Genomic DNA, 144,179 nt, shown 5'->3' on the forward strand with positions numbered 1-144,179 from the left:
TGTGGATCATCTGTAGAAGGTCAGCATTAAGTTGTTGCCAGCAGAAGCTCGGACGATTCCCCTCTCCAGAAAGGTGTCACAGGCAGACACAGAGTCAGGCCAGGTGTAGCTTCTAGGAAGAGAAAAGAGAGAACAAAGTTAAAAGCTGAAATAACAGCAAACAATGCAAAATTGGAGAGTAGTGTGAGAATGTAGCGAAGAGGGTGAAAGTGGTCTTTATGTCCTCCAGCAGCCTAAGCCTATAGCAGCATAACTACACAGATAGTTTCAGTTCAGATTATTTAGTTAAACGGCGCTTATTTACAACAATGTCGTCTCAAGGCACCTCACAAAGGGTCCCACTGATGGTCATTGTTATACTAAAAACCACAATGATTGGGATACCTCTCTCTGTCAGACTGATTATAACCATTGGAAAAGAGAAGGGGTCACACAGGTAGCAGAAATGGAGGGTGTGTTTGCACCTCAACCATAACTGAGCCGTTTTAGGCTAAACCTGACTCCCCCTTACTCCAACCAACAAGGAGGGAAGAAGATGGAGGTAAAAAATAAGGAAGATAGCTCAGGATAAACTAAGCCACTCTAACTATAAGCTTTATCAAAAAGGAAAGTTTTAAGCCTAGCCTTAAAAGTATACAGGGTGTCTGCCTCACGGACTAAAGCTGGGAGCTGGTTCCACAGGAGAGGAGCCTGATAACTAAAGGATCTGCCTCCCATTCTACTTCTAGAGACTCTAGGAACCACCAGTAAACCTGCAGTCTGAGAACAAAGTGCTCTGCTGATTTAAAGTTTGGGAGTTGATCCCAGACTGGCCACAGCGTTAGAAAGTAAGAAAAAACTGTTCTTCACTGGCTTTTCTTTCACATCTCATGATTTTCCTTCATTTGATCAACCTTTCTGACCTTTATTTACTTTTTAGCTAATTGAGCTAAAGCTAATTAATAGCAAATGAATCCAGTTGAGATAAAAAAAAGGATGATTTTTACATTTCATTATTTTTCCAAAAACTTTTGTTAATTATGAGTAGTTTAACTAATAGTTGTTCCTCACTATATATTAGCAAGCTCTTCTAAACAATCAGCTGTATGTATTTTACCAATATTGATATGTTAAAGTCAAAAATAGCCTGACAGTCATGCAACAAATCTGAAAGTCTGATTTTGGATTTTTGAAAAAGCAAATCTGTAATCCTGTAATTTTTTTTTTGGTTCTAATTTAGCTTTGTAGATCAGTTTGTTGCAATAAAATTGAATTTGTTTAAAGACGATCCCGAAAGGATTCCAACTTTTTGCTCCTCTAAAAATTATAGTTGTGTACAGTAAATGAATTAACGATTCTCCTCAAAACTGCTATCAAGTAAATGAAACCAAACATAAAACTTGTCTACCAGAGGTTCCCCGTCAAAGCTTATTTTTTAATCTGCAGGAGCATCTGAACTACTCACCCTTATTTATTTTTCTCTTTCAATTTAACTGTAGATTGAAGATTTTCTGTCAGTGTTGGAATGTCTCAGATCGCAGCTTAACCAGGTTCAGGTTGTAATATTGAAGTCATAGTAAAGCCCCAACACACTAACACAGTCACCAAGTATGTGTTTAAGTAACTCTAGTGAGGTGAAGACCATTTGCTTCCAGGCAGCAATAAAACAATTTTATGATCCAGCAGTAGAAGGTTTAATCTCTTCGTGTTGGAAAGGTTTCCGTTCCTCTGATCCATTTTCATCATTTCCAGCAGGATGAAGATTTTCCATCCTCTGGTTTAATATAAAGCAGTCGGAAACCCTTATAGACTCGGAAGTTTATTGAACCCCAAAAAACGTCATGTTTGCTTCAGGTCATCAGGGCGCTGATGGACCGCAGTGTTCCCGACAGCATACTTTGCTTTAAAACAAAAAAAAAAAATCAAAGAATGTGAAGAGTCTTATGTAAATAAATATAAATGTATATACAAAGGGTTAATAATATTAATAGATGATTACTGATAAAAATGCTTATGTTATAAGGATAAATCACAAAATGACAGTTATTATAGATCGTTTGTGATTGTCTTGGCTCATATAACAAACTTAAATTCAACAAAAGCTCAGGATCTATAAAAATGCTGGAAATATCCATGGTACTTAAAGGAAAACTGACAGCGTGATTTTTTTGCTTGTCAATAGAAGTAATTATGAAGTGACGGACGGTAAATGAACTATTAAATATCTCCCTTTATAGACAAAAGTACAAGTTTATTCAATATTGCTATCAAATATATTCAGTAATATCAGTTTAAAAAACAAAGGAGCACTTTTTTGCTTTTCTACAGGTTGGTAATCTAACAAATCTTATCTATAGAAGCAGTGTTTTATGCAGATAAGATAGAAATGTAGCAGAGACAATATTGCAAAATGTTGAATAAGAATAAATGAGAATATAAAATAAAGATAGGAAAGTAGAGTTATGTACAAAATCTTTTGTCATCAATTAAATCATTTAGAAAACAGGTTGATTTACACATTATACTGTTATATATTTTTTTTACCAGTAAAAAACCTTTATTTTTACATTTAATGATAGCTTATTTGTTTGGAAACATCTGGAATAATTACATAAAACCTGATTTATTTGTTCATTAAATTAGCTAAAACTCCATTGGAAGCTTAATGGTGTCAAGTTGGAGATTCTAGCAAGATCATTTATATACATAGGAAACAATAGAAGTCCCAATATGGATCCTTGAGGGACACCATAGTTTGTTATATTTTTCATGACTGAAAGGCATTCCAAGAATCATCGCTCTTGATTGAAAAGATAATTGCTGAGCCACTTATGAACATTGCCATGAAAACATTATCTATACAATTTACAAAGCAAAATACTGTTATGAAGGCTTTTAAATGATCTAAAATGTTCCTGTCCTCCACTGTGTTATTCTTAGGAGAAAGTAAGAAATCCTGGCCCAATCCAGTCAACACAGCAGGGAAGGATACATTTCTGTTGTTGTCTTTGAATGTTTTAGAGGAACCCCTCTGTGAGAATAGACGGTTTTCTCAAACTAAGTGGATTTGCTTCAGTTGGGACTGTTAAACGCTGCAAAGATAAAAGTCTGCAGTAAACAAACAGATCTGGCTCCCATATGGTGCGGCTGCTGCTGTTCACATGGAAAACTGCTCCCTGGGAATCTCAAATATTTCCTCCGGTCGCGCTTTTGGTGCCAACCATCCAGAAGTGGAGAAGTAGAAGTTTTTTTTTTTTTCTAAACATGCTTCCTAACATGAAGTTAAGACAAACATATGAGTAAATATGTAAGAGGGGAAAATCAGGTCACATCCAACGGAATCGGGTCTTTTTTCACAGACTTTCTGCGGATCTCAAAGCTGTTCCTCTGGTGGTGCCAGACGCTTGTTTTGACATTTCAGAACCTAAACTCAGAAGGTCAAAATGCATCAATAACTTGTCTGAGTGTCATATCAAACAGCAAATAAATGAGAACGGTTCTTCCAGCTAAACATGAACTCAAATTCTTTACGTGGTGCAGGCCTGAAAACACCCTCCGCTCTGATGTGTTCAGGGCTTTTAAGTCGCCATTTGTCCACACAGCGGTGCTTTCACAGTCACTGCAAAAACAAAACAAGCGCTATAAATAAGCTGCAGTTGATTCCATTTTATCTGCAATGGGCTTATTTACCATTGGGGCACAGACATACTCTGCCTATTTTCAAATTTTTCTAGTTTGGCTAATCTTCCTGTGGCCTATCCATGAGACGCATTGTTCAAAACACAACTGAATTATAGCACCAAAACACCTTTATATTCTCAAGGCTCTGCAACTCTTTTCTGTGCAGGAGATCTTGGAGATGTCTCAGGTGACTGTACAGTGAGAAGTGGTCCTAATCTTTGAGGACTTCATACAGTTATATACACAACACTTTTCTACCTGCAGTTCAACCGTGGATAATTGGTAATAATCCATTGCTCCGATGATTTGGTTGGACGTGATGTGACAAACAGGTTCAGATCATTCCAAACCAGCAGATACAAGATACTGTGCATGTACAATGTAAAAGTTCTATACAAACTCTTGATATTTCACTTTCAAGCAGTTAACCCTTGAATATTATATATATCAAGTTCCCCTTTGGACATTTGCTGCTTTTTCGCTCATATTTAGTCGACTCCGTGTCCGACCACAACAGCATAATTTTAATGTGAAAAGATGAAATATATAAAAACTAAATAAGAACAGAAAACATAAAAAATATATAACATAGTGTAGTGTTAGGAAATGCACACAAACTTGACTGAACATGCTTATTCATGCAATACTTAACCTGGTGAGAAGGTCTTCCGGTGACATAAACTCAGTCTGTACCTTGAAAAGCTGATAGGCACACCAGTCAACACAGAACAAAGAAGTCCATCCTGGTTGGACTAACCAAGCTGTGATCAACTTGGTGAGAATCCAATGGCATGTTTTTATTCATGCAAATTATTATTCTTTTAAGAAGGTCAGTCAGTCATTTTCTACCGCTTATTCCATAGGGGGTCGTGGGGAAGCTGGTGCCTATCTCCAGCAGTCTATGGGCAAGAGGCAGGGTACACCCTGGACAGGTCGCCAGTCCATCACAGGGCAACACACATACAACCATGCACACACTCATTCATACACCTAAGGGTAATTTAGAGTGACCAATTAACCTAACTGGCATGTCTTTGGACTGTGGGAGGAAGCCGGAGTACCCAGTGAAAACCCACGCATGCACGGGGAGAACATGCAAACTCCATGCAGAAAGACCCCTGGCCGGGAATCGAACCCAGGACCTTCTTACTGCAAGGCAACAGTGCTACCAACTGCACCACCGTGCAGCCCTCTCTTAAGAAGGTAGTTTTTCAAATTGCCTACATTTCTGCTCTGAATGTGAAATAGAGTAATGGCCACCCAATCAGCAGCCTTCTAGCCTCAGACTGACCTCCCTGGGTGGACAGAATTGCTGACGATCCCTTCCAACCAAGAAAAACTTGAGTCGAGAAGGAGCTGCCAGAACCCAGAGAGAGTAAACAGTGTCCGACCCAACTGGAGATGTTCTTTACTGTCATTTACAGGCAGTTACAGTTAGCCTATTTATGATTATTATTGTTATTATGTTTCATGTTAGTTTGATTTCTAGAAATCTAAGTGTTAATTCTTTTGGAGAAAAAATGCAATAGTTGAAGCGTTAATGTTGTCATTTTGAGAATGAATATATTCCTTTCCGAAGTTTGCAGTTCACTGAATTTTCAGACTGATGGATTAAAATGATTTAAAACCGATAAAAATTGTTTTGTTTTTTTTGAGACTTGCACAATTTGTAATACATACTAATAATACGCATGCATCATGTGTAGGTTTATTGAGACATCAATATTGCAACAACAGCATTGGATTACCAAAGTGCAGGTTCTCCCAGCTTCTGACAGGTCTTTACTGAACTTTCTTTGTGTCTTAAAAGCATGACTCACATATGCTACTCATCTGCTGCAGATAGCTTTTTTCGGCCTGATTCTTCTTCTTTTGACCTCCCCTTCCTCATTTTTATGCACACACAGCACAAATCTGAGGCTGTGTCAGGTATGAAACTGGACAGAAAATGAGTAGAAACTGTTCTTTCTTGGTAACTATCCACAGCAGACGGTATTTAGCAAAAAACATAGATATGGTGTGGAAACAATGAAAGCCATCCAGCACTCCTATCAAGGAAACTGTTTTAAATCTAGAGCTAAGCTAGGAACAGCATGTAAAGCATTAAGAGGACGACTGAAAAAAGGTTTAATATTTTGCTCAATGAGCTCTTCTAAATTTAGTGATATAACAGTAAAGTAATTAAATAATGAATATGTTATTATTATTTTTTGCAGCAGAAGGTATCATGGTTGGGTTTTTGTTCTGAATGAAACCAGTTAAATCATGTTATGAATTTGTGTTTGAAATGTTTGGGTAAATACTATAAAACTGCTTCTGTATACAAGGTTTTCAGGTTATAGCTCTGTGGGAATGGCCCTGTTGTTAACCGGATATCCTTTCCCTATAGCTGATACACCTGGTCCTGTCTTTAATTGTCTCTTTCCCAAACACAGCGCTTAAAGGAGCTACTGCTGTGAATATATTGTGCTACTGGCTCACAGATGCTCTGTTTAGTTGTGTTTCTCTCCTAGACGAAGCCACAAACAGACCTACTGCTGCCATTAACTTACTTTTTCTTACTTTTGGTAAACTGTATTTTTAATTACATTTTTAATCTATTTATTAAAACTGTTACTATCCTGACAGTGGAATATCAGACAGATAGTCTGTGGAAAAATCAAGCTCCTCTGGCTCCTCCCAGTGGTCCTACTGCCATTTGCAGAAATACACCACTCCAGGTCAGAAACAACCAATCAGTGCAAGGAGGAATGTTTTAGCAGTGTCAACCATGCTAGTGTATGCGCTGCTCACACACCTCCCCCACACAGCGCATATCGTCGCTCAAGATCGCAGGTATGCTAATGGTGCTAACAAATTAAGGACCAAGTTTGTAGTCTAAGTATAGGCAGGCCATATTCAATGTAAAGCGTATCGTTGATGTTTCGTCCCTACCAGTGAATGTGCCATAGCTGTTTATCCGCTGTCATTAGTGGCCTTGCTTACTAGCCTGCATGTTCACGACAGGCTCCGCTGTGGAGGGAGGACTGTGGCACAGCAGAAAGCAACTGGAAGGGACCTGTGTTGTAAATATGAATCTGAGAATATTATTTAATATTAATATTTTATTATTAATATTTTACCAAATAATATTCCGGTCTGTTAAGGATTGTCCTGTGAATACCAGCCCCATTACGGCGATGGTATTAGGACAGAATAGAAAGGTGTGAGACGAGCTCTGGCATTATTGAACAGCATAAACTCTGCACACATATGGAATGAATTCACACAATTTCTTAAAATACAAGAATTTATTAACAAAAATAAGTCAACTCAAAGTCAAACATATTTAAATCAACAAACTCTTTACTATGCTAAAACAATTCAACTAAACTACCAAGCAGAATTAAAGAATAATGGAGACTAATGGGCTATGTACAATATAAACAAGTTGATTAAAGATGATTAGAAATCATGACCAAAAGAGTGATGCAACATTACCATGCAATGTTTATGTTTGAGAACCAAGGATTATCTTGAAGAATCTGGAAGTGAAGTTAAATTAGTCTTGGAACTAACTTAGAAAATAATCAGCAACCTTTAGACAACCCGTCACAATGCAAGATCAGATTAAATATTATTTTAATAAAATAATGTTTTAAATAATGATCTGCTGAATAAAACCAACCTCCTGGATGACTAATTCTCAACGGTGTCTAATTAACTGCCTTTATTTATTAAAATAATATTTGAAGAAATATTATTGAGTATTTTGGAAAAGAGCCAAATCTTTCTGGAGAAATGGGGCTTAATGGTGTTTACTTAGTTATCAACTCTAGCAAATGATGTTCAGGGACTATTATTCACTAGCTTGAAAACTAACAACCTTTCTGTTGACTAGCCTTAATGCTGGCACACGTGTTCTTACCGGCTGGCCGTTGGGCTAACAAAGAAGCTAGCTAAAGTGCTAAGCTAGAGATAGCTTAGCGCCAGAATCAACACATACCTTTAAAATACCAGGGTTAAAATGCATAAGCGCTGACGGCGCGTTATGAGCAATGTTCTGGTTAAAACCACCCTTTTAATAAAGTTTATCTTAGCTTTAAAACATACAAAGAACACGAACCGGCCTGTGTGCTACAAGTAGCATGCTAGCACCAAGATAGCCGAGTTCCACAAAACAAACTTCATAACATGAAAACGTTTAGATCATTTCATCCTAAACCAATCTGTTACTCTGCCCAAAACCCAACCTCTGAACCTGTTGAGGGAATGTTGTCCAAGGGCGAAGTTTGAAGAAGATATCCGTCGTGAACAAAGGTTAGCTTCCCGCTAACTTCCTCAGTTTCTCCCGATCAGAAGGTGACCAGCTGTTCGTTACCGTAAACACGGTTGCGGCCGTCGTCTTTCCTCCAGACTCGGCTTGTCGAAACAGCTTCTCCACCGGCTTCTCTCGGAACACCGTTTGCTTCTGTGGGGCCTCGAAGAGAAAATGTAAGCAACTCTTACACCTTAATTTCCCCGTTCATGAATGAAAATACCGGATACACAGACAGTATTTCATTCTACTTAACTTTTGCATATGATCGGTGATCGGTCCTTGGATCCAGTTGAATTCATGTCTTTTTACCAGCAAAAGACATTCAGCGCGCTTTCCCCTCCTATCCGGTTCCTATGGAGAGCCGCGTGGAAGAGAAAGACTTGTGGAAAGGTGGGGCTTTTATTTGGGTATTGGCGCCACAGGAAGTCCGCAGTTACCCCATTTCCTGGCTGTGCTGGAAGAAAGTTAATGCACTTTATTTTGAAAGGTTCCAGGAAAGTATGTACCGGAGTTTTAGTGTTGAAAACCCATGGCTGTGTGGTCCCAACACCTGTAAGGTGTGCTTGTTCAACTTTTCAGGCTAAGTCCATGGTTTTCTCAGAACTCCCTACTGCAGCTTAACATATGAAGTACTCCTGGACTATTGCTCGTGTTTTCATGGGTCTGCTGTCCTGAGTTGGTTGCTGCAGATTTCTGCTATCACCGCGCCAGGTTCTTCTGGAGATTTTCTTCTGTTAAAGGAGAGTTGTTCCCTTCCACTGTTGCCATGGGCTTGATCAGATGAGGGATTACTGCAGTCAGCTGGGCGTCCTTAGATACAGTTTTCATTTTCATTTTAACAAAGAATGGCAAGTCAAAAATAATTTATACCCTTCTCAATAATCCGTGGAAAAATCTTTACCTATGTCACAACAATCAAACACTTCTTGCTGAATGTTTCCACAACATTTTGACTATTTAATTTGGTGATAAGGTCCAAGTTTTTGGGGTCTTAGGGTCTCTTCGCCATCGCCCTAATCTTTAGCTCCTTCCACAGAATCTCTATTGGGACTCTGGCCGGGCCGCTGCTAAGCATTTATCTTACTTCCAGTCAGGAGAAAAATGCTGCTAAAATAAAACATTTTTTTAATCCTAAAGGGTTATGAATAATTTGGGCCAAACTGCGGAGAAATGTTTACTAGGCATAACCTGAATTTCACTGCATTGTATCATAACTAGGATTACTTTAAATGTAAGTACATAAATTTGAATTTGATATGACTAGATTAAGATGATCACAGGTTACTATGGAGGTTGTGAATTAATTTAGATTTGGCTTTTGGAGAAACTGGGTATATGGTCCAAAATATGGACATTTGCACAACACAAAGCTGATGAACCCGTTTAGATTCTGCACTGGAAATCCTTGCCTGTCTTGACACCTTGAGAGTGTGAACAGATTTTTTTTTCTTTTTAGGAGGAAAAACACAATTTTTATCCTTCTGATTGGGAATACTTCTCAAAATAAACTCAGCTGAACTCCTTTTTTCATCCTTCAGTCCCGACAGTTGAAAAGCTCGACAGTTGGAGGGCGTGTTTCAGTGTCAGGCTAAACAAACAAGTCAGTTTGTTCATCATAAACAGCCGTGTTGACAGCTGAGAACATTGATGCTTTTGCAGACAGGTTTCAGGAAGCCAGGATTTAGTTTGCAGTCATGGAAATGTCGAACTTTGTGCTTCAGCTGTGAATAATGAACTCTGCTAATTGAATCTTCAGAATAAAGACAAAACACAGACCCTCATCCAGTAAATTTGGCTCTTAGGTCTCAGTAGGAGCAGAGCAGGTTTGGAAACAAGGCACATGAGGTTCTTATCTTTCCACAGACCCAAATATTTTCCCTTACCAACTACAAAAAGAACTTTTCTCCATGTTTTGACTTCTGGCCTCAAGTATCTGAGGTACATCCGGTACTACAATACCCCATTGTTTGCTTACAGGACGAACATAGAAGCTGCTTTACGCTCCCAGAGTCTGCAGACTTAACTTCACTCTGCAGCAGACAGGATTTTATACAGAGACAAGGCGCTCCACTTATCCTCCCACAGCTTCAGTGAAATGTGAATATACAGAAACTCCAACACTGTTTCAGTGTCATCTGCTACGTTTTATAATAGGGAGGGCCAAAAGGGCCTCAGTTCAATAAATAAAGAAAACATCATCAAAACTGAAAGAAAAAAACATACACAATTTCTTATATATACAGTGATTATATCTGCCACAATATATAGTTCTTTAACAAATTAATTATTTCAAGGTGTCCTGTTGTATTTATTATAAATCTGTGAGTCAGTGGGCTGGGCTAACTCTTCCAGATAACTGTTCTAAAGTTGACTTTCTGTGCAGATTAATCAGTCAGATGTTGGTCTGTTTGACGAACCACACAGAGTTTAAATTATTTCATGGTGCAGCACAGGAACCATAAAATAATAAAAGCTGAAATGATTATTTTTTGTTTTATATAGGATAAATTAACATTTTATTGATTTATTATTTAAATCTTAATTAAATAATAAATTGCATGTTGCCAATGTTAAACAAGCTCTGCACTGGTGGGAACATGATTCTGGATAGAATTCCTCAAGGTGAAGATGATCATTGTGCTTGATAGACCTTCCTAACTGAACCTCTTAACTTGAAGTTCTTGATCCAGACAACTGTTCTAAGGAGCAGTTCCCTAAATTTGAAACTATTTTGATGCAAATAATGATGGTTGCATGTTTTTTCTTTTTTTGGAGGTAATCATTGCTAACCCAAGAATCTAACATCTAACAACTGTAAAATTTTGCAGGAACTCAAGCTGTAACACACTGTGTCATTGCAAAGACTTTTGGTGGTGACAGTTTAGTTTTTTATGCTGCTTTTTCAGATCAGAGCTCTGAAAACTCCAGTATTCTCTGGATTTTAGTCTTTTCATCTATCAGACTTCAGATAAGGTATGTTTGGGTCTCTTGTACTTGGCCAGCAACATCAGTGGAGTTGTTCTGCTTTCCAACAGTAGTAACCTTGTGAGGGGCCGCAGTGGGGCAATGTTGAACAAAGAAAACCACACTGTTACATAAGGGAACCTGGCTTAAAGTACAGCTCATCAAAGCTTTCTGCTGCCTGTGTGTTGGTTGGATCCAGACTGAGTCAGAAAGCCTGTTCCTGCTCTCAGACTGTGGTTTCCCCTTTTTAACCGTCTTAAGAAACCTCCTCAATGGCGGCTTGCATGACCAAACTGAAAAATATTGAGGCAATAGTTTTCTTGTCTCCATCAGTGTTGCTGTTGGAATCTAATATGGAGCTTAAATTAGCACGGTTCAGCTATGGGGTGCTGCAGGGGTTTAGAAATGCCTGCTAAAATATAGTGCAGGTCGTGTATTTTTATCATGACACTAATTAACATACAATATTGCAAACTTAAACTGTTCCTCTTAATGTAACAAGTATGAACAAATTAAGAATCAAGAAGATATTGTCCTTGGAGCAAATGCAGATGACTTAAAGAACAGAGCTGTATTTATTTAGATATTGTTGTGTTGCATATTTTGTATGATTTTATTTTATGTACTAATGCTATTTTAAAGGGTTGTATTATATTTGTAATTTTTATGTGAGGACACCAGGAAGATCAGCGGTCCTTAATTGGGCAGCTTATGGGGATCCTAATAAAACAATAAACAATGTAATGGAAGATTTCCGATGATCACTACCACATTCTATAAGCTGAGGTCTCTCAATGACGCTACTATGTGCTTATGGGAAAACAGACCACAACATTTTCTACAGACTTTTTGAGGAAATTATTGAACCAACTGTTCCAAATCATAACAAAAACCTTTAGCATTAAGTGGGAAAACAGCAGACAGTCACCTAAATGTTTGCAACAAATGTGTAAACTGCCCTTAATCTGGTTTATGTGTTTGTATTATTAAATCATTGAATGTATGTTCTGTTTCTGACTCAATAACTGCTGAGGTAACGTACTCTTCCAGAAGTGTAGGTAAAATGCAGTGATATCCTCATCTAAACTGGGATCTGATGCCATCTGAAAAAGTCTGGAGTTTGACTAAACTATTTTTCAGGTCTGGATAAATATGGTAAAAGAAAATGGCATACGGAAAAATATGTCTGTGGTTTCTTCCTTCCAGTCTTTTTTAGGTTCCATATTTAAATCCTGACCTCTGTAGAAATATCTCTCATCCAAAGGTTTGTTTAGTTTTGGAAAGTCAAATTATGACATGAAAACTGCATAAAAACTCTGTCAAACCTTCTAGCCCTATGCCCTGCTTAATGTGAGCTCTACCGGAGTAGCTTTTCCTTAATAACTGCATCTCCATCAGAGAATCTTCTACTCAACTGCCCATGTGTTTCAGATCTATATGTCTTAGTTTGCCTGTTAATTCTGTTTTGTCTATTTTAAGTTGCATTTTGTCTGTTTCAGACTGAACCTAATTATCCACACATTCTGGACAACCAGAACTGAATCCCATCCAAATACTCAAATAAATCCTTATTGGTTCTCACTGGATGCTACAGCTGTATGACTCAAATGTTTTACTGATCCCTTGGTTGAATTAGTCTAATGTATGTAAGTAAGATAGGTTTGTTTTTGTCCCAGATAAAAGTTCACAACTAAAAATATTGACTTTACAGAAGAGAAAGCCTCATATCTTTCTAATGATTCATCATAAGCACTCAGGAAGTCAGAAGTCACGTTTCTGCCTCTCCCGGATCACTATGAATTAGATGCATCATCCCCAGATGTTTTTGTTTGATGAAGGAGTGGTTGAATGGGTGGGAGCTCACTTATGTAAGGGCCACGTGCTGAGCGTGAACCTTGGCCAGCAACGAACAGTCTCCTCCAGGCGTCAGTAGTGACCTGCACCCTGTCTGTGATGAAAACAAGGCGCTTTGATTTAAAGGATGAAGACGGAGGAGACCACAGATCTGTTTTTCTTGTTTCCAGCAGCATCCAGAGTTATTAATAGAAAGCTGCTACACATATCTGATTCCTCTCAGATTTAGTCTTAGGGGGAGGATGAGGCTCCTTTCTGAACACTGAACTCAGTGATTGTGTTGGCACCACTCCAGTTTTCCTCTCTCCTTTTGAGTAGTTTGGTTGGTGCAAAAACATCCTCCATGTGAATAGCTGCTTAATGCTGACAGGAAGACTGTAAATAGTCCTATACGCTACATTCACCCTGATTTCATTTTCACATGAATCACCACTGTGCAAAAGTCTTGAGTCACCCTCTTATTTCTTTATATTTTTTGTCATTGTAGCCAAACTCTCCTGTAGTCTTTTAAACTGGTCTTTAATGAAAGTTTTGCATGTTTTTTTGAAGGTCTTTCCAAGTTTTCCCATTAGGGTTTTTTTCATATTTTTTATTTAGAAAATCAGCCAAGGGATGATTCATCTCTTAGGTTCTGTTTCATATCTTAACTGGACTTTTTCTTGTTTCTTCAAGACATGACGTACCGATACTGTTCATCTGCTGGAGAAGGCATTTTTAGGCCTGATGCTTCTGCTTTTGTCCTCTACTTTCTTTATTTTTCTAAACACAAACTTTGCACAATATCATGGTATTGGAGAGTAAAAAGGTTGGACAGAACACTAGTGAAAAAGCTTCCTAAACAGCCTACTTATAAAAATTTGAAAACCCTTAGAAAATTGAGTTTATTGGTACAGGGTGAAGTGTGAGGCATTAACTAATACCAGTGCACAGTTTTGAAAAGATGCCTGTTTACCTTTATATTTAAATTATTGCTGTCAATCAAAGATCTGACACTAGAAGGAAACAAACCCGCTGACCCGGTTTTTTTACTTTGAACAAGAGACATGACTCTTCAAATGGTGCTGCAATAGACTCCAAATACCAACACAGTTGTGTTGAAAAATATGCCTTACAAAACATCTGCAATCCTTCAATAGGACATGAATGTGGCAAAATGTTCATATATAAAGTAAAAAGAAGTAGGTCAAGAACCAAGCATTGGGGTATGCTTGTAATAATCTTTTAAAACTATGATTTCTCACCACATACATTAAATTAGAAATATATTAAAAAAGTTAATTTATTTTAGTAACTCAATTCACGAGACACATCAAACATATTTTTTACTGACAGAATGATATTTTTAAGCCTTGCTCTCTGTTAATTATGATGATTTTATTCTTACAACTAATGAAAACATGACAATACATCAAACAAACAAACATTACATCAGAATAATAAAAAAATGTTTTAATACAGAAATGGGGGTTTAATAAAAAGTATGGCTAATACCTGCTTAAAGGTTATTCTCAAATGGTGCTTTTAATCTGATAAATGAGCCTCATCAGAACCCATATTCCAATTTATTGAATATGACTGTATGTGCATTGTCCATAATTTACAAGGTATGATTTGAACCATCCAAAACGCATCAAAATTCCCGTTTATATTTTACGTTTAGCAGCAGCAATATTATTTGAGACACCTTTAAAGATTGTAAAGAAATTATGACTAGCTGGAAATTGGTTGCAAAACAATTGGCCACTGGTTTGTCAGTCAGTCATTTTCTACCACTTATTCCATAGTGGGTCATGGGGAAGCTCGTGCCTATCTCCAGCAGTCCATGGGTGAGAGGCAGGGTTCACCCTGGACAGGTCGCCTGTCCATCGCAGGGCAACACACAAACAACCATGCACACACTCATTCATACACCTAAGGGCAATTTAGAGTGACCAATTAACCTAACAGGCATGTCTTTGGACTGTGGGAGGAAGCCAGAGTACCCAGTGAGAACCCACGCATGCACGGGGAGAACATGCAAACTCCATGCAGAAAGACCCAAGGCTGGGAATTGAACCCAGGACCTTCTTGCTGCAAGGCAACAGTGCTATCAACTGCACCACCGTGCAGCCCACCACTGGTTGGTGTATTTCTTAATTAATACACAATGACATTTTGCATTTAAAGTAAATTTTATCTGCAGTTAACAGATAAAACCATCTCAGTCAACCAATAAAAATAAGACTTCCAATTTTAGCAAATAAATAATAGAGATGACTCAAATTTATTTTATTATACTTAAAAAAAAAACCTTGTAGGACTGAAACTTAAAACCCTCTGTTCAGCAAATGTAAAACTTTCGAATTTATGTTAAATGTTTTTGCAAGGTGTTCACTGCTCTTCTGGATGCGCTCCTACTGTGCCATCATGCTGTAATCATGTTTTAATCAGTTCTGTCATAACATCTGCCTCTGACTCAGCAGTAAACAGCTGTGTATCTAACTGGGATCCTGTACAGAAGTCATCCTGATGGTGAGAAACAACTGGATGTGCAATCACGTCGAGACTGTAGCATTTCTCTCTGTCATTAAGTGCAAAAATAACTGTTTTACGAGCTGCTGTGTTTAAATTGTCTGTTTAACCTGTATACTGGGGCTGTGAGACTATGTCTTGCTGCAGGAATGTTGCACTGGATCATCATGATTCAGACTGTGTCAGAAGCAAAGTTAGTTCATAATTATTTAAGTGGCCAAAAGACAATGAAGACAAAACTAACTGAAATGTTTTATTTTTAAGACTGCCTGTCCGGATCTATTGGGCTGAAGAAGCATAAATATCTTCATGAAGGAAATTAAATGATTTTTAAATTAAGTTTAGATGAACAAGATTGTTTCCCTTTAGGGAAAGTAAGTAACTACTCAGGAAGTAATGATAAACTTCACAGGTTAGGACATAGGAGGTATGTCTGAGGAAGAAGGTTGATTTTGTCTCTAGTGTACCATTCTTCTTGATTGATGATTCTAACTAATTTTCCAGTGCCTCTGAATAAGATCAGGCCCACAGCATCACAGATCTCTTGCTGTACATCGTTGCTGCTGTATATCCCTCCTATGTTTGCCTTAGTTTGCTGAAAAGCTCAATGTTAGTCACACCTGATGAAGGTAAATGGTCCCAGTTAAAGTCCCAGCAATGTTCAGCAAACAACACATTTACATTTGTGATGGTGGGACAGAAAAGCCTTTTTCCTGCAATGCCTCACAAATCGGAGATTGTGGAACATGTTTAAAACATGTAAGACCATTGTTTTTTGCTTTTCTTGCCTCAGCATCTTATCTGTTGTGTATGGTGGCACGAAAAACTTGGGTGCTCATCCCCGTTCTCGTTGTTTTAAATTTGGTTTTTACTGTGACTGTAAAGGCAGAGTAAACTAAAGAGAGCATAATAAATAAAAAAGAAATAAATCTAAATAAAAAGACTGTATATATGAGCTGTTATGCCAGGGCTGAGGATATATGTGAACAACTGGAGCACAACTAAACTGTTAAGTTGACAAGTTTAGGCAAGTAGCTATTTTATTGTTTCCTGACCAAGAGCAACAAACATGTTCTCTTGTTTTTCACCTTTTAAAATAGGCCTCTGTGTCACATCATATTTATAAAACAAGGAAACATGAAGTCATGAGTAACTGATTAAGAGTTTCTAGGTACTCTGGATCATCTTAAAATAGTATAACTTTGAGAGAATGATTAAATACATAATGGAAAGGAGCACGTACACATAGTGTGTGAAAGTAACCTACTTTAAAACCACTAATTTTTTTCTAAAATGTTGGTGTTTTCTCCATTCAGTTAGATTTGATTGTGTTTTTATGTCATTGCTTATTCTGATGTTCTCTTTGAAAACTGTGGCCATACCACATACAGTAGAAAACTGGACGTGGATCCTTTCTGGAAATATGTAGTTTAATCCACTTGTACAGATTTCCAAACAGGTCGTTCTTACAATTAATAACTTGTGCTCATAGCGAATAAAAATGCGAGCTTTCTTTGTGCTAATAACACACAACACAACAAATATCCCCATTTACAGGCACTTAGAGCGAACTTTGGATCATTTAGACTCCATTTTTGTCTCTCATCGCTCAATGGGCCAGAACGCTCAGCACCAGCCAATCAGCTATAAAAGAACCATGAAGCTGGCATTTCCAGAGAACTCTATACTGTATTTACAGACCATAAACCAGCAACTTGTTATTTGCTCTTCCATCATATGCTGCAGCCGGATATTGTCATTCATAATGTTTTTTAAAATTAAGTCACACATTCAACATGTGCTACCCTTTGTGAAAGTCATATAACTTTTTATTTCTATTCCAGTATTTAGGATTGTACTTTTGTATCAGTTGGGAGAAAGCTTCAGTAATCAAAAATATTTGCAAACCTCTGCAGAAAAATACAGATAGTTGCATTCAATTTTGGCTCATTTTAGCAAAAGCGCTATCTTCATAGTACTGAAAAAAGTTAAAGTTTATGTGTACCGTCCACCTTAAACCCTTAATGCTAAAATATGTCTGTATTGAGAAAGATTTAGAAGTTTTACAGCTAAAAGTGTTCAGACATGTCTTGGTTTGCAGTTCGAATCAGCATTAAGAGAGGGCATGGATTAGTTCTGTATAAGGAGAAAAATCAGGCAGCATAGCTTTGCAGTTGCTTAAAGTCAAGCCTTCCAGTGAGAGAACCCATAATTACAGGGCTAATCAAAATCCAAAGATAGTATCACAAGAGGCTGAACATGCATGTGTGTTCATGGCTGTATTTACTGAGTCTAACTTGTGAAATCCACCAAGCAAAATAACAATCTTTAAGCAGGTATGGAACATACAGGGGTTGGACAATGAAACTGAAACACCTGGTTTTAGACCACAATAATTTATTAGTATGGTGTAGGGCTTCCTTTTGCGGCCAATACAGCGTCAATTTGTCTTGGGAATGACATATACAAGTCCTGCACAGTGGTCAGAGGGATTTTAGGCCATTCTTCTTGCAGGATAGTGGCCAGGTCACTACGTGATGCTGGTGGAGGAAAACGTTTCCTGACTCGCTCCTCCAAAACACCCCAAAGTGGCTCAATAATATTTAGATCTGGTGACTGTGCAGGCCATGGGAGATGTTCAACTTCACTTTCATGTTCATCAAACCAATCTTTCACCAGTCTTGCTGTATGTATTGGTGCATTGTCATCCTGATACACGGCACCGCCTTCAGGATACAATGTTTGAACCATTGGATGCACATGGTCCTCAAGAATGGTTCGGTAGTCCTTGGCCCATCTAGCACAAGTATTGGGCCAAGGGAATGCCATGATATGGCAGCCCAAACCATCACTGATCCATCCCCATGCTTCACTCTGGGCATGCAACAGTCTGGGTGGTACGCTTCTTTGGGGCTTCTCCACACCGTAACTCTTCCGGATGTGGGGAAAACAGTAAAGGTGGACTCATCAGAGAACAATACATGTTTCACATTGTCCACAGCCCAAGATTTGCGCTCCTTGCACCATTGAAACCAACGTTTGGCATTGGCATGAGTGACCAAAGGTTTGGCTATAGCAGCCCGGCCGTGTATATTGACCCTGTGGAGCTCCCGACGGACAGTTCTGGTGGAAACAGGAGAGTTGAGGTGCACATTTAATTCTGCCGTGATTTGGACAGCCGTGGTTTTATGTTTTTTGGATACAATCCGGGTTAGCACCCGAACATCCCTTTCAGACAGCTTCCTCTTGCGTCCACAGTTAATCCTGTTGGATGTGGTTCGTCCTTCTTGGTGGTATGCTGACATTACCCTGGATACCGTGGCTCTTGATACATCACAAAGACTTGCTGTCTTGGTCACAGATGAGCCAGCAAGACGTGCACCAACAATTTGTCCTCTTTTGAACTCTGGTGTCACCCATAATGTTGTGTGCATTCCAATATTTTGAGCAAAACTGTGCTCTTACCCTGCTAATTGAACCTTCACACTCTGCTCTTACTGGTGCAATGTGCAATCAATGAAGACTGGCAACCAGGCTGGTCCAATTTAGCCATGAAACCTCCCACACTAAAATGACAGGTGTTTCAGTTTCATTGTCCAACGCCTGTACATTAAGCCCACATTTCTGCATTAAAAAGTTTTTTTTTTTTTTTTATTGGTTTGATGTAATATTCAAATTTTAAATATGTTTTCATTAGCTGTATGTGAAAAATAATTATAATTGACATAAACACAGTCTTTAAAACACTGGTCTGTGTATAAATAGTCTATATAATCAGTTTTACTTATTGTTATTCCTATTGAATTCCTCAGGTCAGTGAAACGGCTCATAAATTTATACATATTTATATTTATGCACATACAGGTCCTTCTCAAAATATTAGCATATTGTGATAAAGTTCATTATTTTCCATAATGTCATGATGAAAATTTAACATTCATATATTTTAGATTCATTGCACACTAACTGAAATATTTCAGGTCTTTTATTGTTTTAATACGGATGATTTTGGCATACAGCTCATGAAAACCCAAAATTCCTATCTCACAAAATTAGCATATTTCATCCGACCAATAAAAGAAAAGTGTTTTTAATACAAAAAACGTCAACCTTCAAATAATCATGTACAGTTATGCACTCAATACTTGGTCGGGAATCCTTTTGCAGAAATGACTGCTTCAATGCGGCGTGGCATGGAGGCAATCAGCCTGTGGCACTGGCACTGCTGAGGTCTTATGGAGGCCCAGGATGCTTCGATAGCGGCCTTTAGCTCATCCAGAGCGTTGGGTCTTGAGTCTCTCAACGTTCTCTTCACAATATCCCACAGATTCTCTATGGGGTTCAGGTCAGGAGAGTTGGCAGGCCAATTGAGCACAGTGATACCATGGTCAGTAAACCATTTACCAGTGGTTTTGGCACTGTGAGCAGGTGCCAGGTGGTGCTGAAAAATGAAATCTTCATCTCCATAAAGCTTTTCAGCAGATGGAAGCATGAAGTGCTCCAAAATCTCCTGATAGCTAGCTGCATTGACCCTGCCCTTGATAAAACACAGTGGACCAACACCAGCAGCTGACACGGCACCCCAGACCATCACTGACTGTGGGTACTTGACACTGGACTTCTGGCATTTTGGCATTTCCTTCTCCCCAGTCTTCCTCCAGACTCTGGCACCTTGATTTCCGAATGACATGCAGAATTTGCTTTCATCTGAAAAAAGTACTTTGGACCACTGAGCAACAGTCCAGTGCTGCTTCTCTGTAGCCCAGGTCAGGCGCTTCTGCTGCTGTTTCTGGTTCAAAAGTGGCTTGACCTGGGGAATGCGGCACCTGTAGCCCATTTCCTGCACACGCCTGTGCACGGTGGCTCTGGATGTTTCTACTCCAGACTCAGTCCACTGCTTCTGCAGGTCCCCCAAGGTCTGGAATTGGCCCTTCTCCACAATCTTCCTCAGGGTCCGGTCACCTCTTCTCGTTGTGCAGCGTTTTCTGCCACACTTTTTCCTTCCCACAGACTTCCCACTGAGGTGCCTTGATACAGCACTCTGGGAACAGCCTATTCGTTCAGAAATTTCTTTCTGTGTCTTACCCTCTTGCTTGAGGGTGTCAATAGTGGCCTTCTGGACAGCAGTCAGGTCGGCAGTCTTACCCATGATTGGGGTTTTGAGTGATGAACCAAGATGGGAGTTTTAAAGGCCTCAGGAATCTTTTGCAGGTGTTTAGAGTTAACTTGTTGATTCAGATGATTTGGTTCATAGCTCGTTTAGAGACCCTTTTAATGATATGCTAATTTTGTGAGATAGGAATTTTGGGTTTTCATGAGCTGTATGCCAAAATCATCCGTATTAAGACAATAAAAGACCTGAAATATTTCAGTTAGTGTGCAATGAATCTAAAATGTATGAATGTTAAATTTTCATCATGACATTATGGAAAATATTGAACTTTATCACAATATGCTAATATTTTGAGAAGGACCTGTAGTTCCTCAGTAAGGCATGAAAAGGTACGACATTATGACAAACATCTGACTTGTAGATATCCATCTTGGAAGTCTAAGGAAGACTCTAAATGCATCCTGAAAAGCCACCTGCCATCTTTTCATTATGGCTTCACTGTAATTGCGCCACAAATGAGCTGTATAAAAAGAGGTGCCAATTCATTAGCTTGTATGTACAACATGCCTTTTGTCCTGTTTTTTAATTGTGTTTTAAGTTTCAAAAACCGCAGTTTGTGACTAAAAGCTAGAAGTCCACAGTTAGAAAATTTGTTATGTCAAAATTGATTCAATTTTAAGTTAATAAAGTTGTTAAATCATATGTTAGAAAATGTTTGTGAAATATGTGCCTGCAAGTAGGCAGAACAATATTAGCATTGTTTATGCCATCCATGATTAACTTCTATTATTCAGAGCTAAAGGCATTTTACAAATTATTATTTTTGACCTAGATCAGATATTTTTGGGGAAAAAGTATTGAATACACGTAGACAGTCCTCAGATTTGATGGTCTAAAATTATGATTAAACGTTTTAAGTCTCTTGGCCTTTTGTAAGAGTGATGAAACGTTCATATTATTCTGGAAGCATTTTGTTGGCAGCAAAGTTTTGTTGCTAGTAAAATTACTCCAATCAGAGTTTGGGTTGTGTATAAAGAATAAATAAATGCATGAAACATTTTTTGTTTTATATCAGTGAAATTTCAACAGAAATTGTAAAAGAATACATTTAATCAATGAAATGATCTCTGTAGTAATATTAATTTCACAATAGTTTACTAATACCATAACGGCAATGTCATTAATTAAAACACGAATTCAAATGTTAAAATCATAAGCAGTTACTTCAGAGTTTTACTTTTTTTTTTGTGCAACAATCCATCATTAAGGAAACCAAACTATAACTGTAGCGCGTGAAAAAGGCCCTATCATCTGATTGGTTAATCTGCTCAGAATCAGTTTGTCTGAATCAGTGTTAGCGCCGCCTGCAGGATTTGATGGTTAAGACTCATAGATTAAAAAAATCATGATGTGTTGCAGCACAAGGCAATAAAATAATTCAATAAATTGCCTTAATTTTTTAATTATTTCTTTTTTTACTATATAATTAAAGAAGATTTTTATAAATTATTTTTACATATATGTTTTAATTGTGTATTTAATACATTATTTAAATGTTTAGATAATTGCATATATAAATATTTATTTAATAACTTATTTGTGTATTGAACTGCGGTACTTTTGGCCCTCCATGGTTGTATACCTCCTCCTCCTTCTCTGTGGGCGTGTTGGTTGGTGGGACTGGCTTTATGACTCGCCACTGTTGTAAAAAGCCTCCCCACATCATCCACTCCCTCAAACACACGCTGCTTCCAGCTGAACTGTCACTGAAAACTGCTCCACGCCGCTCCATCTCTGCGCGTCCAGCTGTGCGCACATCTGATCCGGGACCGGAGCCTTTAAAGACTGATCGGAGAGCAGGGAGGGGGAATATAAACGACAAACATGGCTTCTAATGCTACGGGTTGCCTGAAACTGTCCGAGGACCAAATTAAAGTGCTGGAGGAAAATTTCAACAAAGTCACAAAGCATCCTGACGGGACGACCCTCATGTTGATCGCTGCGGAGTGCGGGCTGTCAGAGGAGGACACAGAGGTAAGAATTAACTTCATGTTTCAGCTTCTGTCTAATTTCAGAGCAAGTATGTCCTTCCTTATGCATTTAAACCGAGGATTTCTCCAAGTTATAACATTATAGTAATATTATAAGTGAATAAAAAAGCGCGATTGGTAGAAGAAAATAAATTTTGATTCACAGGCTACCTTATAGACAGATAGATAGATAGATAGATAGATAGATAGATAGATAGATAGATAGATAGATAGATAGATAGATAGATAGATAGATAGATAGATAGATAGATAGATAGATAGATAGATAGATAGATAGATAGATAGATAGATAGATGTGCTAAAGTGCTTCAAATGAATGACATTTAAATAACAAAAACCTTTAAGGTTACCTTAAAAAGACACAAATATGTGAAACAAATGTTAAAAATGCAAATATAATCTTTAACCTCAGATCGGGGAAACTGTTAGTGAAATTCTTTGATCGAAAGCTGCAGCAAGCAATGATGTTTCCAGTGACGGTTTGAAGCAACCAACTGTTTTGGCATATCTCAGGTTTTCAGGGTTTGTTGCGGAGCTGAGAAGCAGAGAAATTAAATGCTGCCTCACCTTGTTTCTAGTCCTGAGAAAACAGAGTTAGCAAGTCTCTGATGACCTTAGGGGTCTACATGGTTCACTTGCGAAGCAGCTTTAAAATCTATTTTGGCCCAAAATCATTCTGACCCATCCACTCATTTATATTATGGGCAAGTAGTGTAGTAAAAGTTGTGTGCCATCGTCAAACATATGGTAAGATATGTTGTAGTACTCTATAATCTAAGCTAGGGATCATAATGATGTTAAAAAGTGGCCCAAGAATGAAACCTTGAGGAACCCCACAACAGATTTATGTTCTCCCAGATTTATATTAACAACATGACAAAAAGTAGTCCCTGTCTGCCAGCTAAGATCTGAACTAGTCTGGATGTTTATTTGTAGCACTTGAGCAAATATATAATCTCTTTGAGCAATCTGAGACTGACATAAACATGAGTTGATATAAATGCTTCAGGTGAGAAGATTCTACTAATCTAATCACCATCACTTTGTGAATTTCTTATGCAAAATAAGACTATAAATGTAATAACCACAGTAGAGCATTGTCAAGTGGATTTTTTTTTTGTTATTAGGCTACAGCAGAGTTGAATTTCCTGTTAGAGCATATTCATTTGCAGGGCGGAAGCGTGTTTGATGGACTGTCAGTGAGGGTGTGACTGCGTGTTTTGAATGACTCTGTTATGACTTTCTGCTGTACGTCTCTATTGTGCTTAGGTACATTAAGCACACAAACAGTAAATGTGCTGCATTACTTAATGCTCCCTACAGCGAGAGCAAAGTCCATTCACCGGCACCGATAGATAGATAGATAGATAGATAGATAGATAGATAGATAGATAGATAGATAGATAGATAGATAGATAGATAGATAGATAGATAGATAGATAGATAGATAGATAGATAGATGTGCTAAAGGAACCTTAGCACATCTAAAGAAATTTTAAACTATAAGAACTCAATGACAGAACAGTTTTAGGGTTTGAAGACTCAGAAACATAAAAAAAAATCAATCACAGGGGAAACCTATTTTACCAATTTGTCACACATAAACTAAATACCAGAAATTAAAATTTTATTTGCAGAAAACTACACTTTCTTATATTAGTATTTGGTCCCTATCACCTCTTTCTCCAACATCCAAACCCTCCCACTGCCCGTCTACCTGAAAAATCCTTCAGCTCCAAGGTCACATCAGCTGCCAGATGTAAAGCTTTAGATCTTCTGTAAGAGTAAAGATAGGCAGAAACCTCTGATAGGTTTGCTGTGATGGATTAATCATTGTGAACCACACTGTTGTTTAGAATGCTGTTGGATGAATCCCCTCATGGGAATTCCTCCAACTGGCTTGACCCGGGATCAGGTGTGTTTTAGGCAAATTTCCGTCTGTGGTTGTTTTGCCAAGGTGAGATACAACGTTCACATGGCAACCAAAACAAGTGTTTCACCAAACAATCATTCGTTACATCAGACATGCTGCGTCTCTACTTCAACCCAACAAACCAGTTACGCCAGATTTCCCCAAAGAAAAACAAACTTATTTCAACATGTTATCTTTCTATTTATGTAAAGCTATAGAAACTGTTTACAATGGAGCAGCTGCAGCTTTTTTCACACACCTGGCTTGGTCTAGATTAGGTTTCACTGTCATCTTGAGTCTGACCCACAGATCAATTTATCATCAGCCAACAGCTTCAGGCTTATGAATGGTTTCTGTGTCCATAAAACTTCATCAGTAGGGTCTCAAGCCTTTGGTAGGTAGCCAGATCCAGTCATCATGTTTTGAATGAGAAGTTGATCACATGCAGACATGGAGGTCATTAAAATACTCTTGCACACTCTGGTACAGTTGAAGGAAGTTATGCCACTCAGGTCTCCAGTAGTGATGAAAATCATTGCGTTTGCTTAAAGATAAACTGTAAAATGTGTCATTTGTAGTAGTTTAAACATTTCTACTATATATCTAGGATACAGTCATCATTCTCAATGTCTACTTTCTTCTTTTCTTTTTCCTGTTTTATTCTTGTGTCATAATATGGTAATGGGTAATGTGGTAACTGGTGTTAGAAAGGTTGGATGTTCCCTTCAGGTCATGGGTGAGTTTCTGACTCAAAACAAAAAAACACGCTCAATGACTACTTTTTTTAGTACGTCTGTTCACTTGCTAACACAAATAGTGACTTTGTGAATTACATAGCAGCAACTTGATGCGTTTAGGCATCTCAAAATTAAATGAATCACTTGTCTCCAAGAAACCTGAAGTTCAAACTAAGCATAATAGGGAAGAATAGTGAATGTTGGCTGTTTAGACGAGGTTCGGTTTTAGGAGCAACGTTCAGATGGTGAAGTAATACTTGAGCATCATATAAAAAGGGCACATCCTCCCTACAAAAAAGTTCTGCAAGTACATCATGATGTACATAATGTTTTATTTCTGAGCCATAAGGGAAAACACTAATAAGAAAGCTCATGAAGCCACTGCACAAACATGCAAATTTAAAATCGGGGGAAAAAATGGCTCATGCAGCTTGACTGAAGTTTACTAGGTTGCAGTTTTCTCTTTTCTCTAATGCATCAATGAGTTTCAGGATAGGAGGATATTTCCGTTATGTAAAGCCCTGCAGATGAGGTGTTCAGTGTTGTTTAAATTGCAATACAGAGAAAGAGCCATGCCAACACTAGTGTTTTGTGTATAGTCTAGAGGAACACGTGTTGCTTCAGTATTAGCATTGCAAAATAACTAAATGAAAATGGCCAAAATATCATATTCAGGCCCAAGGTTAAATGCCCAGCAGCAATTAGCTGACATCCTTTTAAAAAGAACAAATGTAGGAAAAGAAAGCAGAGAAAATTAAGAAAAAGCAAAACACAAAAAACTGTCTAAATGCCAAAAAACACTAACACTAGCAGGCCTAATCTTGAGCCGACTACATCAGAAACATTTAATTATGTGGCCACAGAGGCTTGTTCTCCAACCCATTCTGTGTTTCCATTCACTGTACACAAAGGTAAGAGGCTGAGCTGACGGGGAAGCCCGGTCCAGGCAGGATGAGGTAAAGGTCTGGCCCCTCATCAAAAGACCTGACTTAACTCTTCTTTTCCTCCTCCTGCCTTGCCTGTAGAAGGTTTTGTGTTTGTTAACAAAGCATGTATTTGGGGAAATTTTAGCTAAAGGAACCCAACCCAACTGCCACTCCCATTTCACATTAATTACATTTACGTGTACTGGCCTCTGTGCTGCATGTTTAAACTCTGACACAAATTGTTTTGTTTTCAGTGCTGCAGCATCAGAATCAAGTTTCAAAGACCTTAGGTAATTCAGTTCAATTCGTCTAGGACGAAAAACACAAAAGCCCTAATGTAAGGCTTAGTAGGATTTTAAATCTTGTCAAAATGATAATTTCAGTGTCTACAAAAGTATGTAAAAAGTAAGGTGCAAAGGCAGCAATTTGCACTCAAAAGATTTAGATTGTAACACGAACAGTTGGAGACTATGTGTGAAGTGCTTCAGGGCTTGCATTAGTGTGTTCCCAGCTGACATTGAAAGAGAATCTCATGTTTTCTGTACAAAACTTGGAAAATGTCTCGCATGTGAGACGTACAGTTCAAACAACCAGTCTTCTGTCTGAATGCTGTATCCCTCCCTTTCTCCTTGGCGTTATCAAGATTGCGTCAGCGGTGTTGTGAATCCCTTGACAACGTGAAGTGCAGAACAGCAATGCAGTAGGTCAAGGATGTTGAGACTCTGCACAGTCATCTTCCTGTCAGTTTAATGGGACACTTACTGGCTGCGTGGTCAGAGTGCAACATGTAACTGTTGGAGTAAAACTCACAATCTATATATTTTAGACTTGGCACATAAAACACCAGTTTCCTGAGTTTAATGCAAGTAAACAGCAAGTCATTAAAAATACTACATCTTGACTTAATATACAAATAAAGGTTAAATTAAGATGGAGTAACAACAGGCTTAATGTGGTTAAATTTGAAATGTTAGATAACTAAAACTTATTAAAGTTAATAAATTATATTAGATGTGTATGACTCGACTAGCAGCCTACAATCACTTATCCATGCACGTTAAAGGAGGGAGGGCTGATGCTTTTCTCCAGTTGTCATTTTGCAAGATACACCCTGGACATGTCGCCACTCACTCACAGGGCAACACAGAAACCCATGCGTGCAAGGGGAGAACAAGCAAACTGTCATTGTTTACGTAATAGCTTCTTAGTCTGCGAAGGGACATAAACAAAGTTATTCCAGAATGAAACACAAAGCATAGGATTAGCATTGGCTGATCTTGTTACCACTGTAGGCAAACACTCTGGCGTCGAAGTGCTGGCAGCCTCCTGCTAAAGTACTCCTCCAAGCAATCAGCAGAATAAGTAGCACTTGTTCCCCAGCACACCTGACAACTCCAGCACCATCTGAAACACTGAGGCAATGTTGCAAGCACAATACAAACACACACACACACACACACACACACACACACACACACACACATACACACACACACACACACACACACACACACACACACACACACACCAGATCCCGACACAAACTCTATGCAGAATTTGAACCCTGGACCTTCTTGCTGCAATGCAACACTGTTGTCAACAGCCCACCGTGAGCCCAGTTAGATGTTCATGAATGAAACATAAATGTAAGAGAAATTTCACTGGTATATGTCACTTTTACATAACATAAATATAAACGTTATCATACTAATATGCAAAGGCTGAAACTGCGTCCCATAAATATTACTATTTCTACATTCCTAGCATGCCAAAATCTAAATGCTAATTAAAAAACATTCCTAGTTAACATGACTGTTACTGTGATAACATTAGCATGCTGAAGTGTAAATGGTAAATCTCAGCTGTTTATAGCAAACATTTTACTGTGCTAATGTTAACATGGTAATGTCTTAATATAAGACATTAGAATGCTAAAATATGCCTGATAAATATAAACCTGTTATTACATTATTGTCAATATAAAAAGATTAGCATCCTAAATCTAAATGCCAACTGTCATCTGAATGTTACTATGGTAGCATCAGAAAAAATCTACATGCTACATTTAGCAATTTTCAACATACAATATTTTTAACTTTAGTGTAACATGGAATGGCTAAGGTGTTGATAGACTGTTTTTCACCATTGCTAACATACTCTGTTCAGTGACAACATATTTCCTTCATCAGTTAATTTAATCAAATGTTTTGCAGCTTTAGGTTTCCTGTATTGCTTGCTTTAGGTGTCTTTCTTGAATGCAAGAAACAACAGTTCACACAAACAAACCGATTAGGTTTCCAGTTTGAGAATCATGGTCATCTTGCTCTCAGATAGCATTATTATTGTTTGCATTCATAAGCCGCGTGAGGCATCTGGATATTCATTTCTTGGCAGCACATCAAGTGCACCTGTGTAACTTCTCAGGAATATTCATGTCGTCACGATACATTACTGTGACAAGAGACAGTTATGTCATCGTTCTGGTGTTTCAGGCTTTGAAAACGCCCCTGAAAAAAACCTGCAACCTGCTTTAATAGCTCACTCTGTTTTTCTCCCACAGAAATGGTTCAAGCAGCGTAACGCAAAGTGGAGGCAGGCAGAGGGTCTACCAGCAGAACTAGGATCAGTGTTGGACTGAGACTTTCTGGCCTCCTTCTGATGCACAAAGCTCTTTGCTGACCTTATTCCTCCTGAACGGACTGACCTACCTTTGCCTTGCCAAATGTCCATTCCTCCTTTTGTATCTATAAAGCTCACTTTTCTTGCAAAATATGAAATTTGTGTGCCATTTTAATCTTATTTGCATAAATAAACATATTGTTATTGTAAGTAACAGGAATTTGGTTTGTACATCTGTGGTGCAAATTCAAACACAGGATGCAGCAGGATTATACAATTAAAAGAGGTGGGGGGTGTGGGGGATTGCTTCTCTTTTGTAGGTCTGTTGGCAGTGAGCAGATCAGGGCTTCTGGTTGTTTCCAGCACTAAAAAACTGTAAGGGAAGCACTGTTTTACAATAGATGCTGCTGCTATCTAGGAGCACGTGGTTTAATCTGGAATGATTCCATGGAAGGGGTGAGGGAAGCAATCGTATTGTAGCTAAACTAAAGCAGGTGATGTAATTTCAGTGTCCTCTTTTTCCAAATAGACTAAACACTGTTAAAAAGGATTTGTGTTTAACAGAAAGTTAGTGGTTTAAAGCACAGATAATCCACTTAAAAGTCCTGACTGTTCTCTAAAGAGCCTGGAGGTGATGTAACAAGCCTGAAGTAAAACTGAAAAATACACACTCATCGTGGGAAACTGATGAGCTCTAATACTGTAAAACAAACGACCAACAGGTAACTGAACTGTTCACAGAGCTGATTTTTTAAAGGTGCTATGAGCTTTTAGCACTTAACTCTTAACTCATATTATCTCTGCTTTTACTCACATTGGCTGAAGCCCCTCACTGCTCATGCAGAACGCACACAGTGTGGTGTGTTTTCTGAACCATTTTTCTTCTGTTCAAACCGAGTGTAAAAAAAATGTCACACCCACTAACAAGCACATTTTTATATTCCCTGCTGAAAACACATTATGAGCCTCCTCCGCTCACTCATAAATCAAAGATTTAATCTCACAGTTTGGACTGCTTAACATCACAGAATGTTTTCAGGATTAAATGGAAAATTTCTCTTAATTTACTGGAGAGTTTAACACTGCATTTAAAGTGCCGTCTACTCATGAATTACAAACAGGAGACATTTCTTTAGACCGTGAAGCACATGAAGCTGCATTAAGAAAAGGCGAATACAGTGCAACAGTGGCAAGCTGCAGGATTGGTATATTGCATGTAATCAATGCGGTGAACTGCAGAACCCCTGCAAAATAAAGACTGCAGCTGCATTTTTCATTCTGAACCAATTATACTGCACTGTCAGGTATTTTGTTTGCTCTTTTGCATAATTTAATGTGTTAAACTCACCCTATTCTCTTCTGTCACACCAACCCTCTGCATATCCTCCTTTACAAAATATTTCCTATATAGACATATCCAGTTTTTATCCTCTGCAGGTCAAACCCATCCCAGCCTTGCTTCTCAAACAATTTTGCCTAAATTATTAAGGTGTCCCTCTGGTGTACTCATCTTTGATTTTGTTCGTCTTGTTTTTGTTGTAGTTCCACTGTTTCCAAATCATTCATCATAGCAGGTCTCACTACCATCTTCTAAACTTTCCCCTTCACTCCTGCAGCTACTCTAAGCTGTCTCAGCTGTCTCATTCCCTCCACCCAGTCTGCCCTCTCTTCTTCTCTTCTTTTCCTCCGTTGGTTTTGATGGTTGACCCCAAATTCTTAAAGTGTTCCATCTCCAAACATTTACTCCTTGCATTTTCTCTGTTAAAGACTGAAATTATTTAGGAGGTAAATGTTCTCAGTATACATCTCACAAAGGCTTTCCTACCCCTCCAACTTTATCACATTTTGTCATATTACAACCACAATCGTCTATGTATTTTATTGTGATTTTAGGTGACCAACACAAAGTAGCGCATAATTGTGAATTGGAAGCAAAAGGTTACATGGTGTTTTTATACATAGAAATCTGAAATGTGTGGTGTGCTTTTGTTTTCAGCGCCATTTACTTAGATACCACTGATTAAAATCCAGTACCACCAGATGGCCTCGAGAGTTATCTAATTAGTGTGTGTAATTTAATCTCAGTGTAAATGCAGCTGCTCTGCGAAGGCCTCAGAGGTTTGTTAGAGAACAATGGTGAACAAACATCATCATGAATACCAAGAAACACAGCAGACAGGTCAGGCAAAAAACTGTGGAGAAGGTTGAAGTAGGGTTGGGTTATTAAGCAAAGCTCTAAGCTTTAAACTTCTCACTGAGCTCTGTTCAAATCATCTGAAAATCGAAAGAGTGGGACACGGTAAACATATCAAGACATGGCAACCACCTAAACCGAAAGGGTGTTCAATGGGAGCATTAAAGAGGGAAGAGGCAAGAGGGCAATGGTCTGGAGGAGCTGCTAAGATCAAAAGCTCAGGTGGAAAAATCTGTCAACAGGACAAATGTTGCAATCTATAAATATGACCTTTAAGGAAGAGTGGCAAAAAGAAAGACCTTTGTTGAAAGAAAGCCAAAGGAAGTTTAGTTGGTGGTGGCACCATTATGCTGTGAGGGTGCTTTTCTTCAACAGTTACAGGGAAGCTGATCAGAGTTAATGGGAAGATGGATACAGCTAGATAATTCTGAAATGTGACAAATATGAAATTGTATGAATACTTTTCAAAGGTGCTGTAAATAAATTATTAATTTTGTTGTCAAATGGCCCTACATGTAGGTTATAAAGCAGTTAGCAACCTTGGAACAACAAATGAAACTAATTTACAGGTTTTCTCTCTAAGACAAACCTATCCTGATATTTGCTCCTTCGAGGCATGTAAGAAATCCCACAACAGCCACATTCATTTGAAATAAACAAATAAAAAAAGTTGGATCTCACAGGTCATTTGAAGTAAGAAGACTCCCAATTAAAATTAAATTATGAATGATAAGTAACCATAAAGCTGAGATATTTAGACAGATTTGTTCAAACACATTTGTGAAAATATCCATGAAACTTCAGCATGATTAACGACAAGATGAGCGGGTTCACAGAATGTGAATGGAGATAGTTTTTTCTGTGGCTGCTAAGAGATCTCTACAGAGATCTGGGTCAGCCTTTCTGGTACAGCACTCAACTGGTTTACATCCTACTTGAAGGACAGGGACTTTTTTGTGTCAGTAAGTAACTTTACATCAGAGATCACAAAAATCACATGTGGCGTTCCCCAAGGGTCCATCTTAGGGCCCCATCCTATTCAATATCTACATGCTCCCCCTAACTCAGATTTTAATAAACAACAATGTAAGTTATCATAACTATGCAGACGACATACAGCTATAAGTTACGATGTCACCAGGTGACCATGAACCCATTCAAGCGATGGGTAAATGCTTAGAAGAAATCAATGCATGAATGGGCCTACATTTTCTTCAGCTGAATCAAAACAAAACATGATGTAATAATATTTTGGACCAAAGGAAGAGCGTTTAAAAGTTAGCACACAGCTTCAGTTAATACAGCTAGAAGCCATCAATCAGGCTCGAAACCTGTGTGTAGTGATGGACTCAGACCTGAACCTTCAGAGGCACGTAAAGACAGTAACAAGGTCGGCCTTCTATCACCTAAAGAACATCTCCAGGATTAAAGGACTAATGTCTCAGCAGGACCTTGAAAAACGAATTCATGTGTTCATCTTTAGTAGAATTGATTACTGCAACGGTGTCTTCACAGGTCTGCCTAAAAAGTCGATCAGACAGCTGCAGTTGATCCAGAACGCTGCTGCCCGCGTCCTCACTAAAACTAAGAAAGTGGAGCACATCACCCCGATTCTAAAGTCCCTACACTGGCTCCCTGTAGCTCAGAGAATAGACTTTAAAATACTTCTGTTAGTCTATAAATCACTGAATAGCTTAGCACCAAAATACATTACAGACTTGTTGTCAGTGTATCAACCACCCAGACCTCTCAGGTCTTCTTGCTCAATCTACTCTTCATACCCAGAACCAGAACCAAACATGGAGAAGCATCTTTTAGTTCTTATGCTCCACTAATCTGTAATAAACTCCCAGAAAACCCTAAGTTGCTTTAAATCAAGATTAAAAACTTATTTGTTTAGAGTGGCCTTTGACTGTGTTATCTAAACATTATTAGTTAAGCTTTCAGTCCAATTTTCCTTTCATTTTCTTATCCATCATTCTATTCTATTCTCTTTATTTTATTTAAGTTTTTTTTAATTACCACTGTTGTTTGATTTTATCATTTGATTTGTTTTTCTGTGTCTGTATCTGTGTTTATTTTCTTTGAGATTGTATTGTAATTGTATGTACAGCGCTTTGAGTGTCTCGTTGCTGAGAAGCGCAATATAAATAAACTTACCTTACCTGCAGAGCAGCAAGGAATCAACCAAATTCAATCTGTGTCACCCTCTTTCCACATGACTTTATGCTACACTGATGCATTTTCCCCACACAGACTAAATTTAATCAGTGAATTTCCTGATTTCTCATTGAGTCATGACTTGCAGCTGGTTGGGTTTTAAATCTGAACAAACCTACCCTCTTCTGGAACTTCTGTTTTAGTATAACACTGTTTGTTTGTGATAAAATACCCAGCAGCTCCACACAGCCCCAAATACAGGTCCTTCTCAAAATATTAGCATATTGTGATAAAGTTCATTATTTTCCATAATGTCATGATGAAAATTTAACATTCATATATTTTAGATTCATTGCACACTAACTGAAATATTCCAGGTCTTTTATTGTCTTAATATGGATGATTTTGGCATACAGCTCATGAAAACCCAAAATTCCTATCTCACAAAATTAGCATATCATTAAAAGGGTCTCTAAACGAGCTATGAACCTAATCATCTGAATCAACGAGTTAACTCTAAACACCTGCAAAAGATTCCTGAGGCCTTTAAAACTCCCAGCCTGGTTCATCACTCAAAACCCCAATCATGGGTAAGACTGCCGACCTGACTGCTGTCCAGAAGGCCACTATTGACACCCTCAAGCAAGAGGGTAAGACACAGAAAGAAATTTCTGAACGAATAGGCTGTTCCCAGAGTGCTGTATCAAGGCACCTCAGTGGGAAGTCTGTGGGAAGGAAAAAGTGTGGCAGAAAACGCTGCACAACGAGAAGAGGTGACCGGACCCTGAGGAAGATTGTGGAGAAGGGCCGATTCCAGACCTTGGGGGACCTGCGGAAGCAGTGGACTGAGTCTGGAGTAGAAACATCCAGAGCTACCGTGCACAGGCGTGTGCAGGAAATGGGCTACAGGTGCCGCATTCCCCAGGTCAAGCCACTTTTGAACCAGAAACAGCGGCAGAAGCGCCTGACCTGGGCTACAGAGAAGCAGCACTGGACTGTTGCTCAGTGGTCCAAAGCACTTTTTTCGGATGAAAGCAAATTCTGCATGTCATTCAGAAATCAAGGTGCCAGAGTCTGGAGGAAGACTGGGGAGAAGGAAATGCCAAAATGCCAGAAGTCCAGTGTCAAGTACCCACAGTCAGTGATGGTCTGGGGTGCCGTGTCAGCTGCTGGTGTTGGTCCACTGTGTTTTATCAAGGGCAGGGTCAATGCAGCTAGCAATCAGGAGATTTTGGAGCACTTCATGCTTCCATCTGCTGAAAAGCTTTATGGAGATGAAGATTTCATTTTTCAGCACGACCTGGCACCTGCTCACAGTGCCAAAACCACTGGTAAATGGTTTACTGACCATGGTATCACTGTGCTCAATTGGCCTGCCAACTCTCCTGACCTGAACCCCATAGAGAATCTGTGGGATATTGTGAAGAGAACGTTGAGAGACTCAAGACCCAACACTCTGGATGAGCTAAAGGCCGCTATCGAAGCATCCTGGGCCTCCATAAGACCTCAGCAGTGCCACAGGCTGATTGCCTCCATGCCACGCCGCATTGAAGCAGTCATTTCTGCCAAAGGATTCCCGACCAAGTATTGAGTGCATAACTGTACATGATTATTTGAAGGTTGACGTTTTTTGTATTAAAAACACTTTTCTTTTATTGGTCGGGTGAAATATGCTAATTTTGTGAGATAGGAATTTTGGGTTTTCATGAGCTGTATGCCACAATCATCTGTATTAAGACAATAAAAGACCTGAAATAATTTCAGTTAGTGTGCAATGAATATAAAATATATGAATGTTAAATTTTCATCATGACATTATGGAAAATAATGAACTTTATCACAATATGCTAATATTTTGAGAAGGACATGTAAATCTCTGACGCAGTTTGTAACACAATAATAGAGCAAGATGTGTTTGTATGTGATAAACATTACTAAAAATGTTCTAGAACCACTATCTGAAATATCTTATTTTTAGAAAAATATAACTTTAAACTACACATTTTTGCATTAACGTATCCATCCATCCATCCATCCATCCATCCAACCATCCATCCATCCATCCATCCATCCATCCATCCATCCATCCATCCATCCATCCATCCATCCATCCATCCAGACTAAATCTAACACTCCCTTACCCTCAGGATACTTTGACTTTGACTCTTGAAAACACAGTTTTTCCCTTTTTCGTCACTTCGTTTAAACAAACAAGCCAAAAAAAAAACCCGTCACCAATGCTCTGATTATCCTCCTTCCTTTACAACACAAACAGTGGCTGATTGAAAAAAAAACCCACTGAATTTAGAAAGTGAAGTCCCGCAGATTTATTAGTCCAAGCCCACAGCAGCATCATGTGGAGCTGCTGCTGCCAGTTTCTCAGCGCTCTGGGAAAATTTACTGAAGGCCTTTTGTTAGAAGAAAGTTCCTTTTTCTCCACCCTGACAGAGCTGTTTGCAGAGTTATGCCCTCGGAACAAAAATGTATGTAGAGAGCTATTTTCTCAGAAGTGTTGCTTTCTAATCTGCATCTATCTGATTTTAGATTAAATACATATTTTACTCAAGTGTACAGTAACTGTAGAATCTACTGTCTAACATATACAAGATGACAATAAAAGAACGAATAAGAGGCAGAGTTTCCTGTGCTCAACTGAAGGTGTGAACTGACTGCACCACAAAGCATCCTGTGTGAGGCTGCAATAGAGAAACTTTCAAGCCATAAAAGACCTTTTTCAGTCTGCAAATAATTCAACAAACAAAAGTCCAAACTAGCAAGAACTGTTGGAAAATGACTTCAAAATTATACAAGTACCAGTTTTCTGTCCATATTCCACTTGGTATTAAAATTTGTTCAGATCAGAAAACAATTTCAGCAGCCCACCCTGAGCTTTATGGAACACAAAACTCTAACGTCTGAATATACATTAAAAACTGGGTTGTATTGGTTTTATTTTGTGGCTCCTCCCTCAGGTCAATTGATGCCTGCATAGTGAAAATGTACTTAGTTTGTTGTTATAATGGTACCATACCAGGTGTAATAAACAATAAGGAAAGATAAAACAGAGTTGATTCTTAGGCAAAGATGTCCAGACCCTCTTAAAAACAAGATGTGGTGTAAAAATGGCAGACAATTTCAGTTGTGTGTGTGAGTGTAATAAATTAAATGGTATCAATCCAGTTTCCTCTGAGAATAGTTTTTGTGTTGCGGAAATAATTTTGGGTTTCTGTCTGTGTGTCTGGATATCTTCACCTCTTCCTCCTGTCTGCTTCCTGATCAAGTCAGGCTCGTCCCAGACTTACCTCCGAGCTGGATGGAGGATGTGTGTCTCCTTTAAATCAGACTGGCCTCAAGCTGGACAACAAACCTGCTGTGACTAAAGAACCAAGTAAGCAGCATCAATTTAAAACCCTTATCTTAAAGATATCAATAGTAATCTATGTGAGTCACCTGTTTTATGTTTTCTATTGATGTAAATAATTGATTTTTTATTTGTTATGAGCAGTAAAATCCATCCATCCATCCATCCGTCCGTCCGTCCGTCCATCCATCCATCCATCCATCCAGTATTTGACAAACTTAAATTTATACTGGATTTTCAAATTATGCAGCAGCACATTCAAACAAAATAAATAACTGAAAGGGAAGAATCTGAAATGACACAACACTTGGGATTTGTTTTCTTAAAGATCTAGACTAGAAAACAAAGTCAGCAGTGGCAATGTGCAAAGTCTGAAACACATGGTTATAATAAGAATTCTGAATCCAGCTCGGCAGTGAAGGGAAAACCGCGTGGATAGGTTCTTCCAGCTTGCAGACAGAGGCATGTTTTATTCCTGAGGAATTTGGCTTCTCTGCAAGAAGCTCAGAAATTTAAATCAGCAATGTTTTTCAGTCATGAAATTATTGCAGTTTAAAGGTTTCATCCCAGAAACAGATGCATGAGAGAGGATGCATGGTAACCTTTTTATTTCTGAGACTCTGATACATAGCTCAGCTTTTTTTTTTTAAATGTGCCAGTCACAGTTAATTCATTATTTAAAAGGGGGGCAATTACTTTTTCACATTTTTGTGTTTACTCAGGTCATCTTTATCTGATATTAAAAATAGTTTGATGATCTGAAACATTTAAATGTAACAAAAAAGGAAAACTAAAGAAATGTGTAAGGGGGCAGACACTTTTTCACAGCCCTATGTGTATTTCAAAAATAAAGAGTAAAAGCTGAACACATGAATTTTTTGAAAGGTTCAAATTTAGTGTGGCCTGCTGTGAAACGCAGGGAACAAGTTAGAAACCTAGATAATTTTTCCATAGAAGCTCAGTTGGTCTTTGAATTTTTCCAGCTCCACACTGGCTCTTGTGGAGGAATATAGTCCTTGTGAAGCTGCTTTGGTGCTGCCAGCTTCTCCACACGAACACTTGCTGAGGCTTTTTTTGCTGCTCTTGAAACCTGATTAAAGAAAAGGTTGGACTTTATAAAAACATACTACAAGCTGAGAACAAATCAAACAGCAATTTGCCTGAAATTAGACATTTTTTTAAGCTGAGATATAACTTCTGTTATAGTTAGTCAATTGTTTGGAGTTTGTCCAAACCAAGAATGCCTCAGAGGGAGTATTTTATCAGCTGAATGAGGTGACAGGATGATTATTGTGGTAGCAGGGGCTCTTACAGTCCAGATTGTTTCTTCAAGGTGTCCCAGCTGGCAGCAGATGTTGCTCTGCTTCAGTTTGGGCAGCGACAGCTGGACGAGTCTCTGAGATATCCGAGCTTCTCTGGACGCAAAGCAAACGATGGAAGCAGCACTCTGTGGTAAAAGATGGAGAACGTTATGTTTTTCTTTGTCTTTGCAGCCTCTACATGAAGTTGTGGTGGTGACATTATTACATATCACTTTTCATATAGGTAGTATTAATCCATCCATCCATCCATCCATCCATCCATCAACAGAACAAAGCTTCAGCAGTTTTAGCAGATGTACCAATAAAGTTTTTTTCCAAAAGGAATGTATGGTTTCCCTAAGGGGACAACACAGTGACGTTGATGTACCTTACCTCCCTGTTGCTGTGGTAGTCAGGATGGGTCTGTTTGGGTTGTGAAAGCTGCAGCAATCGCGCAGTGATAATGAAATTTCTCACTCTGGGATCAACGTGCCAAATAGGACAGTTATTCTCACACTGAGGTGTGTGAAGAGGCCTGTGGGACAACGGGTAACACATTGAGCATCTTGCCAGGAATACACCTAAGCTTCATTTATTTTGTAATCTTACCAGAAAAAAACACAATATAAACTCTGACTGAAGCAGTTTTTTTCATTTTAAAAGTTACTTTTAAAAATTGATTAGTGTATAAGAAGTTTTCATTTGAAATATATGACCTGTTTACCTGGAGTGACACAGTGGCCAATTTCCCTTTGTCACTATTCAAAATGGGAAAGAGTATATGCTATTTAACTATGGCAGATCTGTGTAGATCTTCATGAGTCAAAACATGGCTACAAGAACCAGGAGGTTGGTAAGGGAGGGAAACAATCTCCAGAGGTTGCTATTAGAGAACAGTGACATATTGGGGGTCACCAAGTCTCCTAGCGACCATTAGACACTATGTACATTACAACTGATTGTTTGGGATCATTTTTATAACCTAACATCACAAATGATGGGGCTACACCGTGGCACAGTTGGTAGCACTGTTGCCTTGCAGCAACACCACCCTGGTTTCGACTCCTGGCCGGGGGTCTTTCTGAATGGAGTTTGGATGTTCTACCCGTGCATGAATGGGTTCTCTCCGGGTACTCCAGTTGTTAGGTTAATTGGTTTCTCTAAATTGCCCTTAGGTGTGGATGAGTGTGTACATGGTTTTTTGCCCTGTCTGTGTTGCCCTGCGATGGGCTGGCGACCTGTCCAGGGTGTACCCTGCCTCCAGCCAATAGACTGCTATAAGCACCAGCTTCCCTGCGACCCACTATGGAAGAAGCGGTAGAAAATGACTAATGACTGACATCACAAATGTAAACAAGTAGCATTTGATAACTCTACTGGGCCTTCAATCAGTACTGCATATTTTGAAGAGATTAAAATTGAGTATTTAGACAAATAATATTGTAGAAAAACACCTCATACTCACTGTAAAGTATGGTGGAGGATATGTAATGCTGTGGGTGTGTTTCTCTGTCAATGCTCAGGGGACCTTTTTAGAGTGCATAGCATTATGGACTATTAAAACTACATATAAAGCTAGACTACAGCCAGGAAACTGAAACTGGGCTGTCGATGGGTCTTTCAGCAGGAAAATGATCCAGAATATTTGGTCAAATCAACACAGAAATTATTTACCAGACATAAAAATAACCTTCTTCCATGGCCACCCCAGACCTAAATCCTGGAGAAATCCTGTGGGGTGCCAACAAGTGTGAAAGGTGCTGCGTATATTTATTCACAGACTAATAAGAACACCACATATTTCCCATAAATATGTGTCTCCATCACACTTAACTACAGTTTCAGTAAAGTTGCTGCTGTCAGTTTATATCTAGTTTATTTATTCTTATTTAAACTTTAGATACTTTTATATATTTCTGTTCTCTGCAGAGTGTTTTTCTGCCTTATTTATGTTTACACTGGAGATGATTAAAGTTTAACTAAAAGTGTTCATTTCCATCACAAATATTTAAAGCCCAGCTCCTTGCAATCTTTGTAAGTTAAAATATGAACACAGTCTCCTAAGACTCCTCCACCTCCACATCCAACAACATGTTCAGCTCTGGAGTTCATGATTTATAAAAAGACTTCCGTGGTTGTTTCATGAACATCCCGGGGGTCCTGAACTGTGGACAATAAGCTCCATTGTGTCCACTCCCACAATCTGACACTGAAATAACAGATGTCCGAACGTTGGTGTTGGACCTGAGCCTTTTCTTGATCTTTTCATGTTTAAACAATTTGATAAGCTGCATTCGACTGAGATTTCCATCAATCCTTTGGTTCGGATTTTGGCTGCCGCAGACTGTATGAAGGCTCAGAAGTTGTACAAAAACAAAATCAAAAACAAAAATCTCGCATCATACAGCAGTTTGAAGGTTTTCAAGACCATGCGATTTGTTTGAATAAAGACTTCTGGTTCCAATTTGAAAAAAACATTTAATTACTCGCTTGATAAATTTATAAAGCTCCTTAACTCGCAATATGTAAACTAGCTCAGTGACATCCACAAGACCTTAAATTGTAAAAACATTGCCCTGACTGATGTTTGTGTTTGACATCTTTACCCCGGTTCCTGAGAACCACGGCTCCTCATTTTGGGCGCTGACAATCGCTGAGTGTTTTCGTACTGAGACGTCTTGAAGGAAGGATGCTTGGTCTTCCTAAAGAAGCACGCCTCCTCCTCCTCATCCTTCTCCTGTTTCCTGTAGGAAAATGGAAACTATTTTATGTTGTATGTCTCAAAAGAGCCAGAAGGATGAAGAAGGTGGAGGCAGACAGAACAATGGTGAAGTGCAACTGCTCACTAAATGTCGTATGAGTGGAAAACCATCTGAACCCATGCAAACATTTATATCTGTTTAAACAGCTATGTGAAAATATTAACCCTTTGTATCACTCTTTAACATAAAAAACCTTTTATAAAATCAAGATAAATTTTTTCTGTCAGCGAATTTGGGGAATGTATTCTTTACAAACCAAATAAATACATTTAAGTTAACTCATAATCCTTTGTGACGCCTGCCACTTATGTTTTCATCAGATTAAATGAAGAGCTGTAATTAAAGCACACACACCTCTGATTTAAACTCCAACAACTTTAACGGCTTTTCTCCAGATTCTTTTAAAATATGCTCGTCGAATCACAGGTTTATTCAAAACGATCTTTATTCCCGCAAGCCTTGAATCTTCAAACTATGAGAAGTATTTTGAGCTTGTTGGTTTAGGGGATGGTAGCAATAGGAGCTTGTTTTTTGTGTGTGCTTCCAGTGGTACTAGGTCATGGCACAAGATGGATGGAGAAATGAAAATGGAGAACTATCTCAAAATTCTACAGCTTCATCTTAAAACAACAGATAGAAAGCTGAAAATCAGTAAAAAAAAAACATCTCCAACGCTGTTTCTGAGCAAATATTCTGTGGTCTGTGCCAAGAAGCCAACCAACTGTAAATTGGACATAATTTATGATATCAGACCGGCAAACAGACCTTTGGAAATCATTCTCAAAATATAAACAGAGCAGAAAAAAAAACTATAAATATCTTCAATGTAAATCTCCTAGCTTGAAGCCAAACCATCTGGTGGCTCCTATTATGTTCTGTTAGAGTATAATTATCATTATCAGGGGTCCTTCCTGTGTGGCCCTCTGATTGAATTACACTGAATATTGCTGAGGCAAGAAAACAACAAACTCAACCAACAATCCTCTCTTATCACCATCTGATTGAGCCTGACAGCTCTCAGGGGAGATCACCTCCGATCTGGCGTCAGTCCTGAACATCACTTTGCAGACTCTTATATCCACTTTGTGAAAACTCCCACACAAATACGTTGATTCATCACGCCATTAAAAGCCTCTGAGCCAAACACAAGCAGCCCTCCCTCTCAAGCTTTTTTCAGACTGTCATCAATAATGCTGCCACTGCTGCCCTTGCCTCCGGGGGTCCTCCCTTGCTGAGAAGTCTCTTTTGTGCTGGGCCAGGAATTGGATTCTTGAACTCGGAGTAACTTTGAGCGCAGAGGTGGAGATGGGCCATATCGGCTCCTGGTTGCCCCAGCTCAGCTTCTCACTAATCAATAAATAGATAAAAAGTTTCCAACACAACTATGAAGTTAAAAAATACACACCAGAGGAAAGAAAATGTATCAGTAACCACACTGACTATAGATTTTTCTTGGATGCAGTTTCAGGTTGGATCAGTGACCAAATATCTCAAAACTAAACATGTTTAAGCTCTTAACCAGATCTGCAGAGTTCACTGAGGGGCTTTCTGTGGTTTCAGAAAAAAAAAAATCTTTAGCTGCTCACCAAGGAGTCGTGGCCCAGATTGTTTTTGAGGTTTTATGCTGTGCCAACTCCAAGATTCTGCCAAATCACACAACATCCTTAAGATACGAATCCACATTAAATATGAAGGGATTTAAGGAACTCTGGGATCAGGTTTAACATGCAATCACTCCTTTTACTACAGCCAATATTATAACTCATAACAAACTCATAGATGCATGAACAATACAATAACAGCACCTTTTTGAGGGACCAAACCTTGGCGGCACACCTGCAGGTTTAAAGACATTAGCATTATTAACCTGCAAACATTTGAAGATGGGACAAGGAATCTGTAAACATACCTTGTTTTTCAGACATTATCTTCACCGTCTCGGCTGGATGTATAAGCCTGATGCCTGTTGAAGGTGTAACAATAATCTGCTGCTGTTGCTATGGAGCCATGAGTCCCTAGCAACCAGCAGATGAGTCCTTGAAACTGGAGTCAGCTTGGTTAATGCATCCACCTTACCGTCTCAAGGGTGTTGAAAGTGATACAAATGGGTCAACTGGGAATGAAGGTTGATCTTCTGTTACTTTTAGAAGGTTTGATTAAAGATATAACATGACTCAACCTCTGGACATAAAAAGTTTACGCACCCCTATTAAATTTCCCAAAAAAATAGATAAATAATTATAGCATTTTTTCTGCCTTTAATGTGACCTTTAACCTGTGCAACTCAATGGAAAACAAACAAATCTTTTAGAGGGAAAAGTAAAAAACAACCACAAAAAAACTAAAATCCTTATTACGGTAACTTTGTTCAGTGAAAAAGTATCCCCCCCCCTTAAATATTTCTTGTTCTTGTTTTTCTCATCACATCTAAAATTGTTTACATTATCAAATTGAGACAAAGACCACTTTGAGTAAATACAAAAAACAGTTTTAAATTAAAATGTTATTTTCGGAAAGAAAAAAGCTAGCCAAACCAACCTGGCCGTATGTGAAAAAGTAATCGTCACCGTTGTTTAATCATGAAATAACATAATTAGAAATAATAATTATTAGAAAATTTCTAGCCACACCCAGGTCTGATTTTGTCAGAAATGTAGACTTAAAAATCTCTTAAATATAACCTACCTGACAACATGAAGTAGGCTAAAAGATCTCAAAAACCAATACATGGTGCCCTGATCTAAACATACTAAAAAACAGATGAGAAACAAAGTTATTTCTGGGGTACCTATAGAAGATGGGGCAACATTACATATATAATATATAGTGTTGGTCAGTAATAAAAACCATTACTGACCAACAAGAACACAAAGGCCAGTGTTGCATTTAACATAAAAAGATCTTGAAGATCCTAAAGAGTTTTGGGAAAACATTCTCTAGACTTACAACACAAAAGTTTCTAGAAAGTGTTTTTTTTTTTTACATCTGACATAAAACTAACAGCATCTCAGAAAAATAACACCACAGCAGCATCAAACGTGTTTGATGGTCTTATGAAGCAGGTTAGAAGATAGTACAACGGGGTGAGTATTTAAAAAGTTATAAAAGATCAGGAAGTGGAGCAGGTTGCTAACTTTAAATACTCGGGTGGATAACAGACTTTCTTTCCAGGTCCATACTGATTACACTCAATAAAAGCCAAGACAATTACTCTCTTTTAAGGAAACTGAGACGCTTTAATGTCAGTAAACACACACTCACCATGGTTTATAGGTTATTTACTGAGTGTTCTCTCCTTTAATATACCATCTTGGTATGGTAACCTTTGCTTTGAACATCGAAACAAGGTCAGTCAGGTGATCAAGCAGACCAGTAAGTTTATAGACGTAAAACAGCTCTCACTCCAAAAAATTATATGATCAGTCTATACATAAGAAAGCCAGTCAGGTCTATAAAGAAATCTTTTAATCCTTCAGCTGTAACATTTGAAAATGCTGAAATAATACAGAATTATGTATTGATTGACTCACAAAACACAGAACAAAAGAACACCATACCCACAGCAAAGCACGGAGGTGGCAGCATTATGCTTTGGTTAGCAAAGACCTCAATATGAATGAGAATCCATGGAGGGATCCGAAGGGCTCTGCGCACAAGAGATACCCGCCCAACCTGACAGCTCTGGAGCACTTTTCCAAAGAAGAATGAGAAAAAGCTGCCAAGTCACGATGCCCAATGCTGATAAGACACCTACACAAAAAGACTTGAGTGCTGTAATAAAATAAAAGGTTTAACTACCACATTGATTTTCCCTGAAACATTTAAGTTCATTCCTTTTTTCATACAGCTCTTTTGGCACTAGGGGCCTTTATTTATTTTGATCCGTTTTTTCCTCTAAAGATATATTTATACTGTACATATTGTCTGGTTATAGGTCACACTGAAGGTGTAAAAAGTCGGGAATTATTTAGCTTGGTTTCATTGTAACAGGGATATTTAAAACTACAGTATCTCATTTAGAGGAATACAGTCAAAAACAAAACTGAAAGATTTGAAGAAACAATTTATTGTGAAAAAGATGTGATTTGAACAAATAACAGTACTCTTTTTTTTTTTTTATTGAAACTGTTAATGTAGCTCAGCCTTATGGAGCATTTGCAAACCATATGAACCAAACAGATCACAGATAAAAAAACAGGAGTGTGTTTGCAAGAAACAGCAAATTAAATGGGTAAATTATCACTCAACATTTCACCTTTTTAACAGCTTTAAAATCAAAGCAAACGCCCTTCAGCTTATGTTTGAAATAAACATTTAAACAGAAAACTGTTTTTTTACACTGTAGTCCCACAGTACAATCAAATTAACACTGGTAGATAGTGTCCCTGCAGCAGGTTTTTGTTTTGTACAGAAAAGGTAAAATATAAATGTTTAACTGTTAAATAAGAGTTGGCTCCTTAGCGTCTCCAAGTGGCTGAAACATGTAATTGCTCTAAGCTGGAACACTCGCCACAGAAATGTTTTGTTGCTCATATGAATTAAAAAAAACAACCTTAAAGCAAGATACTAAAAGATGCTTTAATGGGTTTGTTTTTCAGTTTGTTTGGTTTTTTTTTAATTGCAAGTAGATTTCTTAGGAAAAAAGAAACATTTTAAAGCTTCAAAACATCTTGATGTAACAAAGTTGCCAAGTTAAAATACATTTTTTATGGCCTCCCCGTTCTTTAAGAGTACTAACAGAGTCAGCAGTGTCTTTGTAAGACTGATAAATCGAGCTGTTTCAGCCAACATCAGCACAGTGCAAATGTAAAGAATTTATTACATTCGATCAGAAACGCTGGATTTTTTCTAAACCTCCATGAATTATCTGCCGTCAGAAACCATCTGGAAGATCAGGTTCCGAGCATCCTGGACCCCTGAGCTGAGCTCCAAGTCGCCCTTCCTCACATGGGTACCAATGAGGAACAGCCGGCGGTCTCCAGCTTCAGACAGGGACAGAGCGTCATGGAGGTCAGTGATGCTGCAGGAACCAGGAAGATCCTGGGATCAGAAGACAAGGACACATCCAACTCAAAATGAATAAAGAAACTTTAATAAACTTTTTTCCACTAGCTTTGATTGGTATATTTTGTTGAAAAATAAAAATTTGATTTGACCATTCATTAAAAGTTAAAATCGCAGCTGCTGATTTTTATTTAAAACCTGTAACATCCAGGAAACATCATTAGTGAAGTTTTTACTTTGATCTTTCAGACAAACATTACAAAGCAGCGACGGATGGAACAGAACCGTTCTCTAGGAAAGTCTGGATTGTTCTGGGTTCTCTCTCACCTGTTTGTTGGCCAGCACCATTAAAGGCAGGTATGGGTGAAGTGCCAGCAGCTCGTGTAAATGTTTATTTACGACTGCAAACAGCTCTGGGTCAGAGGAGTCAACCACGAACACCAGGAGCAGAGCTTTGGACATGTACCTCTGCCAGTAGGGCCGCAGGTTCTCTTTACCTCCAACTGAAACAAACACACACCATGGTTATCTTAGATGTTTGGATAGCAGCATTATTTCCTTCATTCATCCTTAAATTATTTAAATTTGACTTTATAATTTTAAGTAAGTAAAATAAAAGTCTCAAAATATAAAGTACAGAACCACATACTGGGCACAGAAGGGAAAATATAAAATAATTTATAAGAACAAACAATTAAAAAGTAAGATGGAGAAATGTCCTTCTCTTCTTATTTCGTTTAATTATGGCTAAGCAGCTGAAGGCTTTAAATACAAGGCAAATTTAAACCAAACCTACAGAGGGCCTGACTGATTGGCTTCGGTTTGTTACGTTAAATTGATCGTGTTAGCTATTAGCTATAAAAGAGCTTAACAATGTAATGTTACCTCAAAACTGCTTGTTGAAACAGTTGTTGAAATGCAAGAACTGACAAAAACTTTAAAAAAGCAGGAAAGAGCTGCCCATAGATGAGCTGAACAAGCTTGGACAGAAGCAAAAATATAGCTCAAGAAGTTGAAGTCAGTGCTAAAATACATAAAAAATAGCAAACAAATTCAGAAAAAGAATGAACTAACAACAAATACGCTGAAGTAAGCTTTATTTTAAAAGGCCAACATGGTCCTCCAATTTTCTATAGTTTAAAATGTAAAGACTTTTATTTTGTAGAGCATGTTTTGTCTTATTTTGAAAATCTAGCAGGGTTGTCCTTTCAAGTCTGGGTTATTTCCATTAGTCATATAGAACCTGCTTGTCTGAAATCATTGTTTATGCTATTATCAGCTTTAAAAAAATTATTTGTAAATATGGAAGGTTCAGTGTGAAAAAAGGGCTTTTATTTTGTAGAGTATGTGTAGGTCTTATTTTGAAAGTCTAGTGTGGTTGTCAGCTATGACTGACTTATTGTGATCACTCATGGAATCTTCTGGCCTGAGCTCAGCCTTATGGTGCGTTCACGCCGAATGCGGATTCTGTGAATTTGTCGCGTCATTTGTGTGCTTTTGCCCGCTTGACATTCCACGTGAACTCTGCGTTGCCATTTGGCAACAAGCGGCAACGCTTCGCCGCGTCATCAAATAGGAGGAGCTTCCATCTGCTGCTTGCTGGTTTCAACTGAACATGGCGGAGATGGATTTCACGGACCTAATTACGGTGTTTTACTTGTGGAGAGCAGAAAAACGCCGCCAACGTCCCTGGGTTCACCAGATTCTTCAGGGACGGGAACAGTTCGGAGATTACCACCACCTACTCCAGGAGCTGCGTCTGGATGACGATTGATTTCAGCGGTACTTCCGTCTATCCAGGACCCAGTTCGAAGATCTGCTGTCCCGGGTTGGGAGACAAATCAGCCTCCGGGACACCAACTACCGGCGCTGTATCTCCGCTGTTGAACGCTGTCCATCTGTCTTCGGTGAGTAAATAAATCTCAGCTCAATAAAAAAACAGCCGATCTCCTAAATATAAGATATTTGTGCCTAAACATAACCAGGCCAGGTCCTTTCTGTACTTGTCTCGGTAAAAGTAATTAGTTGAGTCATACAACTCTGGCTTGTCGCACACCGCCACTATGATCTGGTCCTCCATCTTCACTGACAACCGCTTCTTCTCCGCTGCGGTCTTTCACCCTACGTCACAGCCACATCCAGTCCCCGATTGGTTGACGTGACGCAAATTTAGGAAAAAGTTCCGATTTTTTTAACTTGTCCATCGCTCTCGATCCGCTCCCGCTTCGCTCGGCGCGCCTATCGCACCACATCCTTCGTCTCCTTCGCACCGCCTCGCGCCGCTCCGCTCCTGAACGCGCCTCTACATAGGGATAACATGTAGAGCCACTCTCTGTCAGAGGTTACTTAAGTTCACCAGCAGCTGTGTTCTGTTGCTATGGTAATTAATGAGCACCCAACTGCTGCTGTTTCTCACTCACGCAGCACCACACTTTGTGTCTCATCATGGCCTGGCTTTATAACATGGTGGCACATGCTCCCGAACTACTGCCATAACTCAGAAACCGTAGGGGCTATCGACATCATTCTTGGACCGGTTTTATCAGAAACGAAACAGGGAAACGATAATATTAATCCTTTTTTGTTGAAAATATAATAATAAAAGGCACAACACTAGGTGAAAAGAAAGGGAAAAATGGAGAAAAACACAAAAATGCCTGAACATGCTCTCGAACGTCTAATAACTCAGAAACTATAAGGGCTATTGATTTGATTCATGCAACGTATGAATCAGCAGGCCTTGCTGAACAATCATGGAGCTTCTCAAGTTTCTACTAAAATCTGTCTGGGAGGTGTGACCCTGTAAAAAAGTTGATAATTTTGACCATTTTTAACCTGAGTGAAGGTGAATTTTTCACTCTCAAACAAACCTACTTCATGAGAAAACAATAAAAGGTATCCAAAATATTTTTGGACCGTAGGTATCAGCAGGGATCGGTGAACGATCCTGGAGATTTTCATGTGTCTACATAAATCCATGTAGGAGATGTGACAGTGTATTAAGTCGATTTACAAATTTTTTCATTTTAAGCTTTCTCAGGAAGGGCAGATTTGGTACTCTGAAACAAACCTATTTTATGATAAACGGTAAGAGATGTCAAAATAATTCCTTCACTGTGAGCGCCAGCAAGGACTGAAGATTAATTGGTGCAAAGCCCATGTCTGTACATCAAACGTTTTAGGAGAGGCGACAATTCGAAAACATGTGAGTTTAAGGATTTTCTGCTCTGATTTTTTTTCTCAAATTCCGCTAGGTTTCCCATTCAGGGTGTGTTGACTTTATGTTGCTCCCGGGCGTGTTGCGTGAAATCCGTAAGTCCCACATCAATGAGGTTGACATTTTCTGAATCGCGAAAGAGAATCCTACATTTTGATACATAATTTGTGCCAGTAGAGTGAAAACTGAGCGAGTGAGGAGAGTTTGTTTGTTCTTTCTCAGGTTATTCAAAAACCTAGAGTGTACACTCTAGCAACTGACGAATTCTGCCATTGGATTACATTATAAAATCAAAAACTTCAAACATTTTGCATAAAATTGTAATTGCAATTGTAGAAGAACTGCAACAGATATGAAAAAGCTGAAAAATTTGAAGATAGCTTAATGGCTTGTGAACATTTTAAAAGTTGAATGGGGTTTCTAGCTGAAAGTATGTAGAAGTAGTAAGCTGTGAAAGAGCACAACGTTTTAGCTGAATTTTGCGGAATTTTTAAGATTTTCCATTCATTTCAATGGGCCAAAAATCGGCACAAAAAGCTGAATATTTAAAAAAGTATAAAAAGTATTAATACCAAAAGTCATAGCTGTAATGTCCTAAATGACTGGAACATTTTAAAAGTTGAGTGGCTGAAATAGTATAAAGGAGGAGATAGGTGCCAAAAAAAGTGTTAGATATACATAATAATAATAAAGAAAAACCGGATCTCAATAGTGTGAATGGCTTCAGCATTCACACAACTAAGTAATTGCCCCTAAACCTAATAACTGGTTGTGTTGCCCTTGGTGGCAACATTGGTCATAACGTGTTAGTGAAAACTGTAAATGAGTTTTTTACATCACTATGGAGGAAGTTTGGCCCAATCTTTGCAGAATTCTAATAATTCATCCAAACTGGAGCGCATGAACAATCTAGGTAAGGTCATGCCACGGCATCGGAATCAGATTTCAATCTGACTAGACTACTTTGACTAGGCCAATCTAAAACCTTCTATTTATTATTTTATTTTTAGCCATCGTGAGGGGGACTTGCTGGTGTGCTTTGGATCATTGTCCTACTGCATAACTCAAGAGGTCTTCAGTTTAAGGTCAAAAGTGGATTGCTGGACTTTCTCCTTCAGGATTGTCTGGTAGAGAGCAGAATTCCTGGTCCGGCTCCTGAGGACATAAAGCAGCCCCAGACCATCACACTACCACCACCATGAATGACTGTTGGATGATGGTCTTCTTCTGAAATGCATTAAATGAACAAACTGAAATGAATGTAATAAGATTCTAAAAAAGATTCACTTTTGTCTCATGAATCCACAGAATATTTTCCCAAAGGTTATTCAGACAGTTTTGGCAAATGTGAGATGGGCCTTTTTGTTCTTTTAGGTCAGCAGTGGTTCTGGCCTTGGATCTCTCCTATGAAGAGTTTCTTTCTTATTGATGAATTTTGAACATCTTAACTGAGGCAGATGTGGCCTAAAGAGCTTTAGATATTGTTCTGGGCTCTTTGTGGTCTCCTGAGGAGTAATTGTGGTAGGCCAACTTCTCCTGAGAAGGTTCCCCACTATTCCATGTTTTCTCCATTTGTGGAAAATGGCTCTTGCTGTGGTTCCCTGTGCTTTAGAAATGACTTTCTAACCCTTTTTGGACTGATAAAAAGCATAGATTTTTTATACAGAAAATGTGTGAATGACAGAGCAAGCAGCTCAGTTAGTTTGGATGGAATCACTGACATGTTGATTCTGAAGTAAAAATAAAACTCTAGATATGGATGCAAAGAAGATTAACATTAACAGCTCTTTCTACAATTTATAAACCTTCCAAATATCCAGAAATCGTGTTTTGTGGGACCCCAATAAAAGGGCAGTCTGCTGAACTTATTGTTGTTGTTTTGTAAACACATATAAACTAATGATAACTTACGCGCTAAATGTATTAAACCTCCTTGATGTTATCCTCTACAACAGTGGTTCCCAACCTTTTTTGACTTGTGTAATGCCTGAGCCATTTTGTTATGCCAGGAGTACCCCTCAGTCAAACGTGTAGAATAAAATAGAATATACAGCAACTGATTATTTAAGAAAAATAATTTTATTTAATCTCCTTAACTTGAACATTTAGTCCTAAGGCCATTTTATTCTTTTCAGCTCAAATTAAACATAAAGATAACTCTGTTGCTGTGAAAGTGAATAAGTAATCTAAATAATGTATAGGAGCATGTGGGGGTGTTGGTTCTCCTATCTTTAATATGGCAAGTCTAACACAAAATCAACATAAATAATAAACCTGCCTTTGTTAAAAACTGGAGCTTTTTTGAATAAGTCCCAAATAAACAGACATTTAAATTTCAGGAACAGAACACTTAAAAATAATATATTCAGGTTCACTATCAGTTTCACTTGTTTTCATCATTTAACTGAGCATTGATGAGACACCTGAGCTTGCTTGTCTTTGATAAGCTTTGATAGATCTAGAGGCAGAGTGGGAACAGCTGTTACTTTTCTCTCTCTCTCCCTATAGCCGATCGTCATGCAGGTGAACAGCAATGACACCCCTGCTCTAGTCTTTCCCACCTGTAGTTGTTTCTTTGTGCCTTTTTTGCTGTGGATTGACGAAAGCTTGGTGTATTTTGCACCTGGGTCCTAATAGAGCATCACACATCTAAGAATTATCCCTACTAATGGTTGATAGTCATCTTGGAAATAAAATATTTACACGTACCCCCTGCAATGTGCTCACGTAGCACTAGGGGTACGAGGACCCCCGGTTGGAAATCATTGCTCTACAACAGTCATAAAACCACTCTGCAGAACCAAAAGAAGAAAAGTAAATCTGGAAGAACGTCTTTGGACTGTTCTAAATTTCTGCTTTGAGGCAAAGCCGAGAACAAGTTCAGACTTACTTTCTAGAAACTCAATATGCATGTTCTCTCTGCAGACAGAGACAGCATTAAAGCCCAGCGTCGGCTCCACGTCCTGCTCCAGACTGCCGCTGGAAAAACAGTGAAGCAGGCTAGTTTTCCCAGCTCCATCCAGACCCAGAACCAGAATCTGGGTTCCCTCTGATTCCACAGGATGGGACTGCAACACATAACACAGCTCTAGCAATAATTAGAAAACTGAATGTCGGGTCATTAATGAGCTGGAATCTGCATGAGTGGGGAGAAAAACAGGCATAAAACAACGAGCTGAAAGATGGAGGATTTTTGGCTTTTTTTTATATTTAACAACAGAAAAATGTGAAAGAGATGTTTAATGAAAAGACTTTCTAATTATAAAGCCTTTTCAGTCAAATTATTATGTATATATCTTGTAATTCAGCACCCTAACTTTTTCCAGAGTCAACATCTACAGACCTAAACTACAGGGGTTGGACAATGAAACTGAAACACCGGGTTTTAGACCACAATAATTTATTAGTATGGTGTAGGGCCTCCTTTTACGGCCAATACAGCGTCAATTTGTCTTGGGAATGACATATACAAGTCCTGCACAGTGGTCAGAGGAATTTTAAGCCATTCTTCTTGCAGGATACTGGCCAGGTCACTACGTGATACTGGTGGAGGAAAACGTTTCCTGACTCGCTCCTCCAAAACACCCCAAAGTGGCTCAATAATATTTAGATCTGGTGACTGTGCAGGCCATGGGAGATGTTCAACTTCACTTTCATGTTCATCAAACCAATCTTTCACCAGTCTTGCTGTGTGTATTGGTGCATTGTCATCCTGATACACGGCACCGCCTTCAGGATACAATGTTTGAACCATTGGATGCACATGGTCCTCAAGAATGGTTCGGTAGTCCTTGGCAGTGACGCGCCCATCTAGCACAAGTATTGGGCCAAGGGAATGCCATGATATGGCAGCCCGAATCATCACTGATCCACCCCCATGCTTCACTCTGGGCATGCAACAGTCTGGGTGGTACGCTTCTTTGGGGCTTCTCCACACCGTAACTCTCCTGGATGTGGGGAAAACAGTAAAGGTGGACTCATCAGAGAACAATACATGTTTCACATTGTCCACAGCCCAAGATTTGCACTCCTTGCACCATTGAAACCAACGTTTGGCATTGGCATGAGTGATCAAAGGTTTGGCTATAGCAGCCCGGCCGTGTATATTGACCCTGTGGAGCTCCCGACGGACAGTTCTGGTGGAAACAGGAGAGTTGAGGTGAACATTTAATTCTGCCGTGATTTGGGCAGCCGTGGTTTTATGTTTTTTGGATACCATCCGGGTTAGCACCCGGACACCCCTTTCAGACAGCTTCCTCTTGCGTCCACAGTTAATCCTTTTGGATGTGGTTCGTCCTTCTTGGTGGTATGCTGACATTACCCTGGATACCGTGGCTCTTGATACATCACAAAGACTTGCTGTCTTGGTCACAGATGCACCATCAAGACGTGCACCAACAATTTGTCCTCTTTTGAACTCTGGTATGTCACCCATAATGTTGTGTGCATTTCAATATTTTGAGCAAAACTGTGCTCTTACCCTGCTAATTGAACCTTCACACTCTGCTCTTACTGGTGCAATGTGCAATCAATGAAGACTGGCTACCAGGCTGGTCCAATTTAGCCATGAAACCTCCCACACTAAAATGACAGGTGTTTCAGTTTCATTGTCCAACACTTGTACATAAGGCCTTACGATTAGCTCAAGAAGATTGTGTAGAGCTTTATGTAAAGAGTTTTCATGGCTAAGCCGCTGCATACATCACCAACAGCACTGCAAAGCATCGGGTGGAGTGGTGTAAGGCACGTCACCACTGGACACCAGATAATTGTTCATAGTCTCTTCATCATGCTCTTAATGCAAGACCACAGAAGAGACGATCACCTCCACCAAGCCCTGAGCGCAACCCAATAGAGCACCACTGGTATGACTTAGAGTGAAGACATCAACCATCATCGGTGTCTCAATTCACAAGTGTGCTTCTGAAAGAATGGTCAAACCTTCCTATGAACACACTCTAAAACTTTGTGGAAAAACTCCCCAGAACCATGAAGCTGCAACGGTTTGGCCGGCGTCATATTCAATCATACGGATTACTTATGGGATGTCACTCAAGTTCAAACTGAATGTAAACGGAAATAAGTGAATACTTTTCTCTATATGTAGACATATTATTAAATGTAATTATACATTTAACAATGATTCGATGACCTACATTTCCCAGGATGCAACACACAGTAACTGCCAGAGAACGTGCCCAAAGGTTTTGTTAAATTTTAATATGGTTTAATACAAGTATTTAATTTGAAAGTAAAGAAGAATTATTATTTAGGGGGGGTTTAAACAAATAAAATGTCGCTAAGTTCCTCAACACTCCACAGTTAGCAAAACTCACTTTTACCGTTGCTGTTGTCGGAGCCTTAACGGGAACAAAAGTTTCCTCAACCGGAGCCTTCTTTTCCCGCTTCTCTTCCACTTTCTCCTCCTCCCTGCTGTTTCTACAATCTTCTCCCGGTTGTGTATCGAGCTTCTTCTGCTTAGCGGACGAAGCATAGTTCCAGATAAGATATGCGACTCCACCTGCAAGAACCACGGAGGCGCCGAGGACTCCGGTTTCCATCATACCGAACATGGTGGTCAACTGTGGGCTTAACTGCATCGTGTACGCCGGTTACCATGTGAATCAGACATTACTGGAGTTATAACAAAAAGCTTAGCTCGTCCATGCTACTCTTCTCAACAAGTGGATTAAATCACAGGAAGCTCCGGATTAATACATCCGGATGAAGTTCGTTTCTGTTGATGCAGTTTCAACAAGTGACCGCCAGGTGGAGCAAGCGTTGTGTGCAGGTGAATGATAAAATAAAATCTGACCAGTTGAGGTCGCTGTTGTTCCCGATTTAAGATGCAACTGCTTGAGCTTTATTATCAGTGCTTAAGAATATATATGAATGCACTTCTGGGGTTAATTAAAAAATCAAGATAGGTATAATTATAAGCGTAAATTTAATATTATGACTTTGAAATTCAAAAGGAATCATTTGGTGAAGAAAAGATGAGAGGTATAAGTCCTGTGAGGCGCCAACAGTAAGGCAGAAGGATCAAAACAGCCTCCAAGAACAATTCCTTCCAGGAACAACTTGTTCATTATCTGTGGACCTCCAAACACATTGGAGTAGCATGTCACAAGGTAATACTGACTGAAAAGGTTAGAACATTTAGATTTTGGACGTTTGGTCACAAGGTTCCCAAGATCTCCAGAACCTGGGGACGGTTCTCAAAAATCATGAGAATTAACAGAAGACATCAAACTGATAAACCCTAAAAACAAAAAAAATGGGTCACCATCAGTGAGGTCCAGATAGCTGATATACATCAGAATGGAAATATTGAATATTCATAAATTTACACTTAGCAATAAAAGGCTTTAAATTTTTTAAGGTTTTTTTGGAACTAGTGGCCTTTATTCATCATTAGCTTGACAGGAAACAGGGCAGGGAGACGGGGAAGACATGCTGTAAAATGGGCCGGAAATGGAGCTGAGGAGAACTGCGTTGAGGAAATGCAGTCTCTGCACATGGTGCACCTGGTCTACCACTACCCCAAACATTGTATTTTTAATGACTGGATGTTTCCAAGCCCATTAGATGTACATCAGGGTCCGTATTCACGAATAATCCTAAGACTAAAAGTAGCTCCTAATGACGTCATTCTAAAAAAAAATCGTAGAATTTCTCTAATTCTGCAATTTTTCTTACAATTTTCTCTCAGTAAGATAAAAGTTATTCACAAAGCACCCTAGGTCTTAAGACGGCCCCTAACGTGAGAAAATGTTAGGAGTAGTGAGGAGGACTTTTAGTGAGCTTAAGAGTATAACTATTTACATTGTACGTAGATTCTCAATGACGGCATCAAAACATTGAATAAACACATATGCAATTATGTAGCAAACCAGAAATTGTAAAATAACTTTAAATGTGTTGTATATCTTATATTCGTTAGCCACCCTTTTCTGTAATGACTGAAATATTAACCTCTGAGAACAAGACCCTTTGGAAAACCATTGCAGGTGACCACCTCATGAAGCTCATGGAGGGAATGCTAAGAGATCAAAGCAGTCATCAAAGCAAAGGGTGGCTATTTTGTTATAATCTAAAATATAAAAATGTTTAGAGTTATTTCACACTTTTTGTTTACTACATAATTCCATGTGTTCATTCACAGGTTTGTTGTCTCTGGTGAGAATCTACGATTTAAAGTCATGAAAGTAAAGAGACCCATTAAATGAGAAAGGCTTTCTAAATTCAATTCAATTCAATTAAAAAATACTTTATTAATCCCAAAGGGAAATTCAATTTTAAATTAAACCTTTGACCGTTAGTGTATATATACATAAACTCTAGACAAGATAAAGGACAATAATCTAAGCACTATATAATCAGAAGGAAGATGTAATTGAGGTGAATAAGTATTTGCTGTGTTGTACATCACGATGTCAGCAGCCTAAGCGGTCATCTAGAACGCTCCTCGTCTCTAGCTTCTGAATGCAGCAGCTACCAGAGCTGCTCACCTTCCAGGGTGGTGCTGAAAGCAGAGGTTAAAGCATTGATCTGCTCGGGAATGCCTTTTGTTCCCACCGTGATCCCAGGACCAAATCTACCTTTCAACACTCCTCTCGTCTCCTCCACCGGCAGGCTCTGCTCCTTTGTTCAGTCTGATTTTCTCCACCTTTTTTTCTCAGTTTGTTTTGGTCATTTTACCAAACTAAACCTCATTATACAAGGAGATTACAGTAAAATGCTGAATTTTAATATTAATTTGAAATAGAAGCAGTATGAAAACAACCAGTATGGCAAATAAACATAAGTAAATAAAGAATGTAAATGGGCTACGTTCAAACATTTTGGTGCTGTGTGACAGTTTAATTTAGCTAAGTTTTATCATCATGATTTACACATTTCAGAATCCAGTCCAAATTCGTACTCGTCTTCCGCTTCATCCGGGACCAGGAAGTGGGGGCAGCAGACTCAGTAGACACCCAGAAGTCCCTCTCCCCAGACAGCTCCTCCAGCTCCTCTGGGGGGGGGGGGGGGGGGGGGGGGGGGGGGGGGGCAGCCGAGAGACATAGTCCCTCCAGCGTGTCCTGGGCCAGTCTAAATTCTACCGGTTAGTTTCCCTACATTGATTCCTAGGAGAATGTTTGTTTTTGCAACAACCAATCACAGCTCTTAGAGGATAGCATCACAAACAGCAAACATTTTTCTGTTTTTAATATTTTATTTTCAGGCTTCCTCTCCTTATATTGCGTTGACCCTTAGTGGAGGGTCAACGCACCTCCACCAAGTAATTTATGTCCTCTCCTCGCTCAGAGTCCCTCTCAGCAGAGAACAGAATCACTCTTAAGCCAGGAGTCCTTGGCAGGAGTTTTTAGGCGAAGGAGCTCTCTGAGAATCTTTGTGAATACGGGCCCTGGTCAACTAATAAAATACGTAAGAACCTTAATGCATAATAAATACGAAGGAAATGCTGCAAACCTTGACTAATATTCCAACTGAATTTTAGAGCTTTACTTCCTACCAAGTCTGGCAACAACATGACTGAATCAAGATAGAGTTTTATCAGAAAATGAAGATTGTGGAAAATATCAATATTTTTAGACCATTTTAAATAACTTGAGCTCTAAATACAACTAATTGATAGCTCTGTGAACAGAGTTTATGCAGAGTCAAACCATCTTAACATTTTTGGGATTTTTGTTAAATGCTTTTTTTGGCTCTTGGCCATCTGTCAGATTTTCACTTCAGTTCATAATTTTGTTTCCCCAATACCAAATTTCCACAATTCAGTCCTTTTTTCCCTCAGTATAAAAACAAAAGTTTCCCATGTACTTAGGGGATATACAGGTCCTTCTCAAAATATTAGCATATTGTGATAAAGTTCATTATTTTCCATAATGTCATGATGAAAATTTAACATACATATATTTTAGATTCACTGCACACTAACTGAAATATTTCAGGTCTTTTATTGTCTTAATACAGATGATTTTGGCATACAGCTCATGAAAACCCAAAATTCCTATCTCACAAAATTAGCATATTTCATCCGACCAAAAAAAGAAAAGTGTTTTTAATACAAAAAACGTCAACCTTCAAATAATCATGTACAGTTATGCACTCAATACTTGGTCGGGAATCCTTTGGCAGAAATGACTGCTTCAATGCGGCGTGGCATGGAGGCAATCAGCCTGTGGCACTGCTGAGGTCTTATGGAGGCCCAGGATGCTTCGATAGCGGCCTTTAGCTCATCCAGAGTGTTGGGTCTTGAGTCTCTCAACGTTCTCTTCACAATATCCCACAGATTCTCTATGGGGTTCAGGTCAGGAGAGTTGGCAGGCCAATTGAGCACAGTGATACCATGGTCAGTAAACCATTTACCAGTGGTTTTGGCACTGTGAGCAGGTGCCAGGTCGTGCTGAAAAATGAAATGTTCATCTCCATAAAGCTTTTCAGCAGATGGAAGCATGAAGTGCTCCAAAATGTCCTGATAGCTAGCTGCATTGACCCTGCCCTTGATAAAACACAGTGGACCAACACCAGCAGCTGACACGGCACCCCAGACCATCACTGACTGTGGGTACTTGACACTGGACTTCTGGCATTTTGGCATTTCCTTCTCCCCAGTCTTCCTCCAGACTCTGGCACCTTGATTTCTGAATGACATGCAGAATTTGCTTTCATCCGAAAAAAGTACTTTGGACCACTGAGCAACAGTCCAGTGCTGCTTCTCTGTAGCCCAGGACTGGTGAATGCGGCACCTGTAGCCCATTTCCTGCACACGCCTGTGCACGGTGGCTCTGGATGTTTCTACTCCAGACTCAGTCCACTGCTTCCGCAGGTCCCCCAAGGTCTGGAATCGGCCCTTCTCCACAATCCTCCTCAGGGTCCGGTCACCTCTTCTCGTTGTGCAGCGTTTTCTGCCACACTTTTTCCTTCCCACAGACTTCCCACTGAGGTGCCTTGATACAGCACTCTGGGAACAGCCTATTCGTTCAGAAATGTCTTTCTGTTTCTTACCCTCTTGCTTGAGGGTGTCAATAGTGGCCTTCTGGACAGCAGTCAGGTCGGCAGTCTTACCCATGATTGGGGTTTTGAGTGATGAACCAAGATGGGAGTTTTAAAAGCCTCAGGAATCTTTTGCAGGTGTTTAGAGTTAACTCGTTGATTCAGATGATTAGGTTCATAGCTCGTTTAGAGACCCTTTTAATGATATGCTAATTTTGTGAGATAGGAATTTTGGGTTTTCATGAGCTGTATGCCAAAATCATCTGTATTAAGACAATAAAAGACCTGAAATATTTCAGTTAGTGTGCAATGAATCTAAAATATATGAATGTTAAATTTTCATCATTACATTATGGAAAATAATTAACTTTATCACAATATGCTAATATTTTGAGAAGGACCTGTATATCCACTGTTTGCAGGCTTTCAAAGCACAAAACAGAGATTTCAGTCTGGAAATACTAATATTTTCTCCAGATGTATCAATTCTTCTATCCAATTCCATGCTGTTTCATACTGTTTAGGAACCCAGCATGATTCAGTTTGAACGTTAATATACACAAAGGAAAAGTTAACTATTCATGTTTTTGCAGATTTGTTGCCTGTGATGAAGAGTCTTTCCTGCTTCGTTTTATTTGTTTACTTAGAACTGTTCTTTCAACTGTCCCAAAAAAAAGGAATTTTATTCTTCAACTTTTAAATCATAATCTTAAAAGACTTTGATCAAAAAAATTTGAAAGTGCCATGCACCGTTTCATTGAAAATAACATAAAACCACTTCACTTTTTAACCAAACCAAAGTTCAGAGTTACCCTGCCTCCTTCATCACTTTATATTCTCTGTATGGTGCAGCCTGGTTCATCTTCTTCAAAGAAACTCCATCTAGCTGCTCAGGGGTGCTCAGCAGCCAGGCCTGGGCATTGCTCTTCCCATCCTTCCCCCCCAGGGTCTCCCAGGTCCGGGCCCGTAGAGAGACATACTTCCTCCCTGAAGAGTTTTGAAACTGCTCCCCACCTGAGCTGGAATAGTCCTGCACCTTCTCTGCACCTCTGTGTCTCCTGGACTTGGATGCCTTCTGGACATTGCTGTAGCTCTTCTGCTTGATAGAAGACAGGAGCCTGGCTCTGCTGCTGCAATACTCTTCAGGGGTTTCCTCGACTCCATCAGCACCAGCATTTTTCTCTTTGGGTGAAGCATTCTGCTGCCATGTAAAGAACTCAGACATGCATTTGTTTATGTCAGAAGTGAAGTCTGGATAAGTCATGTTGACCTTGAAGCTGACCTCCATGGTGGCCTCCTTCAGCTTCTCATAGTGGCTCTGAATGCCTGCCATCTCTTCCAGGATGTCTGTAGATTGAAGCTCCTTTAGTGCAGCTGTCCTGCTCAGGAACTCTGCGCATACCTTAGGCTTCTGCTGCTTCTGGAAGACCAAGAAATGAGGCATGGCCGTGTAGTGGATAGCTTTGCTTGCAACAAGCTTGTGATAGATGTAAACCACATCATGGTGCTGCGCCTCCTCAGACTCCATGAGGAACCTCTGAACATGGACCCAGTCCTTCAGAGCCAGCCTGATCTTGGCGGGTGTGGAGGCCAGTTGCGTGTGGTAGAAAGCGAACATCAGATACAGACCTCCCACTCTGATCTGGTAACTGTACGGAGGTAAGAAGTACTTCACAGCTGTGGCCAGAGCTACCCTGCAGAACCTCTTCATTTCAGAGTTAATGCTGATGCCGATGAAGACGTCAGAAAACTTCATGTCCCTCCAGATGGCCGAGAAGACCCCATACCTGACGGAGTCGGTGTGCTGGAAGCGGGACAGCAGCTCCTCCACGTCTTCAGTCAGCGGTTCGTAGAAGAAGTCCGTGTAAAAAAACGGCAGGTAGGGCATGGTGTCCGCGGAGAAACTCCAAGCTGCGTTTCTCACCTGCTGTCAAACTGAGCGGGCATCATGGGACAGGTGTTTCTTATTAGACCAATTACGGGACAATAGCGCCCACATACAGGTCCTTCTAAAAATATTAGCATATTGTGATAAAGTTCATTATTTTCCATAATGTCATGATGAAAATTTAACATTCATATATTTTAGATTCATTGCACACTAACTGAAATATTTCAGGTCTTTTATTGTCTTAATACGGATGATTTTGGCATACAGCTCATGAAAACCCAAAATTCCTGTCTCACAAAATTAGCATATTTCATCCGACCAATAAAAGAAAAGCGTTTTTAATACAAAAAACGTCAACCTTCAAATAATCATGTACAGTTATGCACTCAATACTTGGTCGGGAATCCTTTTGCAGAAATGACTGCTTCAATGCGGCGTGGCATGGAGGCAATCAGCCTGTGGCACTGCTGAGGTCTTATGGAGGCCCAGGATGCTTCGATAGCGGCCTTTAGCTCATCCAGAGTGTTGGGTCTTGAGTCTCTCAACGTTCTCTTCACAATATCCCACAGATTCTCTATGGGGTTCAGGTCAGGAGAGTTGGCAGGCCAATTAAGCACAGTGATACCATGGTCAGTAAACCATTTACCAGTGGTTTTGGCACTGTGAGCAGGTGCCAGGTCGTGCTGAAAAATGAAATCTTCATCTCCATAAAGCTTTTCAGCAGATGGAAGCATGAAGTGCTCCAAAATCTCCTGATAGCTAGCTGCATTGACCCTGCCCTTGATAAAACACAGTGGACCGACACCAGCAGCTGACACGGCACCCCAGACCATCACTGACTCTGGGTACTTGACACTGGACTTCTGGCATTTTGGCATTTCCTTCTCCCCAGTCTTCCTCCAGACTCTGGCACCTTGATTTCTGAATGACATGCAGAATTTACTTTCATCCGAAAAAAGTACTTTGGACCACTGAGCAACAGTCCAGTGCTGCTTCTCTGTAGCCCAGGTCTGGGGAATGCGGCACCTGTAGCCCATTTCCTGCACACGCCTGTGCACGGTGGCTCTGGATGTTTCTACTCCAGACTCAGTCCACTGCTTCCGCAGGTCCCCCAAGGTCTGGAATCGGCCCTTCTCCACAATCTTCCTCAGGGTCCGGTCACCTCTTCTCGTTGTGCAGCGTTTTCTGCCACACTTTTTCCTTCCCACAGACTTCCCACTGAGGTGCCTTGATACAGCACTCTGGGAACAGCCTATTTGTTCAGAAATTTCTTTCTGTGTCTTAACCTCTTGCTTGAGGGTGTCAATAGTGGCCTTCTGGACAGCAGTCAGGTCGGCAGTCTTACCCATGATTGGGGTTTTGAGTGATGAACCAGGCTGGGAGTTTTAAAGGCCTCAGGAATCTTTTGCAGGTGTTTAGAGTTAACTCGTTGATTCAGATGATTAGGTTCATAGCTCGTTTAGAGACCCTTTTAATAATATGCTAATTTTGTGAGATAGGAATTTTGGGTTTTCATGAGCTGTATGCCAAAATCATCCGTATTAAGACAATAAAAGACCTGAAAAATTTCAGTTGACCCTTATTTTCTGCCCCAAGAGAATAACTGGAGAGAGGTTTATGTAATATCAGACTTTATTGTTGAACTGGGTGTGATTTAGACAGGAGCAGAATGGCAGGTGTATGTAGGCCTACTTTCTGTCTTTCCCCAAAGATCAGGGATCTCCTGGTTGGGTCTGCCCTTGCAGTAAACTGATTGGGTGAAATGCCTTAAAATCTAGTGGCTGAGCATTAGTAGGACAGCACTCTTGATGATAAATTATGCATGAAACACCACTGCGTGTTATTTACGACCCTCCCTCCTGATTCGCAATACGTTTGTACGTAAAAAACAGCACATCCCATTATTTACGAATTAGAACAACACGTTAATATATGGACGATTTTTGACCCTTTTGGCTTGCCATATAAAACGGCGTTTATTGTGTGACATTTCAACCGGATGTGTGGTAAAAGTGGCGTTTTGTGGCACTGTTGGCTTGCCATAGGAACAGTATCTGATAGGGAAACATAAATTACATTTCAGAGAAGAGCACTGTGGACTGGAAGTATTTTTTAAAAGAAGTATTACTGGCTTCTAAAAACTAACTTATAAAACAACTGGAACCAGGACCAGAGATTTGCATTTTTAGAAAGCACGTATCTGTAAAACTTGTTTTTAATGTAAAACTTAACACACATATCCTAATAATTCAGATACATCTAAAAAAATCATGAAAAAGTTCAATATTGACTGTCACATTTTTGTCACATTTTGTCAAAATAAAACTAATTTACAAAGTTGGGGTGTACCATTTTGGGGTGGGGGTGTGTGTGAAGCTTTATTTTTTCAATCTAGCTTTTGGTGTTCCTGTTATAAATTAATTGTAATGCTTTTACTGTGGTTTACATAACTTTCCTGTTTTCTTTGGATTTACCTTTCTGTTTCACCTCAGTTCAACAATTAAAGAAATACTTTTTTCATCTTTATTCTATCACAGTGCCAAATATTTAATATTTTTTGAGCACCTTCATATTCATGAATGTTGCATTGTTGTTTTTCGGGGGTCTCGAGGGGATTAATTGTACTTTTTTTCACTTCAATGAGGAAAATTGATTGCACACATGAAATTCCAGTTAAATTAAATGATAGTTTTTAGGGTCTTGAACCGCTGGGGACCTTAGCATGGGCCCTAAATAGTTTAATGTTCCTATAAGACAGCAGTCCAGTTTATAAGTGATTTACAATTAAACTAACACAGAACATGTACCTGTTCTCTGCCTTGGCTGGGTTTTCCTTAAATGTTTATTATTGTGAATCAAACGAAAGGTTTACAAAAATTGTACTTGGTTTGATTTTTTTGTTAGTAGTTGAAGTGAAAGATGAAGAGAAACAGTTTATAATTGACGACAAAACATTTTGCTGATGAAAATAATACATTTTGAGATATTAAGTTAATACTTAATCTGAATAAACTCAGATACTATGTTTACTGTGGGTCAAATAAATTGCTTATTTTTTCATAAAAAAAAAAAAAAGACCTTTTTAAATTTTATTGTCATCAAACTGACCCACTCCTGAGGGTTCACGGTCTTCATTTATTACATTTCAAAAAAGGAAACTGGTATAAAGTCGATTTTTAAAATCTTTTTTTAAATCAAATGGTAAGATCCTAACTGGAAACCTGTCCAGGGTGACAGCCAAAAGTGAAAAAGCGTCTGCTTTTTGCACCCCTTCCGTTTTTAAAGTATAACCACTCTTACCAGCAACTGTGTCTAAAGTACAGCAAATGTGAGTGCTGGGTAAAGAAAGCAGGTTGGATGATACCAAGGCTTTTAGGAGGGTAGATACATAACCAGGTGATTAAACATGATGCCATTTTGCTGGCAAATGAAAATAAAGAAAATTAAAGTTATTCATGCAAAATATTTTTGTAAATCCCAATATTATATGTTTTGGGGTAGAAGGATTATATTGACTGGATAAAATTTTTTGGGGGGATCATAACCCCCCACCCATGGGCATATGGCCTACTACGTGATGACACCTGAAGGCACCCATGCAACCTCTCATCCAGCAAACAGTGTTGCAGTCTAACACCGTTTATTCCCTCTGGTTTCTGCTCTAGAGGTGGTAACTCAGGGCAGATTAAACCACTGACAGGCAGCTCTGTGTTACCCAGATCATTACTTCTGGGTGTTCATGCTTGTTTTCCAACTAAAGCAGAAAAGTAAATAATAATAAAAAAAAATACATACAGGCTTGTTTGTCAAAATTTTTTAAAAAATTGACAGGAAACAAGGGAGACTCGTTGCATTTCAGAGATTTATTAAGACTTAACAAAGTGGGACGCATGTTTGGCCAAAATAGTCATATTTTTAACATGCAAGTAAATCATGACAATTCTTATCCAGAGCGGCACTGGTTTTAAAAAACATGCTTTCCTGCAGCAGACTGAAACTAAGAAGGAACACATATGAAGTTACATGAAGAAACACTAAGGAGAGTGTGGTTGTGAAATCCTTACAGGCAGCACCCTGACATAAAAACTGCAGCTTATTGTGTGAAAATGAATCAGCGTCTTTGAGCACCCAGACACTGCAGGTCTGGAAACAGCCGTTATTAACAGTAATTTTAAAAATAAAGAGGACAAAATCATCTAAAACAGACAACATAAATTTAAGGATTTAATTTAAATGTAATCAAGCTGATGGCTGAGGTCCATTTTGACGTTTTTCTGAAGCTGTAAAATACAGCACAACTCTCATATAGGGTTAGAAAAATACTCCATTCACCATTCATTGCGCATTCAATGCGATTACAGTTCAGCTGTTTGTAGTATTCTTGTTCTGAGCTAAATAAAAAGCATAAACACTGTTTCTAAACAATAAAAAGCATTTTTCAGCTCAGTGACCTTTAATTCATTCACTGTAAATTTATTGTGTGCCATTAAAATAAGATACAGCTACAGGAGAGCAAAGAGTAGATTTTGGTTGCACATCTGAAAAAATGACCAGAGGAGGAAAAAAAAAGAAGAAGAAAGAACTAGAAATAAAAATCTCCAGACGTCCTTGACGCTCAGAAGTTGCTCTCAAACGTCACTACCAGCCTCCTTTGCTGCCCTTCTTCTTCTTCTGTGGCGCCTTTTTGCGTGTGGCCCCCGATGATGAAGGTTTCTGCTGTCGTGGAGGGATCACGCTGCCGCTGCTGGGGGCTGTGGACGAGCTGGTCACAGATCCTGGTCTGGGGGACGTTGGAGGGCTACTGGGAGTTTTACTTGCATCCCTGCAAAAGGAGAGAGCCTCACTTTGGTTAAGCAGTGGTCAGAGACATTCTGAAAGTGGTTTCAAACCTACAGATGTTGGTCGGTGGAGGACAAAGATTGATAGGTTTCAGGTCTGACCTTTGGTCTACATTCTAAAAACATGGCCAGTGGCTTTGTGTGCTAATCGCCGTTTGAACTGTTGGAACTTATGCCACAAACTTTACCTGCACTGTTTTAGGTAGAACTTGGACAAAGGAACATAAGCAATCGACTCTACCATCTATCAACTAATCAGATGTCTCAAAATAAAGCAGATCAAAAAGACATTTAATGTTGGACAGTAAATCTGGTTTCCCTTCTGTCTCTGAAATAAACCATTTTGTTTAAAAGCCTTTGAATGAATGTGTGAATTCAGATGTAACATACAGACTATCTACAAAATCTACAAATCTGTTAAAAGTACTTATTTTTCTATACTCACATTCACAGAGGACTCGGTCCCTTTTGAATTCCAATTGAAATTAATTTCAGTAATACTTTATTAATCTCAAATAGAAATTTGACATTAATGGAGCTCTCACTTCCTACGTTTTTTCAATGAGTCTTTATATGATGGATCAAGAGCTGATACAAAAACAATGGTAAAAAAGGGCTGAGATTGTGATAAGTATGTTTTTGAAAAATCTGTCCTCTCAGTCCTAAGGGATCTCTTTTCCCTCCTCGCTCTCTTCTCATGTGTCCCGTCAGTGCTGCTACTAACATACTTGTTTCAGCTTGTTAACCATCATAAGCTAGGCTATTAGCTTAGCTAGCAGCTAATAGGAGAGGCTGGTTTTGGACAAAGCGGGATAAATATCCCTTTTTATGTTATAACCTTGCACTCTTTGAACAAGTGATGTGATAAATGACTAACTGGCTTTTACATATTGGTGCAGTTTCCTCATCAAGCGTGTCTGACCCGCTCTGAAAACGGAGCTGCCGAGAGTAGCAGCCGGTACCCCCTCTTGTTGGAAACAGCTTGTGGACCAAAACACTTTGTGGGTTAGGGGTGTCGTGATCTTTTAATAATTAGGAAACTTTTTTTTACGTACTATCTAAAACGGATCACTTTAGCTGTGCTTTTATTAAATGTTACTATATTATCGTTTAAAAAGTGTTTTTGTATTTACAATGATTATTGGGGGACACATCCACTCCGTCCCTCCCAGGATTTAAACCAGGTCTAACTCATCGGAAGGAAAGGTTCTCTCCGTCTAAACTGCAGGCAGCACCTCCAGGATTTCTACTTGTGCTTTTCTGCCATAGAAAGCTTCTTCTAGATATGCTGTGTGCTGTCCAGTCCTCTGCTTTTAAAACAAAAGACTGCAGGTTGTAAGAGATGATGCTGTTTATGAAAACTGTCTCTAAATTCAGGTTAGTTTCCCTATCAGAGGCATTTTTTTTTAGAAGATGGCCCTCAAGTTTTTGTAACTATACATGAAGTTCAAACAAACGTCCACTCACAGCTCGGCTGAAGCTCCTGTCGTCGCTCCCTGTGTGCCTTTTCCTATCTGCTCCTTCTTCTTTCCCTTCTTCTTGCCTCTGTAATATGAGCGCTCCTTCATTGGAAGCCACCTCTCAGGGTCTGGGGTTGCTTTGGGGTCGTAGTTCTTCGGCAGTTTGCCTAGAAAGGAAATTGCTGTGGGATGAGTTCTCTTTGCCACATCTTCAAGAGGAGTAGGAACGTTTATGGTGCATCGGCATACCTTTCTTTTTCTTCTTCTTCTTTTTAACTTCGCCTTGGCTGCAAAGCAAATACAGCATTATGGTAAACTCATCTCTACTTACCGATCATTATTAAAAATAGGAGATTGCAGCGAAGCACCACGCTTTGGGAGATACGCGAAAACTTACCCTGGTTCCTTGGGAAGGTTTTCTCCGACCACTTTACCGGCTTTTTTCCTGACGTACGTGGCGCCGTGGGAGTTCTCCAGCTCGTCCACATCTAGATTGAAAGACATGGTGTCTGCAGAGGGCAGGTGCTTGCTGAGACTGGAGACAGATGCTAAGGACTCTCAACAGATCTGTGCTGCAGCCCTCTTCTTTTAATAACTTTCAGAATTGATTTGATGAACAGTTTTGTTTAAAAACAGAACGAATTTGTGGAAAATCCACCTTGTTTCATCATACTTCTCAACAACTCAAAAACTTCCATCCCAGTCATGAAAAAAGCAGCAAATTATCATGTTAAGCAGCTAAAAACCAAAGAATGCTTCATATTTGTTATTTACAACATTAAAGCAAGTAGCATTGATGCAAATACCTTCCGTTTGAAAGGATACGATTTGGCTTTATCCGTGTCCACCAGAGAATAAGCAGAGATCAGTTGTGCCAGTGTGTGAACGTCATTAGTGTTTTTTCTGTGTTGAAAAAAACAAAGTGTAAATTTTGTTGCTGCAAAAAAAAGAAACAATAGAAAGAAAGGGAGACAAATATTTACAGTTTTAATTTACAAAAAAAGACTATCCTAGTTATTTCTATTAAAAACGGCTACCAGTTATTATGCTGAAACGCAACTGGAAGCATTTCTGCAGGAATGTGACTCACTTCCACAGCTGCTCCAGATCACTGATGGCTTCTTTTTTCCGTCCATGCTTCAGTTTGAAATTTGCAGCTTCTCGCACCAGAGCCAAATGTGCAGCAGATCCAGGCTGTGAAGAAGGAGAAAAAATCTAGAGTCTGCTGAGGTTTTTATATAACCCAGCCACACGATCCCAGCATTTATATCTACAGCCCCCTTCACAGTTATTGTGTCCCCTGGTGAAGATGGGTAAAAAATTGTCTCACAGAAGCATAATCTCACACTGAAAAACGGAAGAAAAATCCAACTCTTATTATTACATCAAATAAAATCCCGTTTTATAAAGTAACAGCTTTACAAAAAGCACTGGTGCCACGATTATTGGTATTTCTTCTGCCAATACCTTCTTGGGTATGTGATATGAAAGTAAAAGAGACCACGAACCTGTTCAGCTTGATAATACTCTATAGATTGTTTGAAAACGTCAATAGCACTGTCGATGTCTTCTTCATGGGAGTACATGGTTACCAGAGCTGAAACCTAAAGAACATAAACACACATTTCAAGTGAAATAAAAAACTATTAGATTACCATGATTTTACGATTACTCTTGCTGCAATCAACACGTAATCTAACAGTCCCAAAAAGAATCAATATTTAAGATTCTTACCATTCCAGCTTTGTGCTTGAACTCTTCAATGGATCTAAGGACATCACAGGCTTTTGTAACATGACCTGAAGAGAAATCAGAAATATCAAGACTGCGTTTCATTTTAAGGGTTTGCCATGTCGCTACAAGCATTTATTAAACTTCTAGATAAACACCTTAAAGCCAAATAAATACCATACCCTTATAGATTAAAAGATAAAAGGAACGTTTTTCTGGAGGCATGAGAGCGGATCAGTACCTTGTACTAAATACAGTTGTGCCATTGTTAGTTTAATACCAGATGCACTCTCTGGGTTCTGCTCTGAGAATTGCTGCAAAACAAACAAACAAACAAACAAACAAACAAAGGTTTGTACCTTACACACAAGCAGATACTTCCAAGAGGAAATTCTAAGCCAGTTTGAAAGTTTTAACAATTTTCTTGAAATTTCCACATATTTTATGGACAAGTAAAATAAATTGAACAAACTGCGGCCTAATACAATCAAACATTTCTCACATTTTATTGGCCTTTATCTAAAGATCCAATCTGGAGCATTCTTTGATAAGCAGATTATAGCGGTGCATCACAAGAAATTACAACATTATCAAAACGTTATTTTCAGTAATTCAGTTTAAAATGAGAATCACCTCTTATGTAGATTCATCAAAAAACATATTGATATTTAATGCATTCATTTTGATTAAAAATGACAGCTTAGAGCTACTGAATATAACATCAGATCAGTGAAAATGATTCTGAATACTGGAATGTGTGTCAGCTGAAACATGTCCATTTATTATACAGTACTAGCACTCAATACTTGGTTGGGGCTCCTTTCACATGACTTACTGCGTCCAAGCGACGCGGCATGGAGGCAATCCGCCTGTGGCTCTGCTGAGGCGAAGCACAGGTTGCTTTAATAATGGCCTCCAGCTCGCCCACATTTTTGGCTTTGGTTTATCTCAACTGTCTTTTGTCAAAATACTCCATAGATTATTTACTGGTCAATCAAGCACGGTGACACAATGGTCATTAAACCAGATATTTCCAACAAATGGAGAAAAAAAAAAAAAAGGCCGACTTGATAAAAAAATAACTGAATTTTCCACATATGCCTAAAGCTAATTGGATTTACTGCCTCTCTAATCTTTCTCCAGACTTTGGGGTCTTGATTTCTAAACAAAATTAAAATCTATTTTTTTCTTCCAATCAACTGTCCATTAATATGATGCAGGATTCTGTGAACAGACAGGTCCTTTAGCAATGACCTCAGGTGGCTCTCCCTCCTTGTGGAAGAGTCAGTGACAGTCTGCTGGAAAACAGTCCAGTAGCTGGTCTTCTCCATGATCGAAATTAATAATCTTCTTATTGATCTCGTGACATTGGAAACAGAATTTAGGGCTTTCATTAGCTTTAAGCCATAATGATGCAAATGACCAGTAATAAACACTTGAAATATATCCCTCTGTGTGTACTGAGTGTTTTTGAATTCAATTATTGAAACTGTGAGGTACTGGTGCAACATTTCGTCCTTGGACTTTCAGACAGAAGTGAAGGATGTCAAACAGCAGCAGAGAGATGGATGTTTACCTGCAGGAGCTCTACAGCCTTGCTGTGCTGCTTCTCCCTGCACAGCTGAGCAGCCTGGATGAGGACTGGTCGAGGGTGACCTGGATTCTGAGACTGAAGACTGGACGCGAGTTTCCTGCACTGGTCGGCCTGTTTGCATCGAGACAGCAAAGCCAACCTGAATTAAAACAGACTTATAAGATGAAGAATGAAATGAAATGAAAGCACCCATTTCCTTACCTGGTTGGTGTACATGGCTAGAAGGGCTTTGTTGAACTCGATGGCCTGCAGCTGCTTCTTTGCCAGCTTGTGTTCGACACCTTCTGCGTTTGTCAGTTTCACCTTTTTCTTTGAGTCGAACACATTTTGGTCCTAAGAGAAGAGAAAGGATGTTAACAGGTGTTTTTGGCTGAAGAACTTTCACTTTAGGACAGCTAGCTTTACCCCAACCTTATTGATTGTGATGATGTTGTTGGCCGTCACAGCCAGAAGCCCAACATCAGAAGGCCTGAAATCAGATCAGATTAACATGGATTGGCAATTTAAAATATTAAAACCTGTTTTTCAAAATGCACATCAGAAAATAGATTTTGACACCATAAATAACAACATTTAAACCTGTTTCATATTTCTTTATACTTGAATTTCAGTAATATGTTATTGGGCAGAGTTCACTCTGCTCGGACTCACTTGAGCTTGATGACCTGGTTGTAGAGCTGCAAAGCCTCATCTGTTCGGCCCTCCAACTGCATGATGTATGCCATCTGAGAATGGATGACCGCCAGCTCCGACTCAATGTCTTCCTCAGTCACGTCCTGAAAGAAACAAACAAAAGGTAGTTATCTGGCTGCAAAGCTAAATCATCTTTACACCACAAACAAACTCATTTGAAGTCATCAAACGGCTCCATGGAAGAATGATTAGAACCAAGCAGTGATGATATGCTTGAACCCAACATGAGAAGAGAGGCTGTCAAGACCAGTCGCACAAATCGATACCATCAACATCATTTTTCTGAAATGATCTTTTTATGTTGACAAAATGTATAGCTGTTTTTCTCAAGATGGCTGTGTCTGAGCAAAAACACTTCAAGGGGGAGATAGAGCATCTGAATAAGATGCGTTATAAAAGTTATAAAAGTTCTTTAAAGTTTTAAACGGCTGAAATGGTTTAAAGTTTGCAAATGGTTCCGGTTCAGTGATGATAAGCTGGGTTTGAATTAACCTTCATAAACTTGAATTAAACAAGAAAAACTCATCAATAGTACTTAGTTATTAACCAGAAGTCAATAGAAGTTTGTAAGTTACATGAAAAACTTTGTTTCTATTTTAAGTTAAGTGTGTAATGGAAACAGTAGAACTCATGACTGCTTTTTGCTCATTTCCGGTTTAATTTAATCATTTTTCACATCTCAGGCTTTATATCTGTAAAAAAAAAAAAAAAAAATTATTTATTTTTGTCATGCTGGACGTGGCACTTTATGGATACTATTCACAGTTTAGAGCACAAATCTTTGTGTGCACTTTATTTTGTGATATGCAATAAATGCTAAACTTTATTGTAAAAAACAATACCCTAAAATAAAATAAATGAGCTTCTTTAGAGGAATCTAATTAATAATTAGATCGACCCATAGATAGATTAATAACCAAATAAGAAATAAAGCTGCTTAAAATAGAGGACAGGTTTAAAAACCAGCAACATAGACGATTGATAACTGATAAATAGTTTTTGCAGTAATTAATTGATATTTGCATTTTTTTGGTCAATTCATATATCAAAAGCAAATATTTAGTCACATGATTGGCGCCGATAGAGATTTTTAAGTAAGAATTAAAGTCTTTATTTTTAGCAAACAGGTTCTCACAACACATTTTTAGAACCTGTGTCCAATTATCTAAAACTGTTTTATATTTGCAGAAACAAAAAAAAAACATTGTAACCTCGCAATACATAATATTCCCACTTATGTACTAATAGTATAATAAGACACTTGTCAAGAATAACACCAGCTTTCACAAAGTTTCTAGTTATTTTCCTAATCATTTGCAACTTTACAGAATAACGACGGAATCCTTTTTTATTGTGTTATAAGCAAAAAAATCAAAACAAGGACTTACAGAATCCTCTGCCAATGAGACTCTGCAAAGCTCTGTCAAAAACAGCAAAATATGTACCAGTAAATATCAAATATTGTTGATTTCAGCATGAATGAAAAATAAGCTGTTTGACTACGCGAGTAATTATAAATAGACTGACCTTCTGCTTGCCGTAGTTTATTGAAGGCCTCTGTCAGCTGTCCTTGACCAATCAGAGCACAAGCAGTGTTGTAACAGAGCTCATACGTCGACTCAGGAAGACCCAGATCCTCCTACAGAGGAAAAAAAACAAGATTTTAGATCAAATTAAGAAGAAATTAAATCACACTCAGTGTTAGTTTAAAGTTCTGATCTCAACAGCTTGTACCCGTGACCAGTGCATTGTGTATTTTTGACTGTAGATTCTGACCACTGATAAAAATTTAGTACTCCGCTAATCTTTAAAATAAATAAATAAAAATAGAAAACTTAAAAAGGAGCGAGCTAAATAGATCCAAAGGTTGACGTAACGCGGCAGAAAAACACCTATTTAAATGCATACACTCAAACTTGCAGGTAATTGTTCATTTTACATTTGTTTTATGGTGAAAAAAATACATGAGAAAACAGCTTAAAAGACGAAACGTAATCAGTTGTGTGTTTGAGCGTTACCGTCGGCGCCTTCTCCCACTGACTCAACGCAGCCACCACCGCAGCGAGGTTGGTCTTCCTCTCCTCCTCGTACTCATCCTGAGAGTTCCTGATCAGATCCGTGTAGACGGTCCTGCACTCATCGTAGCGCTCGAGTCTGTACAACTACACAAGGAGGAGAATTCAGATAAGCTGACATACTCAAAGCGCACTTTGCCAGTAAGTCATTAGACTGAACACTAAAAGTTTGCTCTCAGTGTCTCCATTATGCCATCATTGAGAAAATAGAAAGCTACACCAGGACATTACTCTGAGTAATTATGAGGCATCATTGCATAATAATGGTTAATAGACAACAACACAGACTATATGAACACCAACGGTAAGGAAATACAAGAAAAGACTAAAGTAAAATCATTAAATAGCCTCACCACTTGACCATAAAGTTCCTTCAGCTTGTCTGTCTGGTCAGGAGCACTTTCAATGGTCTTCAGTGCACTTTCCACTCTGTTCAGCCGGTACTCGCAGTATGCCTTCTCAAAAACAACTTCACTAAAAAACAAATCAAATATTTATTTTTCTCAGTGTCATGAAAATGTTCTGACCATACCAGATACAAACAGTTTCAAAATCTCAGTTTAAATACACTTATCTAAGGGTATCTTCATTCTTAAATGATGGCATTTGTTCTATAAGTTCAACGTTTTTGTGAACATTTTTAGTTTTGAAAGCATCACAGTTGTGTTTTAAACTGTGCAACAAAAACCATTAAATAGCTTGACAGTTGTTTACCCCCCGAGCCATTTGGAGTGGGTGTTCATGGCATTCAGCGCCTCCTTGAAGCTCCCATTCTGAACGAGGCAAACGATCTTACATTGAAGGGCCGTCACATCGTCCCTGTTCTCATGCAAAACTAGAGGAAAAAGGCAGGCAAAAAACAACTTATTAAAAAAATTTAAATAAATCACATTTTTGCTGCCAACTGTCGCCGAACGGTCCGAGATCATCCAATAATTGAGAATGTGTATTAAGAAAAATGCTTAAATGTACACTGGATAGCCTGAGGTGTTATTTCTGATGCTGATTTGGTAAAACAAGCTGAAAACAGAAATACAGGTTGCTTAATGAAAGCTGTTAAGACAAAAGTACTCTAGTAAACTTTTATTTGTTAAGTATATTTTAAAATTACAAACAGCCGATATGCTACAAAGTAATAAAAACAGGAAAACAATCAAATTACTTCCTAATTAAGAAGGCGACATTTAGAAGCATTTCTTAATAACAAAGGATGCACGATATATCGGCATTCACATCGGTATCGGCCGATGTCAATCACTTTTTAACATACTGGTCACCAGTACGTTTTCTTTATGTAAAAAACTCGATGCAAGTTAAATTCTACTTTTTTCTTTTGTTTCAATTCAGAGCGGCCTGAAGTCACAATGAAAGACAAAAAGGTTGCAGTGCTCACTGAAATTATAAGGACAGAAAAACAGTATTAAGCCTCAGGTTTTAGCTATTTGTCCATAAAGTATAGCTCAGAGGAGAGCACCTGGAGAATGTACCACTGAAGATGTTGATGAGTTTGTGTCTGTACATTAGCACAAAACTTTCCACTCACTAAAGTACTTGCACCTCAACAGCACTTTGTAAATGTAGAATTCAAGGGCATTTATTAATTACAGCCATTTCACTGTACTGTAATAATTACAATAGTAGTAGATTATTACAAGAGCTGCAAAACGCATTGATTTATTGTTAATATCAATGTGTTCAATACAACAAACAATTCCTTCGATTCAGAATCTGAGAGGGTAGTCAATTTCAAGTGACATTCATTCCTGCTCCAGATAAAAATACATTTGTCCAGCAAGATGAACTTGCTTTTGATTCTCCACTCTTTATAAAGACCAAGCAGTTTGGTGACCTAACAGCTTAAGATCATGGATCATATATCGCAACTACATATTTCCTCATATTCTACAGACCTAATTCATATAATTTTTTACCTTTAGGTGCCATAGCTTCTTTTTCACAATACATTTTTTTAAGATATGATGCTATTACTGTGTTTTACTCTTGTTTTATTGAGCTGTGTCATAATGATGCGTTCTCAGACAAAGAACTGCAATGCACTAATCATGGTCCTCTTCTACGTATGCATGACAACAAAATGAAAAAAAAAAATGCATCAAACGTGGACCTCTGCATGTCTGTGTTACCTTGTTTCCGTTTACAGGAGCTAACTTTGATTTAACAGTTTGACAGCAAAATAATACAGTTAAAGATGAAGTGTCCATCAACCCCTCTGAGCTAAACAGTGGGTCAGGCTAGGGACACGTCATTGATCAGAATACACCAGAGTTTAGTGGCAAATTTTAACTCATTGTAGCCTAAAATTAAACACAACACATCTCACTGATCTGCTGCATTCATTAAAATACTAAGGTTGTAAAATAAATAGTAATACAAAGAAAAGTCTTTTTATCCAGAGTTGACAGATGACTGTTTTAGCTTAGCCACATGCTAATAGGTAGCAGTGATACCGAGCTGGGGATGCCGCTAAGGCCGGCCGCCGCTCGGTTCCAGGGTTTTAAAGGCGGCACAGTCAGACCTCGACTCTTACTCTTAGAAAGCGCTTTCAGAGCTCGGGTGTAGTCCCCATTCTGACCGCAGCGGTTTACTTCGGTCCACAACGAAGCCACTGCCACCCCTCCGCTCGCCATCTTGGCCGAATGGACCAACAGGTAAGCGGAAGTAGAATGTATTTCTTCCGGGCCAGCAACAAATTATTTATACGATTACATTAAAATTTACACATTAAAACATGAATTCATCCCAGAATAGATAACTTGATGCTGTATTATTTTGATGAAGCAATTTGCATATTTTACTATTTCTAACTGTAGTGAATTTGAAATTGTCGCAATCAAATGATGCCTTCATGGCCAACGACTAAAACGGGAATTCGCATGTTAGAATGTGGAAACACGTAACCCCAAACAATGTAGTCTGTTAAATTAGACTGCTTTTTTAAAATTTGCATTCAGCAATCAACGTCACCTGTAAGGGGACTGTTTGAGTAATGCTATTTTGTGATTCTTTGAGAACACTTGCAACAACTGCGTCGGTTAATTCATTATATTCTTACTTTGTTATTCATACACCTTGCGCTTTTTCTCATTTTGTCACATTACTTTAGTGTATTTTATTGTTATTTTATGTGACAGACCCACACAAAGTACTGGATAATTGTAAAGTGAAGTGAAAGAAAAAGAATACATGGTTTTAATTATTTTGTTTTCAAAAGAAAAATCTGAAGAGGGTGGTTCACATTTGTAATCAGCTCCCGTTACTCAGATTTCTTAAATAAAGTAAAGCGGCTTGCCTTCAGATGTAACTAAAAATGAGCTACACGCTAAATGTGTGGCAAGACTGCACATAACCCTAAACACACTTGCACAGTAAGACATGAGGGTGGCGGCATTATGCTGTGGGAATGCCAGTCGTCAGCTGGGTCAAGAAAATTAGTCAGAGTGGATGGGAAGATGGATGGAGTTACATTTTAATCTTGGAAGAAAACCTGTTATGTTTTTTTTATGTGTTTCTATCCATTCCCTCGTGCTAATCCACACTGAGACGGTAGGGCTACTCAGGCTGCAGCTGCACACACTGAAATATGCACCCCAATGTTGAAAAGAATCTGAAAAAAGGTCCAGTGGTAAACACTTTTGCAGCTCACTGTATAATAAGCGAGTGTTTGTATTTTAAAGCACTTTTAAGTTGGTTCTGCTAACTGTAATGTCAGCACACAAATTCTGTGAGTTATTTCTGTTACCTATCCAGTCTAATGAAGCACTGGCTAAATGTTTGTGTATACGTTGATTCCTATTAGTGTGCTATGTGTAATATGTCTGTTTTTATTGTAGATTATATTTGTATTCTTGTTTTATATTTGAATTATATTTTTATAGTTCATATAATAATAATAAAAAAGTTCATCATGGCTTTATGTGTTGTGTTCTTTTTTATCAGTGTAACCATGGACTTAAGTGTGTTAATAAAGCTTGACTGATTCATTCATTAATTCTACACGTGTATTACAGTTTTTAAAGAAGTAGATCCACTTGTTTTTATGTGAAAACGTATAATTCCGATTGTAGCAGTAACACGTGAATGCCGCAGCTTCGGAACTCTTCATCCGAAGAGGAGGAGAAGAAGAGGGTACTATTGTCATCCGTCAGGGCAGTGTGTCCAGCTTTTGTCCAGAAGAAATGGCAGGGATTAAAGGTATAAGAAACCCGCTCCTCTGTTCCTTGAGGACTCCTGTAAATTGAAATGATGTAACAGTTTTAAATGCGCAGGAGGAAAGTAATGTTGTTTAAAACACCCATCCAGCTAACGGGGGGTTTGCATATTAGCAACGGTTCATCCGTTCACTGATTCTAGCTGTGTTTTAAACGTCTGTTTCCCAGCTTTCACGGTTAATGTGTAGCATGTCGTGTGCTACATCGTAGCTATTACTGCTGTTGTTAGCCCGTCTTTAACCCGAGCTGCTCTTGTTGCTAATTTCGCGGCTCGGATTAACGGCTGTTGTTAGCGAGCAGCTTCTAGTAGCACCACAAGCGGTTCCACGTGAAATGAGTCGGATCATCACATGATTCAGCCTCGTTCTTCAGCTGGTTCTCTGATGCTGCTGCGGGTCAGTGAGTGGAGCCTCTGTGATGATAATTCAGTCTGATCTCCTCTTCCTCTCTTACAGCTCTCATCAGCCTCTCCTTCGGAGGGGCCATCGGCCTCATGTTCCTCATGCTTGGATGTACTCTACCAGTATCTGAGTGAGTACAACCGTCACACACTGTGTTAGGGTGATCACAGCACAGCAGTTAATCAGGTTCGGGGGTTTACTGTCTGGAAAAGTATGGCATTTGTTTTCAGATTTTCCTAGGTTTGGACATGTGTGGAAAAAAAAATAAGGGTATGGATAAATATTTTTATTTTCAGACTATTCACTGTTCCTTTGTCTAAATGTTTTGTCCATCTCTCTATCCGTCCTACTTTGTGTTTTCCTTTCCCTTTCTTCCTTATCTACTTCCTGCCCTTTTTGCTTAATAAATCATTTGCTCCATTATGTCCCTTCTTCTTTCCTTCTTTAAGTCCTCCCTTTCTGTCTTTGTTTGTATCCTTTCTTTACTTCTTCTTTGAGTCTTTTCTTCATTCTTCACTCTCTCATGCTCTTTCTTCCTTCCGTCCTTTTTTTTTTTTCTGGTTTTTGGTGTTACCACATGTAAATTCTGCCCCCTGTACAAATATCTGCCATAAATTACTAGTGACTGTTGGTGTTTTAAATTGTAAAATTTGAAATCACCATCAGACTGAAAAAGAAGAAGATGCTGCTGCCATAAAGCATTTGCTGCAGATCTGAGCAACACTATCAATAATAGAACAGTCCAGTAATTTAATCTGTCTGCTGTTTGTAGAGAATAACAATAAAAAACTCAAGGTCCAGAGGAGATGATGTTCGACAGCCACGTTAAAGATCCTAACAAGCTGTCCAAGCATCAGCTGGATGACAAACTAAAATTGGCACCTCATTCTAAGAGATAGTTAGGCAAAGTGCCATTTAACTCCTTTTTTAGAAACCGAACCACTTGTTTTTATAATATTGACTTGAATAAGTATTCATACCCATTGACATTATTTATATTAAAGTCCAGTGCAGGATATTGTATTCAGAAGTCACCTAATTAGTAAACAGAGTCCATCGTTGTGTAAGTTAATCTCAGTATAAACGCTTCTGTTCTGCGAAGGCCTCAGATGTGTGTTAGAGAACATTAGCAAACAAACAGCATCATAAAGACAGAGGAACACAGTAAACGGGTCAGGGAGAAGGTTGTGGGGAACTTTAAAACAATATCCCAAGCTGTGAATGTCTCACATCACGGTTCAATTCGTCAAAAATAGTACATAACTGCAAATCTACCAAGACATGGACGTCCACCCAAACCGACAGGCCAGACAAGGAGAGCACTAAGCATTGAAGTAGCCAAGAAGCCCATGGTAAATCTGCAGAGACCCACAGCTCAGGTTGGAGAACCTGTTATGTGTGTGAATGGCTCAGTCAAAGTCCAGACCTAAATCTAATTGAGAATCTGTGACAAGACTTGGAATATAAGGTTCACAGATGCTCTCAATCCAATCTGACTAAGCTTAATTTATGTTGCAAAGAAGAATGAACTAAACTTTTAGTCTCTAGATGTACTAAACTGGTAGAGACATACCCAAAAGACTTGCTGCTCTAATTTCAGCGAAAGGGGATTCTACAAAACATTCAATCAGGGGAGCTGAAATACACACTTAAGATCTTTATTATTACACTTTGTCACATAAAATCTATTATGAAATACATAAACATTTGTGATTGTAATGCTGATGTTAGACTCTTAAAAACACACCTGTTCTTAACTGAGGAATTAAAAAATTGTCAGTTTCAAGTGGTAGCTCGATGAATAATGCAATAGACTTGTCATTTCAATCCCTGAAATAAGTACTGTAGAGTTTGTTGGCTTTTTTCTCCTTTAGGTCACTTCAGTGCATCCCGCATCACCATGTGAGTATTTATGTGCCCTTCATTTGTCCTGCTTCCTGTTTTTTTTTTTCAGCAGCAAATACTGGCCTTTGTTCCTCCTCTTCTTCTACGTCCTCTCCCCCATCCCTTACTGCATCTCGCGGCGGGTGGTTGATGACACAGACTCTGCCAGTAACGCCTGCAAAGAGCTGGCCATCTTCCTCACGACGGGCATCGTCATCTCAGCCTTTGGCCTGCCTATTGTTTTCGCTAGAGCTGAAGTAGTAAGTCATGGCAACTTGCTGGTACTTACAATTTGTGTTGGTCGTTACTAAATATTTATACTCACACTTGTGGATGAGAGACGGATGTTTTTTATATTGGAAGAAGAGTTTTCTTGGACAAATGAACCTTAAAGCTCTCTGTCTTCAGTTAAGTGTCCTGATTAAGCTCTGCAGGTCTTTTGTTCACCTAATTATTAACGTACTGATTTGCAGATCGCCTGGGGAGCGTGTGCGCTCGTGTTAACAGGTAATGTAGTCATCTTCGGGACCATCCTGGGCTTCTTCCTGGTCTTCGGATCCAACGACGACTTCAGTTGGCAGCAGTGGTAAACCGGCCAAATGAGGGTGAACAGCGGGGCATGGGGTTACATTAGTCTGAACTGTTTTTATTAGCATTGCAATTATTATTATTATGGTATTACTGTTTGGTTGTTGTTGTTATTTATTTGATGACCACCCATCCATAGACTCACACCAAACGAGTGCAATACTTCTTTGTTTTTTTAATTGTCTGCTTCATGTTGAATTGACACAAGAAAGATGGAAACTTATGACTTTTACTCTGATTGTTTTTATTTGTTTTAGGTTTTGTTTTCTGGCTTTTGTTCTCTGAGTTTTCTCCATGTGTACATCGACATTGTCATCATTTGAACTACTGCTTGACTTAGAAAGACCAACATGGCAGGTTGTCGTTGGTATTAAAGGGTGACATTCTGCTAAAATAGTGCAGGTGTTTCACATCTTCTGTAAACGTAAAGTGACTCACATTAGGCTTTGAAACCTGGTAAGAACCTGAGTACATTAGGGACGGCATCACAGCAACAATGAGCATCTTTTGAAGCAGTCGCATGTGGCTTCAAGGGTAAAAATCATCACCATTATCGTCATTAGAACTTTTCAGGCTTGTAATTCTGCAGTCAGATGTTCTCTCCTTCATTTGGCTCAGACACCAGGAGAAAAAAACATCACTCCATAACTAATTATCATGGGAAAACATGCAGGAGGATTGCTTGGGCAGAGCAGTTGTTGATTTAATGCAATATGCAGACATCAGCAGCTATTTAGCTCTGACGGAGGACACATAAAAAGTAAACATCACTGTAAAAAAAAGTATTTTCTTACCTGATAAACTTCATGCTCACAAACATAACTTTTGTGGCCTCGGTGGTCTGGCTGTTTACTCCCTGCTCGAGCTATCTGTTCTAGCCATGGTTCATACTGTGTTGTGTCCTCTTGCCTCAGCTTTGGGTGGTTGCTCCACTTAAATGTGATCAAATTGTATCTGATCTGATCATATAATACATTTTTCAGAGTTCTGGGGCAAGACGTTTCAAAAAACAGAACCGAAACTTAAAGATTGTTTTCGGTTTGTGATGAGAAATCCGTTTTCTTCAGATATTTACTTTCACAGAGCTCACCCATGTTTCCTGAACTGATGAGGTTTGTAGCAGAATTGCTCACTCCATCCTTTTTCTGTGTTTCCAGTAAGTGGCCAGCTGACAGCCTCCCATTAAAAGTGTTTTGTTTTTTCAAGAAAATAGGTTTGCTGTCCACAGCCATAGTGACTGTCTACCAGTCAGTCTCTATCCATATATTGTAGGTGGGAACATGACTCAAAAAGACTGTTTTGTGTTAGAAATCTTTGAAAATCAACAGAAAGATTGATTGTGACTTAATGCCTCATACACTCATCACTTTTAGGTTTTTCATATAACATCTAAAATCTGATGATATATGAGTTTTAAATCAGTTTTTTTAGGAAATGAATCCAGGATGAGGAACAGCAGGTTAGGACGCACCCAAACATCAGACTTTATTTCTATCTTGCAAAGCATCTTTTTGCTCTGTTTAAACTGTGGATGAGATAGTTCTGCTACTGGAACATCTGGAAAGCATGAAAAGCCTAAAGCAGCCAGCACTTACTGTAGGATTAGCTTCAGGACAGCAGCCCTGTTAGAGAGCCAAGCACATTCGCTACAACTTTGCTGCACACCCAGTCTCCTTTACCAGGATAAAAACTCCTTGGAGGTCGGTGCCCCAGCAGCTCCTGAATGAGAAGCATACAGTCAGGTCTTGAGCTGGTGGCTGTTAAACTGCTTTAGGATCTAAACAAGGAATTAAGGTGCAGCGTCAACATAGCTCTGCTCTGAGGGAGAGGTTTAGATCTAGATTTGATTTGATTTCTTCAGAAGGCACTGTTGCAAACTCATTTAACAATCATTTATTTACATTTTCTGAATTTATTATGTGTTAAGCCAACTGGCAGATCCCCAGTGGGAATGTTCACACGTTTTATTTTTTAACAAACATGGACAAACCCATAAAGACTGGAAAGATCTTGTCTGCCTGAAAATGTGTCTCCCGTAGCACCCGAAAAATCACCAGATGACCATATTTTATTAAAATGGGTCAAGCCACTAGAAAGCCATAAACCAACGTTATATGGAGGAGATCAGTGAGACCATTTTCTAACTCACGCCTCTGACCCAATCTGCATGATTGATACGCCGTGTTCAGATTAAACAAGATATAACCTAAAAAGTGCTGATCTGAATGTTTTTGCCAACATAGTAGATCTTTCCATTCTCATTTAATTGAATTTTAGTGAAGTGGTTAGTAATTATTCCTAAAAATATTTCAAACTCCCCATAAATTCTGAAATATTTATCAGACAAGGACATTTACCCTCAAATTTAATTTTCAATTTTCTTTGAGGTTTAATCTGTCGATTTAGATTTTGTTTTCTAGAGGCTATAAGACATCAAAGAAGAAATGGACTGCAAGTTGATTAAGATCCAACAGAAAATCAAGGAACTACAAGATCATTCCCATTTAGGCACTAAATCATACTGTATATTCCTAACATTCATCTAATATTTTTTTTTATTTAACTCAGAAAAGTGCATCAAAGTCCATGCTGGAAATTGATGCGTTTACTGACCAAAAATGGTGGAAATTCTTAATTTGATGCATTTTCCATTTAGAGGAAAACAAAAGATTATTCAAAGTTTTCCGTACAAAATCCATCATGGGAAAACTGTCCATCCCTACTAAAATGTCAAGCTTCTGGATTGAGTCTGTTGCCTGGAAATGTAAAAAGATGGTTTTGGAGTTCTTACAGCTTGTTCTCAATGCATATTCTGGACCAACCTTTTTTCATGCATGGTGTATGAGAAGTATGACATGGATGTGCTGCAGTGGGTGAGATCTATGAAGACTGCTTGGAAGTTCTGCTGTTTAGTGCTCGTGAAGTATGAAATGTTTCTGCCAGAAAGGACTTTATTCTTGTTTTTGCAGCCTCAAGCAAAAGAGGATGTATTGTTCTTTGGATTACTACAGGTTGCCAGTGGACATTATAATCACAGCTGCATCTTTCCACTGTCTCTGTCTTCAGGGATTTATTTGCTTTCCAAAAAAGACAGGGTAACATTTTTCCTCATTTCACAGGGAAAACATGTCTCAATGTGTGAAGCAAAATGTTTGATCATTCAGTTAAAGTTAACATTACCAACCAATCCACTTTGCTCAGATCAAACTAAAAAGAACAACAACAACATGAGTTTGTTATACTTTGTTTTTTTTAACCAGAGATGCACCAATCAGGCTTTTACTGGCCGATGGTTTACGGTACAGAACTGCCAATTCAGATTTTCTTTGTTATGACTATGAAACATACAAACTTACATGTGTAAATTTAAATTCAATAATAAAAAAAAGTATCGATAGACGTAGTAATTTAGAATCCAAGAGATATCCATTTTTAAGTATATGTCCCCAATTTATGTCATTTACTAAACAAAAAAACTAAGAGCATTAACATTTATTGATGCATTTACAGACCGAAAGAGTGGGAGTTTTCAGCTCTGATGCATTCAATGAACAGGGTGATATTCCGTGTTTCACCAGGTGATCACAGGACAAATCAAGCAGTTTCGATCACTGACCAATTAGGTGTTGCATGAGTTATTTGTGCATTCAGTAAAAAGTAGAAGAAAAAGAAATGGAAATAAAAGATTATTGAACAAAACATCTAGCCAGTCTTTTCAGCACTGAAAATTAAAATGATTGTTTAATCTGTTCCCACAACCTGACTGAAGACATTGATGGTATTACCAGCCTCACAATGACAAAGTCTTGATTGTTCCTGTTAAAACTTAAAATAAGAGAAGCTGCTACTGACCTTCTTGTGATCAGAACAATGGTATGCAAGTCCGTCTGCAGAGGTGTGAACATCTGTACGGTACTGTTTCAGTTTGAAGCTCAATAAGATAAATGTTCTCAGATTAATTTTGTTTAACCTGCTGTTAAGCCCTTCAATGTGATGGAGGCTGGTGTGTAACTGTGGAATGGGCTTCTCTGTGTTTTATGTTTGTTTCTATTCCTCATGATGATGAGAGGATAATATTTGTATTTATAGTCGATTCAACGCTCAGTTCCATTTTTTATCTACAACTTTTGTGTTGAAGGAACAGCGGGCATGGTGATTTCTTTTTTCTCTTTTTTTATTTTTAATAAATGCCATTTTTGAACATCCTCTCTGTTGCGTTGAAATTTGTAATATAACATCAAATAAGCTTGTGCGCTTTACAGAAACCTAATAAAATCCAACTAAATATGACCTCCATCACACAAGTTTTCAAACCCGTTTTGTTTTTTACTGATTTTTTCATCTTACAACCACAAACAGTAATACATTTTATTTATATCTTAGAATATGTCCTAACACAAACTTGTGATTGACTGTGAAATGGGAAAATGAAACGTGGTGGTCAAAATTTCTTTGCAAACAAAGATCTAATGAAATGTGATGTGCTTTCATTTTAACCTCCCTTTACTATGAAACATCTAAATACAATCCAGTGAACCAGTTGCTTTTGGAAGTCACCTTATTAATAAATCTCAGTATAAATGTCTGGTAAGGAGAGCATCAACCATAGAAGCAGCCTAGGTGCCAATATTAACCCTGGAGGAGCTGCAGAGATTAACAGCTTAGGTGGGAGAAAATGTCCATAGGACAAATTTTAATTGTGCACTCCACAGATCTGGCTTTTATTGAAACGTGGCAAGAAGAAACTATTGTAAGAAAGCTACATGAAGTCCTGTTTGAAATAAGTAACGGACAGAGTAAACATTTGGAAGAAAGTGCCCAGGTCAGAAAAGCCCCCAAATTAGCTTTCTGTGTAAATTGCAATGTGTGGCAGAAAACGATCTCTGCACATTATGCTGAACACACCATGAAACCTAGTGGTGACAGCATTATATTGTGAGGATGTGTTTCTTCTGCAGGGAGAGGAAGTTAGTCAGAATTGATGGAAATATGAATGGAGTTAGAGGCTGCAAAAGACTTGAGACTGGGCTGGAGGTTCACCTTCAAGCAGGACAGTGGCCCAAAACATACCGACAGAACTACAATGAAATAGTTTTAATGAAAGCATATTCATGTGTCAGAACGGCCTAGTCAAAGTGGATGGCTAAATCCAATTGAGAATCTGTGGCAAGACTTGAAATTTGATGTTGACAGACACTCTATAAATCTGACTGAGTTTGAGCTGTTCTGCAGAGGAATAAGCAAACATGTCAGTTTCTAGATGTGTACAGTCCATAGAGACATACCCCAAAAAACCTTTTATTCAATGGCAGTGAATGGTGGTTCTACAAAGTATTAAATCAGTTGTGACAGAATATAAATGCAAGCTACACATTTCAGATTTTAATCATCCAAAATGCTTCTTTCCCCTTCCACTTCACAGTTAAAAGCTACTTTGCGTTGGTCTATCTCATACAATCAAGGGAACCAGCATTTGAGGAAAACGTTTGGTTTGATCTGGTGATATTTATATTAATGTAAACGATAACCTGACCTAATCCAAATTAAATAAACAAGTCATTAAGAAGCGTCTGTAAACTGTTTTGGGCACTGAGGAACTGATACAACTGTTGTGTTGAAGCAGGAAAACTTTTGCAGAGAAAAAGTTTGGGACCTCTAAACCTTGGACTCTACGAAGTGTAAAACAAAGGCTATTTATTATTGCTGTGAAAGATGTGCAGATTCAATATTTTGCTGAAAGGTTCAAGAATTGTGGCTATTAATATAAAGCCTACGAATTTACACCCAAAGAGAGAGAGAAATAAAAGTGACAGAAATAACTAACTTAAATGTTTTCCTTTGCATGTGTTTTGTCTCCACCTGTCGGCAGAAAGTAGGAGGTACATGAGGCATTCAGTCTTCCTATTTCAGCAGACAATTTCCAGACACCTTTCATTTTCAAATTTTTCTAATTTTGTTTGTTAGATAAACTTCACCACACCAAAAATAAATCACGACTGTAAAACTGAATCGAAACTAAAGCTGTCAATTGAAGTAATCAACTTTGGTTTCACAATGCACACTTATGCTCTGGAATACAGTCTGTCCACAGAGATATATAACTGCAGTTTTATCCATAAATGTAGATGAATTAAACAAATTACAAAGGTTATTGAATTCACAAAAGAACTCTTCCTGCAGACACGGCGACCCTGATTTTCAAATGAAATGTAGAAAATAGTTTCATCTGAAAAGAGGACACTGGACTATTAAACAAAGGTCCAGTCATTTTTCTCCTTAGTCCAGGTAAGACGCTTCTGAGATTGACTCTGGTTCAGGAGAGGCTTGACACAAGAATGTTACAGTTGTAGTCTTTGTCCTGGATATACAGTATCTGTATGTGGTGGCTCTCAAAACTCTGACTCAAGCTGCAGTCCACTCCTTGTTGATAATACCTGAACTCCTGAATGGCTTCACAATCCTCTCAACACTACTTCCTTCCACTCAACTATCCAATAATATGTTGGAATCATCGCTCTGGACATACAGCTACTTTAGCAAGGACTCTTTGTGGTTTATCCTCCATGTGGAGGGTGTTAATAAATGTCTGCTAGACAGATCTCCAGTCTTTCCATGATTGTGTAGGATACACAATGCCCAAAACAAAACCTTTCTCTATTAAAAGTAGTTTTTATTGGTTTTATATAATATTTTATTTTTCAAATAATCTGAATTTTGGGTTTGGAAAGCTTCAGTCACCATAGCCTCAAACAACACAGTCTTGAATCTTGAAAAGGAATATTTTCTGTTCTCTGACTTAAGAAAATACCCAGCCTCTTGCCTGTAGCCTGCTGGTGATAGGCACCAACTTCCCTGTGACCCACTATGGAGTAAGCGGTATAGAAGGTGAATGGCTGAATAAATAAATAAATGACTTAAGAAAATATGAAAAAATACAGATTTTTCACATTGTGACTATGTTTTTCACGATACTGATCAGACTTTTATCTCTTTCCTTGGTTTTTCTTAGAACAGCTGGTGCAGTTAACAGAACACTATTATATTGGGGCAATATCTCCACAATTTCTCAATGTAATAAATCAATATATTATGGGTTTTGCAGACATAAAAGTGAATATGTCCCAGAAAACTAGAAATTATCTCCCTGACAGCATATAAAATGGATTTACATACAGACATATTTTAGTGACAGAAAGGTGAGATATTTTTACATCTGGGCAAATAAGGTGTAATGACTTATCAAAAACAATCAATTCTCAAGTTTTTCTACGAAACACTTAAACATACACAATGCTAATGCATTATTAATCTTTTTTTTAGTATAAATATAGTTTCTTTTGTCGAAAAGTAATCTTATGCAATCCCATAGCATGACGCTCTGGCCTGAGGCTCCAGCTTAAAAACCTGCTAGATACAACTTGCCTGACTCTTTCAGCATATTCTCTGCCTGAGGCAACATTTTCTCCACCGATTTGCATGTAACATCAGATCAGCCCTATAATTTAGGATTGAAACAAGTAATGCTGTAGCTTTCCTATTATTCAAGCAGAAATGGAAACAATACACACAGGCTTTGCAGCACCACTTCCCGCCTTCATGTTGTGACAGCAGCAGTTTGGGTAAGTGCTTAAACCTGCCTGCTCCAGGTATGAGCTTTCTTTAAGACCTGCACACAGCAAGCAAGTTAAATGGAAATGTGCACACCGTGTCCTCTCTGACCATGCAGCACACCCACGCCTTCCTCCCGAGGATCACGGGAAGAAAGTTTTAGATCTACACCAGCAGTTAACAGACCGATGAGCATGAGGAGGTTTTTCAGAGCCCACAGGGAGGAGGACTACAGTCAGATCCAGTACCTGACCGCCAAATGCACCCGTTTGGCTCATGACAAGGGTAAGTCATGCAGGTCAGAACTTTGACGTTAAAATTTCCTACTCAGTTTATTGGATGTTAATATTACTTTCTCTTGAGCTTTGTTCACACTCTGACTTAGAGTTTCTATGGTGGGATTTTCTTGGTTACACATTGAAGTGTTAAAATGACACAAAAACAGTCAATAAGGTACAACAATAAGAGAAAACTCCCAATGTTTGAATTTTTTTTTTCATATATTAGAGTTAAAGTACTAGCAGTAAAAAGGAAAACAAGTAAAAATGTTTTATGAGGAAGGGAAATTAGTGTAGATTAGCACTTAAATGACCACCATAAAGCTGAATAAACTAAAACATTGCTGGTAATCATCAGTTTTTGCACTGGCTTGTTAGAATAATTTTAGAAAGAGGAGAGATTTATAATAAGCTTTAATTGCCAATCTTTGCTGGGTGTGTTGATGAGGCAAAAAACTAAATGGTTTGATATTACATTTAATTACATTTAAAATGAAAGCTGTAAACCTTTGTTTAATTAACTGGGACATGCGCAGTTACCTAGAAGTTTAATCCTCGTCCCTCAGCAGGAGTATACCACCAGTTGTAACATGAGCTGTTTGTATAGACATGGCTGCTTCATTGTGATGTTAGTTATAACAAGCTCACAGCCGTGATGACACACAGACCATCTTTAGGTGTTCAACCTGACCGTGGTGTGGTCTTTCTTTCGCTACAGCAGTGCTGGAAAGAGAATTTCTGGTGTCCAGAGAGAAGGAGAGGAAGCTGCAGAATGAACTGGAATTGGTGACTTCTCGTCTCCTCCAGCAGGAGCAGCTAAACCTGGAATTCAGGATAAACCAGGACCATCTCATCTGCAGGATCCATCAGCAGCAGGTGGATGATCCCTATAGTCCCCTCCACAGTTATTAGCTTTCCACATAAAGATGTCCCCCATATTTGAAGGAGGGTGTAATTACTTTTTCAAAAAGGACTTTTTTTTTCTTGAATAAATGTAAATTATCATCTGAAAACTGCGTTTTGTGTTTAAGTAGGTTTTGCCTTTTTGATATTAAAATTAATTTGATGATCTGAAACATTTAAATGTGACTAAATAAGTCAGTCAGTCAGTCATTTTCTACCGCTTATTCCATAGTGGGTCGCAGGGAGGCTGGTGCCTATCTCCAGCAGTCTATGGGCGAGAGGCGGGATACACCCTGGACAGGTCGCCAGTCCATCGCAGGGCTGTGACTAAATAAGGAAAAACAAAATAAAACTGAAAAGGGGCAAACTCTTCTTTTAACTGCATAGTAAAGACCACACGATTATTTAAATTTCTGGTTATATTCACAAACCATGCATGTGAGTTTTTGTTTAAAATATAATACTCACTATTTCAGCGGGACATTTTCTTTGCATTTCATTTGTTTTTGACTAAAATTCTGTTTGGTAGAAAGATTAATGAGATTTAATCACAGTAGATCAGGGTGGGTAATTACCTGAACTAATGTTAATTCAGTAAAATGTTTGATGTTTAAAATGTCTGTCACATTGTTTCCATGCCAATCTACCAATAACATGATTGAAGAGCCTTAAAGTTTAATTTTCACTGGATACATAGATTAACGATGATGTCTGAACCCAAGGAAGATCAATATTTATGCAGATTCTTGTCTAGAAGTGGCAAAGAAACAAATCTTCAAAACCTCAAACTGCATTCATAGAGAATTGAAAAGCCTGACCTCCTTTTTCTCCACATACTCTATTGCAGGTTGAGGCCTGTCCTGTACAGTTTGACCTTTAGGGCTCTTTTATATCACTTCTTAGATTTGTTTTAACAGTATTTTCACTACAGGATCACTGAGATCTCACAACCTCTGCTGAACAACAGATTGATATGTGAACAGTTCAGGAATTTAATCTGTTAAATATGCTGCTGTAATGAGTGTCGCTCAAGTCCGACTGTCTTTCCTGCAGACCCTGGTGGACGTCCTGCAGCAACGTGTGGTCCTGCTGGCAGAGGAGAGTCGTCAGGATGTGAAGCTGCTGCAGCAGGTCAACTCAGAGCTGGTGTGTCTGCAAAGCTCCGAGGTGATGCTGGAGGGTCTGGTGGAGGAGCTGCACGCTGAGGCCCAGCATCATGCTGCACTGACAGAGAGCCTGCATGCAGAGCTACGCAGGTAGACCCATTTTAACCCTGGTGACTTCAGCATCTTGAGGAAATAAAAACAGGAAATCTGGTTTTATCAATCACTTTGACATAACAATTTCATTTTATAATATAAGAGTCAAGAGAAGGTTAAGTTTCTGTTATTTTGTTTTTTGAGAAGTTATTTAACTTTTAAAATATTCTCCTTAGTTGGTAGCAGTACTTCATCATTTCATTGCTGTTCTTCTAAATACTGGATTTTTTACAGCTTCATTGCAGCACATTCCTTTATGTCCCTCCAGCTGTTTAAACTAAACAAGTTCAAACAGCTGGGGAAAAGCACATTGAATTAGTGAACACTGAAACCAAATCAAGCTGTAAATCAACTACCATAAAACTCTTTAAAATAGTCTTTAATTTTCAATTGCATCAAAACAGTGAAAATCCTTAGAAAAACAGCTGCCATTTGCCTTGCCCAGAGTTTGATTTGTGTCTAATCTTTCCACAATGTGATAACTTTAGGAATACAGATGAAAGAGACACTATCATCTGCTGTGGGTCTTCAGACACTGTCTGAAAGACAGGTTTCAGATTCATAGATGAGGATATGAAAGTGCAGAGCCAATGTATCTTAGTCCTTAGAAAGACAATGGGCTTCGTCAAAACGGATAACTGAAGGGACATGAATGCTGATGGTCCAAACCAATCTGAAATTGGGATTCCTGCATCTGTTCAATCTCAAATCCATCAAGTAAAACAGTGGTTGGCAAACAATTAGTTGTGAGCATGTTCTAGTCCACTGTGATCTTGAGGCCTTTAGGCTGGGTGGAGAAAACAATTTCATAAGATATCTGCAACCTCGGCACCGTCATCATGAAAAAGGAGTGGAGAAACCATATTTCCTCGGTTCAAAAATCTTTTGTGGCAAGTATTCAGTTTCTAGTTTACTTCACTAAGGGGTTAAAAAAAAACACAGTCACCAAGTTAAAGCTGATGAATAAAGGAACTGTTGTCTATGCACAGTGGATTTGTTCTTACCTCAGCTGATATAAAGAAAAGATCTGGTTAAATGACCCTCATCCAGGTTGAAAACCAGCAGGTTCCTGTCTGCAGGTTTGGTCCTGGTATTTTTGGAGCTGTGATTGAAAAACCTTTAGAAAGACCTTTCTGACAATGGATAGCAGGCTGATGGTGCTGAACATCTAACTCTCTGTTGTCACCTTTCTTATTGATTTGGATTTAAGTGACTTTCTATGAAAAAGTAATAAAAATAACATCAGATCTTTGAAAGAATATTACAAACGTTAATAAACTGTTTCAATTTCAACAGTTTTTTACATGTTATAAAATTCCCATAGCTTTTTGTATTATTTGAATATTAACATTGCATGTGTTAAAATAAAATGACTTATAAAAGGACTTATTCAACGGCCATGCAATTGAAAACAAGAAGCTTGGGTACCATTATTCATGCAAAGGCAAAAAGGTAAATTTGTATTATTTCTCTAAGAATATTGTAAACAGATGTATCTGTGTTTTTCTGTTTGTTATGAATAGTAAGATAGTGCAGCTGCAGGACCTGCAGGATACCAACAGCGGCCTGACAGAACAGTTGAAGGACCTCCGCAGAACTCATCAAGAGGAGGTGAGATAAGGATGTTTGAATAAATATAATTTCAAAGAGTGAGGTTATTTCCCAAATCCTAAAAGACATCACTTCAAAAAACATTTAAAAAACGGTCTTTGTCTTTGGAAGCAAAATCTGAAGATATGACTGTTGGTGAAAGACTCAGAGCTGCACTGAGATTAACGGTGAGTTTCAGTTCAGTTTAATGTGTAAACAAAGCAGTTTTTTGTGAAAGATTTTAAAGAAATATCAGAAGCTGCAATGCGATTCTTATCCACCAGGTGTCAGAATAGGGGCACATTGTTTAACATTTGGTCCTTTCTTATTAAAACAATCAGTAATTAACAGAGCTTACACGGTTTCACAGTTTGGACTGTTTATCCTCTACAAGCAGCTATTAGATGTAAAATAATTATACTGACATCTATATGTTCAGGAGTCAAATTTAAACCACAGACACATTTAAAAAAATGTCAACTTCCAAGACTTTACTGGTATTAGGTTTGCTTTAGTGCATCTGTGTATTTGTGCAACATCCAGATTTATTGTCTTTATTATTTACTGTGAGCTTCAAAGACTTGCCCCCGTGTTGGCCTCGGTCTCAACCAGTCCATCAAACAGCAAAGAATCTGGTTACACAATTAACTTTCCTATGAGACAGCCGCACATGGCCAGGAGAACAGCAGAGCAGACTGCAGCATCAGTGAAAACCTAATGAGACCATTTATTAGCAGTGGATCAAGCCAGGGAATTATTGCAGAAGGCCTGGGAATTGTAGATTATGTCAGATTCCACCGCTCTCACTCATCTTTCTACATGAGAAGTCTTCTTTCTAATCTATATTTGCACTGTGCAATCATCGCTTCCTGAGTTTGTTGTCTCGATCACATCCTGGTATCAGGGGAAATAAAGTGATCTCATCTGTCTATTTATTTTACATTTATTTTTAAGGTGAAGGAACTGCAGCAAGAGAATAAGGGAAGCCTGAGTAAACTACAGAAGACAGCAGAACAGTTTGAGTGGCTCTGTCAGCAACAGAAGTACTGGATGCGCTGTGTCAAAAGGTGGGATGTTTGCATAAACCACACTAAGAAGGCCATAACATTAAATCCTGTAATTTACAGATTATTTAATGTCAGATTTCAGTCTGTGACAGGACTCTAATTCTAATATCAGTTCACATAAGACACATATATTATGTTTTGCAGAAATCAGACTTTCAGCCATCAGCCATTTGTTATCAGATGAGTTTACATGTACAATACTTAAGTCGGGCAAGCATAGTTGTGCAGATATGCTTCAGTGTTTAATTGTTTAAAGACCTCAAGGTCTTTTATAAAACATGACCATAGCCATATTTAATTTATTTAATTTTACTCACAAACGCCTCACATTTTATGATGCTGATAATGCACATTTAGCTGCAAAATCACATACTAACAATGTGCAGAGTTAGAGAAACATTACTGACTAAATCCATCAATGATGCACTACTTCAGAGCATTACACCTTCATTTTCTCAGAACTATAAAGGGAAAATAATCTGGATGTTAACTCTCCCAAACTTCTCAAAATGAATTTGTTGCTTTGAGCTGGGCGTTAGGCAGTGCACTCCTGGTTAATAAAAGCAGAAACCTGCTGCCTGTAAACGATGTTAATGACAGTGGTGAGAGTTAACCACAACAATGAAGTAGCTAGAGGAAAAAGAAGGGGGAAGATAATGTGTGACACACCGAGCTTTTGGAAGGGCAAAAGAAAACCTGAAATATGTTCAATAAAGACTATGATCAGCAAAAATAGATTTCCATTTAATTTGTCAAACATTTGCACAAATGGTGAATGTTTAAGAGCTTGCATACATTTTTGCAACACCACATGGGACAACCGGTGGATTATTGGAAGTTACAGGGTACTAAGTATCCCAGAACTTTCATGGCACCAAACAGGATTTTAAAGAGTTCTTTCTAGGAAATTATATGGTTGTTACTCAGAACCTACAGGCTACATTTCCTGGTAAATACATAGAACTTTGCAGAACTTACAAGATACCTTTCTGGCTAATAAAGGGTAGTTTCCTTGAACTTATAGTAAACTTTCTGGAAACAGCGTACTTCACAAGAAAACACAGGTAACTTTCCCGGTATTTAAAAGGAAACCTGTATCTCCCACGTTTCTTTTATGTAACTTACAGGAAACTCATCTGGAGTTAAACTTTCTTGGAGTTAAATGGATGTTTTCCTAAAACTTACAAAATACTTTACAGGAAATTATATTATTATTATTATATTATTATTATTCTTAGATAATTTATCTTGAGCTTATAGGATAGTTTCCTTGAACTCATAGGATACTTTTGTGGAACCTATACTTTCCGTAGAATTGTAGGTTTCTATTCTGGAGGTTTTAATTCAGGGGCTTACATGGTACTTTCCTGGAAGTTACAGGATCATTTCTTTGCTCTGATAGGATACTTTCCTTAAACAACCACTTCTGGAACACAGAGATCACTTTTTAGATTCTTAATGAAATAATGAAAGCAAACCTATAGAGAAAGTAATCTGCAAGTTTAAACAAAGTTAGCTTTGAATTCCAGGAAAGTAGCCTCTGGTTACCTGACCAGGTTAACCTGTAGCTAACCTGGTCATCGACTAAAGATTGGTGGACTTTTTGGCCTCCACAGGTTCAAAGACTGTCTGCTGGAGGAGAGACAAACTCTGCTGCATCATGTCATCATGTTGGAGAAGAAGGTTGGGGAACAGAAGAAGAATTCACATGGGGGTAGCCCAACACAAAGCCTGCGCCCCCTAGAGGGCGCTCAGAAGTGTGACAGGTGGGTGACATACCAAACCACAAATTTTTGTATCCCTTTTGCCTCATGTAAAAAACCTTTTTTTTTTTTTTTTTACAGTATAACATCATTGGATGCAGATCCAATGACAAACTTGGGGTCTCAGGTGGAGAAGTCAAACATGATGTACGAGGAGCTCTTTAAACAGGTAATAGTTTCAAATCTTTGCTAATTACCGGATCCTGGTGTCTAAACAATAATATTTTTGCAGCCTGAAAATCAATCCGTATGTGTTTGTACCATTTCAGGAAGAGATATAGAAAAATCTGGAGAGACTTTGTTTGATTAAAGTGCTAATATTTTTCCAGGAGTGATAGCTAATCTTTGAAATAGTTGTTTAAGTTTTATTTCTTCCATAATAACCTTAATTACTCCTCTTAAAGGACACAAAATAACAGAATTCAACTGCAGTGATACTTGTAGTTTCATGGGTTTTGCGTCCTTTTTGGGGGTTTTACAGTTAGAAATGATCCTGCCAATGCTAAAATAATCTTCACAAAGGCAGGATTTAAGGAGGAAATTAATGCATGGCACGACAGTTTATATAGGCAGTGCTGTGCAATTCTAACCTCTATTACAGATAGTTAATTAAGTTCACTCATTTTAAAACAGAATAAGTCAAATTCACCACTTAAATGCTTATAGCCTTGAAATGTGTCAAGTTAAAGTAGTGAAAATGTATTTTTTATTTGTTGCTATGGCACCTTCCAGAACTTACACAACAGAATATGTTCCTGGGGAGTTGCTGGGTACTTTCCTTGAACTTGTATGGTTTTTACTTGGAACTTACAGGTTACGGACCAAACAAATCCACAGGGTACCTTCCCCGAAACTTACAGATTACTTTTTTAAACCTTTCAATTTACTTTCCTGCAACTTATCAACTTCCTGGAACTTACAGGACATCTTTCCGAAACCTACAAGATACGTTTGTGTGACTTACTGGCTGTTTTGCTGGAACTCACCGTACATGTTCCTAGACCTTAATGGGTAGTTTCCAGAACCACCTATTAATCTAGTGCAGGGTAAAAAAAAGAATATTTTAGTAGACTATAGAATGGCTTTGCTTGCTAAAAGGCTATACTTCCCATGAAAATGAGCAAATGTTCGCAACTATATTAATAAACCAAATAAAACTTTGGTTTAAATCTGGGATGTCACAGGGATTTCAAGACAGGGCTGGCTTAGCTTCAAGGGCTGTCTTCATCATACCTAAATAGCCTTCATTAATGGTTAATTATTAGCTGCATAGTATTCACAAGGACTTTTGTAATTTCTTTTGTGTTTTTTCTCTGGCACACCCCCCTGCCTTTTAAAATGTGAACATTCTAAATACTTTTTTTGATTCTAGTTCAAGACAAAATATGCTAACAAACAGTCATGATAAAGGAAACAAAGTATACCTAAACTACAAACCAAGGGAGGAAAGGCTAACGCTAACATAAAAGAATAAAAAATGCACATAGAACAGAATACAAGAACGAAGTAAGAAACTCAACACAAGGAATGAACTAGTATGGAAAGACCCTAATGACAATAATAGACAACAGAGAATGAAATGAAACCGCCAAAAAATCTGAAAACAAACCAAAACACAAACACCCACAGATCACAATCATTCTCATTTATAACCTTAGCTCGTGGTTATCATGTTTGAATTCAATAAAACAAAAACAGCTAAGGGCCTTAGTTAACCTTGGACCAACTCTAGTTTCTCATATCTGGACCTAATTAAAATGATCTAGGTTCTTAGAAGATGAATCTCAAGTATAAAAAAAAACCTCGTCTGCCTGAGTCCTTATATGTTAACCCAGGAGACACGACCAGAACAATCATTGTATTTTAAAACTTGTATTATCTATTTTAACTCTTAGTCTTACCCTTGGGAGTAAATGTGTATTGATTATACTATGAGACAAATGTATATACCCACAATGAGAACAATAAAATAGTGGGTTTCTCCTGGTAAATGTTTTAACCATTTTAACTGTCAACAAACAGTAATCTGAAGAACCTTATGTGACCTGTGTGAACTCAATAAAAAAAACTAAAGCAAAGCAAACCCTATTTCCACAGAATTTGCAACTATTAATTTGTCTTTTATGGAGAACATGAAGCAGCTTTTACAAAGAGCACTTTCAGAGGCCAGTCTAATCTTTCAGATTGGTTAAAATTTCAGGGTTGAACCAGAAATTCAGAACATAATTTTTATCTGAGGGTGACTTCCAGTCCCCTGTGGACTTGTAATTCCGCCAGAACGCTCTTAAAATGAAAACTTAATGGGTACCAGAGTCAAATGACTCTTATTTTTTTCTATTTGTCTGCTGTTCGTTTTAAAATGTTTGAGGGCTGAGTTTAAAAGCTATTTTGCAATCAAGCCGGAAACCCCACAAAGTCCCAGAAACTCTTCCAGAAAACGTTCACAAATCCTGACAGGACCTCAAACACTTCATCCTACTGCAGGGTTTGATGTTGAAAGGTGTTTGCTGGCTGCTCTGGGGATTATTTAATAAAAGCCCCCGTGTTTTCCTTATGATGCGTTTAATATTTTAAAAACTTGGAATGCGAGGAAGCCTGTGAGACTGAACATAAGGCTAATACTTGTGTGCGGATGGTTGTCAGTCCCTTTGGAGGCCATTGGGCTTCCAGAAACGTCAGAGACGGCTGATCCTTCCTTGGCACCAGAATCTCATCATGCCTTTTCTTTGTCTGTCTGCTGGCTGCACAGGGCCTCCTCCCAGTCCGCTTCCAACGCAGCAAAGAGATGACTAATAATGACTGGAGGAGGTGCTCGCCAAAAGCCTCTGTGCTTCATTCCCCTCACCTCGCACAGGCTCTGCACTGCATTTCTTGAGATAATTATTCTGATTGAGAGCAGATGATGCAGACTGTTTTTTTTCCCCTTTCGATCCCTGCAGAGCTGAGAGAGGGCGGAAATTTCTCTGGAGGAGCAGGGACTGTCAGAAACATGGAGGAAACAGCCACGATAAAACACATTACCAGCTCCGACATGATTTATGGAGACCGCAGATTCACATTGTCTGGACATGACAAAAGCCCCTTTCAGACATTTGCTGCTTTACATTAATTTAGTAACAACTGAAGTTGTTGGGGTCACGTTTGGATTACCCCCTTGTGCTTTTCTATAAGATCTAGGCCTTAACCATATGCAAACACTCTTCTTTTTGGTGAATATATTTAAAAACTCTTACCAGCCTGAAGAATTTCGCTGATTCTGACTGTAACCATTATGTGAGGACTGATGGTTTTGGTTACCAGAGCCAGATTGTGCAATGCCATCTTTGAGGTTTGCTGTCACAATATCTGCTGGTCTGGTATGCACGGAGATCAACTGTGTCTGAAAAGGGAGAAAGATTTGTTTTAAGTATTAACAGTACTGTTTGGATGTGTTTTCAGAATGAGGAGAGACCCTAGTTATAAGACTGAATCATATTTCCATATTTCATATTTATATTTATAATCCAGTTTGTTGAGCCTGTGTGAATTATACCCTCAACTTTCTATTTATTGCTGACAGAGTGGGACCAGGTGTGGTCTTACCTGCTTTAAAGTTTTAACATTTTGTATGTTCAAAGATTATATTCCAGATATGTTAGTGTTAATAAGTAGTTATCTGAGCCACTGCTGCCTTTCTGTCTTCTGAAACCAATTTGCCCATCAATAAGGCATGTTGGTCCACACAACTGCTTCTCACGGATTTTATTATCTATTTCAGACCATTCTCTCTTAAGCTGAGAGATGGTTGTGCATAGAAATGCCAGTAGATCACAAGTCTTTGACATACTCAGACTGGCCTGTCTGGCCCCAACAACCATAAGCCATATGTCCTTAAACTGAAGCCTCTGCTTTCTTTCTTGTTATATGTCAAATGTTCTAGCTTTTTCAATCCACCAGTATTTTTGTTTGCCCCAATGGAACATCATTTTTATATTTTAGGATTTATTTTAAAGCAGGGTTAGGTTATAAAACAATATCCAAGCTTTGAATCATCTCACTGAGCGCTTTTCAATTTGTCATCCGAAAATGAAGACTTTGGCACAATTGGAAATGTACCCAGAGATGGCCATCCATCTAACCTTGATTAATGCAAGAATAGCATTAATCAGAGTAGCAGCAAAGAGAGACATGGTAACTATGGAGGAGCTGCATAAATCCACAACTCGGGTGGAAGAATTTTTTTGACAGGACCTCCATTAGTTGTGCACTTTAATAAGCTTGGCCACGCTTTCAATATTTTCATTACTGAAATGAAAACCAGGTGTCTTCTTCTACTAGATAATTATGCATGCCGTTGTGTTTGTCTGTCTCATTAAAGGGCAATAAAATACAATAAAGTTTGTGGGTGTAATGTGACAAAATGTTGAAGACTTCAATGGGAATGAATACTTTTGCAAATCCCTGTAGCTTAATGTGGATTTCAAGGTGTGCTTTCATTAAATTAGCCATATCTAATCAGTTTTCGTATACTGTTATATTTATTTATTGGGAAACCTCTGTGGTATCACAAATTTGTTTGAAGATTTTCTGTACCAAAGTATGTTAATATCATCTTTCCACCAATCCTATGAGCAGTTTACCACTACGTTCTTTATTTTATAGACCTCCTGGTCACATTTAATCATCTACATCCATGTGGTCCAAAGCCTATCCTCTTCATGAGATATCACTTTAAATGCCAGATTAAAATGAATTGAATTAGTCTTGATTTCTAGTTTAAACAGTCACTGCATACATCATTTTATTTGACTTATCTAGCCAAAACATTTTTCCTGGAGGACCTTTATCCGTAGAGCTAACACATCTTCTGCTTATTGCCTTTTGTCATCCTAACTCACAGTTTATTTTTCTGTCCGCAGGCAGGGAGCTCTATCAGCAGATACCAGAAACCTCCATGAGAGCTAAAGTCAGACAATCTGCACTCGTCCCATTGTTTCCCACCTTCAGCAAACCAGAAGTTTAACTACTAGATGTTTGTGTGTCTGGTTTTGTGGTTTGCCTTCCAATCTTTGTTTTAAAGAAACCAAATAGTCATTGAAAAAAACGAAACCTGCAAAACCGCACAGTCATTGTTTTCCTTTCACTATTGTTCAGTGATATATGGTTAAACTGAAAACCATTTAGTGAGCTCCTGTTCCCCCCTTTTTTCACTGCCGTACCATATGCACATCACATGTGCCTAAATTTGTCTGGTCACATTTTTCCAGTAATTGTCCATTTTTCCAAACCTTGTAATCAATGTTGCTAATAAGAGCACCTGAGAATGCTCTCTTTTGTTGTTTGGCCCATAAATCCTCAGCTGGCGCACAGAGGAAACAAACATGTTGTTTTGACTGCAGTAAAGCTCCACCACTGTTTCATCACTGGTTTGGGGCATCTTTTTCTTTTCCTTGTCACTCGGGTTTCTCTTCTGAGCAATTATCAGGAATTTTGTAAAGTAATTTGGTGCAGAACAGCAGCGACTCATGTGTGAACCATATGATGCACACATGGTGTTAAAAAGGAACAATAAAACCTAAAAAAATTGTGTTTCTCATCATTAAGAAAGTCATCAAGTCATTGACACTTGTAGTGCTTCTTGAATGTTGGTCCATTTTTGACATTTCTGTATAAATATGAACCAAAACATCCTCTGAGTTTGACAACTTTAAGAATAAGACCACTAGAGCCCAAAAGAAACAAATGACACCCCTCTCTTGTTTTTCTTTGTTTTAGAGGAAAGTTAATACAAATTACCTCACATATTTTGCATTGTCTATAAGAGACCCTGTGCATAATTCCCACAATTATTGGCAATCCTAGTAAAATTGTACAAAAAAGCTTTAAAATAATTAATCTTATAAAGCAGTAGCATAATCTAACCTTCAATATGACTACATGTATTCAGTGGGAAAAAAATATACATAAAGAAATTATTTTTTTTTTAAAGAAAATTGTCCCTCACATTCCAATTAAAATGTAACCAGAGCAAAATGTATACCTTGCTTTATAAATTAATCAGTGTGTATGACCTTTTATTTGGTAATCTATAACTCAATCTTTTCTATTACTGTACATGGCACAGATGCCCCTTTCTTTAAAACACCCTTCAAAATGTGAAAGACAGGAAAACATGCAATTCAAGTAATGCCATGCATGTTACCTTCAAACTTCAGGAACTGGCTGTAAGAAACTAAATACTAGCCCCAACTGCTCCATGTCTACAGTCAAATAAATTATTAAAATTGAAAACAACTGTAACTGTAACAAACAAGGCTGAAGGAGGACCCATGCTTTTCTTGCTACAACACACTGTGAGGGGGATGACAAATGAAAATCGCCAAAGCTCATTGTTAGAGGGCTGCTCAGAGGTTCTACTTGGGGTCAGCAAGTCTCCATGACAACCATTAGATGCTATCTACATACCAAAATGTTATTTGGGAGACATACCATCAAAAACCTTTTCTGTCCTACCATCACTGTCGTAAAGTAATTGCGTTTGGTAAAAGCCACTGGGACTTCAACTACAAAGTATGGTCTGCTCGAATGAGAGCAAGATTAAGCTTTTTGGCAGCAATTTTGGAAACAGTTGCTCGCTGTTAGGTATGGTGGAGGAAATGTGATGATGTGGGCCTGTTTCTCTTCCAAACATTATTGTAACCTTTGGAAGTCTTCTCTCTGTGTTCTCCAACTATTTGTAATGTTATAGAAGAAGTGCTGGCCTATTAGCAAAAGGCGGTTGAACAAAGTTTTTTCAAGGTGCCAATAAGCCTGTCTACATATGATTTCATGTAAAAATATGGTTAATGTTGGATTTTTTTTTTCCTTCAAGAATGAAATGTCCTCGGGTGTTCATTCCAGATATTCCAGCTTCTTGCAAATCAAACCCTTTACATACTCGATCACTAGTCATCATGTGTATCAAATTATGTCAAAATTCCTTCTGGGTGCTTAACTTTCTTCTACTTCATTTGAAAGAAAACTACATAGTCCAAAATATTATTCATATTGCTAGAATAATTACCTTTTTTAGTGTTTTTGTAGCCTGGACTGGTGCTATTTTTAATTACACTACTTCATAATTAAAAGGTAAATCAGTCTTATACAGTATATTTCACCATTATTCAAACAATTTGATTATTAGTTTCTCCAGGATGGCATAAATAAAACAGAGAGGACTGGCAATACAAACATCGTTCTCTCCAGACAATCTTGGGAACCTGTGATCAAGCGGTCACATAGACGGGGCTTTCTTGATAAAGTCGGGTGCCCTGACAGCACATACAGAATCAAGAAAAGAAACTTCTGAAGTTTTAGAACATTAAACAATACCATACTTAAAGAAATATCATGGCAGGATGATTTAAAATGAATCTTTTAGTTCAGAATAATATACTTATAAAGCATCATCATAATTTACTAGGTAGTTAAAGCTTTAACTTGTAAAAGTAATGATTTCACATTTTAAATTTGTCAGATATCTGGAAGGAATAATTAGTCTCTTTATGGTCTTTGTATGAGTCTGCAGAATCTGCAAATTTAAAGGCAAAACTGAGTATATTGCAGGTGAATCTGTGCATGACCTGAAACACATACAGGTCCTTCTCAAAATATTAGCATATTGTGATAAAGTTCATTATTTTCCATAATGTAATGATGAAAATTTAACATTCATATATTTTAGATTCATTGCACACTAACTGAAATATTTCAGGTCTTTTATTGTCTTAATACGGATGATTTTGGCATACAGCTCATGAAAACCCAAAATTCCTATCTCACAAAATTAGCATATTTCATTCGACCAATAAAAGAAAAGTGTTTTTAATACAAAAAACGTCAACCTTCAAATAATCATGTACAGTTATGCACTCAATACTTGGTCGGGAATCCTTTTGCAGAAATGACTGCTTCAATGCGGCGTGGCATGGAGGCAATCAGCCTGTGGCACTGCTGAGGTCTTATGGAGGCCCAGGATGCTTCGATAGCGGCCTTTAGCTCATCCAGAGTGTTGGGTCTTGAGTCTCTCAACATTCTCTTCACAATATCCCACAGATTCTCTATGGGGTTCAGGTCAGGAGAGTTGGCAGGCCAATTGAGCACAGTGATACCATGGTCAGTAAACCATTTACCAGTGGTTTTGGCACTGTGAGCAGGTGCCAGGTGGTGCTGAAAAATGAAATCTTCATCTCCATAAAGCTTTTCAGCAGATGGAAGCATGAAGTGCTCCAAAATCTCCTGATAGCTAGCTGCATTGACCCTGCCCTTGATAAAACACAGTGGACCAACACCAGCAGCTGACACGGCACCCCAGACCATCACTGACTGTGGGTACTTGACACTGGACTTCTGGCATTTTGGCATTTCCTTCTCCCCAGTCTTCCTCCAGACTCTGGCACCTTGATTTCCGAATGACATGCAGAATTTGCTTTCATCCGAAAAAAGTACTTTGGACCACTGAGCAACAGTCCAGTGCTGCTTCTCTGTAGCCCAGGTCAGGCGCTTCTGCCGCTGTTTCTGGTTCAAAAGTGGCTTGACCTGGGGAATGCGGCACCTGTAGCCCATTTCCTGCACACGCCTGTGCACGGTGGCTCTGGATGTTTCTACTCCAGACTCAGTCCACTGCTTCCGCAGGTCCCCCAAGGTCTGGAATCGGCCCTTCTCCACAATCTTCCTCAGGGTCCGGTCACCTCTTCTCGTTGTGCAGCGTTTTCTGCCACACTTTTTCCTTCCCACAGACTTCCCACTGAGGTGCCTTGATACAGCACTCTGGGAACAGCCTATTCGTTCAGAAATTTCTTTCTGTGTCTTACCCTCTTGCTTGAGGGTGTCAATAGTGGCCTTCTGGACAGCAGTCAGGTCCCGACCAAGTATTGAGTGCATAACTGTACATGATTATTTGAAGGTTGACGTTTTTTGTATTAAAAACGCTTTTCTTTTATTGGTCGGATGAAATATGCTACTTTTGTGAGATAGGAATTTTGGGTTTTCATGAGCTGTATGCCAAAATCATCCGTATTAAGACAATAAAAGACCTGAAATATTTCAGTTAGTGTGCAATGAATCTAAAATATATGAATGTTAAATTTTCATCATGACATTATGGAAAATAATGAACTTTATCACAATATGCTAATATTTTGAGAAGGACCTGTATAATTGTACATTCTGGGGGTCCTGCTATGCAACATTTAGCTCTTTGACCATTTTAAACCTAAAATTTGAGGGCAACAGAGAGTTAAGCATATACTAAGCATATGCTGTGACTTCAAACATTTATGTATACCAAAATTAAAATTTTTTCTCTGTAATGTAATTTCCTAACGTAAAGTTATATTTTCTTGAATAAAATTAAAGCTGTGGGTGTAAATGTTCTCAACATCTGGTAGCATGTCTAAAATGAATAATTAGCCATTACTTGTGCCTCACCATGAGCATAAATATCTCTAAAAATCAACATGAGCACGTTTCAGAGTGTTTGATAACACTGATGCAGAGAAAAGAGGAGTTTGCACATTGCTGCTCTGGTTAGCTGACTACATCTTGTCTGGTCAGAAAGGTGTGTGCCCGGTTCTGCAGTGGCGCCCCCTGACCACAAGGGACACCGGTGGCACCGGCAGCAACGTGCCCTCTGACTGCAAAGTGCTAAAACAGTCCGACCCAAATGGGCTGTGAAGGTCTGAGGTGTAGCAGGAGATTAACAACGTGTGGTGGCTGGAAACAGTTCATGTTTGCACACAGTAAATGCTCTCGCACCCGTTGCCTCAGAATAAGACTCAGACATTATAAGTGTTATTAATAGAACAATTATAGGTACGGCGAGAATAGCAGATTTATGTCCGAGCTTCGTCACAGCCAGGGAAAACACGTTACCAGCATTTAGCACCAGGATGTACCCATTAAAAAGTGAGACTTGTTAAAGTGGAGACTAGCAGACACGTCTGTGCACTTGCTTGTGTAAACAAGGATTATGTGGTGCCAGCTTAGGCACTCCAGATCTTACTGTACGCTGACTGTAAGAACACCAAATTAGTTTGTCCAGGTTTCAGTTATTGTGAATAACAACTGTTTATGAAACATTTATGAGCACTTTCAGAGAAATTCTCCTCTTCCTCTCTTCACAAAAGTTGTTTGCTTGAAGCTTGAATCAACAGACAAAATGTTCATGGAAGCTTAAACGCTCTTCTGGAGATGAATCTTCAATCCAGTTCAGTTCAAACGTGTTTATTTCATGTCATTTCTGTGTACATCTGTTTGATTCAGATAGATAACTCAGAGTTTTTTTTCTCTAATCTCTGTAACTGAAAAAGGTAAACTACTTGGTTATATGCTAATGCAGAACAGAGGGAGAAGATTCAGATTTCCATTTGAGACTGTTTGGATCGGTGTGTAAATGTTTAACAGTGTTGCGAGTAAACATACAAGTGTTAGGTGTTGAGGTTTATAAGGAAGGGGTTCTGAACTGTGGGCTCAAAGAGAACACTGCAAATATCCTCATAAAACTGAATGCAATCTCATGAAGGTGAGTCCATGTTTTAAATCTACATCCAGGTTTTAGCCCTCAATAATCTGAATAAAATCAGATTTTAGCATCAGGATTTCTCAGCTATTATAGTTTTGGAGACAACTCATCTATTAAGCCTGATTTAGTATACCTCTGTAACCAAACACTGCATGTAGGTAAATAAAAGGACCAGAGAAGATGGAGATTAACTCAGATCCTAACCTTTTTCCAAGTCCTCAAATCCTAGTGGGAGTCCTAGTGGTAGCAAACTGTTGTGACCAGGCTCACTACTATTAGCAAAACTAGCTGATAACTTATGTTCCCTCATTCAATGCACTCAGAGATGCAGCAATATTTTCACCAACATAAGTTGTGTGCAACTGCCTTAATGTGAATTACAAATAAAAAGCTAGTTATATTTCAAGCTATTATTTCAGTTAAATTTGATAATCATGGCTTGCAGCTGTTGCAAGCCATGTACTGTCCGGTAAATAGAAATACTTGTCTGTTGGCTGACATTTATAAAATTACAGAATTATTATAGAATTAATTATAAAATAAATTCACTTTTAGGTGATATCCTGCTTGCCCATTTACAGCCCCCCCCCCCATCCTGCAAACATGGAAATACATGGCAAACAATCAACTTTCACATTGTATCATGGAGTAAGAGGTATATTACATTTTGTAGTTGGGATTAATGGAAATCCACTGACTTTCCAAGTTCTGATTTCAGAGGAGAAATTAAATGCAGATTACAAAAATACAGTTAACTCAATATTTGCAGGAATATAGCATTTAAAGTGTCAAAATAGTGTCAAACTTTGGTTCTTTGTGTGGTGAGAGTGAGAGCAGGTGTGTCCTGATATTTAGTTGATTTTGTTTGTCTATCCTTCCTTATATATAACAGATTTTACAATGTTTTCTCCTGGTTGCATCCACGTCCCCATCTTGACCCAATAAGCTCCTAGGGAAAAAAAAGATGTATCCCATTGTAAACCTCTCAGTTAAATATGTATGAAAAGGACGTTCCAAGAAATTATGTCATTTGGTGTGGCAGTCAATTATTGTCAAGTGAAATCAAGTGATAATACTGTGACTGGGATGGGGCGCAGAAATACCTTCGCTGAACCAATAAAGGGATTATTGGAGTAAGTTTGTATGCTGGGAACTCTGCCTCAAGTGTTGCTAATACAACCTATTCAGACTGACTGGGGTGTCTGCAAAGCAAAATGATGATATTCATAAATCAAGTTTTAAAGCAGAGACGTTTGGTTGCATGTGAAAGATATGTTCTCATGTTGTTCTGGATGTCCAACAAACATACTGGAATATCTCTAAATCAATCATGTTAATTGATAAAAGATCAGGAATGACTGTGTATAAAATAAGCATCACAGAGAGACCTTTAGGAAAACAATAAATTAACCAACATATTTTTCAACGTTACTTGGATTTTACAAACTCCATTAAGCAGATGCTGCATTGTCTGTAAAACATTTTCAAAATCAAGAGGAATCTCTGTATAACAAGATCAAGATTAAAAAGTTTAGAAGCAACTTTTGCTGTGTTCTCAGTGCTAAACAGTAAAAGGATCATTTATTTATTATCAGTACACAGTTCCAAAGTGAAACTTCATTATGAACGTTGTATAATGAATAATTAATGTTGAATGATTTATAAATGTTGTGAGGCAACACATCTGCAGTCAAGGCTCCATGTAGTTGCTGACAGTGCTGTTCTAAAATCTTATAACAACTTCTAATATAGTTGTATTTTACCCGGAAGGAGATGGGTTTTCCTGCAGTCTTTTAAAGTGTCTTGAGGAACAGTTCCTCTGGCTTTCTGAGCACCTTTGAAAGTTTGTCTTTGCATTGTGGCTGTTTTTTCATACACTCATTTGTTGGGCAAAAAAAGACATTGATCAATTCAACCGTTTACCAGCATAATAATAAAAAATAAAAAAAACTCCACCTACGCCCTTGAGTTTCTTTACCATTATGTCACTGCAAAGTGCTGAACAGATTATATATTTTTTTGCTTCTTGTTTGTAGCAGCTCTTAGCAGACTTAATGACTGAAGCTCCAGCAACGTCAACTTTCATCCACACAAAGCATTTTGCATGTAGGCTAAAAAATAATAAAAAAACTTTTGATGTTTGATGATGAACAAACTAAATAACCCCCAGGTTAATCCTATTGTTCAAATTGGTTATTTCAGAGAATATTGGTTGTGCTGGATTTAACTTTGATCTATCAATGTATAGGAGGCTAAATAGAAATACAGATTTTCATAGGAAATTATTTTGAGGACCATTTTCTTTCCACTTCACTGTTTTTCTTTGTATGGGTTTATCACTTAAAATGCAAATTAAAACTTATTGAAGTTTGTGGTTGTAACATGAAAAAATGTTGAAAAGGGTTGTGAATAATTTTTAAAGGCACTGTAAAAGATATGGTTTAGCACCAGGAAACTGGTTTGACAGTTGTTCAGAAATGCAAACAAGTGTGTATTTGAGTCCTGATGAAGGCAAGACGTTGACACACCGCTGACCCCTGCGTGGCATGTGGTGGCAGCTTATTTTACAACCCGAGGGGGTCATTGAGGGGTGATTCACGATGTGTAGCAGGGAGGATGAGCTCCATTCGCCTCTAGAAAGCATTCAGACCGTCAAGCGTACAGGTGAAGCGCAGAGACAAGGTTGTTTTTGCATCTGAAAACAGCCTGTTTTCACTGCTGCATGAAGCCTAATACCGCCTGTCTGCGAGACAGATGTGTTTAACACTAAGAAATATTCTTTCCACGTTGAGTGTTTGCACTGGACGGGTATTTTGAGTGACATCAAGGTAGAGGTTTCCCTGTTATAACATACTCATCATTGCCAGTTTTCATGATAAATATTAATAAATATTTGACTTGACAGACGATGGTGAAAGCTGTAATTTGGTTTCTCTTTGAAATTGGATTCATGAAAATGTTTTTTTCTTTCCTTTCAACTATAACTATAACTATAATTTATAATTTATTTCATAAATTATAAATATAATAATAAAGATGAAATTGAACTTTTCAGTCCAGCTATGATTGAAAGGTTCCCATTAGGTGTAAACCCAAAGAAACAGCAGCAGTTTCATATTTCTGTAAAAACTTGTTAATGTCATGTTGAACAATTCAACAGCCAATTTTATCCAGTTTAAATTAATTTCCATAGCCTCTCATCATAGACAGAAGATATAGCATTGTCCAGGGTATTTTAACATTTTTTATTTGTGTAAATTTACAACCAGATATTGGTGAATTAAAGCATTTTCCTCTCACCCAAATATCACATTTCTCTTCAGAAAAAAATATTTAATGTCTGCCATCTTTTGCAAACACATTGAAAAGGTTTTCAGAGGATGTTTGTAAAAAATTAGATGTCTATAAATTCCAGGGGTCCTGCACATTTGTAAAACGTTCGTATCTCTTCTTTAGTGTGGAGGCTTTAAACAGGGATCCTGTAAATATACAGTAAAAAAGTTGATAAGTTAAAAAATTGGTTGGATCGATGGATGAATAGGTGGATGGATGAATAGGTGGATGGAATGGATGGATGAATGAATGGGTGGATGGATGGATGGATGGACGGACGGTTGGAAGGACGGTTGGATGGATGGATGGGCGGATTGATGGACGGATGGATGGTTGGATGGATGGATGGACAGATTGATGGATGGATGGACGGATGGATTGATGGATGGATGAACGGATTGATGGATGGATGGACGGGTGGATGGATGGATCGACGGACGGACGGATTGATGGACGGTTGGATGGATGGACGGACGGACTGATGGATGGGTGGACGGATGGATTGATGGATGGACGGACGGTTGGATGGATGGATGGGCGGATTGATGGACGGATGGATGGTTGGATGGATGGATGGACAGATTGATGGATGGATGGACGGATGGATTGATGGATGGATGAACGGATTGATGGATGGATGGACGGGTGGATGGATGGTTGGATGGATGGATGGACGGTTGGATGGATGGACGGACGGATGGATGGATGGAGAGATGAATGGACAGAGGATGGAAGGATTGACAGATGGTCCATACTTTTAGACATTTCCAGGTACTTAGGAAGTTGTTGTTTCATGAAGAACCGATTGAGTGACATGAAGTTCTGTTGAACCAAATAAAATGTTGCCGTTTTATTTTGGGCTTCCTGAATGCTGCCAACTGGAAAGTTTAGAAACATTAAGATTCAAAGTCTCTGAGGAGCATTTCAAGTCATTGTTTTAAAACCAACAGTCTACTTTCCATAAAACATATTAAAGTCACTTTGGTTTTTACATATAAACAAACTTCCAAACAATCTGACTATTATACCAGTGGCAGAAAAGAATCACATCCGATATCATGACAGCAGTGTTTGTTTCTGATTGCATTTGTCATGGTCAAGATGATATTCTCTATAAATATAAAACCAGGAAGATTTCAAGTCCTGCTGCTGGCAACAGCTGAGATATGCAGGGTGCACGGGGTTGTAAACATTTCCCCTTCAGGTTTTGTCTGCAGCAGCTGCAATCTATTTTCTCTCAGACCTGAAATGCCTTTTGTGTGCCAGCCCCCCACCCCCTTTTTCCATCTTTGCTCTTTTTTTAATGTTAACTTCCTCTGTGTCAGGCATCCAGGTTTTTATTTGGCAACTTTAAAGGCAAGAGATGAGCGGTCACAGAGGATCCCAGGAAGAATCTCTGGGTTTTTTTCAGATATCATACCTTTCCCCAGTTTTCCCCATTTAATCTTTAAAGCAGCAGCTGAACTGCTGCTGCCTGTATGTGATCGTGTTGTTTGGGTGTTTAAAAAGCTCAGCTGAGATCACCTCCATCGTTTACGAGTTAAACCTCTTTGAGCCAGAACAGATGAGTTTAATTTGTGCAACAGGTTTCCTTTGATTAACTCCCTAATATTTATGTTAAAAATGCTTTAGTTACATAGGCATTATCAAGCAGTGACACAAAGACAAACAGCAACTGCACAACTTTCTCCAAAATGAGATGAAAAATGTAAAATGTTTTCTTGAAACTTGCAGATCTAACTATTCATGCACACACTGAATTATAACAAGTCAATGCTACCAATGCTACTATAATACTGGAAAATGTCTAAATGCAACATTTCCACTTACTCATATGTCTTTTATTTCTTTTTCCTGCATTTTAAACAAGCAGCAGGATACTTCCAGGACTGAACCCGGCCACTGGAGGTCTCTCTTGCACCAGGATTGCTGAGTTAGTGAAAGCCCATTTGGCACGCATGGATACATCTTTCAAATGTGTCTTCAATTAGTGGGCTGCAGTCAACACCATCCTCTGACTTGGAATGTTAGCTGAATGGGAGATAACCTCCTTGGTTTTCTTTTATCTCACCATAAAAACCACAGTGAGCGACAGTACTGGGTTGAACATGTCCCGCACAGATTGGCTAAGCAGATTCAGTCAGACATAAAAAAAAAAAGTCACTTCTGAGAGATACTTTTCAGTTTTCGTTTCAGTTCAGATGTCAACTATTGGGGTTTGATTGAACGGTTTTGTATGGAAAGTTCTCTGTTCCAGTGTTGCAGTGCACATTTAGACCAAAAAGCTGGGTGGCCGGCATCCATGTTTGAGGAAGGTGGGCAGGTGAAGATTCTTCAGCAGCAGGGAGCAAAGAATGTGTCACAGTTTGACCAGTTTGAAGAGTTTCACATATAACACATCCTGAAGTCATGCACCAAAATAATGCGCAAAATTTGCAAGAATTCAAAGTTTTTAGGAGAAATGCAATTTTGTTATCTCACCCAAGACACTCTTGTCTTGCCCACTATAATTAGGCTGCATGCACATGGCCGGTAGTGACAACTGGTTGATGGCGCCATTGTACAACTTCTAGCGACTTTACGTACTGCTAACCCAGTTAAGCCTAACATTATTACTCATATGTCTGGCGGATTTAGGTTTGACATATAATCTTCTATTTTTATCAACATGTTTCTTCTGACTGGAAATAATATTAACAGTTGGAAATGTTACAGCCAGAGTCCAGGCTTGAAACTGATAGAAAATCTGTGGGGGGAGCAGAAGACTAGGGTGATGGCAATGAGGCTTTCTGATCTCAAAGACATGGTGCAAGGGAAATGCAACTGTAGCTACTTCCCTTACTGCATTGACAACACTGTCCATAAGTTCAACTAAGAAAGTCAGACATTTCCTGACAACCACATAACTCTAGAGCTCTCAAGCCTCACACAATGACCGTGAGACAAATGCATTTTCCTGACTTCACACGCACACGTGTTACAGGTCGGCGGATCGATCGAAAATATCGATGCCAACATGGGATTAGTATTGGATCAATACTAGCATGGTTAGTTTCAGATTTTCTTCCATGCGTCCACCAAATTTCTCTAATTTCTTCAGAGTTCAGCCGAATGCAGCGTCTCTCTCTCTGTCCAAACGGCGCACCGCCCTCTGCTGCTTGCTGTCCCTGCCCTCCCAGCTGAGAGCATTGACAACAGCCCATGAAGGCAGAGAGAGACGTCATTCACTGCAGCTGATAAGGACACGGCCACATGATGTGTGGAGATCCCCAAACCAGACCCCCTACACAGAAATAGAGATCTCTGGCTTTTCAGTCAAAAATCAGGCATATTCAGGTTATCTCCAGCATAAAGAAATGTTTCCACTGTGTAATTGGTGATCAGAGATACAACTTTAGCACACCATTGACAACTATTATATATTCAGCCAGTTGAAAAAAATCTTACTTGTTTTTTGGAACTCGAAAATATACACTTACAGAAAGATATACACCTTGACCCGGAAAGGAAAAAGAGTATTAATATTTAGGCTACATGCAGGTTATAGTTACATACTTAATTATCATTATCATTTTGTTATTATACCAAGATAATTCTCAGAAATCCATAAGGAATTATTTTAGTTTTTTATACTGCTGCATTCTTTTATATTGATGTAGTGAGGTAATAAAAAACATTTTTACTTGCCTAAATTTGTCTTTTTTTTAAATCATTATAACATCAACTAATCAAAAGGAAAAATCCTAAAATTATTCAAAGACCATGACATTTCAAGTAAATGTCGGGGAAGGACTGTGGGTCGGACCAAAGCGCAGACAAGAGCTCGGTAGCCGCATCATAATTTATTCCACACTCCAGGTAGTATGGCAAAACGTAGCAAAACGAAGCATGAACAAAACATAAGACATAGAAACGTAGCATAAACGAAGCATAGACATCACCGACATAGAAACAAGGAACCAGCGACGAACTAAACAAACAGAACAACTAATATACACAGAGCACAGAGAGGGGAACAAATGGCAGGTAATCAAAGAAACAGGGAACAGGTGTGACAAGGAACAGGTGAAACAAATACAAAGTCTGAGGATGGGTGAAAGGACTGAAACAGAAAACACAAACTAAGCAAGAGAATAAATCAGAGGAGGAAATAAAGAACTAGAATAACTATGAACTAAAGTAAACAGAGAAACTAGAAGGGAACATAGAAACAATAACTTAAAAAATAAACAAAGAGCCATAAGGAGAATCAAAATTACAAAATAAACCAACAAGTCCAAAATGTCACTCCATGACATAACCCCCTCCTCAAGGTTGGATTCCAGACGACCACTTGGAGACTAAAACAAAAGTTCAAAACAACCCGACCAGGGCGGGCGGAGGGGGCCCCGGAAGGAGGGCAAGAGTCCAAAACACAAACCACCAAACCAGGGTGGGCGGAGGGGGGCCTTGGGAGGAGGGCCAGAGTCCAAAACAAAAATAACTCCCAATAAACAAAACAACAAAACCAAAGTCCATAATCTGCAGGGGCGCATAACAAAATCCAGGAGGCCGATGATCCGGATGCAGGCTGCCAGGAGTCCGACAGCGGAGATGCCAGGCAAACCCACGAAGCGAGGAGTCAGGCAGTGTATGACGTGGCGAGATCCTCAGAGACTTGGCCCTGGCGTCCAACTTGGACCCAGGCAGAAACCCTGAAGACGACTTGGCCCTGGCGTCCGGTTCGGAGTCAGGCAAAGAGTCAGGCAAAGAGTCAGGCTCTGGTGTGTCAATCAAAGTCAAAAAGTCAGTCCGTATCTCCAGTAACACCCCCCAGAGGAAACTGAGCAGGTGCTCAGGACCAGGTCTTGGAGACAGCCCATCCATGGGCTCCACCGAAGCATGGTGTGGGAATGGAGGCAGCCCGCCCACGGGCTCCTCCGTGTCATGACGAGGCTCTGTAGACCCGGCGGCGGCCGGCTGAGGCTCTGTAGATCCGGCGACGGCCGGCTGAGGCTCTGTAGACCCGGCGACGGCCGGCTGAGGCTCTGTACGGCCGGCTGAGGCTCTGTAGACCCGGCGACGGCCGGCTGAGGCTCTGTACGGCTGGCTGAGGCTCTGTAGACCCGGCGACGGCCAGCTGAGGCTCTGTACGGCCGGCTGAGGCTCTGTAGATCCGGCGGTGGATGGCTGAGGCTCTGTAGATCCGGCGGTGGCCGGCTGAGGCTCTGTAGATCCGGCGGCAGCTGGCTGAGGCTCTGTAGATCCGGCAACGGCCGGCTGAGGCTCTGTAGGCTTAGCTGCATGCTGTGAGTCCAGAGGCATGGCTGCCTTAACGGCCACGAGAAGAGGATCGAAGGAACCTCCAGCGGAGAGTGGAGCTGGAGCGTCTAGCCATCCCTCTGCAAGAAACTCATCTAGTAAGATAGTGTGCACGTCAACCAGATCCTGAGGATTGCTAATCAAGTAAGGAACACACTCTAGGCAACGTGACTTCATAAGTTCCTTCTTGATCTCCTGCAACCCGGCCTGAACCCATGGCGGAGCAGGAGGTCGCACCGACGACCGGAGACCAGCAGAGGGCATGACGAGCTCAGGTGCTACTACTGCTGCTGCTACTGCTGCGGACGTGGCAAGCTCAGGCGCTGCTGTTGCTGCCGCTGTGGACGTGACGAGCTCAGGCGCTGCTGCTGCCGCTGCTGCGGACTGCTTGCGGCGCCGGCGACATCTCCGACGAGGTGGGGCAGGCTCCGAACTGGGAGAGTGTGCTGCAGGCAACTCTGGCTCCGAAAACGAGGAGGAAAAGTAGACTGGAGCTAGTGACTTACTCCGGGGATGAGGAGAGGGTCTGTGACGCAGCGGACCGGTACCCGGAAGAGGCCTAGCCAGTCTTGTGCCCCAAAACGGTGACCGCTGCTCTCTCTCCTCCTGATCTTGACGTGCGCTCTTCTCCGCGGCACGTCGGAAATACTCAAACAAGGTAATCATCTCTGGTTCTGCTTGGTCCTCTTTTTGGCTGGTTCCTAATGTCGGGAAATAAAGAACTAGAATAACTATGAACTAAAGTAAACAGATAAACTAGAGGGGAACATAGAAACAATAACTTAAGAAATAAACAAAGAGCCATAAGGAGAATCAAAATTACAAAATAAACCAACAAGTTCAAAAGGTCACTCCATGACAGTAAAGTATCAGAATCGGCAATACTAACCTTGTATTTACTTTGAATTGGATCGATACCAGAATTCCCAGTATTGAAAGGGCTTTTAGTGATCCGTTCACTGCACTGTCCGTTCAGAGCTCAGTTCTGCTGAGCTGTTTCGGCCATGACAAAGTGCATGCGGGGATTATAGGATCCTCCCCCTTTTCCATTCAGCAATGCACAAAGAAAAAGGCGGACATCGGAAGGTTGGAGCTGAAATAAATTATCGGCTAATAACTACGTTTTCCATTATAGTATATCGGTCGGTTATTAATGGAAACAACATTGATTTGCAAGGGGCTGCATGGTGGCGCAGTTGGTAGCACTGTTGCCTTGCAGCAAGACTTCGACTCCCAGAAGGGGTCTTTCTGCATGCAGTTTGCATGTTCTCCCCGTGCATGCGTGGGTTATTTCCGGGTACACCAGCTTCCTCCCAAAATCCAAAAAACATGACTGTTAAGTTAATTGGTCTATCTACGTTGCCCTTAGGTGTGAACGAGTGTTTGCATGGTTGTTTGTTTTGCCCTGCGATGGACTGGCGACCTGTCCAGGGTGAACCCCGCCTCCCACCTATAGACCGCTGGAGATAGGCACCAGCTCCCCCGCGACCCACTATGGAAGAAGCGTAGAAAATGACTGACTGATGACTGACATTGATTTGCATTCTGCTGTAAATCCTCAATCAGTAGCCACAGATAGCAGTGTTTAGCAGAATTTAGCACTTATATTAACTGGGTTTTCTTCTTCCTTATTCTTTGTATTTATCATTACATACCTCGGGAAAATAGCATGGTCAGGCTAGGATTTATAAGCTTGAACATTTGTCAGTTAGAGCTAAAAATTATGACTTGATGCTACGACTGGGGTCAATGCCGGTGTTACAACAAAATCTGACCATCAGAATCTATAACTGCAGGGAGGTGCGAAATCCTGTTTGTCTGAAATATGCTGCCCCCTGCGTTGCGAGCAACAGAGTGATGATTAAAATTGTGTTATCATTAGATGTAATTCCCTCGAATGCTGTTGAACCTGTCAAACTGAAATATGCAGTCATATTCTGATGACTGTTTTCAGAAATGTCATCATACTGGATATTAAATCTTAGTGATCAGAGCTAACCTTCTGACACTTAATGTGAGTATCAAAACCTTGAACATTGACAACCCTGAAATGCAGATGATTCCATTTTGTGATGGCTATTATCGAAATATGACCATTATGACACTGAAAAGGAAAGGGTTTGAACCTCAAAGCGAAGCGTTAAATCTCATAGCTGCCTTTCCTATCTTTCTGTTGAAGAAAAAAACGTTTTCTGCATTAATACACCGTGTTGATAACCGTCTCAATTAAGTTCCACATAAGTCACACATTCACGTAATAGCTATCAGAAAGAGGGATCCTTTACATTTCACGGGAACTTTAGATGTCATCAAAATAAACATACGTACATTTCTATAAAGTAAATCATTTTTGTCACACTGAAGTGACATTAATTTAAAGATTTCTGCAATTTGGGTCAAATGCCTAAGTTTATTTGTGAATTTGGCTAAATCCTTACTTTATTAGTTTTAACAGTTATCATCATTTCTATTTGTAGCAAGCATGATGTAAATCTAACAGAATGAGGTAAATTGACTGCTGTGGCCAAAACGTCCATAATATGTAGTTCCCTTATCACCAGCAGACATAATCTCATTCTAAACTTTTCATCAAACGTCCGAACTCTGCAATTCAATATATAATGAAGACCTCTCTGCATTACTAAACTGCTTATTTTTTAAATATTATATATTTTTTAATGTGATTCTGTCATTCAAACTGATGAAGCATTCAAAGTATGAATGCAAAAAATCTTTGGAAAGGCCATTAGCTTGTGTTGCTAATATTAGCTAGCTGTCACCTCGTCACCTAACAGCTAATCCTTCTATGTTTATAAATAGCATTTTTGTTTTAACGTAATTTCCAGATCCAATGTTCTACTTTAAAATATACACAAAGCAGCATTGTGTTGCAGGGCTATGAAAGCAAACAGTAGGTAGCATTAGCCTAGTGCAGATATAGCCATTGCTATTGCTAATATAGTGTTTTGGTGTGTTTTCTTTGTACTCAGAAATCAGATTTCACAAGATGCCAAACAGAAATATAACAAAAATAACAAATGGGGAAGTTGAGCTTGCTACGCAACCCCGAGTTTAGTATCCAGCATGGCTGAATACAATTAAATAGTAGCCGATTGGACAATTATTTTCTGACAGTTTGTATCTCTTTAAAGTAAAGCACACAATGCATAATTCATATTTATTTGTGAACATGCTCTCTTAATGTTTTAACAAAGAAAAAGAGAAATACATTATTATCAGCTTTAACTACTAGAAGCAGTTAGTCGCCACAACTATTAAATCCTGCTGTTTTCCAATTGGCAGCATGGAATATTCCAAACTTGGCTGTGACACCATTTTCAGCTCCTACATTCTGGACAAATCTAATGTAGCATTAGCCCATCATTTCTAGAGCTGGTCTAGTTGGAAGGATTAAATATTTTACTTAAAGAAATGCAACATAAAGTGGTTTTCAGAATTGAGACAACTCTAAATTGAATGCAGATCTAGGTAATTCATCAAAAAGTTGAATCCAGGTATGAATATTAGTAAAAAGTAAATAAAACCAAACAAAGAACCAATACTGGGAAATAATATGAGAAGCTAAGCAGCAAGAACTTGACTAGTAGCACACTCTAGAAAACAAAACAAGGGTCTTACTAACTAAAAATCAAGAAAAAGGAAAAACAAAAAACACATTTTCGTTTGTTTTATAAATATAATATTTTGATAATATATATTTTCTACTGTCACGCTGATTGTACTGCAGTGTACCATCAGACTATTTTACCTCTAATAACATGGCATGCTGACTATGTTACGTTGACCTTACTTATGCATGGATGCACGTAGAGCAGGAATACACTCTCTTACACACCCCTTTCCTCAACACCAGTGTGATGTTATTGTAAGGTTTCCCACCTGTCTACAGCTGTCAGCAGGGTGTTTTTGCTATGGATACCTCCCATTACCTCCCACTACCATGTGTTAACACATACATTCCCACACACACACACACACACACAGAAACAGTAATAGGGGCCTCTATGAGCATGATCGAGTCATGTTGTGCAGGAAGGTAGCCAAACCTAACAACTTTCAGCAAATAATAAAGAAAGCTGAGAAAACATGTGTTACATACAATTCTCAGCCACATTACATTTTTGTGGTTAGAAATGTAAGATTGAAATTAGATTTAACAGAATTAACTAATTTAAAAAAAACTGGGGCAGTGAAAATTTATGTAAACTGAAAATGGCTCATTAGGCAATTAGATAAATTTTTAAAACAATTGTAAAATTGGCAGAACAGTAATATGTCTTTATTGCCTTTGTGGATCAAATGCTTCCTAAAATGTGTTGTTCACATTTAGCTCCATTTTCAGTTTTGAGTTTCATGCCAAGGGGCTGAGCACAAGTTGTGTTGCTGTGTGCGAGGTTTTCTCTCACCTCCTCCTGCAGGGTAAGACAGGCAGGGGCAGCCACAGCTGAAGATCATAAGGACTAATCAGGAGGACCCTTCTTAAGCAGCTGGGACCCTGAAGGAGGCATCAGATTGTTAACCCACCTGTGAGAGCGAAATTCTCCCTGGAGAACCAGACCTGGATTTTCCCCAGCCTGTGGTCCTTGTCCGAACCCCTGTTTGGCTGAAAGTACTTCACTGTGCTTGCTTGACTGAGAGCCTCCTGCAGCTTCCTAGAATCTGCACACACAGAAGGTCCTACAGATTCTCATCTGGATCCTCACCTACAAAGAACCCTGTCTATCCACCCGCCAACCGTACACCTACCATCTGGAAGAATCACCGGAGAAACCTTAACCACCTCATGACAATCGCTCCTGTCAAACTCAGTCCCGTGGCATTACTCATCCCCTCCTGGCAGCTCCACTTCCACCTCACAAGTACAACTATCAAACATCTCAAATCGCATTTCATAACCATCCATCTGTACTCACCCAGCTCTCTTCCTCAGTGTCCCAACCAGCAACACCTGGATTCCAGAACAACCACAGTACCGCTTCCTGTTTATCAATAAACCTGTTAAACTGTAACCCAGCTTCTCACACTAGAGCCACCTGGTTCTTCAATATGACAGAGAGTGGATCATGCTTTTTGTGTCATTGAGTTGGCTGTTAAAATAGTTGATCTAAGATATCAACACAGAGTTTATATTTTAGAGTAAAATGTTTTCAATTTTAATTTGATAGAATAGCAAAATTCAAACAAGTTGAAGATCGTTAAATTTAGGATAAGATCATTAATGAAGATCATTAAAGGGTCAACAGTCAGTCATTTTCTACCACTTCTTCCATAGTGGGTCGCGGGGAAGCTGGACTCCAATAGTCTATGGGCGGGAAGCAGGGTACACCCTGGACAGGTCGCCAGTCCATTGCAGGGCAACACAAATAACCAATGGTAATTTAGAGAGACCTAACCTAATAGTCATATTTTTGGACTGTGGGAGGACGCCAGAGTACCTGGAAAGAACCCACGCATGCACGGGGAGAACATGCAAACTCCATGCAGAAAGACCCCTGGCCAGGAGATGAATCCAAGATCTTCTTCCTGCAAGGCAACAGTGCTACCAACTGCGCTACGATGCAGCCCCATCATCTGGTAATTGGAACATTATAGGGGATTTCAATAAATTAGCATATTATCAAAAGCTTAATTAAAAAGGTTTGTAGCCAGAAAAATGTTTTTTACCACACTTTTTCCTTCCACTTATTTTTCTAATAATATGCCTGGAAAACAATAACTGGAAAAGGTCTTTTTCCTGTTATTGCCAGGTGATATTTAAAACCTCTTAAGTTACATTTTAGCCTCAAATATAACAAATATGCACATGTATATGTTCATTTTTGTGAGTGTATGTATGTTTGTCTGTAATACATGATAGTTTAAATATTCCTTTACTGGGACCCCGAGGCTAATGTTTTCTTCATTCCTTATTTTGATGGCCTAAACTGAAGCTTGTGTTCCTGCTGTACTCAGATGAAGTGTTTCTGGACAGGATCGTCAACTGAAAGCCTCCAATGTAAATAGAAAAAATCTGTGTTGAAGCTCCCTGCATTTATATGCGTGACTATGTGTGCACATTATCCCAGTTGTGAGTGCATCTGTACATGCATGTATATACAATATATTTTCATTGTGGATTGAGGATTGAGTAAATCCTTTTCAACTTGCTCCTTGACATCTTTGCCAAGCAGACAGGGTGACATGGGAATTGAACCATCTGCTTCTTTTCCCCCACTGGACCACTTGCCAAACAGTCAGTAACTCGCTCCAGCTGTCTGGGAATGGAAAAGACGATTCCGAGGCGTTCCAAAACGAATGGCAACCGCAGTACAAAAGAATGAAGGACCCTGAAAAAAACCAAGAGTGACATGAGACGAGGCAGATGCAAGTCTTTCTTCAAGTTGCCCATGTAACCTTCTTTCAGTGAATCACAAACTGGCAAGAGCTGACCAGAGAAAACGTAACTCTTCAAAGTACAGAGAAGGCTGAATGACAGGTTTAACCTGTGTTCTCCATGTCAGGACTGTCAGAAACACAGCAGGCTCACAATAACTGGGAAACATGGAGAGATGAGCTAAAGTCCATAAAATTGAGAAAACTCCCAGCAGCAGATATTTGCATGCACTGAGTGGGAGTTAAAGGATTCGGAAAATTAAATTTTTTTTTTTGTTCTGCAGCAGAGCATAAACAATTCAATTCAGTTTCAATTTACTTATATAGTGCCAATTCACCACATATGTCATCTAAAGACACTTTACAAAATCAACTTAATCCTGTCACATAGATTCCAAGTTATGTACATACATTTCAACTGATCCAAACATTGCAGTCAAATTCAGTTTAGTATTAAAAAGTTTTTTTTATCTAAGGAAACCCAACAGATTGCATTGAGTCGGTGACTTGTAGCATTCCCTCCTCCTGGATGAGCATGTAGCGATGGTGGGCAGTCGCTGGCATTGACTTTGCAGCAATCCCTCATACTGAGCATGCATGTAGCGACAGTGGAGAGGAAAACACCCTTTTAACAGGAAGAAACCACCAGCAAACGCTTCATCAAAGACTCCAATAAATGTCTCCCTTAATTGTCATTGGAATAAAATGTCTTGCAAATGTTATCATATACCTTGAACTTTTTCACATTACAACTAAAAACTTCAATGTTTTTCAGAGAAATTTAATGTGACACACCAGCAAAAAGTAGTTTGTAACAGTGAAGGGGAGCAACAATGGTACATGGTCTAATTCGTTTACAAATATAAATCTGAAAAAGTGTGGTATGCAGTGATATTGAACTTAATTTAACATAGAGCTGTTCTGTGAAGGCCTCAGATGCTTGCTAGAGAACATTAGTTGCAAACAGCTTCATAAAACTAGGAAACACAGCAGACTAGTCACAGACAAAGTTGTGAAGAAGTTTTAAAGCAGAGCTTGGTTAAAAAAACAATATTCCAAGTTTTGAAGATCTTATGGAGCCTTTTACCATCTGAAAACGGAAAATGTATGACAAAAAGGCAGGCCTTACATTACATGACTATCCACCTAAATTAACAGGCCGGCCAAGGAAAGCATTAATCAGAAAAGCTGCCATGATGCACATGGTAACTGTGAAGGAGCTGTGGCAAATACACAGCCCATGTCATCTGTTGACAGGACAAGTTGTAGTTGTGCATTTCTCAAATCTGACCTTTATGGAAGAGTAGCAAGAAAAAAGCCATTGCTGAAAAAAAGACAAGAGTGGTTTGCTTGCCAAAAACCATGTTGGGGACGCAGCAAACATGTGGAACAATGTGCTCTGTTATTATACCAAAACTGAATGTTTTAGACTCAAAACTGCAAAACTCTATGTTGGGCAAAAGCGAACATTGCCATGGTGGTGGCAGCATCATGCTGTGGGGAGACTTTTCTTTAGCAGGGAGAGGAAAGCTGGTCAGAGGTGATTGCAAGATGGATGGAGCTAAATACAGGGCTATCCTAGATGAAAACATGTTGGAGCAGTGGTTCTTAAGCTTTTTACTAAAAGTACTCCTACAGCAAACAGTTTTCCAAGTATCATTATACTAAAATACAATATTTAAAAAGTTGCTATAAAAGACTTGGAATTTGTCAGTCCAAGTGAAGAAAGAGAAAACAAAAACATTCACATCGATTTGCATAACTTGTTTGGACAAATGACTCCATTTCTACTCAGAAGTTGAAGTTTCCAAGTTTCAAATAAGAAAAGGAACAGAAAGGTCCTCTTAAGTTGAAATTCAAACTGGAAATGTCAAAGGTTTTATAATATTAGAATGAGTCTATCAAAGTCCAGACCTAAATAAAACAGAGAATACAAGGCAAGATTTGAAAACTCATGTTCAGTAAAACTTTCCATCCAGTCTGACTGAGCTTGAGCTATTTTGCAATAATGAATGGGCAAAAGCCTAAGTCACTAGATGTGCAAAGCTGATAGACAAAGCCCAAAAGCTGTAACTCCAGAAAAGGCGGTTCCACAAAGTATTGACTCAGCAGGGCTCAATAAATATGCATGCCAAAATCTTGTATCCTATTCCTTCCCCTTCACAAGTATGCAATACTTTGTGTTGGCCTATCACATTAAATACTATTGAAATAAGTTGAAATTTGTAAGGTGTCAAAAGTGATGCTAGCAGTTCAGAATGCAACTGTCTTCAGCTTTTATAACTTTGAAAACTTGAGTCTCTAAATATGCTGAATTTATCTTTTATTTTTGGCACGAAAAGATGAGAAACTCCACAAAAATACTGCTGCAGCTGGATGAACAGGAAAAGAAAAGCAGGATGGTTGAGTTCAGTAAAGCTGAGATGCTGTCAAAAGAAGCAGCTGTGATTAAACCCCTGACTACAGAGAGCAAGAGATGCATATCTGAAGAATTGTCATGAAAAGAAGGACTTGGATGGCGCTGGATGGCTTCTCTTACAGACTGTTTATGTCTGAACCTTCTAGTATTGTTTAATAATAATGATGTGGCAGCTAAGCAGCGATATTCAGTAGAATAAAGAGAAAAAGCAAAATGCTGCATATCACAAGCTACAACCTATTTTAGGCGTCCTGGATGAGGATCTGTAAGCGAGGGAGAGAGCGTGCATTCATCAGTCTTGTACACAACATTCTCCATGTGTGTCTTCGATTTCTTATGGGTTTGTAAATTCATTCCATAAGATGAATCTCCAGTGTGCTATTGCTTGAGACAAAACTTTTAGGCAGGAATGAGGAATAACATTTTTAAAATCAGGCAGCAAAAACAGCTACACGATAAATCTGCTCAAATGTTTCCTGGCTACAAGATGTTCCTAGGCGATGGCAAATGCTTGGACGCCCGTGCTCCTCACCGTGGCCAGAAAACGTCCCTGCCTCAGGCAAGTGATCCGCCGCTGATGGCTGAAGCATGAATTTCCAAACATAAGGAACATATTTTAATATTTCTCAGCAAGGCTGCTGTATATCCATTTAAGTGCCTCCGAGCTGAGGTCCAAAGTACATCAGGACCGCAAGTGCCTTGAAGTAAAACAGCAGAGAAAGAAGGAATATCTATTCATCTGTATGTCAAGACCTTTTTTGTGTTGTACTCAGGGCTTTTTTTCTTTTCATTAATCCTACATGGTTTAAATTCTAACTTTTAAAAGCAGTTAATTTTCCTCCAGGGGTTTCCCTTGTTGATTAACCTGTATGGAATGGTGTCAAGAAGTGGCAATTGACTCCTGGTTGGAGAATCTCTGTCAGAAACAGAGGAAGAGGTGTCTGGGTGTGGAGGTGGCAGCTGGAAGTTTTGGAGTCTGGACTGGCCAGGTAGACTTGTACCATGCATGAAGTTGGTTTTTGCAGCAAAGACTGACAGGAAAACTGGAAAACCTTAAACATTTTGCAGGAAAGATTATAGAATTCTGCCTTTACTTATTTTTGGAAATCAGTTTACACATTTGTTTCAACTTGTCCCACTTAGATGTTTTTTGGGTTACACAGAACATCAAGAGGCAAACATTAAAACCTCTTTTTCATCTTAAATTCTTGAGAGAAATGTACAAAAAAGCTTGTTGAAGCCATGAAGTCTAACTGTACAACAGTTGGACTCATTCCAAAACTCTTCAAGGAACATTTTGCTGAGAAAACATGAACATAAATCAGATAACAAAGCCATGTGCACAGAACGTGATTTCCCCAATCTCCCCAGCCATCTGTAATCTCCAGTTGTTCATCGATCTGGAGGGTTATGTGCTGTATTTAGCACACCAAACACAGAAATATGCATAGCTTACAATGAACATTAGTCAACAAACAGCATCATGAAGACCATAGGACACAGTACACAAGTTGGGGATAAAGTTGTGCACTAGTTGAAACAAGGTTTTGATAATAAAGCAATATCTAAAGCTTGGAACATCTCACAGAGCTCTGTTCAATCCATCATCTGGAAATGGAAAGACTATAGCAATAGAGGCTGAACAAGGAGAACATTAATCTGAAAAACACTCAAAGGGCCTATGGTTACTCTGAAGGAGCTACACAGATCCACAGCTCAGATTGGAGAATGTGTTAACGTGACAAATAATTTGGAAACATATTTTCCCTTAATAGATTAATTTATTTTTTGAAAACTGCATTTAAACAGGTTATATCTGCTTAATACAAACATTTATTTGACAACCTGAAATGTTTAAACATGACAAAAAAGCAAGAAACAGAAGAAATCTGTAACGGGAGACTGCATGGTGTGCTTGGTGGAAATCCGTTTTCTATCCAGAAAACACCATGAATGATAAAATGATAAATAAATGACAAAACTTGGTGGTAGCAGTATCATGCTGTGGGGATGTTTTTCTTCAGCAGGGACAGAGAAGCAGGTCAGAGTTTATGGGAAGACAGATGCAGCTAAATGCAGGGCAATCCAATTTCAGCCATAAAATCCAACTGTCTCCAACTACTCTTGACGTCTTTCCAAAACTCGTCAAAAACATTTTTGCTGAGGAAACGTGAACAGAAATCAGATTAAAAATCCATGTGCACAGAATGTAATTTCCCCAATCTCTTTAGCTATCACTAATAACCAGTTGGTCATCTATCTGGGGGGTATGTGTTGCTTTTTTAAGCACATCAAACATAATAATGTGCATAGTTACCTGGGAACCAAATAACTATTGTCACTGAGCCTGTGAGGTAAAAGGAGGGGGTTGAATAAATGTCAGTTCATGCTGTACACTGGTGAGGGGTAGAGGACGCTGCTTTGATGTAGCATAGGTTGAAGCAGATTGATGCATGGCTGCGTGCCCAAAATATGAGGTGACCTCTACAATGAACTCATCCAAAACTTGTCTTTAATCTGCTATGTGAGGTTCACAAGAGTACATCATGCTGATTATTGGATCAGAAGCAGATTAAAAGGGAATCTCAGATCTGTATTTCCACCAGAATTTGCTCTTAGCTGGAAAACATGCTTGGAGAGCTCTCAGCACTTCAATGTCAACATCTACATGAAGGGTAAAGAAGTGGCTGGAAAGTCATCAGTTTATGTTTTTTTTTTTTTTTAATTCTATTTATTTGTTTATACTTTATTTAAGAAGACACACAGTTATAGGCTAAATGTTTGATTAACATAAACCAACTAAAAAAAGTCAGTCAACATAGTAGAGGTGCAAAATCCATTTTAAGACTAGTAGTTGTACTTTTTAGTTAGAGAAGTCTTTAAATGAGCTCTAAGCTCTTCTAGAGAGACAGATGCATTAAGCCTGGAGAACCCTAACAATTATTCAGTGGTCAAGATGCAAAAAAAGAAAAGATCTGAAAAGTACAAAAGACACACTCATAGTTGTCTCAAAATAAGTCATCTATAGCACCACAAATCATAGGAACTGGGTGAAGGTGTTAAGAATATCAAGCTTTATCCTAAATTTAATTGTTGAGCGTATTAGTAATTACTTCTTGTTGATTCTTATAATCTTTAGTAAAAGTGAAATTCTTTGATTCCTTCCGCTGTAAATAAATGCTAATTGTGAGAAGTGAAATCTTCTCGTTCTTGTTTTATGTAATAGAGATCACTCAATGGAAAGGTCAGAAATCATCATGTTGACAGATCATGAGACTGATTAGTTTATGAACACTAATGTAATTAACATAGTTTAATATAACTACATGTCATATTGTTTTTAACAGATTTGACCCACATGCAGAAAGCAATCCAGGAGACAGAGTTTTATGGTAAAGTGTTTATTTACAGAGCAGTGAAGTGAGCAGGGAAACTGGAACCGGGATACCAACTGTAAAAATAAACAGGATGGTAAGCGGGGAAAACTCAGGGTCAAAACTAATGAATAATAATTCTGTCTTACTGGGTAGATGGAATGATCCGCTGGGGGGGAGCGGAGAGACCAAGTGGTTGTTTACACGTGAGACAGATGATGGTGGATAATGGTGTGCCAGGATGATAAGTTGGTCCAGGGGTTTCAGAAGTAGGTGCAGTGGAAGGAGGAGGGTGGACAGGGTTCTTGAATGGAGATCAAATGAGCGAAGAATTCAGGAGGCTGCCAACCTGTGTGGCCCAACGAAGCAACGAGAGGCTTGAGTCTTTGTTCATGGAGCTGGATCGCTTCTTTCCAGAAGTGGGTAACCCAGGCAGAGTTCCACGTGGAAGGCAAGGTCAGGTTCAGGTAATCCTGCAAGGTAACAGATTTAGATTACTAAAAGTTCAAGGCAAGGACAAGACAAGGTCATGTGGCTTGAGCTGTACCACTAAGGGCAACACTCTGGCAGTGAGTTGCTGGCAGCCTCCTCCTTATATACTCCTCAGCAGGTAAATCAAGGGAATAGAGAACACCTGTCACCTCTCCTCCAGGATCCACGCCATCTAGGGGCTAAGCTCAGTAAACAGCACCAAACAAACAGACAAGGCACACATCCTGACACTACTTGCAAACTGGATGGAGGAGGACGTCTTAAACAGAAAAATATTTTATTCTAATGCCTGGAATTAGTTATTTCCTAAAAAAAACGCAAAGATGGAGAGGTAAATGTTCAATTCAATTCAGTTTTATTTATATAGTGCCAATTCACAACACATGTTGTCTCAAGGCACTTCACAAAAGTCAGGTACATACACACATGTACCTGACTTTTTTATGGTCACTCATGTTGACCATAAAAAAATAAAAGTAATTAACTCTAACCCCAACAAAGATAAAATAGAACAAGATGATTACTTGTTTTTCTAAGTAAAACATTTAAGATGGTAATGGAGGATAAGCATGACCCCTAATGATTTATTATAATGCAGTAACTTATTAGGGACTTTTCTCTAAAACAGCTTACAATGATCCATGGAGCATATTGTTCCAAGGCTGAGCAGGAACACAGGACCAGAACATATATTAAAAAATCACCTTCCCAATTTTAGGAGACAGTTTTTTGCAACAAAGGAACTGAAATACAAACTCCTAAAGACTGTGCCAGAAAGTGTGTGGGATGTGTATGTTGAAGTATGGGAACACATGCAAAAGCAGATAGAGTTACAAGAGGAATACGTGAATTTCAGCTGAATGTTATATATAATATGACATTTTGAAATAAACAGATCTGTAATTTTGCTACCCTCTGTTCCTGATTGCTTTAACACAAATTGTGATTTAAAACACAACAATTTTGTTTTCCAAACACATGTTTTGTTTTCCAGGAGAAAATGTACTGGCTGACATACAGAGACATATTTAAAATTTTCCAGTCTGTTTGCACAGAACAGAATGATGAGATGCAAAAGCAGCCTGAGTTTACCAACAACACAAATTCTCTATCAACACAAGAGTTCATGAGTATTAGTAAAGGTAGAAACATCAATAATAAGGTTTCTAAAAGGCTGGTTGTCAGAATATATATAAAAAATAGAAAACAAACCACGTAAAAAAGAATTTAAGTTAAATTAGTGCGTAGGTCTTCTAGGAAATGTAAAGTATAGACCCACTATAGCATGAAAAGTCCAGTCTGAGTCTCCACAGTTCTTGTCCAGTACTGACAGATTGATGCTGTCCCTGATAAAACATTTACAGACTCAGTCAATAAAATCAGAATATTATTGAAAAGTTTATTCATTTCAGTAAATTTATCACTAAGTAAAACACATTACATAGATTAATTACACAAACTGATGACTATTTCCACATTGACCAGCTACCCTCTGCTCAGGTGGGAGCAGTTTGATAGATATCCTGCTCTACTGGAAGTGTGAATATGCAACCTTGGTCAAAGTTTCAACTTTAATCACAGGTTAATGCAACTGTGCTTCCTGGTTTTGCAAGGTTCCTCGAAATGCAGAACCATTTTTGAGCCAATTGCAACATCAGTGGCTTTTGGTAGGAAAGCCTTGTAAAGAAATGCACCCTGCTTCAATGGGAAAGCCGAGGCCAGATTCTGCTGATCAAATACACTTTATTATTTGACCATCTTTGGTGTTATCACCTCCTTAAACAAGTGTTTGCAGTTTGCTACTGGGGAAGGTACAGGGGAAAATACATCAGCAACCGAGAAGCAACTGTTGCTGCTCAAACATTTGGGATGTGTTACAAGGTAATTTTTAGACTATTTAAAATTGATCATTCTGTAGCGCGAATGTTTTCTTCATAGCTGAACAACATTTCATGACAGTTGCCAGCATTCCCACAAGTGGATGTCCCGGAAAGTTCGTCCGGCCTTTTAGGCCAACCAGCACTCAGAGAAAATGCAAAAACTCCCAAGAGCTGCATCTCAAGCTCCACATGCTTCACGTTTGTTTGGGGGAGAACTAAACAAAGCATTTCAACACAAAGACTTCATGCCAACTGTCAAGCATGGTGGTAATTATGTCAGCTTAATTTGCAGCCACACAATCTGAGCACCTTGCAGTCATTGAGTCAGCCTTGAAGGTCTCTGTGTATCAAAGTGGTCTAAAGTCTGCTTTACACATGACAGTCTCATCTGGGGAAGAAAGAGGTTCTTTCCTCTGTCCTTGGAAATTCTTGGTAGCAGATGGAACCACAAACTGGTGCTGAGTAAGCACTATCATTGGGCTGGTTTATCATTGGAGTGGTTTGTCATTGGACTTGTTTGGCACAAAAAAAACAACAAACACCCTCCTGAGAGCTTTTGAAATGCTCAACGAAATTCAAAATCTAAATCCCAAATCCCATTTCTTTTTTTTCTTTTTTTTTTCTTCAAAGTAAGGTAGCTATGTACCCTAAATACATTCCAACAGTTAAAATCATTTTTTAGATCCTTTACGTTTATATTTCATGAAACCCTCACCAAATACCTATTTATCTAGTTTATCCTGACAAAGCTTTCACAAAATCACAAATCCATTTAAGATGCTTAATGTTTCTGCAAAGGTGTTCAATTAAAAAAATTGCAGATGCAAAACCACTTATGGAACATTCCCTAGGCAAATGTCCGGAGTCAGGAAACAATGAAATGAACAGAGCCAAAAAGCCCTAATGAGAAAAGCAGTGCCATATCTAACCCGAGGACTTATTCAGCTGTGCTTTAAACTTGCTGGGTATAAACTTGCTGAGTATAATTGCTGTGGTGGTGGTGAACATAACTTCTACTGTTTTTCTGGCAAACAGTATTAAACTGTATGCAGGATAAAGCAAGCTAAGGTATGTATTTAGGAGAAAGAGAGAGTGAATTCATCCAGGGTGGCCTTTTTCTTCCCTCTTTAACAGTTTCCATCAGAGACAATGTGTGAAACCAGTATAAAACTTTCCAAACATTTTATAACCTCTGGAACTGAACAAGAAAGCATATGAATTCCACAACTATTATCAAATAAATTGCAGTGTAAAAGCTTCCAAACCATTAAGAACTCATGCAGTAACGACTGTAAAGAACAGTAAAAAGAGCCCTAGCTTTCAACAAGGTTGATTTAAAAAATCTAAACCAAAGTTTGATACCGGCACTGACTGCTCATGGATCTGTTTTCTGTTTTGCAAATAACATGTCCTAATAGATGCTCAATTTAAATTTGGGTTATAGAGGATTTTGGCATGCTGATATGTACAATGCTCTTGTTAAGGCTATGAATGAAAACTTTGGGCTGAAAAAGTGAATGTAATTCCAACCCTTGTACCTTTCACTATTGACACTCTCAAGAGCTAAGAGTTTTCACTATATTGAGATGCAGGTGTTTGATTGTGCAATTTATTCTTACCTTCACATACATAAATCTTTTGGTACACCTGAGATGGAGTGCTACATCTGCTAAGCTAGCATTGTAACTCCAATGAAAGTGCTTTATTCCTTTGTACAATCTAATTTGATGCTATTCTATATTATGTTTGGTAGCATAGTTAATTGCAGGAAAAAAAATCCAGCATCTGAGATTGTCCACTTGTTTCAACCTTGGATCATATAAGCACTTTGTAGTCAAGTTGACACAAACTTTAATTTCTTTTAAGATGTTTCAGTGAAATGGTATGGAGCCCGGCAAGTGTCAGCGGGTTAAAACAAAACAAAGCAGGTGGAAATCCGTGCTCATGCTTTGCTAAACTGTACTCAGTTTTACTATCCGTGCACACAGATTACTCAGTGACATTTGTCAAGAGTTTAGACGCATGGCCAACACCTGCGAGGTAAGTTCAGTGGATCTGTTGTCATATATAAAAAGCACTGCCATGTTTTAATCAGCACACTTCACAGGTGTGGGCCATGCGTCCAAACTCTCGACAGATGTCACTGAGTAATCTGTGCGCACAGATTGCAGAAATGGTGATGAAGTCCAGTTAAACTTGCCTTTATTGGACATTTGGTTTTGGAACCTTTTTCTACTAAGACAGAGGATTCAAACTTCTATTATAAAGTCATACTACATATATTAAAATATTATTGAAAAGTTTGTTTATTTCAGTAACTCAGTTCACCAAGTTTAGATTAATTACACACAAGCTGAAGTTTTCAAGCCTTTATTTGTGTTAATTATGACGATTTTCCTCCTTTAGCAATTGAAAGAAAAAACAGCATATAAGATTAGAATATTAAATTATACCAATAAAAACAGATTTAATATAAAAATGTGAGCTTAATGAAAAGTATGTTTAATACCTTCTTAAAGGTTATTTTCAAAAGGTACTTTTAATCTGAGAAATCATTGGAATGCATATTATAATTTATTGAATATGGCTATAGTTGCAAATGGAGTTTTGACAAAAATTCAGAATGAAAGACTCACCTTCATCACCTGCTCCTTCCAATGACTCTTCCCTGCGTCTCCTAGCCATCCAATCAGCATCCCGTCCGCATGACTCTTCATCCTATTGACTTCCGATGCCTCGCTTTTAAAGGCCCTTCAGCCACCTACATCCTCGCTTGTCAGCTGAGCTCATCCCTCCTCCACCCCACCTCCTCCATATTCCTTCCCATCTCCTTCCGGCTTCCTCGCTCCCTGGCCACCAATCCACCACCAGTGACGGATCGGGGGGAGGAGATCTCTAAATCTAAACCTTACAAATGTACATCTCAGCTCATGACATTCTCAGCATTCATGTCTTCCTCCCAAGTCCGAGCGCCAAAGAAATAACCATGTAATTACGCATCATTAAAACTTTTCTAATTGCCATCCCTTTTCCTTGTCAGTCTTTTCAGATTGAAATGTATATTCACTGGTCACTTTTTTAGGTACACCATGTTAGTACCAGGTGGAACCCCTTTTGCATTCAGAACGGTCTTAATTCTTCATCGCATAGACTTAAAAACTATAGGCAGAGAGCTTCGGTCATATTGACACGATAGCATTACTTAGTTGCTGCAGATTTGTCGGCTGTACATCAGTCAGTTTTCTGCTGCTGTAGCCCATTTGCTTTAAGGTTTTACATATTGTGTGTTTACAGATGGTATTCTGCATATTTTGGTTGTACCTTTTGGTTATTTGAGCTTTTGTCCAGCCAGTATGGTTGGATCTCCGACCAGTATGACCATTATCCTTTAACCTCTAATACCAGAAAGGTATTTTTGTCCATTTAAATACTGCTCACTGGACTTCTTCCTTACTAGACCATGTGGGGTGATGGGGGCCACAGAGGTTGGGGTTAACCCTGTAACCCCTGCTCTGTATGTCTCAGTCTCTGTCTCCCACCTTGCCAGCTGATGGTGGTCAGAGGGCTCGGTGTCGCCGATTGTATGGCACCCTCACTTCTGTCAGTTTGCCCCAGGGCAAGTGCAGCTACAATGTAGCTTACCACCGTCAATGTTTGAATGTGTGTATGAATTGGTGGATAACTGATTGTAGTCTTTGAGGTCTTTGGGGTCTTGATAAAGTGCTATACAAGTGCAGGCCATTTACTATTGTACAATGCTCTGTAAACCTAAAGCCATGAGTTAAAATCCCAGCACATCAGCAATTTCAAAACTCAGACCACCCTTTATGGAGCCAACTACTACTGTATATAACATTTAAAAGTCACTTAAATGCCTTTTTCCCCATTTTGATATCCTGTTTGAACTTCAGCAAGTTGTCTAGATGTCTAAATTCACAAGTTTCTGATTTAATTGTGATAAAAAGCACCTGAACAGGTATACCTAATAATGTGGCTGATAAAAAGTGAACGAAAAAGGTAGATGCTGTACTTTTCAGAAAGCATGACTTGATTGTTTGTGGTCTCTTTTTTACTGAAGGTTACTACATTTCATTTCACTGACCGAAACAGCTTGTGTTAAAAAACACATTTCAGTGGTGCTAGCGAGTGAGTGAGTCAGGTTGTCATTAATGATATGGTTTTTCATTGAAAATTGTTAAAAGTATTTTCAGCTTTGGTAGAAAAGCCACCCAAAAAATAGAAGTTAAAGTTTCCCCTGAAAATAAGCATCAAAGCTGCTACCTCATATTAGTCAGAAATTTTTTTATATGTTTATAGAACTGCACAACTAAATAATTAGATGAGACAGCCATTAATACAAAACCAAAACCATAATTGTTAACTGTTTATATTAAAGCCCTTATGTAAAAGCAAAGTGTGACCCTTCCAGTGCCAAAGAATAGGCCAACTTGTGAAACCACAGAATAAGCCAACTGTTGAACTGTGATCACTTTAGACTGTTTTACTTTTAGATTGTTTTAAAAATCTTCCTTTAGCAGCGGGTCCCCCTGAGAACATTTTTAGATTTGGTTATGGTTTCCATCAACTTTTACACTTGTGTTTCTGTCCAAACAACTGACGTTGGTCACATATCATAACAAGACAGTGAATGCATCACGGAAAGAGTAGAAAGCTTAATGAGGGAAAATATGAGCTATTACTCTAATTCTAAGCAGATCAACTTTGAAGCACTGACGTATAGCCCTGTGTCCAAAAAGTCACTTCCAACAAGGCAGAACATTCATAAAAGTGTAATACTGAGTGTTAGCTTTAGAAAAGCAGAAATCCCCTATGTTGAGGTTAATGTCTGCCAATAAATAGCCATTTATCCTAAAATGTCAAAAATCTAAACTGCTATTTTTACCCTGCAGATCAAAATAAATGGATATTTCTTCTTCTATTAAAGCACCAGCAGTAATTTTTTCGTCTCTTACAACGGAGCTCCTTAAATGCATCTGTTTAGTTAAACTGGACCTTGAGGTTGGAAAATTAGAGTTCTGTGATACTTCTATTTCTGTCAGAATTTCCAAAGCACGAAGGGTCTTCCTGTATTCCTCTATCCATTTGGAGAGGAAAATGTTACACAAAGAAGCTAGAATCACCACAAAACTGGGATTGGGATTGGCAGCTCTGTGCTGCCTCGTGCCTCTCACTGACCAGCCACGTTTGTGTGTTTAATGCCACTGAGTCTAGCCGGTGTCAAAGCTTGGCCAGACGAAGCAGACCAAACCAGATCTGGCTCTAAAGGGGGATCAGGCTCAAAATCAACAAACAGACTTAAATATCCAGAAAGAAGGCAAAATAATCAAGACACGCACAGCATTTGCAGCCTGTCACAGGAGGTTTGGATCAGCCTCGGAGGTAATCTCAAACTGCTGCCTCGGAAATTGATTGGCAAAGAAAAACAGATCTGCAGTGGGTGAAGCATTTGGGTGATAGTTTATCTTGGAATCAGCTATAAGCCAACATCATGATAATTAGATCAGCATGGTTTTGATTATTTCTGGGAGAAAAGAAACCAAATATATTGGCCCACAGGTGAATAACAACACCAGATTATCATCTTCCTCAAGCAAGATATGTACAAAAGGGTCAAGCTTTCCAAACCACTGTTTTCAAATCTCTGGTGGCCTCCAGAGTCAGATTTCAGTTTTTAAGCAGTCACCACTGACAAAAAAAATTCTTCCCTTCAAAACATTTAATTTTGAAATGCCATTTTCTGGAACAAGAAGAGGCTTTTGAGTCATGGCCACTAAAACAGGAAGATACTTCCATATATAGATTATGACCTGTCTGTGATTACATTTTTTTTGTTAATTTGGCAGGAATCCCTCATTTTGAGAATGACTGTAATGGCAGTGGAAAGGAAAACTTTCTCAGCTTAAGATTTATTCAGACATTTATCTGATCAGGATACCTCCTAAATGTCTCCTTTTGGAGATTTTCAAGGCATGTCCCACTGGGAGGAGACCCCAATGTAGAGACCACAAATCTCTTCTGACCAGGGAACACTTTGGGATCTTGCAGAATGAGCTGGCAATAGCGATGTCTGGCGTTCCCTTCTGAACCTGTAACATCCAGAACCTGAACTTGGACAAACAAAAGGCAATAGATGGGTTGATAAATTAGATTTCCTGCATGTATTTCTGCATATAGTATATATTTCCTAGGTGAATATATGGCAAAAAGATTTAAATTATGAAATGCACATGACTTTTGCTTCTATAAACTGGGACCTTTTTAATGCAAGCGCCAACAAAAGTTAACCTACGTAAAATAGCAACTGGTATGAGCAAGGAACAGTTTCTTATTTTTAAAGAAAAATTTCTCCGTGGTTTTGTTAGACATGCAGAAGAGCAGCTACTGTGGCATGCAAAGCCTGCTGAAAAATTACACCATAATATGATTAGGTATGCGGTTTTCTATACCATTTGATTTGTTCCACCTCTCTACAGATCTGGATAGAAGTTCACTTTTTTATAGTCTCCTTTGCTGTAGTGATGCCTCACCACATCCAGAAAGAGCGGACCCAGCTGGGCTATGGCTCCTTTAACTTCATAGGTATATCTAATAATTATTATTTTTTTAATGTCACAGCTTCCCACATTCCCAGAGTTAACACTGCTGGTTTGAAGACTGACCCATTGGTTCATGCTTTGTCGCTTTTTACAAGCACTCCACTCCCAGAGGTCACCTGGGGTCATTTCAGTCAACCACAAGAAGCTTTCAGCAGAAACAACAATATCTTCAATAACTAAAGACTTAATGGGTGCCTTTTCTCTGTAAAAGGATAGGTAAATATCTCTTTGACAAAAAACAACTGAACTGGCAAGAATAAATTTAATCAGATTTTTGACAGGATAGACATTATTAATGCTATATAAATATGATTCAAACTGGCAGATGGAGACACTTCTCCTAACTTGTAGAAACCTCACCATCAATCACTCTTAATTAGCGGTTTTGTTTAATTGTAAGTGGTGATGATATTGTGATTATGTCCAGGTTGCCAATCTAAAGAACATTCACATCTTGAAATATAATTTGGCAGGACAAATCCTCAAAAGAGCATTGGAGGTGTAGATGACTTTGTACCTGCTCAGTCTGCTCTGTGGCCACTCTTTCCCAAGCTCATTTCCACATTTTTTGGCTTCCTCTTTACAAAAGAAAGGTGTAATTCCAGAGCATAATTCATTCAATTTGGAAAAGTGTTTTATTAAATATCTTCTGAATGAAAACTGAGTTGTAAATGAAGAATGTAGGTCACAGATTAATAGGTTTTAACTCTTTGCCAGCAGTGACTCAAGCTGAGAACCTGAAAGTTATTTGAAACACACGTTTTAAGCACCTTAGTGAATTGATTTCTCCTCTGTGATGCATCCAGTTTTTGTAAGTTTGTGTTGTCTTTTTATTAAATCACTTATGATTATGTCCCCCTCTTGGTTGTTCTTGGGTCTTGCAACCCCTTACAAACTTGGCAATTACATGTAGGTTTTAAAGAGCCAAAATTTACAATAGCATAAACTTTCTTCTGAAAAAAGTTGCATCGTTTGAAGATATTTTGCTCCTAACTCATATGAGACGCTGTTTTTGGTGAAACATGGATTTTGCAACCTTAAAATTGTGGGAAATGAATCTAGAGGAATTAAAAAAATTCTACTCGTACTTTTCTGCTGTACTGTACATTTTAACAGGGAAGTTAACACTGTCTAAGTTCTCCTTTGCATTATGTTTAGGAGCTGTTTACACACTCCTCTAAATGATGTTGACTGGATAAATGTGTGCAGCTGCACACCTAACATGTTAATAAGGCCAAACAAAACTCAGATCTCCACCCTGATTGCAAATGACAGTCCTGTGACACTAATTTGACTCTGTCTGTAACAACTGAGAAAAATAAATAATCCTATAATTTTTAACAGCCTCCTTAATCAAGACACTGGATTGAATATTGGCTAAACCTGCATTTTACAGAAATAATGATTTATTTTTCCAAAATGAAGACAAGATTTTGAAATGATAGCCTCACTTTTTAATTTAGGTTTTAAGATTGTCTGTGGGAGAGAGGTGTTTAGTTTAATGGAAACGTGTGAATTTTCCTTTCTTATGATAAATATTTCCAAACTACAGTGATCCTGGCATGTTAAATAAGGACAGATTCCCTTTCAGAAACTGGTGGCATCCTTACCTTGCTGCTTTTTTTTATCAGCTGTTACATTCAACACTTGGACTAGATTCTGGCTCTTCTTTTAGGATGCAAAAAGAAGTTGTGTGATTTTGGTGGGAGGTTAAGTCGAGGATCTAATAAACCGACAATAAGAGCATCAATAACAGCTGCTGTAATGGAGCATGGAAGCTGTGCTTTGGGCCTGTCGATGTTCTTCTTGCCAACAGCGGTTATGAGGATGAATCACAGCTGCTCTCCTTGGTTTAGGACTAACAGGATGGATGTGAACTAGATTGCATGAAGTCCTCAGGGGGTGAAAAGAGTCAAACTACAGCTGTAGGGCACCCAGCCATGGAAGAGCCACGTCTCTCCCTCACTTGAATCTACACCCATTTCCTGCCGAAGCGGAGATATTAAGCAGCTGATAATGACGCGTAAAATAATAGCCACACAGATGATGAAAACACTTGACCTCCAACCTCAGGGAGATTTACTTCCGACCCGGGTGCTGAGGAGAGGGAGTCCGCTGCTGAATCAGCACCTGCCCTGCTTGCTGTGTGGCCTCAGGAGAGCGTGAAAGGATTCCTGTAGCCTTGATTCATGATTGTAGCTTGGAGTTGTGTTCATAGCTCAATCTGTCCCATATGAGAGATATGTGATGAGCTGGGTAAGGCTGTATCTCAGCCATACATGCCTGCATTCTGAATATAAGATCTGTTTTATTAACTGAACTTTTTAAAAATGGTTTCAGTGTTGTATAGCCTCTAACTCTCAAAATTTGCTTGGACACACACACACACACACACACACACACACACACACACACACACACACACACACACACACATACATACACACACACACACACACACACACACACTTTTTAAAGCTTTTTATTGGCTGTTTGGTAGCACAATGCCAGGATGGACAGACATCAGCCATGACTGTGAAGAAGCATCAAATCCATCATTCTACAGTGAAAAAGAATACTCACTCTAGTTTGAAAACTTTTAAGACAGCTGCCATTCTTCCTAGGTGTGGGTGTCCCTGCATGTTCACCCCAAAGTCAGATATTGGAATGCTTGGAGAAACTGCAAAAAACCAAAGAACTCCATGTAATGGTGCGTTCACACCGAACGCGGATTCTGCGATAGGAGCGGCCGATTTACATGTTATCCCTATGTAGAGGCGCGTTCAGGAGCGGAGCGGCGTGGTGCAAAGTAGCCGAAGGACGCGGTGCGGAAGGCGCGCCGAGCGAAGCAGTAGCGGAGCGAGAGCGATGGACGAGTTGAAAAATCGGAACTTTTCCCTAAATTTGCGTCGCGTCAACCAATCAGGGACTGGATGTGGCTGTGACGTAGGGTGAAAGACCGCAGCGGAGAAGAAGCGGTTGTCAGTGAAGATGGAGGACCAGATCATAGTGGCGGTGTGCGGCAAGCCAGAGTTGTATGACTCAACTAATTACTTTTACCGAGACAAGTACAACCTGGCCTGGTTATGTTTAGGCACAAATATCTTATATTTAGGAGATGTGGACATTAAAAATCGGCTGTTTTTTTTCTTGAGCTGAGGTTTATTTACTAGTTGGTGTCCCGGAGTCCGATTTGTCTCCCAAGGCAGGACAGCAGATCTTCGGGTCCTGGATAGACGGAAGTACCGCTGAAATTGATCGTCATCCAGACGCAGCTCCTGGAGTAGGTGGTGGTAATCTCCGAACTGTTCCCGTCCCTGAAGAATCTGGCTCTCCACAGGTAAAACACTGTAATTAGGTCCGTGTTATCCATGTCCGCCATGTTCAGTTGAAACCAGCAAGCAGCAGATGGAAGCTCCTCCTATTTGATGACGCAGCGAAACGTTGCCGCTTGTTGCCAAATGGCAACGCGGAGTTCACGCGGAATGTCAAGCGGACAAAAGCACACAAATGACGCAACAAATTCGCAGAATCCGCATTCGGTGTGAACGCACCATAAGGCTGTACACGCTATCAGTAGTACACCAAAAGTACAGGTGTTTTGCTAAAATGTATTACGCCACGTTTGCAGACAAGCAGGCAAATCCTAATATCAGATATGAAGCGTGATGATGGAGGAGTCATGATTGGGGTTGGTTTGGATGCAAAAGACCTGGGCCACTTGCAGTCACTGAGTCAACCTTAAACTCTTCTGTATGCCAAGAATCAAACGTGAGACGGTGTGTCTGACGCTTGGAACTTGGCCCAAACTTTGTGATCAACAGGACAATGATCCCAAACACCACAGCAATCTACAACACAATAAGTTAAAAAGAAATGAAAGGTGTTGCAATGGTCTAATCAAAATCCAAACATCAACCTGATTAAAATGCTGAGTTGGGACCTTAAGAGAGCTGTGCAATTATCTGTAAACTGTGGGCCAAAACTCCGCCACAATGTGACACTGATAAAAAGTGACAGAAAACAACCACTTAGAGTTATTTCTACTAACGGTGGTTCTATAACCATGTTGTTCTAATAGTTACAGGACATGTTTAAAATGAGCTGCTGTAGTTTATTCTTTAATTTCTTGATCACATTTTCAGCTTTTTATATATTACAGTTAGATATATGCACTCATGTTGTATAAATGAATGTTTAAACTGCAGTTTCAACACATTTTTAGTAATGAAAATACCTTTTAGATAGTTTTATTATACAGTGTTCAGTCAGATTTCTGAATTTCCCCTTTAAATGCTTCTAAATAATTAATACATTTTGGTTAATAACTATAATATTAAAATAATATAAAAACATTATATAGTAGTGTAAGCTTAAAGTGGTCTTTTGTTTCCTTTTCAGAAACAGCTAATCCATCTGCTGATAAGTTGAAGTGGCTTTTACCGAGACAATGAGGTTCTCTCCTCTTACGTTACGGAAGAACTGCAAGCCAAACACTGAACATGTATCCATAAAATGTAAACTAAGACGGCTGAGAAATGTGTGTACAGTAAACTTTAGAGGATGACGTTCATTTCTGGAAAGATACAGTGCTTTTAGGCAACAGGATGCCTTCCTGCTTGTGTTTGCTCAATGACTGAGGCACTGCTACAAACCCCAGCAGACACAATATTTATCTCACTCCCCACAATAATGAAATGGAACTACATTAAGGAGGGGTTCTGATGTGCTGCAGCTGGAGGTATGCTGTCGTTTTTTAGGTGAACAGGTGGAGTCTGGCAAGTACTGTGCCTTGCCAAAGTATTCGCACCCCATGAAATGTTTCATATTTTAATTTAAATGAGTTTCATTGGGATTGATGGACCAATATAGAGTAGCATATAACTGAAGAGGAAGCAAAAAAGCTTGACAAATGGTTTTTAATATGGTTCTGTAACAAATGTGATGTGCATATGTATTCAGCTGCCTTTACTCTGATACCCTGAAATAAAACCCAAAGCAACCATTGGTTTTCAGAAGATATCTGATTGGTAAGTAGCAACTTTGCACATCTTGTGAAATTTCAGGCTGCATGGAAAGCATTGGTCTATAATATAAGGAAATCTCTCCTGAACAAAACATGGACGTTTGTGGTTGTAAAGCAATAAAATATGAAAACATTTGGGGGTAGTAGTAGTAATGTGCAGAATATAATACAATAACATGAAAAAAGCTGTAAAGTATTATCTTTGAGAATGACACTGCAATGACCTCATTCACACATGGACACAATAACGCTCTGATAAAGCCACCAGTGCTGTGTGGGTGTGTGTGATGGTGCGCATGTTATTTGACTTATTGCCTTTGAACCCCAACATTTGCTAATTATTTCTCACAGTGTGATTATGTTTGACTCAGTATCTTTGGCTACTTTAATCTGCTTCAAATATTTGGCACTACATCAAGTCAAGTCTTGCTCAGAGAATACAAAGAGGCTCATAACAGCATATGGTCATCTGGTAAATTATGGGATTGCTAACTTGTTGGACAAATGTTTTGAAACGTTAGGGAGCACAAGGGGCAAATTTCCAGTCTCATTCAGGGACAATGAATGTTGATTGCCATCTTTGCATGCAGGCAACCTGCTGTTTTTTAAAGTCATTGGAAACCTGTCAGCATCAGTGTCCTCCATAATGTGGCAGATGCTCACCAAAACAACAACAAAGAGGATAGTTTTAGTTGATGTTTGGTTCATGTTAGTTGTAATAATTGCAGTGGGGTTGAAAGTAAAAAAAAATATTTTGCTTTAAGCAAATTACAAGAAATATATAGGCACAAATTATTGGTAACTCTTTTTGTCTATCAAATAAGAAACATGGAGGAATCATAGCTGTTCCATAATATTGCTTGCAAAAACTCAGTAGTACAGATCAGGTCATTATTGTTGCACAGCTCAGATCTATGTGTGTCGAATGCAGAGAAAAATGAATTTTCAGGCTTCTCTGTGAGCCATAACCCCTTTTATTTAAACACCAGAGCTAATCATACATAGAGCCAGATTCAGGAGGGTGTGATCTGGCATTTATTTGCAGTCGGGTCCACAGCCAGGACACATCAGCCATGATTGAGTAATTCAAAGAGCCTGTTTTCCACAGCAGTCCCTCCCACTGTCACATTGATCGCAGCAATTATGCTGTTTCTGGGGATCAAGCTAAAATATGAGCTCATCATAATATCCAGACACCTACAACAAATTGTGATAGTTTGAATTGGCTGAACCTGTGAATGTGAAATGAAGTTGCAAAAAGCCTCAAACAGGCCGGGGTTTATCACTCAGAGTTGTTTTTCCACCTGATTCGAGTGTAAAAATATTTCTCAGAGCATGTTGTGTAAATTCTCAAGTTTGCATAGAATATGTTTTATTCTGATGTTGTATAGGTCAAAGAAGGTAAAGGTCTGCAGGTATATATTCACAGAAGTGAAAAAACAAATTGTGTGATTTGTCTTGACATGGCCGCCCTGCTGCAGGTACAGTAGGTTCAACTTACCGCGACCAAAGGCCTCCAGGAACATAAACATAAAACCTGGAGCAGCACCAACCATCATGGCCAGAGCTCCACTTTCTGCAGCATTGGCAAGTTTTGAGTCCAGAAAGGATACCTTGCCATTACACGGCAAGTAGGCAATGAAAATTCAATTACGGGTCGACACCTCCGATGTTACGCAGCGGGAAGTGAGATAGTCCAGCTTGCTATAGGAGGCCCTCGTCTGTCAGGAATACGGCTCAGCTTACCATTTGGATGAAAAGCACATTATTCCAAGTCCAATTATCTCGGCACATCAACACATAGCTGAAATTATAGACCTCATTTTGCGGTGCAGAAGAATGTGGCTCCATTTGGTCTTCATTCAAAAGTATATCATGTTTTTGGTTTCTTACTGAAAGAGTCGACCGCTGCTGGATGAATAAATGACCAAGCTGCTGTTGCATCGTCAAACTGATAAATGAAATATCGCTGTATTATGCATCTTTCAAAAAAATGCCTTACAAACATTAAGCTTTGGGAATATTACCGTTTGTAAAAATAACAGACTTTCAGACATTGAGCGTGGAATAATCAGTGACTTGGATCAGACCGTGAAATTCTCTCTGGCTGAAATACTATCTAATTGTTCAATGTAAGCATGGATCTAAACGTTCACAAAATGCTGTCCAGGAAAGGGAAAGCTTTGTGTTTTTACTGGACATTTTCACTGTTATTCAGAGTTCATTTTCTAATCAACGACCGACTGTGGTTAAAACTTTTGATTTTTCAGTGTTTGTTTGTTGAGGCCTGCACCAGAAGAAGCAGAAGTCAAACAGAGTTTACTGAATACAATGTCCAAAAACACAGGAAAACCACAGAAATCACATTGTCAGGTTGGTAATGTTGGTTTTCTGCTGTTGTTTGTGTTGTAGTTTATGCATAATTGGTGTGGTTGAGATTTTGTTTTCTGTTTGTAAAAAAACTACTGGATAACTTTTTTTGTCAATGTTTTGCTATGTTGTACAAATGTATTTTTATGTGAATTTGGTTTGATCATTATAGTCTTGCTACTGTTTTGATAGATTCTTTTTGGTTCTGTATTTATGGTATTATCTTTTTGGAAGTAGTTTGGAGTAGTTTTGAGTTTACTATAATTTACTCCAAACAGACAGTTTTAAAAGAGTATTACAAAAAGGGATTTTGCTGTACTTACTTTTTGGTTTTTACCAATTGCAGGTGTGAAATGTTCCTATCATAGCTATGCTTTCGACCTCCACGGCCACAACAGCACTGTGGCAGCTTGTTTCTATTGATTTTGATTATTAAATAGTGACAACACAGTTTCTCAAAAAAAATGTATGATTAATAAAATTTATTTTCAATTAATTACATGTTATGGCCTATGGAAAAATGGGGAAGGCAGCTGACCTGATAGTTGTCCAGCAGAAAGGCACTACTACCCTCCACAAAGTAGGATAAGTCACAAAAGGGCATTGCTAAAGAAGCTGACTGTTCACAGAGTGTTGTATACAAGCATATTAAAAGAAATTTACGTAGAAAAAGTAGAGAAATGTGCACAAGCAAAGACAATAACTGCAGTATTGAGAGGAATGTGAAGCAAAGCCCTTAAAAAGGTTAGGTTAGGTTAGATTCACAAGGCATTGACTGCAGCTAGAGTCAGATCTTTAAGAGTACCACACACAGTGGTATTCAGGATATGAGCTACAACTGTCACATTTCTTGTGTTTAGCCACTGCTGAATCAGAACCAGTGTCGAAAACTTGTTGCTTTGGCTAAGGAGCAAAAGGCCTGCAATACTGAGAAACGTAATGGAGACACTGATTTCATTTTCCAGCAGTACTTGGCACTTGCCCACACTGCCAAAGGTACAAATAGTTTAATGGCCATAGTTTAAAGTTTCGAAAGAAAATGTGGAAATAATCAAATTTTACAGTCAAACTATTGCATTGTTCATCTTGTAAAAAGCCTCAAGATGACATTTGTTATAAATTGAGGCAATAAAAGCATCATTGAATGTCCATTTATTTATTACATGATTACGTCTTTCTTTTATTGCTGGAACTGTTTAGGGCATTCTATCAAGGTCTTGAAAATGCTAATAGTTTGCTAATCATAATTTGTTTTTGTAACTAGCCTTCTCTACATATTTTAGTTCAGATTTTGTGTTCTGTGTATTTTTCTCCAGTACATATTAGGTATTTATTTAGCCAAAGTAAAAATAAATTACTTTCAAAAACACATCTTTCATGAAAGTTGTAAATTCTTCTAAACTCTTTACAATAATCCTTTGACCTTCCGGGACCTTTATATAGATAGAAGCACAGTCTTGTCATGTTTTGAGGCAAACATCTGACCCACATGAGAGAAACCGTAGAGTTGGAGATAGTGGATAATAAGGGGTTGGTTGATGTTTGGTGAAAGGGAGGTATGAATAGAGACCAGGAAGTGCTGGTCCGTGTTATGAGCTGATTCATTTAAAGACAAATATTTATGAAGTAAAAGTCCTTTCAATTTAGACATTTCAACATTTTACTGATATTTTAACATCTGACTCAACATTGTAATTGAGACATTGAAAAACATGGCCTTAAAAGTTGTAAACATGAAGAGAATCTTGCTAAGAGTTAATTACTCCAATTTCCATGATTCATCCATAGCCTGGCATTCCAATAGCGTGCATGAATTTTGTTTAAAAGAAGACGACAGGGAGGGCTGCAGAGGAATGCGGAGGTATAATGAATTACATCCAGAACATTAACTCCAAAGAGAAGTAAAGATGACGGAGCCCATAAATGGAAGG

At 38.9% G+C, this 144,179-nt stretch overlaps 7 protein-coding genes across 13 annotated transcripts; 3 read left to right on the forward strand and 4 right to left on the reverse strand.

The window, feature by feature from the left end:
- Window positions 1-22,128: 22,128 nt before the first annotated feature.
- hopx (HOP homeobox) lies at window positions 22,129-28,861 on the forward strand. Its single transcript, XM_047354468.1, has 2 exons — window positions 22,129-22,436; window positions 28,589-28,861. The coding sequence occupies exons 1-2, from the start codon at window positions 22,287-22,289 to the stop codon at window positions 28,664-28,666; spliced, it is 228 nt and encodes a 75-aa protein (XP_047210424.1). The 5' UTR covers window positions 22,129-22,286; the 3' UTR covers window positions 28,667-28,861.
- An 8,170-nt stretch (window positions 28,862-37,031) lies between these two features.
- Window positions 37,032-42,415, reverse strand: LOC124860857 (testicular haploid expressed gene protein-like). Of its 3 annotated transcripts, XM_047354454.1 has the most exons (8): window positions 42,335-42,401; window positions 42,231-42,261; window positions 42,012-42,068; window positions 41,638-41,772; window positions 40,270-40,407; window positions 38,057-38,198; window positions 37,675-37,809; window positions 37,032-37,452 (listed from the first exon to the last, which is right to left on the reverse strand). In XM_047354454.1, the coding sequence occupies exons 1-8, from the start codon at window positions 42,348-42,350 to the stop codon at window positions 37,321-37,323; spliced, it is 786 nt and encodes a 261-aa protein (XP_047210410.1). In that variant the 5' UTR covers window positions 42,351-42,401; the 3' UTR covers window positions 37,032-37,320. The 3 variants fall into 3 exon arrangements, with proteins under 3 accessions (XP_047210410.1, XP_047210411.1, XP_047210413.1); XM_047354455.1 differs by lacking the exon at window positions 42,012-42,068 and having other exon boundaries at window positions 42,335-42,415; XM_047354457.1 differs by lacking the exon at window positions 41,638-41,772 and having other exon boundaries at window positions 42,335-42,365.
- Window positions 42,416-44,475: 2,060 nt separating this feature from the next.
- On the reverse strand, window positions 44,476-54,429 carry arl9 (ADP-ribosylation factor-like 9). 3 transcript variants are annotated; one of them, XM_047354627.1, is made up of 4 exons: window positions 53,989-54,429; window positions 51,537-51,714; window positions 45,757-45,932; window positions 44,476-45,465 (listed from the first exon to the last, which is right to left on the reverse strand). In XM_047354627.1, exons 1-4 carry the CDS (start codon window positions 54,244-54,246, stop codon window positions 45,289-45,291), a joined length of 789 nt encoding a protein of 262 aa, XP_047210583.1. In that variant the 5' UTR covers window positions 54,247-54,429; the 3' UTR covers window positions 44,476-45,288. The 3 variants fall into 3 exon arrangements, with proteins under 3 accessions (XP_047210583.1, XP_047210582.1, XP_047210584.1); XM_047354626.1 differs by having other exon boundaries at window positions 53,983-54,427; XM_047354628.1 differs by lacking the exon at window positions 51,537-51,714 and having other exon boundaries at window positions 53,983-54,116.
- A 4,886-nt stretch (window positions 54,430-59,315) lies between these two features.
- On the reverse strand, window positions 59,316-60,599 carry LOC124860739 (snRNA-activating protein complex subunit 1-like). Its single transcript, XM_047354279.1, has one exon. It carries the CDS (start codon window positions 60,537-60,539, stop codon window positions 59,460-59,462), a length of 1,080 nt encoding a protein of 359 aa, XP_047210235.1. The 5' UTR covers window positions 60,540-60,599; the 3' UTR covers window positions 59,316-59,459.
- A 3,791-nt stretch (window positions 60,600-64,390) lies between these two features.
- Window positions 64,391-75,635, reverse strand: srp72 (signal recognition particle 72). The gene is made up of 19 exons (XM_047354517.1): window positions 75,482-75,635; window positions 73,648-73,768; window positions 73,287-73,407; window positions 72,877-73,020; window positions 72,386-72,497; window positions 72,247-72,278; window positions 70,817-70,941; window positions 70,577-70,634; window positions 70,367-70,498; window positions 70,148-70,276; window positions 68,813-68,885; window positions 68,575-68,639; window positions 68,349-68,444; window positions 67,931-68,034; window positions 67,666-67,743; window positions 67,238-67,375; window positions 67,090-67,127; window positions 66,848-67,007; window positions 64,391-65,364 (listed from the first exon to the last, which is right to left on the reverse strand). The coding sequence occupies exons 1-19, from the start codon at window positions 75,579-75,581 to the stop codon at window positions 65,181-65,183; spliced, it is 2,010 nt and encodes a 669-aa protein (XP_047210473.1). The 5' UTR covers window positions 75,582-75,635; the 3' UTR covers window positions 64,391-65,180.
- Window positions 75,636-77,032: 1,397 nt separating this feature from the next.
- leprotl1 (leptin receptor overlapping transcript like 1) lies at window positions 77,033-84,240 on the forward strand. Of its 2 annotated transcripts, none has more exons than XM_047354011.1 (4): window positions 77,033-77,145; window positions 77,618-77,693; window positions 79,518-79,707; window positions 79,921-84,240. In XM_047354011.1, the coding sequence occupies exons 1-4, from the start codon at window positions 77,130-77,132 to the stop codon at window positions 80,035-80,037; spliced, it is 399 nt and encodes a 132-aa protein (XP_047209967.1). In that variant the 5' UTR covers window positions 77,033-77,129; the 3' UTR covers window positions 80,038-84,240. The 2 variants fall into 2 exon arrangements, with proteins under 2 accessions (XP_047209967.1, XP_047209968.1); XM_047354012.1 differs by having other exon boundaries at window positions 79,521-79,707.
- A 3,266-nt stretch (window positions 84,241-87,506) lies between these two features.
- On the forward strand, window positions 87,507-100,093 carry LOC124860606. 2 transcript variants are annotated; one of them, XM_047354053.1, is made up of 9 exons: window positions 87,507-87,654; window positions 87,762-87,928; window positions 88,640-88,797; window positions 89,878-90,080; window positions 91,607-91,694; window positions 92,628-92,740; window positions 94,357-94,506; window positions 94,585-94,672; window positions 99,402-100,093. In XM_047354053.1, exons 2-9 carry the CDS (start codon window positions 87,832-87,834, stop codon window positions 99,438-99,440), a joined length of 936 nt encoding a protein of 311 aa, XP_047210009.1. In that variant the 5' UTR covers window positions 87,507-87,654; window positions 87,762-87,831; the 3' UTR covers window positions 99,441-100,093. The 2 variants fall into 2 exon arrangements, with proteins under 2 accessions (XP_047210009.1, XP_047210010.1); XM_047354054.1 differs by lacking the exon at window positions 87,507-87,654 and having other exon boundaries at window positions 87,675-87,928; window positions 88,643-88,797.
- Window positions 100,094-144,179: the final 44,086 nt, after the last annotated feature.

The sequence above is a fragment of the Girardinichthys multiradiatus genome, chromosome 23, assembly GCF_021462225.1.
Source record: "Girardinichthys multiradiatus isolate DD_20200921_A chromosome 23, DD_fGirMul_XY1, whole genome shotgun sequence".
Classification (NCBI taxonomy): domain Eukaryota; kingdom Metazoa; phylum Chordata; class Actinopteri; order Cyprinodontiformes; family Goodeidae; genus Girardinichthys; species Girardinichthys multiradiatus.

Bases quoted from the DNA above. Each gene is read 5' to 3' on its own strand.
- LOC124860606 (XM_047354053.1), top strand. From the start codon at position 87,832: ATGAGCATGAGGAGGTTTTTCAGAGCCCACAGGGAGGAGGACTACAGT. The intron at 90,081-91,606 runs GTAGACCCATTT...TGTTATGAATAG, and splicing joins CTGCATGCAGAGCTACGCAG to TAAGATAGTGCAGCTGCAGG. The intron at 94,507-94,584 runs GTGGGTGACATA...TTTTTTTTACAG, and splicing joins GGCGCTCAGAAGTGTGACAG to TATAACATCATTGGATGCAG.
- leprotl1 (XM_047354011.1), top strand. The intron at 77,694-79,517 runs GTGAGTACAACC...TTTTTTTTTCAG, and splicing joins TGTACTCTACCAGTATCTGA to CAGCAAATACTGGCCTTTGT. The intron at 79,708-79,920 runs GTAAGTCATGGC...ACTGATTTGCAG, and splicing joins TTTTCGCTAGAGCTGAAGTA to ATCGCCTGGGGAGCGTGTGC.
- arl9 (XM_047354626.1), bottom strand. From the start codon at position 54,246: ATGCAGTTAAGCCCACAGTTGACCACCATGTTCGGTATGATGGAAACC. The intron at 51,715-53,982 runs GTGAGTTTTGCT...TATGTGTTGCAG, and splicing joins CGACAACAGCAACGGTAAAA to TCCCATCCTGTGGAATCAGA. The intron at 45,933-51,536 runs GTAAGTCTGAAC...TGTTTGTTTCAG, and splicing joins GCATATTGAGTTTCTAGAAA to TTGGAGGTAAAGAGAACCTG.
- LOC124860857 (XM_047354454.1), bottom strand. The intron at 42,069-42,230 runs GTGCTGTTATTG...GTGATTTGGCAG, and splicing joins AGGTTTGGTCCCTCAAAAAG to AATCTTGGAGTTGGCACAGC. The intron at 37,453-37,674 runs GTAAGAGCCCCT...TTCTTTAATCAG, and splicing joins TTGAAGAAACAATCTGGACT to GTTTCAAGAGCAGCAAAAAA.
- srp72 (XM_047354517.1), bottom strand. From the start codon at position 75,581: ATGGCGAGCGGAGGGGTGGCAGTGGCTTCGTTGTGGACCGAAGTAAAC. The intron at 73,021-73,286 runs GTGAGGCTATTT...CTCCTTGTGTAG, and splicing joins AGGAACTTTATGGTCAAGTG to TTGTACAGACTCGAGCGCTA. The intron at 67,376-67,665 runs GTATCCTTTCAA...ATCTGTCTCCAG, and splicing joins GACACGGATAAAGCCAAATC to TCTCAGCAAGCACCTGCCCT.
- LOC124860739 (XM_047354279.1), bottom strand. From the start codon at position 60,539: ATGCCCTACCTGCCGTTTTTTTACACGGACTTCTTCTACGAACCGCTG.
- hopx (XM_047354468.1), top strand. From the start codon at position 22,287: ATGGCTTCTAATGCTACGGGTTGCCTGAAACTGTCCGAGGACCAAATT. The intron at 22,437-28,588 runs GTAAGAATTAAC...TTTCTCCCACAG, and splicing joins TGTCAGAGGAGGACACAGAG to AAATGGTTCAAGCAGCGTAA.